The 141,204-nt window shown below is 51.4% G+C and overlaps 3 protein-coding genes across 8 annotated transcripts; all 3 read left to right on the plus strand.

The window, feature by feature from the left end:
• Positions 1 to 16,967: 16,967 nt before the first annotated feature.
• On the plus strand, positions 16,968 to 78,154 carry PIK3R5 (phosphoinositide-3-kinase regulatory subunit 5). Of its 5 annotated transcripts, none has more exons than XM_041001455.1 (19): positions 16,968 to 17,087; positions 58,664 to 58,779; positions 60,530 to 60,630; positions 63,973 to 64,041; positions 64,658 to 64,796; positions 69,518 to 69,587; positions 70,352 to 70,526; positions 70,882 to 71,035; positions 72,631 to 72,714; positions 72,928 to 73,660; positions 73,798 to 73,960; positions 74,193 to 74,318; positions 74,587 to 74,715; positions 74,880 to 74,973; positions 75,170 to 75,246; positions 75,542 to 75,635; positions 75,717 to 75,799; positions 76,402 to 76,514; positions 76,644 to 78,154. In XM_041001455.1, exons 2-19 carry the CDS (start codon positions 58,677 to 58,679, stop codon positions 76,792 to 76,794), a joined length of 2,658 nt encoding a protein of 885 aa, XP_040857389.1. In that variant the 5' UTR covers positions 16,968 to 17,087; positions 58,664 to 58,676; the 3' UTR covers positions 76,795 to 78,154. The 5 variants fall into 5 exon arrangements, with proteins under 5 accessions (XP_040857389.1, XP_040857391.1, XP_040857392.1 ...); XM_041001457.1 differs by having other exon boundaries at positions 74,590 to 74,715; XM_041001458.1 differs by lacking the exon at positions 74,587 to 74,715.
• Positions 78,155 to 90,271: 12,117 nt separating this feature from the next.
• PIK3R6 (phosphoinositide-3-kinase regulatory subunit 6) lies at positions 90,272 to 128,226 on the plus strand. Of its 2 annotated transcripts, XM_041000318.1 has the most exons (20): positions 90,272 to 90,408; positions 100,920 to 101,019; positions 106,403 to 106,486; positions 106,875 to 106,966; positions 107,346 to 107,414; positions 107,901 to 108,033; positions 108,202 to 108,271; positions 109,552 to 109,735; positions 110,787 to 110,952; positions 112,030 to 112,116; positions 112,701 to 113,127; positions 113,445 to 113,523; positions 114,063 to 114,194; positions 115,857 to 115,967; positions 120,059 to 120,149; positions 120,415 to 120,485; positions 120,904 to 120,994; positions 122,190 to 122,305; positions 126,187 to 126,299; positions 126,815 to 128,226. In XM_041000318.1, exons 2-20 carry the CDS (start codon positions 101,007 to 101,009, stop codon positions 126,969 to 126,971), a joined length of 2,286 nt encoding a protein of 761 aa, XP_040856252.1. In that variant the 5' UTR covers positions 90,272 to 90,408; positions 100,920 to 101,006; the 3' UTR covers positions 126,972 to 128,226. The 2 variants fall into 2 exon arrangements, with proteins under 2 accessions (XP_040856252.1, XP_040856253.1); XM_041000319.1 differs by lacking the exons at positions 90,272 to 90,408; positions 100,920 to 101,019; positions 106,403 to 106,486 and having other exon boundaries at positions 106,711 to 106,966; positions 107,346 to 107,398.
• A 961-nt stretch (positions 128,227 to 129,187) lies between these two features.
• Positions 129,188 to 131,833, plus strand: MFSD6L (major facilitator superfamily domain containing 6 like). The gene has a single exon (XM_041000320.1). The coding sequence runs from the start codon at positions 129,676 to 129,678 to the stop codon at positions 131,473 to 131,475; it is 1,800 nt and encodes a 599-aa protein (XP_040856254.1). The 5' UTR covers positions 129,188 to 129,675; the 3' UTR covers positions 131,476 to 131,833.
• The last annotated feature ends 9,371 nt before the right edge of the window (positions 131,834 to 141,204 follow it).

Raw genomic sequence — 141,204 nt, forward strand, 5'->3', positions numbered from 1 at the left:
GGTGGCGGCAGCCGCAATGGGGAGAGGGGGCGAGAAAGGCTCAGGACTTCAGACACCACCTCTCCTCCAGCACCCCGCGCTCCAAGAAATCGCGGACAACTGTAAACTGCTGTCGCCCCCTCTCAGCCAGATCCCAGACAGATCCTAGGGTCTAGGTGCCAGAAGGAAGCCACCACGGGCACCAAGAACGCTGGGCGCGCCCCCGGGGCGCGAACGAGTCGCAAGTCAGGTGCAGGTCGGCCCGGCACAGCGCTGAGTGCGTGAATCCCAGGCGCAGTCCTGGGAGCCTGCGGGGCCACACGGGAACCCCTTAGGCAAACCACCGGGTTTCGGACAGAGGTCGCACTGGAGCCCCAGCGCTACCGTCCGTGCGCCCGGAGGCAGCTGTGCTTCCTTCTTAGTTGAGCCTGGTATTTTCCAAATCCATCCCTTTGTCCCCTGCGGCCTGAACCCCGAGCGCGAGGACTCCCGGTTTCTCCACCCTCCCCCACCCCATACCCCGGCCCCTCTCGCCCAGACTTCCCCGACGGAGGCACCCAAGTGAGGGCTTCCCCGGGAGCCGGGAGCGAGGCCGGCGGGTCCCCGGCACTGGCCAGCGCTGGTATGGAAATGGCCCGAGGAGCCGCCGGGCGCGGCGGCGATTTATTCCGGGACTGACAGCCCCTTTGAGCGCTCGGCGAATGGCATTTTCTGTCTGTGAAAGCCTTTCTTCCCACCTCTGTTGAGATTAGCCCCGCGGGATGAATGCGCCCATTATCCAGCCCGCTGACCATTCTGAAACGCCAAATTAATTACTAAGCACTGAATCAGGGCGCCGGGGCCGGGGCACTGGGGGCTGTGAAAATAGCGAGCGCCTGAAGATGGAGAAGGCGAGGGGCGCAAAGCCGAGAGGGCCGGGCGCGGTGGCCAGGGGCGCGGGCGCTTCGGGGCCAGGGCCGGGCTTGGCGGGCCGCCGAGCGCAACCTGACTGCCAGCTAGACCGTGAATGATCGCCGGGAAGATAGGCAAGGGACCCCGCAGGCAGGAAAGCGCAGGGCGGGGAGGGTCGCGGGCGGCAGCAGCCTCGAGGTTCGCCGGAGGCTGCGAACCAGAGCGCGCCAAGTGCTCAAAGGGCGCGTGCGGGACTCGGGGTTGGTGGGGGCGTGCGCCGCGCGCTGCGCACCGGTGCCTATGTCGGATGCACAGCCTGGGAGAACTGCCCCGCGGCGGCCACCCTATGCCCCGCTTCCTAGCCCTCCGCTGTCCCCACCGCGGGCTTGAGCCAAAAAGAAAAAAAAAAAAAAAAAAACTTGGGCGCCGCCCTACGATTGCAGGTCCGCCCCCCCCCCCCCCCCGGAGTTAGAGCTTCTGGAGAAAAGCGGGGTAGCCGCGGTCGCCCCTGCCCGGCGGAGACTCACAACCAGCGAATAACACTTACCTTCCCCAGGCAAGCACAGGGCGGTAGAGGGAGGAGTTCTGGGCGGCTGCGGCTCGAGTGCGCGGGGCGCGGAAGAGCGCGCTTTTAAGACTCTTCCCCGAGACTCCGCCAGGTGGTGTCAGGCCGACCCGGCCCTCGCGAGGCGATTTCCGAGCCCCTCGGGCCGCCCCTCACTTCCCTGCCAGCCGCGGGCACCGCCTCTCCAAGCCTCCACTCGCCTTCCGCGCGGGCTTCAGCCCAGTGGAACCAGAAACGGGGCGGGGTGCAGGGGAAGGATGGGATGGACGTAGCTGGGGACAGGCGGACACCCACCCCGCCCACTCCGGCCTGTGCGAGTGGGAGGGATCTTGTGGCTGGATGGAGGGTGTTTGTATGACCGCGAGGTGTGTGTGGGGGGGAGTGTTGTAAGCCTGACCTGGGAGGGGGGGAGCCCTTCCGTGCGCTTTGCTTACCCTTGCGCGCCGCAAGCCTCGGGTCCCTTGCTACCTGGACACAGGCTGCCACCTGACAGCCAGAGAGATAGCGTCACCACCTCAGGCAAGGGAGATGCCTCATTCACACTCCTGAAACTTAGCAAAGTTGAAGCGGACCCGCGGGAAGCCAGAAGAGAGTTCACTTCGCACAGCCAGCTGCCCACCCCCTCCCTCCTCCTGGGAGCTCTGGATCCTGGGCGGAGCTCAGGGAACCAGGAGTTGCTGGCAGGAACCGGGGTTCCAGTAACAGTCCGTGATCACGTTTTTAGGTGACACTATCTATGCTCTCCTTCAAACAAACTTTTGGTGTTTTTTGTTTTTGCCAAGTTGGGGTTTCAACCTGCATTCAGAGTTGTGTTTTCCCGTCCTCATCATTTGCTGCCGGGTCTTCCATGTGGAAGTCTTCCTCACTCCTCAGTTCCTTATTTTGGTGAATTTCTCACGCCCAAGCAGAGCTGCTTGAAATGAGCCTTGGAGAAAGAAACGGGTTGGCCTGGTTGGGTTCTCCGGTTTCTCAGCGTGTCCCTGTGAACCTGCACAGAAACCCTGGCTGCACAGGGTTCCAAGCTCTCAGAACTCTGTGTTTACAGTGAATCTCTGTGCCCCCCCCCCCGAAACCGCGGTAGGCAGCTTACCTTGAGACTTAGAAGAGGTTTCCTGACTGTAACTGTTTCTATTATTCCACCAGCAATGGTTGTGGCTTAGAGAGTCAAGCAGCCGCCTCCCACTTTATTCCAGCTCCTTGCTGACAAACAGCCTGGGAAAGCAGCGGACGATGGTTCAAGTCCTTGGGCCCCTGCCACCCACATGGGAGACCAGACCTGACATTTGTGCCCATTTGGGGAGTAAACCAGTGGATGGAAGGTCCTGCTCTCTCTGCTTTCAAAATACATAAACTCTGAGAAAATCAAGTGACTGGTGTTTGTTACTGATACTTTAGTTTCTCAAGAAAAAGTTTGCTTGATTGCCTAGCGTCTCGTTTCGTAGTTACAGAAAAGTCTCTGGTTCCGCTTTGGTTTTCCTTACTCTGTCTCTATCCAAATGGGCGATTCTGCTACTACCTCTGTTGTTAAATGCGCCCCTGGTCCAGCACTCTTCTCCCCGCCACCTTCAATGCTAGCCCCGCAAAATGCACAAATGGGGCCACTGAGGTCCCATCCAGCTCCACTAATCCTACCAAAATGAACACCCCATAGCAATGGGGCCAGCTGACCATAAACAGGTGGATAACGATGTGGTTTTATATACAGGGATTCCCCCTCACACACACCTGCCCTTCCTCCATTCCCTTCCTCCCCCCCTCCACCGTTTCCCCCCGTATTATTACAATAGTGTAGTTCTTCAGCAGCAACATCCTGCTGTTTAGTAATATTATGGCATTGTAGGTATAGACGGTGGTAGAAAATCTAGTATCCCATTGTCAAGGTATGTTTAGCCGTTTCATCGGGAGCCCTCCTTTTATTCAGCAGTGGCAGAGATGTGCATTGCAATATGTCTTCACTTTCTGCTATGCTAATCTGCGTTATACAGTTCATCTGTGATCATATATACACACCTTTACCTGCACATCTATTTGTTTTGTATTTTGCATGAATGTTGCTTTATATCAGAGAGAACGTATGATATTTATCCTTTGGGGATTGGCTTATTTCACTGAGTGTAATGGTCTCCAGTTGGCACCATTTTGTTGCAAATGAGCGAATATCATTCTTTTTAATGGCTGAACAGTATTCCATGGGGTAGATGGACCAGTTTCTTTATCCACTCTCTCTGGACAGGCATCTGGATTGTTTCCATGTCTTCGCCGTTAAGAATTGTGCTGCTGTAAGTACAGGGTTGCAGATCAGTTTCTCACATGCAGATTTCACCTCCTTTGCATATATTAGGAATGGGATAGCCGGGTCGTATGGTGGATCCATGTTCAGTTGTCTTAGCATTCTCCATACTGACTTCCATAGTGGCTGGACGAGCCTACACTCTCACCAACGATGGAGTAGGGTTCCTCTCTGCCTCTCCTTCCCCAGTCGTACCACCCTGTAAAGAGCTGAAGGTGGGCACTTGGACCCTCAGAACGGCGTCTCCCACGGGTGCAGACCATTGTCATCCCTGCGGAGCATGAATCAGAGCGGTGATGTCAGATTCAGGCCCACCTTGCCCCAACCCCATCTCCGACCCCCAGCCCAATTTCTTGCTGCTACTCACAGGCATTCTTCGTGCCTCAGTTTCCTCTTGGCAAAGCGGACATAACAAGACTTGGGGATTTTGCAAATAGCAAGTGAATTACTGTGTTAAAGTGATGATGGTGGGGAGGCATCGCGCCAGTGTGCGAGATATGAGAATGGCATGAGCTGATGACGCTGCTATTAAGTCTTTGCTATAATTTATTGCCCAACACGGTTTCCCCATCATGCAGGCTGGGTGCGGTCTCTGAGTCCACTAGATGGCGCAGGTGCACCACCTCAGGCCGCGAAAATGGCCTCTGGATGGTGTGCAGGGTAAGCGCTCTGGGCTGGGCTTTGGTGACTCCAATCAAAACCAGATCAAATCACTTGCTAGGGCTGTGGCTGTTTTCCTCAGTGGGTTCCATGCAACCATACCCCCTGTAAGGAAGCAGATTCCTCATTGTAGTCCTGAAGTAATACGACCTACCCAGTGGAGAAAAAGGTCTCCTATGCAGAGAAATCATTGCCTGGCTACCCATCCTGAGCACTGCCTCTGGACCATTCAAGTTCCCCCAAAGGGCTCAGAACATAGGAGTCCAAGCAAGCATCCGGGTTTCTCCCATAGCACCATCGTCCTCTTAATTACACCTGCAATGAAGCTTGTAGAAGGCCCAGCCACCCAGCTCCTACCATCTCCTTCCCCACACCATGTCACCAAAATGATGCTGGGTTTTCTTCTTCTTCTTCTTTACATGACTAACAGATGTATTTGCTTGCACACAACTCCACAAGACCACACGACACATGTGGAATGACCCAGAAACCGGCAACCTGTCCCAGGGACGCTGCTCCTGGTGTGACTCAAAGGCCTTGAGTGACATCGTCCCTCCCGTCCCCCCCTCCCCGACACACACACACCTGGGCCAATGTGATTTTTCCAAAGTGGCCAACAGTTCTTGGTCGAGTCGCCTTCCTGGAGGTGTTAGCAGATATTATGATTGTGAGAACAAAACCACAGTTAGGCTCTGAGCACACGTGCTGTTTTGTTGATGAGTTGAGTGGAATTTTTTAAAGCTGTGTAGTAACAGAGACAATCATATCCCTTTCATGCACTGCTGAGCACCCCCAAACCTCCAATCCCTGGCTACTACATACGGGTACTACCCCCCGACTCCATCACAAATTTCCAATAGAAAGAACCACTTGGCCCAGCATCCACGTCACTTTAGATATTTCCTCTTTTTTCAAGAAAAAAAAAAAAAGGATTTAATCTTATCTGAAAGGCAGAGTTAGAGAAGGAGACACAGAGAGAGATATCTTTCCTCTGCTGGGTCACTCCCCACAAATGACTGCAGTGGCTGGAGCGGAGCCAGTCTGAAGCCAGGCGCGTCTTCCAGGTCTCCCGCACGGCTACAGGGCCTCTGTACTAGGACCATCTTCCACTGTGTTCCCAGGCTTGTTAGCAGGGAGTTGGATCGGAAGTGGAACAGCCGGGATGCACACTGGCACCCATCTGGGATGCTGGTGTTGAAAGCAGTTAACTCACTATGCCACAGTTCTTAGCCCCACTTCGGGCATTTCAAGTAGGCACCTGCTCTGCCTAGGGTTCAATGCGTAGACACCGTTAGGCTTTCTCAGGTTCACATCTGAGGTGGGAGTGAGTGATTGGTGATGGTGGCGGCTCAGAGAGGGTTCCAGAGAGAGAGGCGGAGACAATGGGAGGCCCGGCTGGCCTCTGAGCACCTCACTCACCAATCTCCAGCACCCCCAGTGGTCTTTCTGTGACTTTTTCTTGCTACCCAGCTGGGAAACAAATCCTGATTTTTAGCCACAGGGGCCAGCCCCTGGGATCACCAACCGCCCTGTCTTAGGAGGGTCTCCTGCTGTCCGCTTGTCTGAGAGGTCGCTCTCAAGCTCACTTTGGAGTGGGGGCTGGGGAGAGCCAGCTCCTCCCCCGCCCCACACTGGGGACTTGACGCAGGAACTTGCTCAGGCCCTGCTCCAGGCTCCGGGATTTCCGGCCAGCTACACCTGTGATGAGGGTGTGTGGGTCTGTGCCTCAGGCTCGTCCTTCCTCCGGGCGGTGCTGAGCCCCCCTGTCCATCTCCACACTCAACCTGTTTGTCTTGGGAGGCAGGTGTGACATGACCCAAACCCCTCCCCGGTATTCCTGGAATTCAGCTGGGTCAGCCAAGCAAGATCTCTTCCTCTCTTGCCAAATTCTTTTTGTTTTTTAAGATTTTTTTTTTTTTTTTTTGGAAAGTCAGATTTACGGAAAGAAGGAGAGACAGAAAGATCGTCCGTCTGCTGGCTCACTCCCCAAGTGGCCACAGACACCGGAGCTGAGCTGATCTGAAGCCAGGAGCCAGGAACCTCTTCCAGGCCTCCCTTGTGGGTGCAGGGTCCCAAAGCTTTGGGCCATCACCAACTGCTTTCCCAGGGTACAAGCAGGGAGCTGGGTGGGAGGCAGGGCCACTGGGATTAGAACCAGTGCCCATATGGGATCCTAGCACATGCAAGGCGAGAACTTTAGCCACTAGGCTACTGCACCAGGCCTGCAGTTTCTTAACAATGTCTGCCCTGGGAGGCAACAGGTGATAGCTCAGCCACGTGAGTCCCTTCCACCCATGCTGGAGATGGAGTTGAGAGCTTCTGGCTGCAGCCGGGCTGATCACCGCCAACCACTGCTGACGTGCTATGCATTCACCCACTCCCACCACTTTTCTGTTCAGGTTCTTCTATAACATCTACATTGCTATGGCCTGAGGTCCCATCACACTCATTGTATGAGTGGGGAAACTGAGGCACGGGACCCAGGCCTTGGACCCAGAAAGTTTGAGTCCAGAAACTTAAAAAAAAAAAAATGTTTTTCAGTTTTACTTAAAAAGTTAAAGCGAGACCCACAGAAAGACATCCTATCCCCCAGTCGCGGGTTCACTCCTTGATTGCCTTCAACAGCAAGGACTGAGAGGTGAATCATGGGAGGACGGCAGCAACCCAGGCACAGGGACTGTCACAGCTGCCGTCGGCGTCTGCATCAGCAGGGGTTTGGGAGGTGCGACTCACCCAACAGGTGCGTTGGACGGGTTCTGGACAGTCCACCGAGTGCTGAGCCCTCTAGCGCTCCAGAGGGAGGCCGGGACATCTGGCAGGACTGTGAGATTTGAGGTGTGACAGCGCCCCCTAGTGGATATCAGCCTCCACTCACACCTCAGGGTTCTCGACCATCAACTCAGCAGGGAAACACACACCCCCCCACGTGTTCACCCTCCTTCAGCTGAAATGCAGGGCTTTCTACACTCGTCACAGGGGCGTCCACAAGCAGTTCCTGTGATTTTTGTCACCCGAAATCAACGGGCGTTTTTATCTCACAGTATTGCTGCAGGAGATAACTGAGAATTTGCCTGCCACCTGTCACTCTTTGGAAGTTACTGTTGGATCTGCCCACTACATCACCTTATAACATTCCCTAAGAGTTACCAATTGCTTGTGTCAAATAGCTGGGTGCCTGCCACTGGCCACGTGGGAGACCGGAAGTCAGCTCTTGGCTCCCAGCGACAGTCTGGCCCGGTGCTGGCTCTTGCAGGCATTTTGGGGAGCAAACCAATGAATGGCAGATCACTCTACTTCCGAATAAATAAGCACAAAAAGTATGCATGAGATCCAAAATATTTTGCATCAAAATAAACTTTTCAAAGTACCGTTGCCCTACAGCATACATAATTGATTATTAAATGTGCAAAGCACACACACACACCAAAGAATCAAGCCACCGCCTGGACCCGAGGGGGTTTTTCCTGCCTCAATCTCACTCCCTTCCCCAATGATAGTCTTTACTGCAACTTTTGTGGCTTTAATTTCCAATTAAGAATGAGATTGTACATCTTTCCTTACAGCTTTTAGCTATGAATTTTTTCCCCTCAGCAACAAATGTAAAGGCTTTTGCTCACTTTCAACTCACACATTTTCTTTTGCTCATTGATTTCTAAGAGTAGTTTACACATTGCGTATAGTAAATGTTAGTGTTGGAAAGATATCTTCTAAGTGGGAAGGTTTTCTTCTCATTTCCCTTTATTTTTTAATGCATAGAAGTTAATCTTAAGGTGGTTCAAATAATTTAATGTTCCCTAATATTAAGGTGCTTCAAACTAATTTAATTTTATGATGAAAGTTTGTCTTGTTTAAGAAACTCTTGTTAGGGCCCAGCACGATGGCCTAGTTGCTAAATCTTTACCTTGCAAGCACCAGCATTCCATATGGGCACCGGTTCATGTTCTGGCTACTCCACTTCCCATCCAGCTCCCTGCTTGTGGCCCGGGATTAGAACCAGCACCCATATGGGATCCTGGTCTGTTCAAGGCGAGGACTTCAGCTGCTAGGCCACGCCACTGGGCCCTCCCTGAAATTCTTGAAGCCAGTATATTCTCTGTATGAATAAAGCTTCCAGACCAGCAGGGGTGAAGGACCAGGGCCTTGTGAGGTCATTAGCAGGCATGCACACAGATCTCCAAGACTGTTGTCATGAAATATTTATTGATTTATTTGAAAGGGAGAATTACAGAGAGAGAGAGAGACATCTTTCATCTGCTGGTTTACTTCCCAAAAGACAGCAAGAGTCTAAGCCAGTCTAGGCAGAAGCCAGCATCCTGGAGCTCCATCCAGGTCTCCCACGTGGGTGGCAGCATTCCAAGACCTTCCAGCCGCACTGGCAGGGAGCTGGATAGGAAGTGAAGCAGCCGGGACTTGAACTAACACTCCTATTTGGGAGGGGCTTAACCTTACAGGGGGCAGCTTAATGTGCTGTGCCACAACACGCCTTCCCCCTCCCCGCCCTCCACCCCCATCTCTCCAAAAGAAATCCCAAAGGTAGGCATTTGGCCTAGCGGTTAGGACACCTGTACCAGACTCTGGAGTCCCTGGGTTTGAGACCCAGCTCCAACTCCTGACTGCAGCTTTCTGCTGACCCAGATGCTGGCAGACAGAAGCGGGGGACACTGCAGCTGGGCCCTGCAGGTGGAAGGCGTGGACCGACCCCCAGCCTTGACTCCAGGCCTGGGGCCACCTGAACAAGCTGTGGTCCACTGAACCAGTACTGGTCATCTGGGGGGAGAGGGAGGGGCTCTCCTTGCTTCTCAAAAAAAAAAAAAAAAAAAGAGAGAGAGAGAGAAACAATTGCATATGCATGAGCCCACTTTAGTGTTTTTGTAATCCCTCCACCATCCCAGCCCTAGGCATCCACTAGGTCACGTTCTGTGTCTCTAGAAAGCCACCTGAGAGAGGCACTTGACATGAATGGATGCTACCACAGGAGGCTCCTGGTGGCTGAGTTCCTTCTTTTGGCATGTTTCCAAGGTTCATCGTATTGCAGCGCGTCCGAGTACTTCACATCTCTTCATGACCACATGCTAGCTCTGTCTAGGAACACATTCCCTTTCATTCATTCACTCAATCAGCTGATGGCATTTGTGCCACTTACACTTTTGAGCTCTTATGAATAACATTGATATGAATATTCATGTGCAAGTTTTAAGATTTATCTGAAAGGCAGAGTGGCAGAGTGAGAGAGAGAGGAGAAAAAGAGAGACTTGCCATTCTCTGGCTCAGGTGGCAAGGTCCCAATGACTTGAGCCATCCATCCTCCACTGCCTTTCCAGGAACCTCAGCAGGAATCTGGATCAGAATCGGAACAGCCGGGACTCTGGAGTTGGCAGCCCAGGAGTTCCAAGCAGCAGCTGGCCTCTGCGTTAACAGTGCTGCGACAAGGACCTCAGGTGACCTGCTTGTCCGTGGTTAACCAGTTGTCTCAGCACCATTTATTGAAAAGGCAACTGCTTTTCCTTTTGTCCTGACATCCTTGCTCAAATAATAATACTACATCAACTAGAAATGTGAGGATTCAATTCTGGACTCTCCACTTCAAAACGCGGACACGGATGCCTGCCCTGATCGCAGGAGCACATTGTCTGGGGACACATCCTTGAGTACAGAGGGCTTTGTCCTTCTTTTTGAGATTGCTGTCAGTATGCTAGGCCCCTTGAGCTTTTTCATCCTTGGGTATTTTTATTGCTGGGGTGAGTCATCCCTGTTTCTTCGGTCATTTGGCTGGTTAGAAATGTTAGCGATCTTTTTCACTGAAATCTCTGATTCTAAACTTTTTTTTCAGTCCACTCGCTAAGATTCCTCCTGCAGTGGACCCTGCCCTTGGCAAAGGGTGAGAAACTCGACTGGCCTCTTGTTTCCCTGTACTGATGAAACGTTCGCCGGGTGAGCAGCCTTCATTTTGCCCCTCTTTTTTTAACCAGCCTGCGTTCGTCATGGCACACTTGGCGCTTCATACTACGACACTGTTTGGCACCGAGGAGCCATCCGATGCAGGGAGACAGAGACCATTACTCAGTGTTGACAAAATCTCCTTTTATTCCTGTTCCTTCACAGGGTTGGCGTGGAGGAGGTATCTGATTGGGATAATTAGACAGCTCCCCTCCTGCGGGCCATTCTTGGTGATAAACAACACTAATACATTTTTTTTTTAAACCTCCATTGCTGTGTGTAAACCCCAGGTCTTCCATCCCTGGGCTGGTGGGGGGGGGGGGGCACAAATTAGCCCACATTAACAGAAATAACTCAGGTTGCGCTGGCACGTGCTCCCACCTGTGTAATACAGAACAGATGTCGCCAGTTGAAAGCCGGGAGGTCACGTCTGGCTTGGCCCTTAAGGGGCTTTCAAACGCTGTTTTGAATTACTCGCCCATATTTAAAACATGGGGAGATTTCAGATAAGAATTCTGTATTTCCGATTCATCTTTAAAATGGCTAAGATAGGCGCCCGCCCTGCCAGTCAGGCATGGCCACACTGCCTCCCCCTCCCTTGTGGGCTGGCCTGAACCCCAGGGGCCCCCTTCATTAGCATCCTCCCTGGGCTTATTGTCTCCACTGCTCTTTGTCCCCCAAGACATTGGGGTCAAGGGTCAGTCGCCCGGTTTTTTTGTGTGTTATGTGCAATCGCTTTTCTTAGAACAGAACTGGGTGAGAGTGAAAGATTTCTTGTAATCGTGTTTCCAGCCAATGTGAAAAAAAAAAAAATAAGAGAGACCAAGGGGGCTGTGGGTTTCCAGAAGAATGAGGGAAACATATGGCGAAAGAGAAGGCTTTTCCTCTTGTGTTTAATATGCAGCGTGTGTCTGGTGAAAGAATCAGATAGAAGATGCCACCAGAAAAGAAAGCCCAAGACGAATATGGAAAAGCTGGGAAGGGCAAGGAAGCTTTGTTGATCTGCAAAACCAAAAGACTCTGAGATGTGGGGTTTGTTTCAGGGGGCATAGAATCCACATAAAGCTGTGAGAAGCAGGCAGAGCGTAGCAAAGACCAAAGGACGCTTCTCACCAGTCCCCACTGTGAGATTGACCTGCCCTTGGGACAGGTTTTTGTTTGTTTTGCCTTAACATTTATTTTATTTCTTTGAAAGGGAGAGATTGTTCACGTACAGGTTCACTTCCCAGATGGCAGCAACACTTGAGGCCAGGCCAAAGCAAGGAAGCCGGGAGTTTCATTAGGGTCTACTTTATGGATGGCAAGATCCCACCTTGGACCACCTTCCACTGCTTTTCCAGGCCCTTAGCAGGGAGCTGGAAAGGAAGGGGAGAAACTGAAACACAAACGGGTGTTTAGATGGGGCTGCGGCACGACAGGCGGTGGCTTCGCTTGCTATGCCACAACACTGGCTCCTTGCCCATAGCTCTGCTAACATCAGGTTCCAATGCAGAAGGCCTCATGACAGCATCGCGTGGCCCATCCGGGGGAAGTCCCTCCGCCTGCGTTCCTCTAATGACCCTGCAGAATACTGCTGCTGGTGGGTTGCTCACAGGTTAAGCCAAGGCTGGATGTGCCTGCCCAGAGCTTCACAAGGTGCCCAGCTCAGTGTGTGCACCCCAGGGTGAATGGTGAGAGAGTGGTGACTGTGTGTACGGGGTTAAGGAAGTACCTGTCCAGTTTCTACCTGCAGTTTCTATTTTCCGTTCATCACTGGGAAGTACCTTGTGGAGGAGCTATTTGGGGAGCAAGCATTCATCCTATTAGATTGACCCTATTTGGGATGCTAGAGCAAAAATACCTTGTACTTGGTGCCAGAAGTTTGTATTGATTATGATTTCAGGGACTGAGAAGGCCCGAGGTCAAGGCGCTGGCTGGCCTGGTGTCTGGCGAGGGCCAGTGCCTCCTGGGGTTTTAGCAGGTGCCTTCCTGAGCCCTCACGTGGTGAGGGATGACCATGGCACGTGGAGGGGTTCATTTACAAGGATACTAAATTCGTGCTCTGCCCTGAAGACCCAGACACCTCCCCACACCTTCATGCCCCTTCTAACACTCCTACCTTGCAGACTAGGGTTCAGCATGACGGTCTTGGGGGGCGGGCAGTATAGACACTAAGACCAAAGACCCTCGTTTCCTGCCAATGGGGCCACTGCCACTTGGCATCGTTCACGATTCTTCATCACTGTGAAGTTGGCAAATGGTCATTATCACCATATAGTATTTCTTCTGTAGCTAACCATTGGACTTCTACCATAAAGAAGGGGACCTTTTCTCTATTTATTTATTAATTCAATGTTTATGTCCATATGGACTCTTGCATATTTATTCTGTAAGTTACATGATGACTCAATGGGCTCTGGAGGAGAGGCACCTTTAAGTTGGTTCCTGTGTCTTCTGACAAGACTTGCTCTACTAAAAAAAAGTATCTACTGGGGCCAGCATGGTGGCATATCATGCTAAGCTTCCATATACAAGCACCGGCATCTCTAATGGGTGCCAGTTTGTGTTCCACCTGCTGTGCCCCAACTTCCAGCCCACTGGTCATTTCCAGTGCCATGAGAAGCTCTAGCTTCATTTTCTCTTCCTGACTCAGCCCTTGCAGTCCGCCACTTCCTTTAAGCGGATCCTTTCCCTGGAGGGCACCTAGGAGCCAAGTGTTCTCCTGGCCAGTGGGATGTTGTCATCCCAGGCTCCTCCAGCAGCTAGAAGTAGGACACACCTAGTCACCTGCTTCGCTGGCTCTACCAAGGGATCTGTCCTTAAAAGACACAAGTACAGGCAAGGGAAATGGAGCAGGCAGGACACGAACCAGGGCCCCTATGGGATTCCAGTGGTTGCAAGGCAAAGGGTGTTAGGGGACTGCGCCAGACCCACATGTATGTTTCTTACAGTCCCTCTTTCTTACCCAAAAGTTACTCTTCACTGTTGTCATTTTTTTAAAACCATAGTTCAACTCTGTCCTATCAAGTTCGTTTAAGTCATCCATGTAACCACCAGGATATGATGACTTTTAAGAGAGTCTCTGAATAACATAAAATTCCATGCTCAGTGGCTTACACAGATGTGTCTTAAGTCAGGCTTAAGTTCTTGACATTTCCCAAAGAAAGTTAAGATTTAAGGGCTGGTACTGAACTAGTTCAGTTGCTGCCTGCAGTGCCAGTATCCCATATGGGTGTCAGTTCGAGTTTTGGCTGCTCCACTTCCAATCCAGCTCCCTGCTAATGCACCTGAGAAAGCAGAGGAAGATGGTCCAAGTACTTGGGCTCCTGTACTTACACAGGAGACCTAGAAGAAGCTCCTGGCTTCTGGTTTCAAACATGGTGAGTGAATCAGCGGACAGATGATCTCTCTGTGTAGCTCTGCCCTTCAAATAATTTTTTTTAAGAAAAAGTTAAGATTCTGAGTAGTGCATGGAAGTATGTCCAGTTCAGAGAAAACTTTATCTGCCACATATTTTGGGCTGCCCCTCTCCCTGCCTTGAGAAACTTCCACTGTGCCTGTCTGGGTCTCCCCCCACCCCCTGGTGCCCGTTGCCTCTCTGGTATTGCCTGGTTTTGATCCTCTATGGTCTCTGCTCCGAATTGGGGGATGCACCGTTGAGCAGGTGCCCTAACCCACCCCCTCAGCTTCCTCCAGGTCCCACTGTTCTGCTTGCTGTCCACTTGGAGCTTTATACCTTGCTGGTCAAGGATGTTTCTTCATCTCAGTAGGTCATTTCTTCTTTTCTTTCTTTTTAAAAAAGATTTATTTATTTTTATTGGAAAAGTAGATTTACAGACAGAAGGAGAACACAGAGGAAGATCTTCCATCTACTGGTTCACTCCCTAAATGGCTGCAGTGGCTGGAGCTGAGCTGATCTGAAGTCAGGAGCCAGGAGCTTCTTTCAGCCTTCCCATGCAGGTGCAAGATCCCAAGGCTTTGGGCCGTCCTCAACTGCTTTCCCAGGCCACAAGCAGGGAGCTGGATGGGAAGTGGAGCAACTGGGACATGAACCTTATATGGAATCTCAGTGCTTGCAAGGGAAGGATTAGCCAATTCAGCCATTGTGCGAGGCCCTCATTTCTTTAAAAAAAAAAAAAAAAGTTGTTTTGGGCCCAGCGGCGTGGCCTAGTGGCTAAAGTCCTTGCCTTAAACACGCTGGGATCCCATATGGGCGCTGGTTCTAATCTAAGCAAGGATGCTGAGCCGCCTGTCCTGTGCTTACTGTCTTGCTGGTTGCTGTCTTCCGTGAACTTGTAAGAGTTGTGCCTGTTTGAAAACTGCACAGTTTATCTTTATAACTTTTATTTGTCTGTAAGAATTCTTTGATTATTCTGGACATGTCGCATGTTTTCCAGCATGAAGCTGAGTGGGCAGTAAAGCTGTCCACTGAGATAGGAAGGCAAGAGATGGAGGGGAGAGACAAGAAATTCATTTCAGGGCACGGAGAAATTTAAGCGCCTGTGGGTTGATGACCTGGGAACAGATATGCAGAAAGCACTTGGAGTTTAAGAGCAAGGCCCGAGTTACAGACATGGGAGGGGCTGGCTGAGGCTGTCCAGTGAGAAGACAAGCCATGTCACAGATGAAGAAAACAAAACTAGAAAAAGAAAACTGAAATGGTGGTCCACTGGGGCGATGGCTCAGAAACCCCGGGGCGGCAGGTGGGAGGGCATTTTCAGGGAAAGGTGAGTCAGAAGCAACAGGGTGAGGTAAGAAAGTGAGAACCCTGGGTAGGACATTTGGGGGTTTCCTGGTGACCTTATTTCACAGCCTTGGGGAGCACAGGCAAGAAAGATGAGGAAGTGGAGACGGGGGTAGACTCCTGTCTGAAAACGTCAGGAGGAGGAAGGGACACGTGTTCACAGACAGACGCACAGCGCACAGCAAGGCGACGCTCCGCTGCAGCTCGCGTGCAACAGGTGTCCAACCACAGACAGGTCTGAATGAGCGACAGGCACCTTCACTCCTTCCCGCCTTTCCCCTTCCATGCCCTCCTCCCACCAACCCAGCAGTGCAAGCACAGCTTGGGGCAGGGAGAGCGAGGGGGTGGTCAACAGGTGCCCATGGGGGGCCTGGGTGGAATTGGGCTCCAGGGAGGAGGACCACACAAACTCACAGGAGGCCCACTTTGGCCCCTCCATCCACATACTGGAGAGTCTGGAGTTGACGCCCCGCTCTGGATGCTGACGCCAGCATCCTGCTTAACACAGACCTAAGGACATAACAGAAGATGACCCAAATAACCGGGTTCATGCCTCCCAGGTGGGAGATCTAGCCTGGGGTTCCCAGCTCCTGGCCTCAGATGGGCCCAGTCCTGGAGGATGTGTCTGCCTAAAAAGGTGAGCCCCCCACCCCATTTCTGAGGGGGACCCAGAGGGCTCCACTGGAGTGAGCGACTGGCTTTCTGCATCTTGGAAGACTCCAGCAGCACCTTAGGCTTCCAGCACAGGAGTGCAAGGTGTGTATTTGTGTGTGTGTGTGTGTGTGTGTGTGTGTGTGTGGTGGGGGTCAACAGGAGGAGGCTGCAGGAGAGCCCCTGGAGCTTTGTCTCCATCCATTTCAGTGTTTAAGGAAGTTGCTTCTCCTTGATATTTAGGGAGCCAGAACCAAGAAGGAGGGCTTAGGGGACCACGTGGGACCATGGCCAGGTCTACCACCTCAAGGCTGGCCCGAGATGCCCCTAACAGGTAACAGCCTGGCAGAGTGGGAAAGGGGTGCCCTAAAATAAAGTCCCCCATCACCGCCTCCCGCGGTGGGAGACTGCAGGATGGGGGCTGGAGGTTGAAGGGAAGCAGCCAGACCTGCATTTTGTGAATAGGGAAACTGAGGCATCAGACAGCACCTTCACTGGGGGGGGGGGGCGCAGAAGGATGGGCTGTCTTCTGAGATATCCTTCCGAGGTTAACCACGGTTTCCGGGTCGTCTGGGGAGGAAGAGAGACAAGAAGAGCGTCCTACTGCCCAGAAAAAGTGGGGGACAGCAGCTGAGCGACAAGAAGCCTGGTGCAAGGCCAGACCAGGGAGTCTCTGGGCCCACTGGCTTTCCCAGGAATTGCGGAGGGTTGGGGGGCCAGGGCCCTCAGCACAGCACGCGTGCGGGCACTTTTAGGGTTAAGAGCACCCGAAGAAAATAGAAGTGGGAGGAGGAAGTGGGGCTCTGAGTTAGGCCCGAGGAGGAAGCAGCTCGTCAGGGCTTCCTCTTTCTCCCCTTTCCCCGAAGCCCCCACCCCAGACCCACCCCCACCCACCCCAACACACACTGCTCCGCCCACTGCCCCCAACACGATGCCACGCTGCCGCCCCCCTCAGCCGAACCTCACTTTTATTGCTTGTGGAGTCGCTGGTCGGTGCTTGGCACTGGGGTCGGTCCACTTGCCACAGCCGCGCATCTTGCCAGGGCTTCACTTTCCCAGGGTTCGAGCGGGGGACGGGGGGGGACGGGGGGGCGGAGGGCTGCCTTCTGGACTCTTCGCGGGATTTCTGGAATATCCCGGCCGGGGCAGGTACCTGGCTGATACTGCCCCCGCCACAAGGTGGCGGCAGAGGCCGGCGAGAGGCAGTCCCGCCCCTGGCCCCGCCTGCACACGCCCCCGTGCGCCCTCGTCCCACCCCTGAGCCGCGGGAGCCCCGGGGCTAGCGGGTTGATGCAGACTTGCTCCGCTCCAGCCCCGGGCGCGGTGGTCCCGACTCGAAGCCCGGGGAGTCGCCGCTGGAGAGGGGCTCGGTGCCCGGCGGGGGACTGCAGGTGTGTGGAGCGGGAGCAGGCCGGGGAGGAGCGGCTGCAAGAGGTGGCCTTGGACAGGTGTGGCCGTCTCCGGACGCTGTGAGGAGGACGCCACCGCCTGGGACTGTGCCTCACGAAGTCGCTGGGACGCTGGGAGTTCGCGCGCGCTTGCTCTCTGTGCGCGCTGGCAGCCAGCCGGGGGTCCTTTGGTTGCCAGGAGTCGGGGGTCTTGGGAGTGCCCTGGGGAGAGCCTCCTGCCCCTTCGCTAGCGAGCCGATCCGGGACTGTGGCTGCCGAGGGTGCGGGTCTGCATCTTCGGACCTGACGTGAAGGCGTGTGTGTGTGTGTGTGTGTGTGTGTGTGTGTGTGTGTGTGTGTGTGTGTGCACGCGTGCGCGCCGGGGGTGGGAGTGCACCCGCCAAGAAGTTGGAGTTTGTAGTAGAAAGACAGGCTGCTGAATGGGAGAGAGCAGGCGACATGAAAGCCGCAGGATGTGGTGTGAAGTGAGCAGGCTCCTGCAGTGAGGGGGATGGTGGTGGGTGGGTAGAGGAGAGGAAGGCTTGAAAATAGGCCAAGTGTGGCTGGGAGCTCCCCTCCCCATAGCTGGTCTCTGGTTCCCTTGGTCCTGGAGGAGGTCGCTTATGAAGAAGCTGTGCATGGACTGCAACCATTTTTTTTTTTTTTTTTGCACCAAAACAAACCCACCCACTTTTAAAGACTTATTTATTTGAAAAACAGAGTTACAGAAAGAGGAAGAGATGTTTCATCAGCTGGTTCGCTGCCCAAATGGCTGCAACAGCAGGAGCTGGACCACGTGGAAGTCGGGAGCCCAGAGCCTCTTCCAGGTCTTCCACGTGGGTGCAGGGACCCAAGCATTTGGGCTAGCCTCTGCTGCTTTTCCAGGTGTATTAGCAGGGAGCTGGATGGGATATGGAGTAGCCAGGACTCCAGCCAGAGTCCCTGTGGGATGCCAGCATGGCAGGCAGACAGCCGGGAACTTCACCCGCTATGCCATGGCACCAACCTTCAAACCCAACTTTTAATTCCAAGTCCCATAAAATGTATGGACACTTTGTTTTCCCTCTGCTGTGAGGACCTCCTGGTCCTGGGCTCCCACTGCTGACCACAGTCAGTGCGTATAAACACACAGATCAGCCAGGCTAAAGAGAATGAACTCTAAATAGACACCAGGGCCACCGCCTGGGAACCCCGTGTGTGATGTGGAAAAGACAGCTGAGCTGCAGGCTGTGTGAGCGTCAGCCTCGTACAAGCCCTGTCCGAGCCGCAGTCTCCATAGCTGAGACATGAGACCTGGTGCACGGGGCTGTGTGGGAAGTTCAAATGGAAACAGGTGGGATGAAGGCAGGTGAGTGTGGCAGCTGGCCCACGGCTGTTTACAGAACGAGGACTTGGACATCCAGGGCGTCCCAAGTGTGGCCTCCATGGTGTGAGTCTCCAGTTAGGGGCCTTTGGGGGGCAGTGTAGAAAAGGAGGGGGGTCCATCCCTCTTCCTGCTTTGGGGTACAGAAAGGCTCGAGGGCTGTCTGTGCTGGGGTTGGAGGAGCCCTTCTCCGCCTGTTTCCAGCTCCAGTGGGTGCTGGTTGTGGTGTCCCCTCCCCCAAGCTTCAGGGAAAGCAGGACCACCTCTGCCTCCCACCTCCTCTTCCTCCCTCTCACACCCTGAAGGTTATTGGGTGAGGAAGGTGTTTAGGGTGGGTTGGAAGCTCTTCTGCAGGCATGGGGTACCCAACATCCCAGGACTTGTTGCCGCTGGGATTCGAGTGAGCTGGGGAGTGGAAAGGCCTTGCTTTTGTTGAAGGAGCCTCCTCCTCCCCACGGGCTGGGCCATGTGGGATGCCTGTAGGCCAGAAAGCATCTTTTGGTCTCAGCTGGTTGGGCTGAAAGACTGAATGATGGATGCCCCAGGCAGCAACTGTGCATTCTGCCATAGGTTGTTTTCCTAAGGCTTGCTTGCAGTGCTCACCCCAAGGCCAGTGCGAAGACCTTGAGAGTTGTCAGCAGTAGCCATTTTTCTTCCTTAGGGGACGTGGCCTCTTAGATTCTGTTCCACACTTTTGTATTTGGGGTGTGTACTCTGCAGGGATGCGTAGACTGCTGCTGCTGCTTCGCACAGGGATCTTGGCCGGCTTGCACTCCGTTGTAAGCGAGATCTTGGTGGATTGTGCTGCCTGCCTTTCCATGTCTAGTCCTTAGGGCCTGGCAGAGTCTCTTGTTGGAGAGTTTGTGATTCTGGCATGCCTTTTTCTCATGCACCCTGGGACTGCTTAAGACAGGATTGTGGTCCTCCCTCTGTCATTCATCATTTTCTTTTTCTAACATTTATTTATTATTATTTATTTTTTGAAAGATAGAGTTACAGAGGAGAGGAAAAGATTTTCCATTCACTGGTTTACCCCTGGCTACAATGTCAGGAGCTGAGCTGATCTGAAGCCAGAATCCAAGTTCTTTCCACACAAATGCAGGATCCCAAGGCTTTGGGGCCATCCTCTTTTGCTTTCCCAGGCCACAGCAGGGAGTTAGATGGGAAGTGGAGCAGCCGGGACATGAACCAGTGCCCATATAGGATGCTGGTGCTTGCAAGGTGAGGATTAGTTGATTGAGCCATCACACTGGGCCCCATCATCCATCTGTCTTTCTGGCCTTTATCTGTTTCCCTTTGACTATGCCTGCATGGATTCAGGCTTAAGTATTTGATGCCCTTTAACCTTCACAGTTATGTCTGCCCTCATTTTCTGTGCAAGAAAGCTCCAGGCTGAGTCCGCAAGGGTGGAAGGTGCTGCAACTGGGCTGGCTCTGAAGTCTGCCCTTGACCAGGGATGGCCAAGGCTTAGCGACAACCTGCTGGCAACTGCAGGTGTCAAAGGCTTGTACAGAACTATGTTTCGTGTCGCTCTGTTTGCTTCTGGGCTCTGGAGAGTTCAGGTCATCACTTAAGTGGCTCCCACATAGGTGAGACGGAGTTGTAGTGAGGTATGCCCTGCAGGAGGAGGAGGCTGAATCGGGGACTTTGCTAGACTCTGAGCTCTAGGATTTGGCATTGGTGGAGAACCCCTGCCTGTAGGCTCCGCCGCTGTCCCGCTGTCATGGCGGTGTGAGATCACAAACCTAGTGAAGCTGCGTCCCCCATCAGTATGGCTGGCCAGGTGCACCCCTCCTGCTTCATTGCCTCAAGTTCAGGCAGACCGCTGGGCCTTTGCACGTGCTCACTGTCTCCTCCTTTCTGTGGCTCTTAGCATGTGTCGCCTTGGCCTACAGGGACTACCCAACGACAGCACAGCTGTGGCCTGCTTGGGGTCATGCTGTTGCCGAGAAACCCCCACGCACACCAACGGTGGAAGCTCCCTGGACCCAGGATGCCCTAGGCGGAGTGTGGGGGTTGGGCGTTTGTGCTGGGGTGGGGACAAGGAGGGAGGGAGGGGTGAGCTTTTCATTTTCATGTCCTCGGGAGGGAGCATGGGCTGTGCAGTTGTTGTCCTAGGCAAATGAGCTTGTGTGGTTTCCTTCCCCGGGCAGGACCAGGGGAGGGGGATGTGGGGCTGGGCAGGGTGGGAGTAAGGGTGGAAAGCAGGGCTTGTCTCTGCCCGACTCCTCCACTCCCAGCCACGCGAACCTGACTGAACCGTATGCCCTTCTGAGTGTCAGTTTTCCCATCTCTAGAATGGGTGGGTGTGAACATTGATGCTTGCTGTAGTCCTTGCCTAGCCGCCTAGCCTCTACCGTTCAACTCCTTTGCTCAGCACTTTGTAGGGTGGAAGGCCAGACACTGAGCTCAAGTATTCTTTTATTTGTCACATGAGAATTATGGGACGCCATGTCATTATGGAAAAGGAAGCAAAATAAACTTTGTGGGAGGGGAATGCTGGGGAGGGCCAAGGAAAGACTTCCTGATGAAGTCATATTTTTCTTAAAGATTTGATTATTTTTATTGGGAAGGCAGAACAGATTTACAGAGAGAAGGAGAGACAGAGAGAAAGATCTTCCATCTACTGGTTGACTCCCCAAGTGGCTGCAATGGCTGGAGCTGAGCCAACCTGAAGCCAGGAGCCAGGAACTTCTTTTGGATCTCCCACGCTGGTGCGGGGTCCCAAGGCTTTGGGCTAACCTTGACTGATTTCCCAGGCCACAAGCAGGGAGCAGTATGGAAAGTGGAGCTGCCAGGACATGAACCAGCACTGACATGGGATGCTGGTGCTTGCAAGGTGAGGATTTAGCCATGTAGACATAGTGCCGATCCCTGAAGTCATATTTGAGCTGAGCTGCTTAGTAAAAAGGAAACAGCTGTTCCTGTCAGAATCCCTAGAACATGGCAGATGCTAGAAGCTCTTGGGGTGTGCGCTGTCACACATCTTTTCACAGCTCTGGGTGTGTGTCGGGGGTGTTGGGGTGTGGGGTGTATGGACTTGCAGCTTTGTGAGAATTAGACATCAGAACTGCGGACAGATCCCTCATGCTGTGCCTGGAGTGGGCCAGGGACTCGTTGCCTGTCTCCTCACCCCGTCCCCACACTCCAGGGTCCTACTGGTGGACACTGGGTTGGACATGCTGCTACGGAGGAAGCCCCCTCCCCAGCTTCCCACTTGAAGATACTCTGTATTCGTGCCCAGGGAAAGGAGTCCCCATCTGCCAAAAGCTCTGGCCTTGGAGGTCCCCCATGTCCTATCCAGCCCCCAGATCCGCAACTCATGACTGAGTTTTTAGGTCTGACCTCCTCCATGCTGGTCTCATTTCCCCCTCCTCTCTCACTCCCCCTGCCCCCCTCAAGGCTCCTTGTGAGAGGAAGCTGTTTGTCAGAGCTTGGGTGGGGGTGGGGAGTGAGGACAGCCCTGGTGACTCATTGATGAGAACTTGGGGTGATGCATAGTGGGGGGCGGGGGGAAGGCAGGGGGCATGTGCTGAGCCACAGTTGTGGGCATTTGCTTTCCGGATTGCTCATCGGTTTGTGATTTCAGCCCATTTCCAGGGTGACGAAAGGGCCTCAACTTAGGCGGTGGAGTCTTGGCAAGAATCCCCACTGTCCCCTTACTCCCTGCCCGACCTCCGCCTCCCAAACAGGGACCTCGAGGACAGGGTGGGAGTGAGAGGGGACAGGTGCTGCTGACCAGGCTCACACACAGACCAGGGCTAAGGATCGGAGTGGCGGACTGGCTGCATGCGGATGGGCTTGGGGCTTTGTGTCTCTGATGTGGGCGCTGTCTGGAGGCAGAGTGTGTGGAGGAAGGGCTCTTCAGTTCCCTCTGGCTGAGCGTGTTGGGAAGCATGAATGGATGCTTATTTTGTCTAGCACTTTCTAAAGCATTTTCCAGGACTTATTTAGCCTCTGTCGTTTAACCCACTCTACCACAGCACTGGCCCCAAATAAATTTCGAGTAAAGTTCAACGACCTTGAATACCCAAACCAGACATATCCTCCTCATAGCCTGTTCCCCAGAGTAGGGTCACCTTAGCTGTTGGGGAGCCATAGCTGTCCTGGGAGTTGTGGCTAAGAGAGACAGAGAAAGCATGCCTCAGCTCCTACTGGACATGGGGCTTCTCCTTTGTATCCTGTGCTTGGAGTGTGGGCTTTTCTCCACATCTTTGGTTCCTGGCTCCTCTGGACCCTTGGAGAAATGCGTGAGTCGAGCCCCTCTTTCCCATCACCTTCCTCTGTGGGTATCTCAGGTCAGCTCTCAGGACCAACCTCCTTCCCCTGCGGGTGGAGCTGGTGAGGAATGGGCTCTCATCCTTGGGGTTTGGGGCCACTGTCTCTAGAGTTTGATTTGGAGACAACCAGAAGCTGCAAGCTTTCCTTGTTTGGTGCATGTACTTGAGAAATAGGGCTGGGGGCTGCAGCAGGGGGAGAGAAGGGAGCACGGGGCTATGATCGCTGCCCTGGTGCCCGCTTCCTACCCTCATTTCCTTGAGCCCCTTGCCCTCTGGACCAAATGCCCTGAGTGGTGTGGATCCCCTACTCCTTGAGCCTGCCCTCTGAGTATATAGCCTTGTCAGAGTGCTTCTGGTGGCTGAGAGGAGAGGGGACCTACTGCTTTCCCCCTGGGCTCTTGCAGCCATAAGTTTCTCTTGGGGACACAGTGACAGCAACCTATCTTCCAGCCCACACTGCCACACTGTAGGGTGGCTTCCTCTGAGGGTGTCAGCTCCTTTTTCTGGCAAATCCTAATGGTGTCTCACCAACCTGACTCTTTCTTTGAAGTTCTGTGGCACCTGATGCCCAACACTGTCACTCGTGTTGCCCTGGCCATCTGTACCCACAGCCACACCCCCGTCTGGTCCTCTTCTTGCTGTGCCCGGTGAGGTTGTCTCCCTGGCACCTGAGGATGCACATGGGGCTGTCATTGGGATGCCTTGCTTCTGTGTGCAAAGGGTACAGCCTGTCTCTGAAGGTTTCCCCACGTCAGTCCTCGCTGCCACCAGACACCGCATGCAGAAGGTCCGAGTCATGTCTGTGTTGGTCACTGCCCTGCTCTCTGCTGCCTGCTTTTACTCTCACTTCCTCAGCTTTCTTCACTGTTTACCACCTGCAGGTGGGCCTCTTGGACCACAGCCACCTCCTCGCTTCCCCGGGAGGCCCTTCCTATGGAGATCCCTCTGTCTCCATCCCTGGAAGCCTCTGAGGTCATCCCTGCACACAGGGCATGTCGGGGCTCCGTGCTCACCCTCTCCCCCAACCAGCCGGCCTGCCCCCAAGACCCAAGCTTTCCACGCCCCTCTCATCCCTACCGATGCAGAAACCTCCGACCACTGTGCCTAGTGCTGACTCCCCAGTGCCTCAAGGGGATTGTGCCCTTGGAAGCGTCTATGGGTGTTGCTGAATGAATGAATGAATGAATGATGACTCGCTAGAGTGGCCAGCAGGGCAAGAGGCCTAAGCTTCAGCCTTGGGTGGCAGGTGACCCTGCGGGCTGGGCTGCACCTGCTCCAACTGAGACATTTGTGGGATCCAGCCATCTTGTCCCCCATCCAGGGTCTGTATGCACCAGTATCTTGCTGGTATGCTAGAGGGGACATCTCAAGGGGCTTCTGACACCTTGGAATACTGCCATTAGCAGAGGACAAGGTATATGTCTTCTACTGCTGACTGCACACGCTGAGGACCTGCTCCATGGAAAGCCACTTACTGCTTTCCAATGCAATCCAATTTGGGGAGGAGTGAGTCAGCCAGGGAAGCCCTGGGCTGCCTTCCCCTTCTCTCACAGCCTTTGCAGGGGAGCCTGGGGAAGTGTTTACAACATGACGTGGTGGGGGAGGAGGAAGGTGGACAGCGGAGGGGACTTCCTATCCTGCCTCCCGGACAGGCTGTGGGGCAATGGGGAGCTGGACTTTTAAGGGGGCAAGGGAGCAGTGGCTGGGAGATTTGGAGGAAATTTTTAGCTATCCCTGGTGATTGCCCAGCCTACCTGACCCTGGACAAACAGACTTCTAAGTCGGGCTCAGAGTATTAGGAATACTTGTGATGGATTTGCATGATGTCCTCTATTGCCTGCAGGCATACCAAGCATTTCCCATAACCGTGAATCCTCTTAGAGCAAGAGGAAAATCTTTTATTGCTCCTGAGCAGGATGTATGGGTCAGAGTAAGCAAAACATTGTTTTTCCTTTTAATTATTTTTTTAAAAAATATTATTTATTTGAAAGGCACAGTGAGAGAGAGAGAGAGAGATATCTTCCATATGCTGGTTCATTCCCCAAATGATTATAACGGCCAGTGAAATAGGAAGCCTGGAATTCCATCCGGGTCTCCCATGTGGTTGGCGGGGGCCTAGGTGCTTGGGCTATTTTAGACCGCTTTTCCAGCCACATTAGCAAGAACCTAGACCAGAAATGGAGCAGCTGGGGCTGGAACTGGTGCTCCTATGGGGTACTGGCCTTGCTGGCTGTGCTACAACACCAGGCCCTTACTTCTTTTTTAAAAGGGAGTTGCACTTTGGGGAGCAGACAAGGCCTGCTGGGGGTGGGAGTGTGGCAGGGATTGCCAGAAGTGAGAGCCTTCATGAAAGGGACGCTTTTCTCCATGATGTGTTTGAGAAATGCAGGCGACTGCTGGCTTCCTTATCTCCTCAGAGGGCTGTAGCACCCTGGGGCACCCACTGCCCGCCTGGCACCATTGCCCGGCACCCACAGGGCCAAGAACTCGTGTGCAGAGCCCTTGGTTGTGTGTGGGTCCCAGGGCAGGCAGCTGAGCACATCTTGAAAAGGGCTTCAAGCTGTCTTGGTGCCACCTTCCCTCATTAGTGGTAGAGGGATGGGACTTAGGCACACCATGGCAGCCCTTTCCCTGAATGCACTGGACGGAGTGTGCAGAAGGTAAACTGCCCAGCCACAGGCCTGAGGGACACAGGCGCCTGTGACAGCCATATATACACTAGCCTGTGGTCATGGGGCGCTAAGATGGGCTTTTATATATCATAAAAGTAGAAAATGAGAAAAGGGCATTACCCTTGAAAGGAACTGAAGCCCTAGTGGGTGGCCATGTGAAGTAGGGTGGGAGAGAGGAAGAAATGAGAGGGGGAGAGCCAGAGAGTCTGAGACCATGAAGCTGAGGGTCCCCGGGCTGAAGCTTGCGAGATAATCTGGGGATTAGGTCCAGAGATTGTTCTGGAAGGAACCTGAATTAGCTAGCGGAACTCTTAGGAACAGGGAGAAACCAGCCCCCGAGACTGTACTGTTGGCTACAGTGGACAAAGAGGTGATGCCACCGAGTCGCCTTTGTCTTTGGCCCACCACCCTGGGCTGGGGGCAGTGTGGCACCAGTGCTGTCCACTGGGACGAGTGGAGCTCACTGAGACAGACTGTGGCTCCCGGCTGCTGGGCTCCCATCCAGCTTCCTGTCTAGAGCCTGTTGAAAGGCTTGGCTTGGGGCCATGGTCAGCGCGTGATGGTGAGCATGGCTGTCGTTCATGTCTGGTCCCTCCGAGTCCCCTGCACCTTCATCCTCCACCTTCTCATTGGCTGCGTCCCCCGAACACCTGTGCCATAGATGAAGGTAGGAGGAGCATGACTATTTGTTTGTTTGTTTTCTTAAGAGAGGTTGATTTATTTGAAAAGGAGAGACAGAGAGATCTTCCATCCACTAGTTCACTCCCCAGATGACTGTGAGAGCCAGGGCTGGGCCAGGCTGAAGCCAGGAGCTAAGAGCTTCTTCTGGGACTGCCACATGGGTGGAGGGACCGGGGCACTTAACCTCGGCCGCTTTCCTAGGAGCATTATCAGGGAGCTGGATGGGAAGTGGAGCAGTCAGGACTCAAACTGGTCCTGGGAACATGATTTTTCCTTAAGTGACTTGCGCTTGTTTAAGGAGAACTTTAGTGTTATTCATGATTTATTCTCATGGTGATCTCAGATTCATTCATGCACTAAACCAGTGTTCTCCCCGCTTGGGCTGCGTCTGGGCCCACGCAGGCCAAGTATCTTCAACCCCCCCAGCTCCACCCTCTCAATCTCCTTACCATGTTGCAGATGCTGTATTTTTTTTTTAATCTTTTCTTCTTTCTTTTCTTTTCTTTTTTTTTTTTTTGTTGTTGTTAAAGGTTTACTTATTTTTATTGGAAAGGCAGATTTACAGAGAGAAGGAGAGACAGAAAGATCTTCCATCTGCTGTTTCACTTCTCAGTGGTTGCAGCGGTCCTAAGGCTTTGGGCCATCCTCGACTGCTTTCCCAGACCACAAGCAAGGAGCTGCATGGGAAGTAGAACAGCTGGGACATAAACCAGTGCCCATATGGGATCCCAGTGCTTGCAAAGGCGAGGATTTAGCCACTGAGCCATCGTTCTGGACCCCACAGCTGCTGCATTTCCAGCCCAGCTCCCAGCTAATGTGCCTGGGAAGGTAGTGGAGAATGGTCCCTAAACCCATGTGGGAGACCCAGGGGAAATTCCTAACTTTGAAGTGGCTAGCTGTGGCCAGCGAGTGGAGGATCTCTCTGTTTCTCTTTCATTAACTCTGCATTTTAAATAAAAATAAATCTTTACAAAAGGAAAAATTATTGGGCCCAGTGTGAAGACCTAGTATCTGAATCCTCACCTTACATCTGCCAGGATCCCATGTGGGTGCCGGTTCATGTCCCAGCTGTTCCAGTTCCTATCCGGCTCCCTGCTTGTAGCCTGGGAGAGCAGGAGAGGATAACCAAAGCGTTGGGACCCTGCACCCACGTGGGAGACCCAGAAGAAGCTCCTGGCTTCAGATCGGCTCAGCTCTGGCCATGTGGAAGCGCCAGTGCTAAGCGAAAGAACCGCGTACAGCAGAACACACTCTGTACGATTCCACATAGGTGAAGTAGCTACAGTTGAAGTAGAGACAGGCAATAGATTTGAGGGTACCAGTGTGTGTGTGTGTGTGTGTGTGTGTGTGTGTGTGTGTGTGTACTGCCTCCTAACTGGGTGTGGAGCGCCCTAGTTAGGGACCTGCAGCTTAGAGACGCCTTTCTCAGGATCCAATCATTTTCCATCCCCTATAAGAGTCTGTTTATCTCTGTCTCTTTCCTTGTCTCTAATTCTTCAGACTCTTGGGGGACAGTTCCCTTCCATGGCCCGTTTATCCCGCCACACTGAGGCACTGGGCTCCTGATGTGACCTCAGACCCTCCCCTCTCCAATACCAACTTTTTACCCCATAGCTGGTGTGACGGTCCAAGCCCATGTAGGAATCCTCCACCTTGAATATGGCGCTGTGGTAAACCCCAAAGCACTTAGCACATGAAGCTGTTCACCATCCACCACCCCAGCGTCTTCCCAGGGAACTCGGTGGCACACATCACCCTCCAGCAGCAGGAGTGAGCCGCTGTCATTCCCCAAGAGGGCTGTCTCAGGCCTCTGCCCACCCCCCACTAGGGATCTCATCTGGGGAGCTTCCTCCTGGGGAGCTGCTTAGCAAACAGGTGCTCTTCTTCCTCCTAGCTGGTGTGCACCTGTCCCATGTTGGCCTTGGCTGGGACCCCTGACCCATGGCGGAGTTCTTCCTATAAGGGTTATTTTGAACTTCCTGGTGTACATCCCTGGGATGCGTGCGTGGGTGTAAAAGTACTGGATCGTGGCACCTGCTACGTGGTTATCCATTCATAAGGCAGTCCTAGCAGCGTCCTCGGCCACCGGCAGCTGCGGCTCCTCGCCCAGCGTCCCTGGGCTCTCACAGATGCTTATTGTTTTCCATCTTGGTCGTCTTAGCCATCCAGATGGGGGTGTTGTGGTTTGGTGTTGTGGTTTTAAATTAACATTTTGCTGGTGACTAATACAGTTGGGCACCTTGACATGCAGCACTGGCCATTTGGATGTCTTGTTTTTATGAAATGTCAAGTCTATTTTAATTAATTAATTAATTAATTAATTTATATTGGGCCCGGCATGATAGCCTAGTGGCTAAATCCTTGCTTTGCGTGTGCTGGGATCCCATGTGGACATTGGTTCATGTCCTGGCTCTTCCAGTTCCCATCCATTTTCTGCTTGTGGTCAGGAGAGGCAGTAGAGGATGGGCCAGAGCCTTGGGACCCTGCACCAATGTGGGAGACCTGGAAGAAGCTTCTAGCTACTAACTTTGGATCGGCTTAGCTCTGGCCATTGTGACCAATTGGGGAGTGAATCCGTGAACACAAGATTTTTCTTTTTGTATCTCTTTCTCTGTAAATCTGCCTTTGCAATAAATATAAAATAAAAAATTTAAAAAGAGATATATACTATTTATTTAAAAGGTAGAGTTAGGGATTTCCATCAGGTGATTCACTCCCCCAAAATGACTGCAGCGACTGGGCCCGGGCCAGGCTGAAGCTGGGAGCTGGGAGCTTCAGCCTCTCCCCTTTGGGTGCAGGAACCCAAGAACTTGGGTCATCCTCTCTGCTTTCCTAGGTACAGTAACAGGGAGCTAGTTTGGAAGTGGAGCAGCCAGGACTCAAACTGGAGCTGGTGCTGCAGGTAATGGCTTAACACACCACAATGCTGGCCCCTCTAACTCAAACTTTTGCCCACTTTTCTATGGAGGTGTCTGCCTTTGTCATATTGTTCTGGTAGCTTTTGTCCCAGAGTGGTAAGCCCTTAGAGTCCATTCTTTTCCTGACTCTGAACTCTAGGGTGGTCACAGGACCCCAGGACCCCCGAGTACATCTGTCTCTTCCCTGAATGAGCCAACCTATCTGTTCTTTCCAGAAAGATAACCTTTGGTCCTTGAGAAAAATGATGAAGGTCGAGTCGGGGCAGGGCTGTGCCCTCTTGCTGGCCTCTGCACCTGCCCTGAGCTGTCGAAGGGTACCTCTTGGGTGGAATTTCACAGATCCCTGTTCATGCCTTGAGTTTTTTTTTTTCCTCACAAACCTTGTTTTTGGGATTGGTTCATTCTCTTTCTTTTTAAAATATTTTATTTTATAGTTTAATATTGTTTATGTAGTTGAGACGGACATACACCAATGTGGGTCTCTGATTAATGTGGGGTGGTATGGAGGACGGTGGATGAGACAGATGTTTCCATTTTTTTTTTCCCTCCTATGTCCACAGCAGGGCAGGGGGTGGGAGAAGTCCCTTGCTGTTGAACTTGATCCGCTTCCCGGAGACTGGCTCGCTCTCACTCATTTGTTTCTGTTTGTGTTTGAGGATTCTGCTTCTGTCATCATACCTGTCCCCAGAGAGTCACCCTAGCTCCTTCCCATACCCCTCCCCCTGTTCTCCCTCGTGTGGTGGACTGGGCCTACGGGGTGTCATGGTCACCAATTCCTGACTCCTGGTCTCATAGAAACATATTTTCTCCAAGGCCCCGACTGGCATTTGTGTTGGGCATTTTCTTCTTTGCTTACTACGAGCCGTGGGACAATGCGATCATTTTTCTGCTTGTTCCTCTCACTTGTACAAATGTTGTGTGGTTCTAGATGGAGATGGAGGGCAGAGGGGGCAGTTCTCTCTTTGCTCCCATGACCCTCCAGAGCCGACAGGACCAAAGAAGGCGGGATTCATCCAGGTATCCTACTTAACCTAGTGATCCAAGTCCCCTGCTTATGCCCCCCAGTTTGGCCCTGGGTCAGTTTTTCTGACCATGTGATAAAAACAGCATTGGAAAAGTAGGCATTACAGCACAGCACACTGAGCTGTTGCTTGCAGTAGCCACATTAGGGCGCTGGTCCAAGACCCAGCTGCTCTGTTTCCACTCCGGCTCCCTGCTGATGCTCCTGGGAAAGCAGTGGAAATTGACCTCCGTGTTTGAGTTCCTGCCACCCACATGCAAGACCTGGATGGAGTTCCTGCAATCTGACTTAAGCCTGACCCAGTCCTGGTTGATGTACTGTTTGGGGAGTGAACCAGGACATGCAAGGAAGATCTCTCCCAGCCCCTCTCTTTCTCTCTGTTACTCTGCCTTTCAAATAAATGAATGAATACATCCTTAAACACACACACAAAGACAGCACCAGGCTCGGTGTGGGTGCGCCTCCATTCTCACCTCTGTTGCCAACTCATCCATTCACTCATTCCTGTAGCAACGGTGCACTGGTTGCTGTTAGAAGCCCATATCCTAAGGGGGCTGGGAGTGAGGCATACACTGGTGGTGATGATGATGATGAAGATGAAGATGACAATGATGGGTGCCCTAAGGAAGTGGAGGGCATCAGTCAGTAGTGGGTGTGGAAGAGAAGGGAACTAACATGTGCTGGACATAGAGTATTAGGAGGTATAAGCCAAGGGGACATCTGGGAGGACAGTCCTTGGCGCAGAGGGATCAGCAGGTGCACAGGTTGGACCCAGAGCCTTCCTCATGTGCTGCTGTGATCATTTTGCTCCTGGGGATGTGACGACTTCCACGCTGGCACCTGCCAGGCCCTGCAACTGGAGTGAAGGAAGTGTACTCACACTCCTGGTGTCTACAATACCATCCAGTTCCCTGTGGCTTTTTACCTTTGAATGGATGCCAACAGGACGCTTCCCTGGGCCCTCCTCCCTGGGCCCTCCTTCCTGGGCCCTCCTCCCTGGGCCTTCCTTCCTAGGGCTCACACCCACAGGAGGGGATGGCACCATTTCTGAGTAGTTTTTCCTCTGGGATTTTACTGGTCCAGTGATCCAGCGGCTTCTGATCCTGTGAGCATTCCTACAACCGGGTAAGACCTGGGTCTTTTCTTGGGGCTTGTCAGGGTGAGGAATGTTTGCAGGCTCACTGGGCTGCGCCCCAGCCATCACACTTTCCCCCAGGGGAAGGAAGAGCCTCCTCCACCCCCTCCTTCCCTCAGGTGCTGTGAATTCACTACTTGTCTATACAGCTGGGAACAGGCGATTGTAGAGCTGACACACAGGGGTGTCAGTGTAGACACTTTGCCTCTGAATGTCATCACTCTGTGCTGCTCTGACAGGCCCCTGGGTGCAGGATTGACACGCACATACGTGGGAGAGGACAGGAGTCGCCTTTGAAGAGATGTAGAAACTCACTAGCTCCTTATCCTGGTTCTTGTGGGATTCCCCCAAGTTCCTGCCCTGGCCCAGTGCCTTGGAAGACCATAGGCAGGTTTGGGGAGTCAGGGTAGAGTCTTGAGTGGCTCCATGTTCCCATGTCATTAGTGAATACATGTCCCACCCTCTTACTCCCCGTGGAAGGAAAAGCTGTGCCACCTCATCCCAAAATAACAACCCCGGGTCTTTGTGTCTGTGGGGACTTAGTAGTTACAGAAGAGTGCCTTTCCAGATGAGGTCCCCATGGAGAGAATCTGGGGGACGTTAAGCAAGACAGAAGAGCTGGCAGAATCGTTAGCAGCTTGCTAGTTGTTGTGGTATGGTCAGGTCGGAGGATGTCCTTAAGGGACATGTGGGGATGGGTGTTTGGCACCATGGTTGGGACACTGCCCAGGACACCTGTATCCCCTTAGCAGAATCCCTGCATTCACTTCCTGGCTCCACTGCAATTCTGGCTTTCTGTCAGTGCTCATCCTAGGAGGCAGCAAGTGATAGTTCAAGTCCTTGGGTCCTGGGCATCCTGTAGGAGACCTGGATGGAACTCTTGGTTCCTGGCTTCAGCCTGACTCATCCCCATCTGTGGGGAACATTTGAAGAGAAATCTCGCTGGTCTTTCTCTGCATGTGTTTCAAATTAATCTTAAAACTTTAAAAAGAGAAACGTGCATAATGCTTTAGAAAGAATTCTGCAAAATTGCGAAGAACTTTGGATCACACAGTTTATTTTTTAGGAGCAATGTGTCGCAGTGCAATGTCTGCAGCCTGCAGCTTAGTTTCAACTGGTTCGACTAAGTGTGGGTATATATGAGCATGTGTGAATGGATGTATGAGCATGTGTGGATGTGTTTGAGTCAGTGCATGTGAGTGTGGGAGTGCATGCATGTGTAGGTGTGAACGTGGGAGTGCATGCATGTGTGGGTGTGACCATGGGAGTGCATGCATGTGTGGGTGTGCGTGCATGTGTGGGTGTGAGCGTGGGTGTGCATGCATGTGTGGGTGTGACCATGGGAGTGCGTGCATGTGTGGGTGTGACCATGGGAGTGCATGCATGTGTGGGTGTGAACATGGGAGTGCATGCATGTGTGGGTGTGAGCGTGTGAGTGCGTGCATGTGTGGGTGTGAGCGTGGAGTGCATGCATGTGTGGGTGTGAGCGTGGGAGTGCGTGCATGTGTGGGTGTGAGTGTGGAATTGCGTGCATGTGTGGGTGTGAACATGGGAGTGCATGCGTGTGGGAGTGCGTGCATGTGTGGGTGTGAGCGTGGGAGTGCGTGCATGTGTGGGTGTGAGCATGGGAGTGCATGCGTGTGGGAGTGCGTGCATGTGTGGGTGTGAGCGTGGGAGTGCGTGCATGTGTGGGTGTGAGCGTGGGAGTGCGTGCATGTGAGCGTGGGAGAGCGTGCATGTGTGGGTGTGAGTGGGAGTGCATGAATGTGGGTGTAAGCAGTTGTCTGTGAATGTGAGAATGCGCATGTGTGTACATGAGTGTGAGTATGTGTTTGTGTGAGAATATGTGTATGCCCATGTGTGAGAGCATGCATTTTGCACAGGTGTGTGAAGCTGAGTGTTGCACATACATGCACAATGTGAGACACATGAATGTGAGTGTGCATACATGTGCGTGAGAGCACCGTGTGCATGTGTGTACCCATGTAAACGAAAGCATGTGAGCATGTATGTGAAATCATGTGTGTGGTTGAGTATGTGTCTGCATACGTGTGTGAGCCACAGCATGTCTGTACACACATATGAGGGAATTGTGTGCACATGTGTTGGCATATATGTGTGTGCAGGTGCTAGTGCATGGTCATGTGCACATACGTTTGCACATGGGTGTGTGTTGCTGACTTGAGCATGTGTCTGCCCAGCTGGGGAGGTAGTGGTGCCAGGAATCCAGCCTAAAAACAAGCTTAGGAACTTCCCTTGGTGTCCACCAGGGTCTCCCGCCTAGCCCGCCTCCAGCCCTCTCGCTATGGGGGTGCCTGTGGGCTGGGTGGGTGCCCTGAGCAGGTGCAGGGAAGTCCCGGGCTGATGGTCGGCAGATGGGTGCTTCCTTCTCACCACCACCCAGGATGAGGGGTGGAGGGAGGGGTTGCCTGAAGGTGGCTGAGCTAGGGGTGAGGGGGCAGAGTAGGGGGAGGAGAAGAGGGCGGGGCAAGGGCTCTTCTGGTCTTTGTGTATGTCTGCATGGGCAGGCCCAGGGCGTGGCTTCCTGGAGAGCCCCTGAGCTGAGAAGAAAGGGTGGGGGTCCTGGGGTCACTTGGTTCTCAGCCACCGCTGGGGTCTGCCCATCCTCTGAGGGGATTTGGAAGAGCCCAGGAGGGCCTCTGCCACCGAAGGGTGGGGAGATGGTGGCCACACATGCCCTTAAACCCTTAGTTTCAGGTGTCCACAGAGCGAACACGGGCGCGGGCAAGCCTTGCACGCACGTGAATTGGCCAGAACTACACACATTTGTTTACCCCGCGTCTTCCTGCCTTGCGTGCTTGCGTGCCGGGGGAAACCGTGGGATGAAGTGGCTGTAGGGGTGCCCCGCGGTTCCCCGGAGGGCTCCGGCCGCGGGATCCTCTCGCTGCAGCCCCCGCAGCGACTGCTCTGCCACATCCTGTGCCCTGGGCGCCCCGGCTGCTGTCGAAGCACAGGCCAGATGTGCAAATTCTGCGGCTGTGCCCGGGCGGAGCGCGGCACGGCTTGCTTTTCTTGGAAATCATCGACGATTTGTTAGAAAAACAGGAAACATTGGTGCTGCTGGTGTACATTTCGACGTTTTTGTTTTTTGTTTTTCATCTCCTTTTATCTGTCTCGGTCTGGGGGGTTGCTGGAGGGGTGTTTCTGCTCAGCCTTACCAGTGGAGTCTCCTCCTCTCCTGTTCCCGCCCCCCCCCCCATGTCTGCCACCTTGTCCCCGCATCCCTGCCGCTGCTCTGGAGAGCTAACTTCATCTGGGAACCATGGAAACTCAATGATGTGATGTGTGTCACTCTAGGCATGAGCTTCTGAGATTCTGGGCCCCTCGCACCTGCCCGTCTCCCCTCTGCCCTCCACCTCCATCATGGTGACACGGGAAGCAAAGTCTCTTTTCACGGCACCTGCTGGAGGAGTTCTGGCTGTCCTGCTACTGACCAGGGATGGATGGAGTGAAGTGGGGCAATGTGGCTGGGATGGAAAATCCCTCCTCCCATTCCAAATCCCAGGAGAGTCCCGGGAAGCTGGGGGAGTGGGTGCAGGGAGGAGGAGGCTGAGGCTGAATTTCCTAGGGGGCCGGAAACACAACTGGCGGGAGGGTGGGCACTGGAGCTTCAGGAAGGTACTGCCCGTCCTGATGTCCTTCCACAGGTCTTCCTAGGTCTCCTGTTGAGCCCTAGGAGTATCTGGGGTTGGTCAGGGTGCTCCTCACCAATCTTCAGCCCTACACCTCATAATTGTCCACCTTCTTATCTCTTATGGCCGCAGAAAATTGAGGACTGGGGAGGTTACCATGGTTTAACCATTGGCCTCCATCCACCACACAGACCCCCAAGGGGTGAGAAGGGCAGTGGCTGCCAGCTGCGTGGGAGGTCCCTCCATGCCCCCTCCCTGCTGGATCCTGCCACTGGGTTTTCAGTCATGGTGGGGAATGGGGGTGTAGAATAAGGGGTGGTGGGACTCTCCCAGGGGAGCAGGACAGAGGGACTGCCCTTCTGAAGTCATCCAGAGAAGAGTGAGATGAGAGATTAGAAACTCTGTGTCTCGGGGGGGGGGGGGTTTGCAAAGGATGTGTGAGACCACATGGAGCTGGAGGACCAGCTTAGGATCGAAAGCACAGAGAAATGAAGGCACTGCTTGGGAAAGAAGCAGATTTGAGGAACTGTGGACCAGGACATGAGCCCTCTTCCGTGCCCTGGCTCCTAGCCCCATGCCTTTTGGTTGCATGGATTCTGTGGAGCTGGAATGCTTAGCCAGGGGGCCCTGAACATGGATGACAAATGTGTGACATTATTGTTTTCGCTCACTTCTAACTGAAGGTTAGCGTTTCCTTCCATGGCGCGCACAGGCTTCAAGCCAGTCATCTCAGTAGCACCTGCGACTTCGTCACTAACAGAAATCCAGATGTTTTCTGATTGCTTTACCGCGGTGGTAGGAACCTCAAATGTCACTTGGGCTCTTGAAAAGCAACTAGAGTTACTGCTGGGTTTTTGTCTTTTCTGTCTAAGAAGGACATGTATTACTGTTTTTGTAATTTAGACATTGTAAATTTTAAAAATCATTTCACCACTGTCTTTCAGTGTCATTTCCTTTGCAATTCTGGGCGCTTTAACTTTTTGAAACTTTATTCTGGAGTGTTCGGACTTCTACAGGTTACCACATGGGCCCAGAGCATTAAAAAAATTGCTTGGAGCAATCAGGCAAAGAATTCTAGGTGTTCCCTGGTAGCTTAAAAAGGGTCTTGGGGTTGGGCTGACCTGAGCTTAGAATCTTTGTTCTCACTGCCAATGGTTCCTAGGAAAAGGGAGTTGATCTCTCTGAGCTGTCATCCTCATGTACCAAATGGAGATGCAGGGGGTGCCTTATGGTTAAGACACCAACTTCCTGCATTGGGCTGTATGGATTCAGTGCCTGCTCCTGACTGCAGCTTCCTGTAAATGTACACCCAGGGAGGCCACAGGTGCTGCCCCAAAAGCTTGGGTCCTTGCCATCCATGTGGGAGACCTGGATGAACCTCCTGGTTCTTGGCGCTGACCTCATCCCAGTCCTGGCTGTCGCAGACACTGGGGGAGTGAAAACCACTGAAATCTCATTAAAACATGGAACTTTGTGTGGCATGAATTATATCTCAATAAGAAGGGCAAAAATTTCACTTTTCTATAGATACAAACTTTCAAAAAACATGATTTCTATTTTTATTTTTTTTATTTATGTGAGTTACAGAGGAGGAAAGAGAGAATATCTCCATCTGCTGCTGGTGCACTCTTCAAGTGGCCAAAATGGTCACGGTTGGACCAGGCTAAAGCCAGGAGCCCAAAGCTTCTTTCAGGTCTCCTACAAAACCCAGGTACTTGGGCTGTCTTCCATTGCTTTTCCAGGTGTATCAGCAAAGAGCTGGATTAAAAGTGGAGCAGTCAGTACATAAACTGACACCCAGTGGGGTACCTGCTACACCGCAACACCAGCCCTTATTCTATAGATGTTAAAGATATAACAAAGGACACTATGAGCAGCTCTATGTCCACTAATTTGATAACTTAGATGGAACACACCAGCTCCTTCTTTTAAAAAAAAAAATATATATATATATATATGAAAAGTAGATTTAAACAGAAGGAGTGACAGAAAGATCTTCAATCCACTGGTTCACTCCTCAGGCGGCCCCAATGACCAGAGCTGAGCCGATCTGAAGCCAGGAGCCAGGAGCTTCTTCCACAAAGGTGCAGGATCCCAAGGCCCTGGACCATCCTTGATTGCATTCCCAGACCAAAGCCGGGAGTTGCTTGTGGAAAGTGAAGCAGCTGGGCCACGAACTGACGTACATAGGAGTTCCCAGTGCTTGAAAGGGGAGGATTTAGCTAATGGAGCTTTTACGCCAGGCCTAGTTCTTTATTTCTACCAAAACTCACTCAGGGAAGATTCGGTCATCTGAATTAAAGACATTGAATCAATAATTAATAACTTCTCAAAACTGAAAACATCTGTGTCAGACAGCCTCATTGGTGAATTTTACCAAACATTTAAGAAAAAATGATACTGACTGGTTTCAGTTTGTCTCATAAGGTAAAAGGGAGACGTGCCTCATTCTCTGGGGTCAACATTGGCTGGATACAAATTTAGGCAAAGATATTTCAAGAAAGGAAAAGCACAAGTTGAATCTAGCAATGTGTCAAAACAATTATCCATCGTAACCAAGTGGTTCATTTCTTCTGATGGGCAAGACTGATCCAACGTTTGAAAGTCAGTGTCCATTATATAAATAAGCTAAGGAAGAAAATTTATATGATAATATTAATAGATGCAGGAAAATTTTTTTTTGACAAAAATACAATACCCAGGGTCAGTGCTGTGGTACAGTGCATGAAGCCACCACCTGCAACATGGACATCTTATATCAGAGGAACAGTTTGAATCCTGGCTGCTCCAGTTCCGACACATGTATCTGCTGATGTACTTGGGAAAACAGCAGAAGATGGCCCTAGTCCTTGGGCCCCCTATACCCATGTGGGAGGCCTGGAAGAAGTTCCAGGATCCTGTCTTCAGACAGGCCCAGCCCTGGCCATTGCAGCCATCTGGGGAGTGAACCAGCAAGTGGAAGCAGAAGACCTTTATCTCTGTCCCTTCTCTCTGCAAATATACCTTTAAAATAAAAATAAATCTTAAGGGCCTGGCACAATCGTTCAATTGGGAAATCCTTTCCCTTCAAGCACTGGGATCTCATATGGGCCCCGGTTTGTGTCCTCACTGCTCTACTTCCCACCCAGCTCCCTGCTTATATCCTGGGAAAGCAGTGAGGGACCCTGCACCTATATGGGTGACTTGGAAGAGGCTCCTGGCCTCAGATCAGCTCAGCTCTAGCCGTTGCAGCCACTTGGGGAGTGAACCAGTGGATGGAAGATCTCTCTGTCTCTCCTCCTCTCTGTAAATCTGCCTTTCCAATAAAAATATATAAACCTTTCAAAAGTATATAAAAAAAACTTTAATAAGTATTTTGAACAGCCAGCTCATGAAAGATGACAGGCCGATGGAAAACTGTGTGAGACGACACTCAATCTCTTGCACCCTTAGGGAGTTGCAAATGAAGACAGCCATGAGAAGCCAGCACACACCTAGAGCTGGCTGAAATCAGCAACAGGAACTGCCATTCATTGCGGGTGGAAACGCAAAATGGCACAACCGCTCTGGAAGGCAGTTGGGCAACTTCTTAACGCAATTAACTAAGCCTTCTCTGCCGTATGCTCCAGCAGTCCTGCTCCCAGCCACTTGGAGCCAGATGAACGGAAAACTTGTGTCCATACAGAAAGCGTGCACAAATGCTTCATTCATAATTTTTAAACATTGGAAGTATTCAAGATGTTTTTTTCCATAAGTGAATGGATGACCAATGGGGACATCCATACAACGGGATAATAGTGAAAGATCAAGGGAGACTACTCGTGCATACTGCTAAGAGAACAAAGCCAGGTTAAAAAGACTACAGACAATACACTTCCAATTGTGTGATACCCTGGACAAGAGAAAACTGCAGTAAAAATAAACAAAACCGTGGATGCCAGAGGACAGAAGAAAACAGATGAAGTTTGGAGGATTATTTTTTCAGGACAATGAAAATATTCCGGTACTATACTAAGGTACTCATGGCGTGCGTTTGACAAAACCCATAGAACTAACTGTACAACACAAATAGTGAACCCCCAAACCAATTATGGCTGTGAATTAAGACAAAGGTGTTGATATTGGGTCACCAATTTTAACAAATGTGCCGCTGTGATGGAAAATACTAATAATAGAGGAAACTGTGGGCAGGGGTGGGGGAGGAGAAGGGGTGTATAGGCCCTCTCACACGCGGTGCTTCTGTTCAGAGTTTCTGTAAGATAAAGCAGAATTAAACTGTTGCCTCTGATGCTGGCATCCTTAGCACTGCCGATTCCAGTCCCAGCTGCTCCACTTCTGATCTAGTTGCTTGCTGATGTGCCTGGGAAAACAATGGAAGATGACCCAAGTATCTGGGTCCCTGCCACCCATCTGGGAGACTTAGAATTCCAGGCCCTGGCTAGCCATGATCTCAGGATGGTTCACTTTTCTGCTTTAAACCCTCTATCTCTGTTGCCTTCTTAGCACGGGGATGGGTGATAGGATACGGCGTTAGGATTAGTCCTGTGTTCACACTTTATAACCTCAGGAGCTGCTCCTGGGAAACGTTGGTTCTGACCTGCAAGTTTCTGTAAGACTCTGCTCCTGCCCCCACCCTACCCTGAAGAGGAAGCAAATTACTCAGGGCAACCTGCTCACACTGTGGGTGGCCAGAAGTGAGGGCGACCAACACCTCTCAGGACTGACTCATGCGACTGTTACACTCAACGTGATTTCCCCTTGGGACCGAGGAATGTCCCCTCTTGCTCATGTATTTCTAACATCATGGGTGTGTATTTGGGTGGGACTGAGGTTTGCACCCTCATGTCACTGTTTGGGGAGACTCTATTCAGTTGCTATGCCAGGAATGGGGGGTGAGAGCTGTGAGCATGATACATAAGTCAGTGTCATCACAGCTGAAAAGCCCAGGAGATGAAGTGGGAAATTCTGATGCAGGCATTGGGGAAACATAGAGGCTAAGAAGCTGGGGACAGAGGTGAGGGGCACAGGGGGTGGGGGAGGCCCACCCAGCCTGGCGGTCAAAAGGCATTTTCTGGAGATCTAAAGACAAGTGACAGGATGGAGAGCAGAAGCAGGGAAAGCTCGAGGGTGAGGATCAGGGAGTGCAGCAGCGGGAAGCTTGGTACTCGAGGAAAGGCCCTCTGGGTCCTGTCACATGTGTCAGGAGTTTGAACTTTGTCCTATGGCAGTGAAGAACCCCTGGAAAAGTGTAAGTGGGCTGGGAGGGGGTGGCATTCAGTCACCCCATGGATTCTTCAGGGGGCCGAATCAAAGACCATAGTTGGCTCCAGTCTTTTGCATAAACTGGTATTGTTAGGGCCAGTATCATGTGGCAACGGGCCTGTATGGTCTAGTGTCCCATATGGGCACTGGTTCAGCAGCTCTACTTCCAATCCAACTCCCTGCCAATGCACCTGGGAAAGCGGCAGGGGATTGCCCAAGTGCTTGGGCCCTTGTACCCTATGTGAGAGACCTGGGTGGAGTTCCTGGGTCCTGGCTTTGGCTTGATTTGGCTTGGTTTGACCATTTGGGAAGTGAACCTGCGCAGCTCCTTAACTCTGCCTTTCAAATAAATAGTTACCATGGCATGGTATTTGTATGTAATCTACAAGCATCTTCCTATATACTTTAAATGAACTCTGAACCCCCTGTAATACCTAGTACTATATTAACTGCTGTGTAAATATTTGCTATATTGTATTCTGCAGGGAATAATCATAAGAAAAATGTTTTCTTCCTGTGTTTGATCCTTGCTTAGTTAGGGATGCAAAGAGGCAAACTTTCAGATATGGAGGGGGTCAAGTGTCACCACACATGCTTAGTTCAGGACCACTTTACATAAAACAGTACCTAGGCTGTGAGTCTGGTTAGGTAGAATAGTGCTTGGGTTGAGTAGAGGCTTCAGAAAAGCTCAAGAAAAATGCACATTAGGGAAAAACATTTGCATAAATTTTAAAATTTCTTTGCACCAAAATCTTTCAGTTTTGGTTTTCTCACCCAAGATTTTGAAATCCTTGTACACACACGTTGAAGAGCGGATCCCACAGAGGGGAAGATGTGTGGGCTCAAAAGGGGAAACCACTGGCAGATGAGTTGGTGGAAAGTATCCCAAAGGTTTTCCCAACACCCTCATGTCTGTCGCAGGAAGACTTATTACATGACATTTCTATTGAAGATGGTTTGTGTCTAGTGTCACACACACACACACACATCTCCTTGTATGGTTTGAGGAGTTAGGAGGGATATAGACATAGAAGTGGGTGTTTGTCCTCACAGGTGGAACCTTGGCTCAGATGTCTGTGTTCCGTGTTGGAGTGCCGGGGTTCTCAGTTCCTGCTGATGTGGACCCCAGGAGGCAGCACTGATGGCTCACATGGTTCATCCCCTGCCACGTGTAGACCTGGATTAAGTTCCTGGCTCTTGGCTTTGACATAGCTCAGTCATAGCCTTTGCCATTTGCGGAGCGAGTCAGTGGATGGGAGATTGCTCTGTTTATTTCAAATAGAACATAAAATAAAAATGTGTAATTCATACTCCTATTAGGATGTAGGATATTTCCAGAAAATTCTCTTATGCTCTCTTCTGGTCAAGCTTTTGCTGTACCTTCCAAAAGTTATCTATGGATTTAGCTTTGCTTGTTCTACGTCTTGTTCATGGAACTACAGAGTAGCTATATCTTGTATTGTCCAGCTTCATTCACAATTTTTTTTTAATATTCTTTCCATGCTATCTCCTGCATTAGTGGTTTGTTGTTTTATATTCCTTGTCTTACTGAGAAGTAATTCATTGTATAAGTACACCAAATAACTTTACCAGTTCTCTGTTGGGGATCATGTTGGTTCCAGTGTAAGGCTGTTATGAGTCAAGCTGCAAGGAACATTATTCTACAAGTCCTTTTGTCCAAATGCGGCTTCAGTTATTTTAGGTTTAAAAAAAAAAAAAGTGGTCAGAACTGGTTCTGGTTGAAGCCAGGAGCCTGGAACTCCATCCAGGTTTCCCATATGGGTGATAGGGGCCAACACACTTCGGCCTTCGTCCTCTGCCTTCCCAGGTGCATTAAGTGGAACCTAGAGCAGGACTCAAATTGGCACTACAATATGGGATCCTGGTGTTGTAAGGAACGCCTTCCCGTGCAACACTACAAGACCAGCCCTAACTGGTTTGTTGAACCAGTCACTGAAGGATGCGTGGGTTGCTTCCAGTTTGGGGCTACTATAAATAAAGCTGCAACAAACATTCATGTGTGGGTTTTTGTGTAGACATAACTTTTCATTTCTCTGAACTCAGTGCCCAGGAGAACAGTTGCTGGGTCGTGTGGCTGTTTTTGTGTGTACCTGAAGTGCTGTACGTCTCTCACAGCTGTTAACTGTGCCCTACAAATCTTGGTACATGGTGTAATTTGTATGCTTTTCATGAATTTTTGGGCTTCCTCTTCAGATTTTCTTTCTGACCCCTAATTTACTTAGAAGTACGTTTGATTGTACTCGTTTTTGGTTTGCTTTCCTTGTGGGTGTAGAATTTGCTATGTGTAATTCCAGTGATTTTTTTTTTTTTTAAAGAATTGAAATGATTGTGTGTTTCAGCTCTGGGTAGCTGAGATTGAGTTTTAGGTCCAAGATCCAGTCTGTCTTGATCTGTGTTCCCTGGGTGTTTGAGTGTGGAGTCGGATGAAGGTGTGGTTGAATTTTTGGGTTTCCTTGATAATTTTCCTTGTAGCTGGAGCAACGATTAAGGGAGGGAAGTGAGTGTCTCCAAGTGTGTTAAGGGGTGATCTGTGTGTCTCCTTTCAGGTTTCAATTCCTATATCTTGTAACCCTGTTTCGTGCAAGGTTGCTGTGTTTTTTTGTTGTAGTTGTTGATTTTAGTGAATTGACCCTTTTGTCAATTCCTTACTGTTTCTAGTGGTTTTCTTTGCTCTGAAATTTCTTCCTTTATCTAATATTAGTCGAGTCATTCCTGCTTTTTTGATTAATATTTGCGTGATACAAATTTTCCCACTTTTTAAGATTTCATCTTGCTGATAACATTGTATTGGAAGTAACTTTCAGAGAGACAGTAAGTGACTGGGTCTCATTTAGTAACGCATTGCCAATCTGCATCTTTGACGTGTGACATAGCCACTCACCTGCCAGGGCTGAAGCGTGCTATTACTGGTGTTCTGGATTTGTTTGTTTATTTGTTGTTGTTGTTGTTTTTGGTGTGTGTGGCTACACATGTGCACCTGTATTTTTGTAGTTTCTGTTTTACTGTCTTTCCATAATTACTTGACTGTTTGTAAGAATCCATTTGGATTTTATCTGTGTTTTTGTAAACATCTTTTTGTAAACTTTAAGTGGCCACGCTAGCTGTGACATTATATCTGTGTTAATGATTATAATCTTAGGTATGTTACTAGTTTTGGTGAAATATAGAAACCCTAATCCCTTTATTTTCCTTTATACATCCCTAGTAATAATGTGCTTAAATATCTAAATACATTTTTAAACTACAAAAGCCAAGATTATATTTAAAAAAAAAAAAAAGCTTTCTCTCTCATAAAAAATGAAGAGTGAGAACAAAAAATTTCATCTGTTGTTTCATATTGTAACTGGCCAAATTATCAGGGCCAGGCCAGTTGAAGCTTTGTATCACTGTCTCTGTTTAGAACATTTTCCTTTCTGCTCTCTGAGGATAGCTGACTATTTTCTTCATCTGCCTTCCTCAGGGAGAGTCGTCGGATTTCCGATCGATGGTTCTTTCTGTCCAGCACTGGAAAGCTTTTTCCGTTTCACTTTGGTCTGGGGTGATTGCTAAGGACAAAGCCACTGTCACTCGAAGGCTTTTTCCTCTAGGTGAGGCTGTCATTTCTGATGTGGCTTTCAAGTCATTTCCTTTACCTTTCATTATTGTGCGTCTGACTGCGCGTCAGCTCGTTGTGAATTTCTTGGCTTTGTCTTACTGAATGAAGCTCACTCCGCTTCTTCAATCTGTAGCTTTCTGTATTTTCCCAGATCTTCCAAGTGCTCAGACATGATTTCTTTGAATGCTTTTTTTCCCCTCCTGCATACCTCTGTCTCCTCTCACGTGGTAACAACAAAGTGAGGTACAGGTTAGATCTTTCCCGACAGCCCCACAGTTCCCTGCTCAGTTCATTTCTCTCGGTTTATTTTTCTCTTCTTTGTTAAGATTTCATAGTTTTATTAGTCCTTCTTCAGCCTCATCAATCTGTCTCCCCTTGCATGGTGCTGTTGAATATTTTCATTTTAGTTTTCACTTCTAAAAAACTTCCATCTGGTGCTTGCTTTAATAACCTTTCTTTGCTGAGGTTTTCTTGTTCTTCGGGCTTGCCCAGAGTTCACAGTTGCTCAAGGAAGCCTTTTGACTGATGTTTGCTTCACCATCTGGGTCAGCTAACTCTTGCCACTGGCATCTCAGGATAGGCGTCTCTTGATGGTCTTCTGTTTGAGATTTTCCTTGTTCCCGATGTGACATTACGTTTGCTGGAAATGTGGACGTGTTTGGATTTTCGCTCTGAATTGTATTTACCTCTCAGTGAAACCTTCTGTTTTGGCTGATTTTTCTCTCGTAGGGGCTGGGGGACATGTTCCACGCTCAGCCTCCGTTGACACTGAGAACAGTTCCTCCTACGTGGAGGGGGACTTCTAGCCTCCTGATTGCTCTCTGGCCAGGAGCAGTGAGAGTGCCTTTTCACTGCCCTGCTGTCAACACAAGCAGTGGCCATGACCTCATTACCTCTGGGCGGTGCTGCAAGCCTTGATGCCCATGGGGCTTTGTCTGGCCACCATTCCATAGCAGCAACGTGAGAGCTCAAGTCCAAGTCCTAGTGCCCACTGGCACCATGGGGTGGAATGAAAGATCCTGTTCCTTTCTTGGTTTCTCTGGTACTACCCATGGCATGGCAGGATTGGGAATGCGGGAGCCTCATTATAACCTAGCCGGCCAGGGTGAGGGTCTCAGCTTCTCACTTTCCCTGGCTAGAATAGAGCAGTTATTGTCTAAAAGTTGTCTGTCTTGCTGAACTACCTCAGCCTTTGGCTAGAGAGAGCAGGTGCGTTTTAATCTGCACCCCTAAGTTTTTCTAACTTGCTGGCTCTTCAACTCACTCACATCTGGGATGTTTGAAGCTAAAAGAGCAGCCAGCAGACTCCCCACCATGCATGCCTTGTTGCCCACATTGCCAGCAGCTCTCCCCTCTCCTCACCTGTCAGCTGGTGTGACTGTGTAACATCTAAGGTTGTAAGCCCGTGTTTCCCGGGACAAACAGAGCAAAGTACAGCTACTCCACTTTCCAGAGCCATATGCTAATTTTTACAGACTTACCACCTATTGTTTGTGTGATTTTAAAAAGACAAGGCATAAAATATGTATTTTGCCTCTTGGAGACAACTACAAGCACACTAGCATGTTACTGTGTCAAGCTTTGTGGATGTAAACTTTTTCATTTTTAATCTTGGGGTTCCTTTGGTCACAACAGTCAGAAGTGAACTTGGACTAAGTAAGGAAAAAGTAAGGGCTGCTCATAAAATCCAGTGCTTCCAGGCAGGAAGGGGTCATCTCTCCGTCCCCTCCCTCTCTCCCCTCTGCCTGGCTATCGGGTCCTCTCCTATGCTTTTGTGTTCTCCAACCTCTCCTTATCACCCAATCCAGGCCCCTTCCTGTGCACATCCCTGCCTTCTCAACCTCCTTTTGCTGATTCTTGCCCTGCAGCTCTTTGAGCATGGGGTGCCCTGGGCATAAGTCCTTGGGCTCCCTCCTCCCACCACACTGTACAATTCAGGGCCTCAGTCACCACTGGACAATACAAGCCACCAAATATACAACTATCACCCAGGTCTCTCCTTTGGGGTCGGAAGGAGAGAGAGTTGTGGCAATTAACTCTTTGTTTCTCCTCCCAGATGTTCCCGTCTCCAGACTTGTCTGTCTTGGAGAATGTGGCCCATCTGTCCTTGTTGAAGGAAAACTGAGCAAATTGCCATACAAAATGCCCATCCAGCTTGGGATAACTTCATCGGGCTGTGATCCACACACCATCTGCCTTCCGCGTTTAGAGATTCATTTGTTTATCTGAAAGAGTTAGGGAGAGAGAGAGAGAGAAATTGTCCATCCTTTAGTTGGGCCAGACCAAAGCCAAGAGCCTGGAGCGCTACCCAGATCTCTCACATGGGGGGCAGCAGCCCATGCACTTGGGCCATCTTCTGCTGCTTTCTCAAGTGCCTTAGTAGGGAGTTGGAAGTGGAGTAGCCAAGACGGTGAACCATCGCCCGTATGGGATGCCATTGTCACAAGTGATAACTTGATCTGCTGTGCCATACAATGCCATCCCTTTCATCTACCTGCTGTAGGAAGTGTAGCCTGGCTAGGAACCTGCATTTCCTTACTCCATTTTCATCTGACTTACATACGATGTTAATCCCTGATTCTTGCCTGTCCATGTTTGTTTCCCAGTTTAGCATGTATGCATGACACCTGCAGACTGGGCTAAACAGGACTCTTGAAGTCAGTGTCTTTTCACAAAAAGTTGTTAAAAAAAAAAAAAAACAAACAACAACAAAGCCACACCTGGCCGAGTATAAAAGAGGAGTGAGTGATTTCAGTTCCGTCCGCAACCCTTGCTGGTTTCTCTTCTTGTTAGAGAAGCTTGACTGACACCAATAAGCTCCATTCATGAATGGGACGCAGAAGGAGACAGCTAGATTTGTCATCAGGCATGAGCTGCAAGGGGGCTCTGGAGGAGATGGGAGTGCTGGTGACCCAGAGCCATATCCCTGGCCAGAAGTCGGGGCAGTAAGGGGTCCATCACAGTAGGAAGAGATGGTGGAAGTAGGAAGAGACCCGTACCCTGGAAGGAGCAGGCTTTTGGTCCAAGCTGTGAAATCGTCACACGGGTCTTGCTCCCTGCAGACAGCTCTGCGGAAAAGAAACACCTGTCATGAATGATGGAATATGTCCCAGCTGCGATCTCCTCTTCTCATCCAGAAAACACAGAAAACTGCCCAGAGACATGTCCTTGGCCTGTGTGGAATCTTACATGTGTGTTTGTTTGCTGCTTTCTTACTCTGCCTGCATTTGCTAGCAGATGGGACAGATTCGGTACTGGGGACGTGGCAGAATTCAACAGCTTCCAGTGCCAGCTGCCCAGGGCTTAGCTGAAGGACCCATAGACTTGGGTTGCTGTCTGGATTTTACACTTTGGTGAGTGATTGCTGCTTGCTCTTTGTTCTCCTGTCCTCAGCGTGCCCCCAACTCTGGCTCTGCTATAGCCTGTTTATGTACATCAGAGGGTGTATTGCCTTGAGTATGCATTCCTTACTATTTGGGTGTACCGTGCCTCGGTCTCTCGCCTGCAAAATGGGATTCATTCCTAGGAAAGATGAATGCCTGGTGTATAGTAAGTCCTCAGTGAGCTTCTGCTGGTGGTATTACAAGGTGCACAAGCAATATCTTGCACCCCGTTTTCAATCCTTTGTGTGGTCAGAGAGCCCTAGACTTGCTCCAATAAATGAGGTCATAGTTTCAAGCCCAAAGTATGGTACTTGGCCCAGAGTAGCGTGCTGTGGGCATGTGTCTCATTGCTTCCTTCTGCCCCACCCGATTTCTCCTGGGTTGTCTTTTTTTTTTTTTTTTTTTTTTTTTAAGATTTTGTTTGTGTATTAGTTAAATTTACAGAATTTATAGAGAGGAGAGACGAAGATCTTCTCTTTGCTGGTTCACTCCCCAAGTGGCTGCAATGGTCGGTACTGAGCCATTCTGAAGCCAGGAACCAGGAGCTTCCCCCGATTCTCCCACATAGGTGCAGGGTCCCAAGGCTTTGGGCCGTCCTCTACTGCTTTCCCAGGCCACAAGCAGGGAGCTGGATGGGAAGTGGAGCACCAAGGACATAAACCCGGTCCCCACATGGAATCCCAACAGATGCAAGGCGAGGACTTAAGCCACTAGACTACCATGCCGGGTGACCCTGACCTTCTTGAGCAGTCGTATGCTCTTGCTTTGGGAAAGAAGAGCTTGGGAAAAGTTGGGACGTAGATAAACAAAGGCTTGTCTCTGGCTTGACTCTTACAGGGTCCCCCTTGGGGCACAGTTCCACTCATCCTGCTCCCTCCCCAGACCCTCACGCCACCGCCTCCTTCTCTGGACCCTGGAATCCTTCTGCCACCCACCTGCTATTGTCCCAGCTACCATGGCCCTCCAGGAAACTTATTTTTTGAAGAAAAGGCCCAAACGGAGGAAGTCCAGAGCTCTAGTGCGTGCGGTTGTGGAAATGGGAGCACTTGCTGTATGGGATGACTTTTCTGGGAGCCTCAATTTAGTGCTCAGAGGTTCGGCCCACTCAGGTCTCGCAGGGTTCGGGGAAGAGCAGATGCACATGGCAGGAAAGGATGTGGGATTGGGCCAGCTTCCGCTGCTCTGCTGTCTCAGGCCATAGCACTTGACCTTCCTGGGCCTCCAGAGTTGTGAATAATTGCCGTTCTGTCGTGAGGTTATTATGATCATAAAACTGGAGAATTAAGTGAGAATGCACAGCCTGGTGCCTGATAGAGAGCTACCTCTCAGTGACCGTCTGCCCCCCGCCCTCTCCTCCTCCCTCTTTTCCTTTAGAAAGCATAGATGAAACTTGGAGAGAACTGGCTTTTCCTAGGCAACACCCCAAACATGTCAATTGCTTATTATTTGACTTTTAAACATTGTGGTGACCTCCGTATAAGATAACACCTGTGCCGTGTGAAGCACACGGAGCAGGACTGTGCAACCAGTCTTTAAAAACTTCTGTTCATCTTGCAAAATTAAAACTCTGTGCCCATGAAACAACTCGGCATCCCTTCCTCCAAGCCCTGGGCAACCGTCATTTTACTGTCTGTTATTTTCTGGGGTTTTTTGTTTGTTTGTTTCTTTTTTTAAATTGTCATTGTCATGAGTGTAAGGTGGAACCTAATGGACGTTTTCATTTGCATTTGTCTGTTGATTGGTGTTGAAAAGTGGCTTTTTATGTGTTTCTTGGCTGTTTGTGTGTCTTACAAGGATAAACAGTCATTCAAATCCTTTGCCTGTTTTTAAGCTGGGCTGTTTGCTTTTTTAATTGTTGAATTGTGGGAACTCTTTATCTTTTCTGGATATTAACCCCTTATCAAGCGTGCATGGCTTCCAAGCAGCTTCTTTTGTAGGTTGCTTTTCCACTGTGTTGATTGTGATTTTTTGATGCACAGAGATTTAGTCTGGATAGAACCCCCCCCTTTTTTTTTTTTTGCCTATAATTTTGTTGTCAAATCCAAGAAGTCACCGGTGAGTCCAGGGTAGTCAAGATCTTTCCCCTAAGTGTTTCACAGTTTTAGTTATCTTTAGGCCTTTCATTTCTTTTTTTTTTTTTTTGAGTTGATTATTTGTAATATTGAACCTTCCTATCTAACAACAAGATGTGTATTTTTTAAATCTACTTTTGCCTTTTATTTGTGCCTCCCAGAAGTTTTCTTTATTGAAACATTGCATGTTTGTAAGATTTTTTTTTAAAGTTTCAGCTTTTTGATGCTATTAAATGTGGTGGTGCTTTTCCCAACACAAATTCTTTTTTCATTTTTAGAACCAAGTAATATTTGTTTCTCTGTTAATGTGTACCCGATGGCCTGACTCACCGCTGGTGTTTGTGATGGCCATGCTTCAGTGGATTGGCTTATGGCCTTTGTGATAAATTTTCAGGTTGAGAAATTATGAATTATCCCAGCTCAGCAAAGCTGTAGTTCATGCGCCTTCCTGAGTGACATAGAAAGTCTTGAAAAGTACCCCACCTACACCCCCGTCCTGAAATCACTCAGCGCACTCTAGCAGAGCCAGAAGTGACTCTAAGGGACTCGCAGACAAGGGTGGCAAGACACTAACACCAACAAAGCAGCCAGTTAGGGAGGTAAGTCAAATTTGAATCCCCATCCAGAAAGCTGCTCTTATACTGCCCGCCCCAACGTCAGGATGCCAGACAGTGGTGTCAGCCGCTGTGATGTAATATCAGAATTCGAATTTTTACAAGAACATATGATGTCACAGAAGTGCAAGAGGCTGAAACTACAGATTCAGAAGTCAGTGTGAACCTCATGTGGGAGTTCCTGATCTGATCTAACACTTTGTACGAGTCATGTTGTCAGAAGATCTAAGTTCGCAGAATGGACACGTGTAAAAGCAAATACTTGGTAGACCCACACAGCTCTGGAAGGCTTTTGCAAAGTGAATCCAAAAATAATCTTGAGGAAGGGCCAGTGCTGTGGTGTAGCTGACTAATCCTCTACCTGCCACGCTGGCATCCCCTATGGGCGTTGATTAGAATCCTGGCAGCTCTATTTCCAATCCATTTCCCTGCAGGATTTCCCAGTCTGTGAAAGCAGTGGAGGGTGGCTAAAGGCCTTGGGCCCCCTGCACCCAGGTGAGAGACCTGGGATAGCTTCTTGCTCCCAGCTTTGGATCAGCTCACTCTCAGCCACTGCAGTCATTTGGGGAGTGAAACCAGTGGATGAAAGATATCTCTCTCTCTGTCTCTCTCTCTTTTTCCTCTCTCTCTGTAACTCTTCCAATAAGCATAAAATAAATCTTCTAAGGAGCCAGGTCTTGGTGCAGGATCCTGTTGCGATGTGTTCTGTGTTCAGATGCTGGGCATAGATTTGCCATTGTCTTCATGAGCAAGCTCCTTTGATGCTCCAACCCTCTGTTCTCTCGGCATCATTGGAGGGTTGGACTGTGTTACCTGTAGCATAGAACCTTGCTGTCCAAACCCAGTCACACCCCGGAAGCGTACAAAGGGCATGTTCTGTTTCTTGGCCCAAATTCCCATGGCGGCTGAACTGGGCAGCTCTGAGAGAGCATTTACCAAGTGCCTTTTGTGCATATAACTAGTCCCTTCCCCTGTATCCGGTCACGCTTTACCTGACCCTGACCTGTTCCATCCCCAAGCACACACCTTCTAGGTGACACCAATGCAGTGAAGGACAGGGCCTGCTGTCCTGGTTGACCCTCTCCCAACGCACTGCCCAGCTTCTCTCCCTGATCCTGCAAGGTTTGCCCATCTGTGTCCCACGTCTCTCCTCCTGGCTGCTCAGGATATGTGACTCAAGAGAAAAGGAATGCTCGTTTCTTCTTCTTTTTAAAGATTTATGCATTTTTATAGGAAAGTCAGATATACAGAGAGGAGGAGAGACAGAGAGGAAGATCTTCCAATCCAATGATTCACTCCCCAAGTGAGCACAACGGCTGGTGCTGTACCGATCCAAAGTCAGGAGCACAGAGCCTCTTACAGGTCTCCCACATGAATGCAGGGTCCCAAGGCTTTGGGCTGTCCTCGACTGCTTTCCCAGGCCACAAGCAGGGATCTAGATGGGAAACAGGGCTGCCAGGATTAGAACCAGGGCCCATATAGGATCCCGGCTCATTCAAGGCAAGGACCTTATTTGCTAGGCTACCGTGTTAGGCCTGGAATGCTCATTTCTAATACTGAAAGGGAATGCCAGACACGAAAGGTTAGCACTAGGGGGTGTGGGAGCGGGAAGGGTAGAGGAATGAAAGGGGATGGGATTTGGCCTGGCACAATGGCTCTATTGGCTAATCCTCCCCCTTCGAGCGCCAGGTTCCCCTAATGGGTGCCAGTTTGTGTCCTGACTGCTCCACTTCATATCTAGCTCCCTGCTTGTGGCCTGGGAAAGCAGTAGAGGATGGCCCAAAGCCTTGGGACCCTGCACCCATGTGGGAGACTCAGAGGAGGCTCAAGGCTCCTGGCTTTAGATTGGCTCAACTCTGACCATTGTGGCTGCTTTCTTTCTCTATGTCTCTCTCTGTAGATCTGCCTTCCCTATAAAGATGAATCAATCTTAAAAAAGAGAGAGAAAGAAAATAAAGGGGATGGGGTTGCGGGGATACTACAAATATTGGTTTTTTTTTTTTCTTTTGAGGCAGTGAGAGAGACAGAACCTCCCACCCACTAAACTCCTTCGCTCCCCAAATGCTCACAACAGCCAGAGCTGGGCCAGGGCTGAAACGAGGAGTGGGGAACTCATGCCAGGTCTCCCGTGTGGGTGGCATGGACCCAGCTACATGGGCCTCCACCTGCTGCCACTCAGGTATGTCTTAGCAGGAAGCTGGAGTTGGGAGCTGGAGCTGGGTATGGATTCCAGACAGTGTGATATGGCCCACGTGTGTTTGCTGGCAGCTAAAATGCTAGGCCAGGGGTGGAAACATCTGGATCGTAGACCATACAGGGCCCGTGATGTCATCTGGTCTGGTCTTGCCAAGGCAGTCACAGGTAGGGCATGAAATTCAATACATCAGGCTAATTGCTCAGATGCTGATTTTGTGTGGCCTGTGAGATACGGTGTATAAATGGCCTAAAACCAAACAAAATGAACAAAAGCTCCCTATAGCTTTGATTCTTAGAAAACAGTATTTATATGTAGGGGTTTTTTTTGAGAGGTTGGGTTTTTTTTTATTTTTTGCTTTTGTTTTGTTTTGTTTTGTTTTGCAATGTTATAGGACTTTGTAAGATTTTATTTTCTCCAAAGCATTGATGGACAAGTGCATTCTACTGGGAGAAAAAAACTGTTTACATTTCCAAATATTTTCTCTTTGTATGTATTCTTTGTTTATTTGAAAAGCAGAATCTCTTTGTCTCTCTCTCTCTTACACACACACACACACACACACACACACACACACACACACACACACACACTCCTTAGAGACCTCCCATCCACTGGCTCATTATCCCAAATGCCCGTGTTAGCCAGAGCACAGCCATGAACCCGGAACTCCACCTGGGTCTCCCAAGTCGGTATCAGGGACCAGAGTCTTGAACCGTCACCTGCTGCCTCGTAGGATGTACGTGAACAAGAGGCAGGATGGGAAGTGGCGTGAGGACTGGGGATAGCCACTCTGGTTTGGGATACATACCCTCCCCCCGACCCCCGCCACCACCACCACCAAATGGTGCTTTCACTGCTATGCCAACTCTCAGTCCTCAAATTTGTTTTGTACTAAGATAAACTGATTCTGAGATTGCATTTTCCCATGGACATTTTGAAGGACCCTCGCATGCCAAAGTCACTTAAGTCAAACTTTGTCTTTCCTTCCCTTCCATGTGGCTGTGTTGATGTATAATACAGTTAGCTTATTCGATTGTGGTCTGTAGCCTATTTTTGGTCCCCTGCCACCTGTAGGACTGGGGCGCTTCAAAGCATGAATCTGGAATATTCCAGAACAGCAGAAGAGCAATATGGAATGTGTGAACTAGAGCCTGGAGACCCATGCCTCTCTCCCCGTGAGATGTGGACTCGTAAGTTCAGCCTTCAGCACTGTTGCAGAATCATTCCAGGAAAAGAAACTCCCATGGGGTCAGTGTGGTGTGCTGCAACGTGCTAGGCCTCCACCTGCAACACCCGTATGAATGCTGGTGTGAGTGAAAATGGTGTCCAGATGGAATGTTGGCATTGCAGGTGGTGGCTTAACTTGCTACCCTGCAGCACCAGCCCCAAATACACGTATCTTTTTTTTAAAAGATATATTTTCTTTATTTGAAAGGCAGATAATTACAGTAAGGAAAGAGTTCTTCTATTCATTTAGTTCATTCCCCCAATGGCCACCATATCCCAGGCTGATCCAAGCCAAAGCCAGGAGCCAGGTTTTTCTTCTAGCTCTCCCACATGGATATAGGGGGCTCAAGTATTTGGATTATCCTATGCTGTCTTCCCTAGCCCTCCAGCAGGAAACTGGTTCACAAGTAGAGCAGCTGGGACACAAATGGGCACCTACCTGGAATGCTGGCACTGCAGACAGCAGGTTAGCCCACTACTACACAGCACAGGTGCTCAAATAAACAGATCATTAAGAAAGGAAAAAAAAAAAACTCTTCTTCCTCCTCCACTGGGGTCTCCTGCAGCACAGTATCACCCCTACGGGAATTGGGGCAGGGAAGTAAAAACAAAGCTGGCTGTGGGTGCCACCAGCCCAGCCCCAAGTCCAGGCCTTTCTGCCCTACCCAGGCTCCTGAGTGAGGACTATAAGTGGTTCTGGCGGGCTCAGAAGAGGAACTCAGGCTCTGCTGTTGACATTTCGCCACCACCCAGCCGCAGGGAGCAGGGGGGGGCATTCCTACCAGCAGCCGAGATTTCATAACGCGAGCTCCTCCGGATGGACAAGGTGCAGAAGGCCCTGGAGGGGGTTGCTGCTGGGGGGCTGGGCCATGCGGGCTAAGCCTGGGAGGGTCTCCATCCAGGAGAGCTGGGGGAGGGTGCTGCCATCATCCCCCTCAACCCCACTCCAAAGCTATGGGGTGGGGATGGGGCTGAGCCCTGAGAAGTCTTAAGCAATGGCTGATGGCTCATGGCATGGAAGAGAGTATATCTGGGTATACACCGTGTCTACACGGGGCACACTCCAGGTCAGCTCCACTGAGGGTCCCTGCCACCCCACTTCTCTTCCACCTTGGGCACTTGTCACAGGCTCCCAGGGTACAGGCCAGGGGCATGTCTTGGCCTTTAAGAGGAACTTGAAACAAGCTTTCAATGTCACCAAGATGCCTCTGGGGCCTGTGTATAGCCGATCCTTCCTTTACGATGCCTCCACTGCATGGGGGGACGCTGAGGCAAGCAGATGGAAAGTTCCTGGGACTATGAGAAGGGAGGGAGGAGCCATGGGCAGCAGAGACTCGAGGGGTACTGGGGTCAGCACGGAGCCCTCGGGGTCCCCTAAGGACACACGTGGTATTAACTGAGAATGTTCGTTTTCATCTTGCGATTGCATTTGTGCCAGCAGAGGCCACAGGGGGCAGTGACTCAGTCCCATGTGTGTCAGGGAATGACAGGGTGGAAGGTGTGTCTTCAAACTCAGCTCCCGGGTGGGTGTTTGGCCTCACGGTTTGGACTCCCATGTCCCCTAAGGGAGGACCTAACTTCAGCCCCCCGGCTCCTGCCTACACCACCAGTGTTATGCTCCGAGGTGGGAGGCAGCAGGTGAATCGCAAGTCCTTGGGCCCCTGCCACCCATGTGGGAGACCCAGAGGGAGTTTCTGGCTTCAGCTCTTGAGGAGTGAACCAAGGGATGGGCACACTCGTATTGTTTAAATAATACAGGAAGAGAGAGAGTGTGGAACCCACATCTCTGGGGATACTGTCCATGGTCCAGGTTGGAGGTAGCTGGGTCCTGGCAGCAGCATGGTCATTGTCCAGTGCAGATGGGGACGGCGCTGTTGGATGTGCCCCTCCTCTGACCGACTGTGGAGGAGGAGGAGGAGCTGTGCTACAACTCAAAATCCCTAGCAACTGAAGGTCTAGCCCTGTTGTAGCCAGCTCCTGTGACCTGATGCTTCTGTTGTTGGTTTTATTTTCCTTGCCCAAGCTGCTCTTTCTGCTTCTCTCCGCCCTCTAGCTCTCAAGGGGAGCACAGGTGCAGGTGAGTGACTAGCCGGGCAGCTAAGGGCCAGACAGCGGCACCTTCACAGAGCCTGGGATTCATTCTCTCACTGCCCATCTGTGCCTGGGAGAGAAAAGGGGAATCTTCCAGAATGGACAGCAGTCCTTTATCTCATCCCAGGTGCGTCAGGAGAGGGCTGTGCAGGCCCATGAGATGTCTTTACCTGAGCTCACTGGAGCAGGTGCAGGCTCCAGCCCTGATAGCCCGCTTTGATTCTCAGGATTCTAGAATGCAGGGCACTGATCAGCTTTGGCCTTGGTCTTGACCCCCACTCACAATTTGGGCATTCAGAAAAGTCCTGCTTGATGCGCTTGCCTGTGATCCACTGCCCAGCCACTGTCCCATGCCAGACTGCCTTGAAGAGCCCCCCGGTCCTGTGTGCTTAGGTAAGACATTGTGCTTAGGTAAGATGAAGGACTTACAGGGACCTGTGTGAGCTCCTTCCAGAACCATGCTCTGGGGACGGATGGGGGAGAAATCCACCTGTGAGGACAAAAGTTGGCTGATGACGCCTTGCCTGTCTGCTCCTGCGGGAGCTGACAACAGGCAGGCTGTTCACGTTCCACTGTCACTCTTGTGATGACACCTCATGTTCAGCCTCCTGCAGTGGGCGCTGGGCCAGCTTCTGCTGCTTTCCCAGGCCGTTAGTAGGGAGCTGTGTTGAAAAGGAACAGCTGGGACATGAATTGGCACCCGTAAAAGTTGCTAGTTTGCACGCAGGCCACAGTTTCAGCTCCAGCTCCTGATTCCAGTTTCCTGCTAATGCAGACCCTGGGGAGGCAGTGGGAATGACTCAAGTTGTTGGTTCCCTGCCACCCAGAGGGGAAACCTGGATTGGTTTTCTGGCTCCCAGCTTTGGTCTAGTCTAGTCCAGGCCATTGTACTCATTTGGGAAGTGAACCAGCAGGTGGGCAGTCTCTCTCCACCTCCCAAGTAAAACGTTTTCAACAGCTTCCAAACTCCACAACAACCTGGAGTGGATTTTCCACCTGTGCTTCTATATGCTTATGTTTTAATATGTATGCATCATCTTCCGTGATTATCTATTTATTTTAAAAAATTGTTTACTGAGCCCGGTGCGGTGGCCTAGCAACTAAGTCCTCACCTTGCACATGCTGGGATCCCATATGAGCCCTGGTTCTAATCCCAGCAGCCCTGTTTTCCATCCAGCTCCCTGCTTGTGGCTTGGGAAGCAGTCAAGGACAGTCCAAAGCCTTGGGACGCTACACCCTTGTGGGAGACCTGTAAGAGGCTCCTGGCTCCTGTCTTTGGATTGGTGCAGCTCCGGCTATTGCAGCCACTTGGGGAGTGGATCAGCAGGCAGAAGGTCTTCCTTTCTGTCTCTCCTCCTCTTTGTATATCTGATTTTCCAATAAAAATAAATACATCTTTTTAAAAAACATTGTTTACTAATTTATTTCAGAAGGGGAAAGAAAGCATGTGTGCGCACACTCGCTGTGCTGGTTCACTCCCCCAGATGCCCACGACAGCTGGGGTGGGCCAAAGCCAGGAGCCAGGAGCTCCAGCCAGGCCTCCTGCATGGGTGGCAGAGGTCCCACTGCTTGAGCTGTGATTGCCTACCATCCACCAGGGTATACGTGAGCCAGAAGCAAGAGCAGAGCAAATGCAGACAACTCCACTATGGGCAGCCAAACCACTGAGCCAAATGCTGACCGTTTTTCTTCTTTTCAATTGTATGAATTTATGTGTTTCATTTGATACACATGTGCATAGTGGATCAAATCAAGGTTTACTAGCCTACTCTGTACCCCCTACACTTGTCATTTCTTTGGAGTGAACCATTAAAAAATCCCTTCTAGTTGGCCGTATGCGACACCATTTTGTTGACTACTATCACCTTACTGTGCACAGAGAGCCAGGACTTTGCCTGTCTACCTGTACAAGTCTGTCTTATCCATGCCTGTTGTATGCCTGCTGCCTGGTACTTATTGGTCAATAGATCAGTGACAGAAAGGATGCCTGCATGCCACCCATCACCACATCATTCCAGCTTCATAACACCTGGGCTCCCAGGGGCATTTGTGAGAGGGTGCTTGAAGGCTCACTCGGGCTGACTTTTTCTGTAGATAGGCGGCCTCTCCTAGGCCCTAAGGGAGCTGGAGAATTTGCCTATGGGGATGTCCATGAGCCTGAGCACTGGCCCTACAGCTGGGAGTTCCTGTCTCTTTGCGTGTCATTTGCATTGCTCAGCTTTGTGCTCCGAGCTTCCTCTTCTGGTTTCCTGGTCCTTCCCCAGATCCACGGAGCTGGACCAACTGGACCAATAGACTGCTACTTCCTCGGCTTCCTGCACCCCCATATGACTTTGACCCGACTGGCTGGTGACAGGGTCTGCCTGGAAACAGTGAAAGCGTTGACATAGCTGTGGGCCTCGACGATGGTCACATGGGCTGTTAGCATGACAGCACCCCTCAGTCCCGTGACCACCCGATTCCACGGATCAGTAAATTGAGGTTCAGAAAAGTCCAGAAAGTTGCCAGAGACGCGAAGATAACAAATCTCAGAGTCCAGATTTGCAGCCCAGTCTGTTGGATGCCACAGCAAGCATCTAATCACTGTGCCAAAATGCATGATATGATCTCCTGGAATGGGGTGGGGCAGTGGGTGGGAGGAGCCACAGGCGACCCTCATGCAGAATCAAGGAGGAGGAGCCTCCTACAGCCCCTTAGGAAGTCCATTCTCCACACACATTCACACACACCCTCTCCTGCAAGCTGGGCTAAGCAGCCTCGAGTCTCTTCTTGCTAAGATAAGAAAGAAGAGTAGCTGGGCAGGGTCTTGGAATCACCGTGAACATAGCCGATCCCCAGGGAAAGGAAAGAAAAATGGTGGGAGTGAAGGGCAAGGGTAGACAAGAAATGGGTACCTGGGAGCCGGGCACCCAAATGGAAGGTGTGACAGGAGGTTCTGAGAGGGCACGTGGCACACACTCCCCTCTTCCCCTGTTGCTTCAGAGCTTCAGTTCCTAGCACGCTGAGGGCCACACTCTGGCAGCTCCATCCATAGGCAGCTGACTCATGCATGCCTGGAAATTCAGCCAAAGTCCCCCCTGAAAGATTCTGGTTTCCACCCCACCCCACTGGGGTCTTCCTACCCAGGCCCTTGGGGGTTGGCCACTCCCTCCCTGGGCATTTCTGGGCACTCCCTGGGCTCTTGGCGTCGCTCCACGCTACCCGAGTCCCATCCCTGAGCCTGTGCCTTCCTGCTGAAGGCTGCTCTGTCTTGTTGCTCAAGCACAGTCTGGGTGGGACGGAGACACCCACGGTACCCCAGCTGGAGCAGAACTAATCCCATGGGGCTTGTGAGCACCTGCTACACCATCGAAGCAGGTGCACCCTGGGACCTGGTGCTCCCCAGACTGACTGGTGGTGTCTGTGCCTCATGCAGGCGATGACTCAGGATGCAGCCAGGGGCCACGACGTGCACAGAGGACCGCATTCAGCACGCCTTGGAACGCTGCTTGCATGGACTCAGCCTTGGCCGCCGCTCCAATTCCTGGTCAGGTAGGTCTCCAGGAGGTGTGTGTAGGTGGGGAGAGAGCAGTGTGGAGGAGGCAGCCCAGGGCCAAGTGGGTACTGGGGATGACTCCAAACCTTGGGTAACTTGAGCAAGGACTTGGATTCCTCCCTGGGTGGGCACCCAGCCCAACCCCTCCCCTGGTATCCAGTATGACTTCAGTGTGTGTGGCCTGGTCTCCCTTCCCTCTGGAAGTCTTCCATCTGCCTGTGTGTCCTAGAAAGCTAGCTTCTTGAACCTGCTGAGAAACTCCACAGCCACAGGTTCAAGACAGCAACTGGGGACTTGCAGGGGGCTCTCCCCAGCATCTCTCTCTTTACTGGCTTCTAGTTTCTTCGACTCCCCACACCCCAACAGCCTCAGCTCCAAGGAGCAAGAGGCCTTGAAAATGTCCCAAGTTGCCCAGGATGGTGAAACAGGCTGTGCGCCAGCTGGGACCGTCACGTCTCCAATAACCGGTGCCAACCTGGTCATAGCCATTCCTTATGATGGAAACAATGTGTCACATCCTGTTTCTCACTTCCTCCGGAAGAAAGCTGTGAGCTTAGAAACCCACTGTGCCAGGAACACGCCTCATTCCTTCCTACCTCTGGGCTTTTGCACAAGCTGGCTCCTTCTCATCCGAATCTTCAGTGTCATCTTGAGATGGTCAACAAGTGGTAGCTTTCCTTGCTGCCTGCTGCTTGGGTTTTGAAGGGCTAAGAGTTCACGGAGCTGGGAAGAAGCGGATATCGTTAAGTAAAAGAATGTCAAGGATTTTGCAAATCCTATGGACTGAGGACCACAGGAGCACACGGTTCAGGACTTCTTGCGCGTGGGAGGAGCCATAGAGTTCCAGACACGAGAGGGGCCCTGGAACTTAAGTTTCGTGAGATTCATGGTCAACCCACTTCCATCAGACCTGCACTTGCTCATGTACATTCCCCTAGACACACACACACACACTGAAGCCCACACACTTACACATGTGCGCACATATGTGTACTCACACCACACACACTCACACACATGCAGCTGCATTCACACACATTTGCACACAACACACTCATCACGCCTTTAGTTTTTAGGGATTTGCCCTCTCCCATTTCAGAGAAAAAGAGACTTTCAATCTCGGAAAGTCTGGGGAAGTTACAGAGTGACGAAGCTCTCCCTGCAGCTAGTAAGCGGTAAACACGCTTAGATTCTTCTCCTTCCTGGGTTCCGGGCCGGGCTGTCCTGGGAAGCCCTGCAGCTGCCACAGACTTGGACTTGATTTTGATCCCTTTGCTCTTCCAACTGTATCTGCCTCTGCGTTGCGTAGGCACCAGCGCCCACTACAGGAAACCCGGGCCAGGAAGGCTGTGGGTGAACTGGGTGCCCCCCCAGAGGTGCAGGAGCCGCAAGTGCTGCGGTTCATTGGCCCCTAAAGAGGACCCTGGCCTGGATCTGCAGCTCTCCCTGGGTTTCCTGAGCCTGCTGCATGTTGCAGGAACAGAAAATAGGTCTTGAAGTCCTACTGGGACCTTGAATGGTGACCCCATGTTGTGTGTGTGTGTGTGAGAGTGTGTGTTTTCTTTTCTCTTCTTTTCTTTTCTTTTTTTTCCTTTTCTTTTCTTTTCTTTTCTTTTCTTTTCTTTTCTTTTTTTTTTTCTGAGATGCTCGGACCTTGGAAAGAAACATTTTGGCCTCAATCTCCACTTCACGACCAAAGGCAGCCAGGAGAGACTTTAGCTAACTCTTCTTCATTCCCTTTTGCAGCTGGGCTGTGTCTGAACTGTTGGAGCCTCCAGGAACTGGTCAGCAGGGACCCTGGCCACTTCCTCATCCTGCTGGAACAAATCCTGCAGAAAACTCGAGAGGTGAGGGTGCCCCAGAGGTGCATCCAGCTCCAGGGCTCTCTGCACCACCCAAGGGTGCTTGGCTGTGGCCCTGGAAGCTACATAGGTTTTGCTTGCACCTGTAGGTCTCCAGGTAGGGATGAATTCTTTTTCAAGTGGATGTGCAGTGAGAAGGGGAGCCAGGGTCCTAAGTGATTTTCTGAGCTGGGACACGGCATTGTGAGTTGAGGTTTCAGCCAGAAAGCAGGAGGGAAGCCGCCCTAAATTCCTCCCCCCACCAAGAGCCGCAGCCCCAGCGATGGAGAAGGTAGATCGGAAAGGTAAATTGAGGCTGCCTCTGATCGGATTCTTAGGAAGTAGGGATGTGTTTGTCCGTTCATTCTTTATTCAGGGAGGGCTCCCACCTGTTGGTCTGCTTCTCACCCCTCAGTGCAGGTCTGCCATGTAGCCGGCAGGAACCCACTGTGTGCTGCTGCTTAGGATCTCACATACTAGAAGCTGGAGGCAGGGACAAAGGCAGGTGTTAAAACCAAACCCTCCCATGCAGGAGGCAAGAGGCTTAATTCCTGGGCCAAATGCCCACCTCTGCAGAACATGCTAAATGCTGATTGGGCTAGCATTTAGTGAATCCCAAAAGAGAATTCTGGCTCTCTCTCTCTCTTTTTTTTTTTTTTTAATTTTAATAACTGTGTGTATTTGAAAGACATACACACGGGGAGAGAGAGGGAAAAAGAGCTCCAACTTTCATGTGCTAGTTCGCTCCCCAAATGCCTGCAACAGCTAAGACTGGGCAAGGCTGAGGCCAAGAGCCCAGAACGCCAAACAGATCTCCCATAGGGTGGCAGAGGCCCAAGAGAACCTACTGAGGTCTTCCCACATGCAATAACAGCTGATGTTTCCTCTGTGCCTCTAACTTGCACAAGTTCCAGAAAGATCCAGGAGACCTTCAGCACTCTGACCAAAGGATTTGACACTACATACGCACATGTGTGTGTATGTGAAAGCGTTTCACAACATTCATGCTGTGAAAGTTCAGCCCAGTGGTTAACACATACCAGTTAGGACCCCTGCGTGCTGCGGGGAGAGCCTGCCACGTGGCCTCCCGGCCTGGGCTCCTGACTTCAGCTCCCTGCTAGCAGCAGGTGAGAGCTCAAGTTGTTGAGTTTTGCATTACTGGCCCCTGGCTTCCTTCAGTCTGTTGTGGGCCCTGCCCTTGGAGGCATTTGGGGAATGAACCAGCAGGTGGAAGGTACCCTCTCTCCTGGCTCTCTCTACATCTCAAATAAATGCATTTCTTAAAAAATTATAAACAAAAACAGGTCAGAGACAAAGTTAAAAGAGAAGTTTGTTTTAGTGCAGTAACATTTTGACATGCCTTGATTTCAAAATTTTCTGCCTCCAAATAAGCTTATCTTTCAGTTCCATTTTCTGTGCACACATGTAAAGTGGTAGGCTCTATCAAAGAGACTCATAAAAGGAGAAATGGAAGTCACAAACAGGAAAACAAACACTGCCTCCATGGTAAGAAAATAAATGCAAACGGGAATCATAAAGAGGCAGCCTTTGCCTAGCTAATTAGAAAAACAAAAACCAAAAAACCTCCCCAAACCTGCGATAACCAACCAATGCAGGAAGACCATGGTCAAATCGGCATTGTACACGACAAAGATAATAGAAATGGCAAAATCCTTTTGGAAAATGATCTGGAAGTATATCTCAAAGGGGAGATTATTTCAGAAAACTCATGGGGCTAAATGATAAGTTGGTTTGGGGACAGTTTGGGGCATAGTAGAGAAGTCACGGCTTGTGACACCTGCCTGGTTCAGTCTGGCTTCTCCGTGTCTGATCCAGGTTCGAGTTCTTACACGACCTGGGAGGCTGCAGGTGATGCCTTAAGACTACTCGAGTGGGAGACCCACGCTGGGGGTCCAGGCTCCAGTCTGGCCCAGCACTAGCTGTCACAGGCATCTGGGAGAGTGAACCCAGGAGTGGGCGATGTCTCTCCCTCTTTTTCTGCCTCTCAAGTAAAGTGAAAATAAATGGGAAATTATGCACATTTTTAAAAGGTATATTTATTTTGGTACCCCCCAAAAAATGGAAAGTGATGTATTATTTTTAAATAACATGCATGGGCTCTGGGAGACCTCTCGTGTGTTTACAATCTGTGATCTCTCCCATATAAATGACCCAAATTATAGGAGAGTGAATGTGCGGTGATGTTCGTCACAGAGTTATGTAAAAATCAAGAAAATAATCTCAAATGTCCACACTAAAATGAATGAACTATGCTGTTTTATGCAGCCAATAAAATTACATTACCTTAGCATATAAGCCAAATTTGCTATGTGCTAAATTATATCAGTAATATTTTTTTCATTGTTTAGGGGAAACTAAGCATTTAGAAAAATATAGAGTAAGATACCCAACTTACAACATATAGCAGATGCAATTCTAGGTGGAGTCCAGATTTATCTGTAAGAAAGCGAAGTTTTGAAAGAAAATATGGATTTTGATGTAATTCTTTTTGAAAAATATTTTTTTATTTGAAAGAGTTGAGAGTGAGAGAGATTCCACCCACTGGTTTACTCGAAATTGCTGCAACATTCAGGTCTAAGCCAGGAGCCAGGAGCTTCCTCCAGGTCTCCCACATAGTTGCAAACCCTAGAACCGCCCTCTGCTGCTTTCCCTGGAGCATTAGTAGGAAGCTGGATTGGAAGTGGAGGAGCCAGGACTAGAACCTGTGTCTATGTAGGATATCAGCACCACAGGTGGCGGCTTAACATACTGTGCCACAGTGCTGGCCCTTTGATGTGACCCTTGCATGCAAAACCAAAAATTAATAAAGGAAAAGTTAACTTTCAACTTCTTCTATGCATTAAAAAGAAGAAACCGTAAAATTAAAAGACAAGCAACAAACTGGAAAACATATAGCATGAATAATAGGAAGGAAGACCAGGTGGTCTTCGGGGCCCAGTAATTCAACAGAAATTCACTTGTAATATTACATATAAAAGACATAAAGAGTAAACTAGACCCCCCATGATTGTAATGTAACTTAAGTTATACACACTGTAATTATCATAGAACATAGTCTATGTATTTTAGCATACTACATAATGTACCCTTGGATTATATTTTTATGGGGGCGAACATGGGGCAAGTGGGGTACAAAGGGCATGGGAGCAATAGCTGTGCTTGGGTTGGAGAGCGACTCTTGAATGGTTTTTGTTTTTGTTTTCTTCCTTCCATTTTTCTGATTGCTTTTCAAAGAGAGGGAACAGAAGAGAATGAGAAGGCACCGTGGCGTGCTGGGCCCAGGGACCCGGCGCCTGCGTTCATCTCCACACTCTTGTCCTCTCACAGGTTCAGGAGAAGGGCACCTATGACCTCCTGGCGCCGCTGGCCCTGCTGTTCTACTCGACCGTCCTCTGTGTGAGTGCTGGGGAGCCAGGTGGGAGCAGGAAGGGTGGGGTGAGCTCTGTGAGCGACAGGTCCTGCACCCCTCTGTTACGGGAGGACATGTTGACACAGACTTCCACCCTCTGATGGTTTCCAAGGTGTCAACTGGGAGACTCCCAGCTGTCCCGCGTGGCTGCCACCACCTGTCCCAAGCCAAAAGAGGTAGTCCATTGAGATTTGACATCTGCCCTGGTGTTTAGACCCGCAGTGGCTGGTTTCATCAGGGGTGATCCACTGTGTTCACTCCACTCCATGGAGCCACCAGATGGCTCCATGCCCATTGAGTCCAGCTATTCACCAGGAAGCACTGTGTGCCTTTAGCAAGGTGACAGACAAAGTTATTTTAGGTAGATGAAGGCTTCCCTGCCCCAGGAGATGGGAGCCAGCGTAGCATGTATAGCAAGGCTCTCTAAGCTGTTGGATCTACCCTGTTCTTGTTATCCACCTGTGATTCCCTCTGGGTCTTCTTGACCTTGTCTTGGCATACACTTCTTGTGTATGTCTCTTGTGGAACATTCCAGAAAAGGAACAGAAGCTTTTCTGGGATGTCCATGAGCTTTCTGTCACCTACACTCCCATTCTGTTCCAGACACCACACTTCCCACCAGACTCTGACCTCCTTCTGCAGGCGGCCAGCACCTACCACCGGTTCCTGACCTGGCCCGTCCCTTACTGCAGCATCTGCCAGGAGCTACTCACCTTCATCGATGCTGAACTCAAGGCTCCAGGTGAACAGTGAGGCCACTGGCTGGCAGAGCAGAGGGTGGGCAGGGTTTGAACGGTCTCAATGCTTCCAACTCCTCCAGCCGCTCCATGGCTGGGACCTCTCTCTGCCTTGCTGCCTTCACTCCATCTCTTCCCGTGTCCTGGGTTCGAATGTTGGGAGTCTGCTGTTCGTCACGGTGGGACCCAGTATCAGGTAGCTGAGTCTATGCAAGTGGAGAGCCATTTGAGTGGCAGGTAACTCGAAGAGGAGATCGCAAGGGAAACTGAGGAAGCCTTTAGGGCTAAGGGATTCCCACCACGTAAGCTGTGCCTCTCTTTAGCTAGCCAGGCATCTCTGAGACTGCCTAGATGAGACAAGAAAAGCCTTCAGAAAATGGACAAGAGGCCTGTCCCGTCCAGCAGGACAGTCAATGGGGGTCGCAATCACCTAGGAGAGAATGAAGGGGACAAGAGACACGAAGAATGGACAGCAAGACAGGATGTCTGATCAAGCTGTCAGTTTATTGATTTTAATTGAGGGTTTTTATATACTTCTGTAACTAAGGCTCAGGGAGGAAAGGAGAAACTAGGACGCAAGCCATGGTCTCCAGACCGATTGTTCTTGAGCAGCCACCATATCAACCATAGTAACCAACATATCAACAATAGCATAGGTAATCAGTAACAAGATGTCGGCAGGTACAGCATAAATCACATTCTGAAACAGTTGCTATAAACAATTGAAGCTAAGCGTGTGTTTAGTTTCATAACTTCTTTCCCAAGCATCTAGCCAGCCAGGGGTTTTCCACTGGCCCACAGTTCTATATTCAAAATGGCTTCAGTGTGGCTACAGTACACGGCTCCTGACAGAGGCCCTCACTTATTCTCTTTGTCCGAGAGGTAAATGGGACATTGCATGTATGGGTTTGAATCAGTTCTGGGGTCTGGGGAAGGTGGCTGGGGCTGGGAACTGACAGGTGGATGGTGCCATGATGGAATGAGGACAAGGGTTTGGGGACTGAGTTTCCATAAGGTGGGATCTGAAAAGCAGGCATTCTTGGAAAATGACACAGGCTGTTACAGTCCTGGGAAGGAGGTTTGAGAAAACTATAGTAGAGCAAGAGAAAACTTGCTTGAACTAAAGTTTATTGAGCAGCGAATCTCATTGTAATTCATGACCTGAGTTGCTCAGTCACCCAGTGTCCCCGTCGATGCCTCTAAGACATGAAATACCCATTCCTGGTAGTCACTGCTCCTCAGAAAATGAAAGCCATTCAGAAATAACAGTTTTTAACATGGCAGCGGCTTAAGGCCATTACTGAATTCATGACAGCCGGTGATCTTCCTCTTTTTTTTTTGGTTATAGATATTTTACCTATGCAAAACAAAACAGTAAATAGTTCCTCTTCTGCTGAAGATGAAATTTTCATTATTTGGAGTTCACAGAATTATGTATCTATTATGATGTAGTGACGCATTCAAAGGAAGATCCATCAGAGACAGGGGACGGGTAACATGGGGTTTTCCTAGACACCAACATTAACCAGTAAGACAGCATAGAGAAGGAAAGTAGCCATTCACCACAGCAACTACACTGGATTTGAAAATGTGGGGCTGAGTGCACCCTGTACCTGGAGATGTTTTGGGGGCAGCTGGGCAGCTAGAATTCAGAGCTGGATGGTGAAGCCCAGGCTGTGACAGAAGGGGCGGCGAAGCCGGGACCAAGAACAGGTGTTACAGCTGCTGGCAATGAACTCACAGCATGAGGTCCTGTGGCTCCAGAGCAAGGGAGGACCCTGGGAACCCATCACTGACTGCCAAGGGCTTCTCTTCAGCATTGCGGCCCAGGACCAAGGGAGGCCTCAGTTTTCTGATGGCTGAGGGGAAGGGCAGGGATGTGCAGGTCTAGTTGCTTGTGCCAGGAACCTCACCTGCCTGTGTGCCACCTGGGGATGGGTCAGTCCCGAAGTGCTTTCGTGTGATTGCTGGTGATAGTGCTTCCCAAGACGCTCCCAGTCATGCTCATTGTAGGCTGGGGTGTGGAGGGCAGTGGGACATAGAGGGCTCGCGGGGAGCCCTGGACGCTGGAGCCCTTTGAGGCCACTGGGCCTTCGGAGCCTGGGTCAGCTACTCCCTTGCAGGGGTGGAGAGGGAAGATTTCAGCAGGAAATTGGACATCTGTCAGCCTCCGTCTCCTAGGCTGTAAAATGGGAGCCTCATCATGTTGCCTTCTGGCTGTTCCGGAGGCCTCACACTGGAGGTGTGGCTGAAGGCTGTGGGCATTGGGGTGCTGTTAACCTGAGAGATGCGTGCTTTAAGAATCAACAGGGAGAAAATGATAAGGAACTGGGCCCTCCACCACCCGTGGAACCTTAGGGACCCGTTGCCATGGAGACCGTGGCTAGTGGCAGAGGAAGTGGGCTAGTTATCAAGCCTGGAGGATGCAGAGGGTGGGGGCGCCCCTCCTCCTTCCTGACTCTGCCTCCAGCAGGGTGGCCTACTGTCTGCACCCTGGCTGGGTAGGGGGATGGGTAGGGGGATGGGGGAGCCAGGCAGGAAACCCTCCTGGGTTCAGCCCACATGTTCATGGAGTATTTACTCCAGGCTGGCCCAGCTGTGCAGACCACAGCACTTACCTGCCAAGCTTGTATCTGTCTCTCCGGGGGTGCATGGGGGGCAGGCAGTGAACAGTGAGCATCTTCTGGGTGAGTCACTCTGAAGTTTACAAAGCATACAGCCTCGGGAGGACATCTCCCCCAGACCGCAGCCCTGCAGGGGAGAAGGGAATACAGCAGCATTCCTACTTCAGATGTGAAAGACGCAGTACAGTTCAGCATCTCTTGGCCACGCTACAATGTCAGGTGTGAGAAAGGCAGCAAGAACCAACACTGTGACTTAGTTTCCTCATCCAAAGCACAGGGCAGGCATCCTCACCGTGGGCATGTGTGGGAGTATTTCCGCCCAGAGCCAACTCCTGCAGGATGATGGCAGCGACCGCTATGCACCCTTGGTCTTCAGAATGAGCTGTTCTGTGCAAAGGGGGCCCTCTACTGGTAATTAAAAAAAAAAACAGTGGAGGCTGAGATGGACAGATCAGACTGCATGGCGAAAGGGTCTTGTATACTTGGACAGTGAGTTTGAGTTTCACCGGGAGTATTTACTGCACACTCACCTATTGCTGGGACCCCTTCTTTGCCCGCGACAAGGCTTCTCTTCAGCTCTTGGGCAACTCTGGACTAAGACTCGATCCCAAAACATTTCCATCTTTTCTAAGGTAGACACGGAAAGGTGTGATCCAAGTGCAAAGGGACCAAGAGGCACCTGTTGACCCACAGCACCTCCTCCTCCTGCGTGCAGCTTCCCTAAGGCAGAAGTGGAGGGAGGAGTTAAGGACTGTGTTGGAGTAATCCCTCTTAGTTGTGGCATTCTTGGAGTCACCTGGTAACCTTGATAAACAAGGTCCCTAAGCTGTGCAGGTTGAGAGGCGTGTCCAGCCTCACAGTACCCACCTGCCAATGTGGCATTAGTTATCCAGTCTCTAAGGCTGGTTCAGACAGTTTGCACAAATGTTTCTAGGACCGAAGCCCAGCCACATGGCATCGTCTTTCTCATTCATCTTGTCTATTTGCCATCTAATTCCAGCACACCTCACACTGCATGGCTTGCCTCAGAGTCCGTCACCATGTCAGGCTGAAGGGGCTGGGGAGAAATGCTGGGCCTTTCAGGGTGGGATCAGGGAGTGTCATCTGACCTGTGCTATGCGTGGAGACTGCTGGGGTCTCAGACAATCCAGCAAGAGCCCATCAGCTTGGAGAACAACCCTTTCCAGGTCAGGCAGTGCCAGGAGGTCAAATGTCCCAGGTGTCACCCAGGAATGCAACACAGTGAGACAGACAGTTGCAGAATCCATGTGGCTTGTCTAAAGCAGACACAGGCCCCAAGCGAGAATACTCAGGTGTCCCAGGATACACAGATGTTTGAGAATGTTCCTTGTGGGGGAAAGCACTAGTTTCTGTGAGAAAGCTGCCCACGGTACTAAATATTCCAAACATCAAAAGCTTAAGGACAGTGGGATGGGTGAAACACTTGAGTTTTGGGGGACTGGGAAAATATTGATAAGTTTTGATGGGGATGTTGAGGGACAGGTTCAGGGGTTGGGGAGCTGACACCTGGGCATTTTAGAAAGAACCAGACGTCGAGGGAGAGTGACTGCCCGTCTGGAGTGTCACCGGCTTCATGTCCTGGGGCCAATAGAGACAGAGTTGAGGATGAATTGAGGTCAGTGGGGTGTGGGAAAACCCGCTAGAAACAGCAGATAGCACAGGAGAAGGGTCATGGCAGATGGTACTTAATAATGTGTTTTGTGGTTGGGGAGGCTGGGGCACTGGGGACATCCAATTGTTTCCAGTGCAGAATTACACTGGGGAAGCTCCTCTGGGTAGGAGGGGAAATTTTTCTCTGTAATACATGGGAACAGCCACTAGATGGTGGGCCAGGTCCGGATAGTCATTGCTACTCTTAATGTGGTGGGACCTGGCAGAGCCACTAAAGGGGGGAAGGGGGCGATTTGGGGAATTGGAGGTGAGGTCATGGCGTGGCAGCAGCCCTGGTGAGCAGTCGGGAGACCCTGGTTCTCCCTGTAAACCACAGGAACTTGAGCCTGGTCATCTAGAGCCCAGCTCGACACAGTTGCTGTAAGGCATGTGTGGGCCCTGAACTCTTTCTTCGTTTTTTTGGCCCACAGGAATCTCCTACCAGCGCCTGGTGAGGGCGGAGCAGGGCCTGTCCGTCAGGAGCCATCGCAGTTCCACCGTGTGAGTGCCCTGGGGTGGGACACAGTGGGCAGGACCTCCACCCTCTCACCCTACCCCCACCCTGATTCCCATGTGGCATACACTCCACCACTGCACACATACACATGTGCAAACATAATACACGTGTATAAGCCCCTCCCTTCCCCGGCCCGAGGGGCTGTTTCACAGCCGCAGCCACAGAGCCGACCTTGCTTGGGTGCCTTCTAGGAAAAACAAAACCAAACACCATCACATAGTAGACGTTGAGTGACATGAACCGGACATGGTGGGCAGGAAGAGGGAGGAAGCCAGGCACACGTGTGCACCCCTCCCTGCGTAGGAATGCTGGTTGTCATAACAACCTTGGAGTCCCTAGGAAAGATGTCCCCCTGTGAGTGCAAAGGTCAGGGTCAGCCCTTGCCATGTCACCCTCACACAATGAGGGTCTCTGAAGTCCCAGGCCACCCTGCCTGGCAGCACATGGGTCACCCTGCTCCCTACCACCTCCTGAACTGCATCACCTAAACTGCACCCCAAACTGCAACCCCCTTTGAGAAATGCTGTCTGCTCAGATATTCCCCTCTTGGAGAAAGAATTCTGCTTCTCCCTGCTGCTCTCTTACTGGCACCGACGCTGGCTCAGGCCATACCTACCTTGGCTGGGAAAGGTGGTGCAGGTCTCGGGATAAGGTGGGGTAGGGTGGGGATCGCTGAGCACATAGGGGCAGGCCAGGGCGGTGTGGCTGTCCAGCCCCGGGGACCATTGCCAACCCTCTGTGCCCCCAGCACGGTGCTGTTGCTGAATCCTGTGGAGGTACAGGCTGAGTTCCTCGCTGTGGCCGACAAGCTGAGCACACCTGGGCACTCGCCCCATGGCACCTACATCACCCTGCTTCTGCATGCCTTCCAAGCCACCTTTGGGGCCCACTATGACATCCCGGGCCTGCACCGGAGCCTGCAGGTAGGGACCCCACTCCCCTAAGCCAGCTCTGTGTCAGTACCATGACTCGAAACGACACAGCAGAGTGGATGCTGGGTTCTAGTGGTACCTAGGCCATAGACAGGGTACTGGGATCTGAGGCCTTAGAATATGGCACCTGTCACACATTCGCATGGGAATAAGCTTTGCACTTCTCCTCCAGGCCTTTCTGTCCTGGCCATCTCTGAGAAAGGGTGCAGAGTGGGGCCTGGCTCACTGATCAACTGTGAGTGGAGGAGGGAATGAAGCCAGGGACAGGGCAGACCCTGGGAGCTGGAGAAGGCTAGTGGCCAGGCCGTGAGACCAGGGCAGATCCCATCTTCCCTTGGGGTTTCAGTCCAAGACCCTGGCCGAGCTGGAGGACATCTTCACGGAGACCACAGAGGCACAGGAGCTGGCCTCTGGCATTGGGGATGCAGCCAAGGCGCGGCAGTGGCTCAGGACCAAGCTGCAGGCGGTGGGAGAAAAAGCCGGCTTCCCTGCGGTCTTAGGTGAGGTTCTTGGGGGAAGGGAACCTCTCCCCACCTGCCCCCTTGCCCATTCTTGTTTCCAAGGTGTGCAGACCGTGTTGGCCTGGCAGCTCCACTTCTCACAGTTTTCAGCCCCTTGTCACTCCATCCCCTGGGACATCTTCAAATCCACGGGGTTAAGGTTGTTCAGTGGCTTGTGGGGTCAGAAGAAGGGTGCTCACTGGAGACCAGGGGGAGCTTGAGGTTTTTGTTGCAGAAGCATCAGGGGCAGGTGCTGCAACACCTGTTCTGGTCTCAGTTCCTCTATTTCTCACTCTGCTTCCTGCTAACATGCCTGAGAGGCAGCAGCAGATGATAACCCAAGTACTTGGAGCCAGAGACCTGGATGAATTCTGGTCTCAGCCTGGCCTAGCTGTCGCCATTGCAGGAGTCTGGGACCGTGAACCCAAAATGGAAGATCTCTCCCCTTCTGACTCTGTCACTCTGCCTTTCAAATATATTTTAAGATGCTGCAGGTGAGCTGGCATTGTGACGATTCAGGCTAAGCATTTGCCTGTGAGGCCAATCTAGCCCCTTGCTAAAGGGCCTGGGAAAGCAGCAGTGCATGGCCCAAGTACTGGGGCCCCTGTACCCACCTCATGGACCCCAAAGAAGCTCCTGGCTTCTGTCTAGCGCAGCCCCCAGCCATGCCAGCCATTTGAGGAATGAACCACTGGATAGAAGATCTTTTTTAGTCTTTTCTAATTCTGCCTTTCAAATTATTTAAAACATGTTTTTTTTTTTTTTAAAAAAAAAGGAAGATAGAAAGGAGGAAAAAAAGAGAGAGGGAGAGAGAAAGAAAGGAAAGGAAGGAAGGAAGAAAATCTACAGAAAATGCGCTCATCATTTCATATCTTCGCCCTGGGATCCAGTTGAGTGACATGGCCACATAGTGTCCGTCCCAAAGGAAACTCGCCTTGGAAGAATGGAGGACAGACTACTTTTTTTTTTTAATTTTTAAATATGTGCTTATTTAAAAGGCAGAGTAACTGAGGGAAAGTTAACAGGCAGGGAACTTCCACCTGCTGATCCACTCCTCAAATGGTCTAACAGCCACGCTAAAGCCAAGATACAGGTCTCCCACGTGGGTGGTAGGAATCGGAGAACCTGGGCCATCGTCTGCTGCCTTCGCAGCTGCATCAGCAGGGAGCTGGATTGGGAGTAGAACAACCAGGCCTTGAACTCGTGCCCATGTAGGACGCCGATGCTACAGGTGACAGCTTTAGCCGCCTGTGCCACAACACCAGCTCTGGAGCTCAGAGCTGAAGGAACAATGAGCAGTCCTCCGTGGCAGCATTCCTTATAGAAATCTTAGCAAATGGAACAGGTTTCCCCCATTCCCCGCCCCAATACCACCACCAAATGAGGCACAAAGGAAGTGAACTTGACCACAACTGCCCTGCTGGTGAAGGGCACAGTGTCCACAGGGTCTGCTGGCTGGGAACCAAGTCCCCCTTCCACCACACCACCACTCTGCTGTGTGGGCTCGGGCAGGCCCCTTCCCAGTTCTGGTCTCAGCCCCCTAGGAGCACAGACCCAGCCTTTCATCAGAGTTGCTTCTCTTCCTGTCCTTACAGACACTCCCAGAGCCGGGAAGCTGCGCACCATCCCCCTCCCAGTTGCCAGGTGCTACACCTACAGCTGGAACCAGGATAGCTTTGGTAAGGGACCAGCTGGGACCCTGGGAACACCCCACCCCTGTGAACCTGCCACCTGGGCAGACTCAGGCCAGTGCTGAGTCCTGGGCTGACCACCCTCCTGCTCCCCCACTTCCAGAAGCCTGTTAGTGGGGGTTGTTATCCTGCTAAGGGTGTGTGCAAGAGAGGCTCAAAGGCCCAGATGCCCAAACCCTGCTGCCACTTGCTTTCCCACAGACATCCTACAGGAAATCCTGCTCAAGGAACAGGAGCTGCTGCAGCCAGGGATCCTGGGGGACGACGAAGAGGAGGAAGAAGAGGAAGAGGAGGAGGAAGAGGAGGATCTGAAAGCAGACGGACATTGTGCTGAAAGGGACTCTCTGCTGTCCACCAGCTCTTTGGCCTCCCACGACTCCACCCTGTCCCTGGCCTCCTGCCAGACCTCAGGGCCAGCCTTGTCCCAGCACCTGCTGACCTCGTTCGTGTCGGGCCTCTCAGATGGCATGGACAGCGGTTATGTGGAGGACAGCGAGGAGAGTTCCTCAGAGTGGCCCAGGAGGCCCAGTGGTAGCCAGCAGCGCCGGAGCCAACGCAGGCCTGGGCAGAAGTTTAACACGATCTACAGGTTCTTTAAGACCACCAGCCAGTTGGTGCTACGAAGGGACTCCCGGAGCCTGGAGGGCAGCCCGGACTCTGCCGTACCCCTACGGCGGGCAGGGAGTCTCTGCAACCCCTTGGACAGCCCCGCCACGCCCCCATCCCGAGCCCAGCGCTCTCGCTCCCTGCCCCAGCCCAAGCTCGACCCTCAGCTGCCCAGCTGGCTCCTGGACTCTGCCGCCACCCCACGTCCCCAGCGCCGCCGCCCCTTCTTAAGTGGCGACGAGGACCCCAAGGCTTCCACGCTCCGTGTTGTGGTCTTCGGCTCCGATCGCATTTCGGGGAAGGTGGCACGAGCCTACAGCAAACTCCGGTAAGGGTGGTGGTCTGGGCATGGCTCTGTTCCCCCAACTCCAGGGTCCGGGGAATGCTGCCAGGGGCCTGAGCCTGCAAGTGCACACAGGGACTGAGGGTTCCTCCCTTCTCCTCTCACTTACTTCTTGTCACCAGGAGACTGGAGAGCAGCTGCCCACTCCTCACACGGTTCTTCAAGTTGCAGTTCTTCTACGTGCCGGTGAAGCGCAACCATGCCACCAGCCCTGGCACCTGCCCAGCCCCTCGGAGCCAGACTCCCCCCCTGCCCATGGACTACCCGAGGCACCCCAACCCTGCAGTATGTCCCCGAGCCCCCAGGCCTAGAGTGCACCTAAGCGAGCCACTGCCTTCCCAGAGGACGCGGTTTGGGGGGATATCAGCAGCAGCCACTTCCCACTGCCTCCATCTACAGCTGGGAGGGACATTTGTCCAAAGTCACATACTGAAAGCTGCCAGACTTCCCCCAGGGCAGGGAGAGACTCAGCATAGAACTACAGGGAATAACTCCGCTCCCCTCACCCCTGCCCCAGGAACTGGGCCCAGCCCCGTGGGAGGAAAGCACCAATGACATCTCCCACTACCTCGGCATGCTCGACCCCTGGTATGAACGCAACGTGCTGGGCCTCATGCACCTGCCCCCGGAAGTCCTATGCCAGGTAGGTGACCCCTGGCAGCCTCATGCAGAAGAGCTCTGGGGGTAGAGCAGGCAGGGTATGTGAGAAGCAGGATGGGGCCTGAATCTGGACAGGGACCCAGAGGCATGATCCTTCAGAAGGGGTGGAGGACATGGGATTTCCCTGCAGTTCCTGGCTTGTCCAGCTCTGCCAGGTGAGGGAGGTGTGGAGGCCAGGCCACGGGCCTCCATATCCCCCAGTCTCTCATGTACTCTTTTTCCCACACTGTGGCCACCATCCCGGGGCACAGCAGTCCCTGAAAGCTGAGCCCCGGCTGCTGGAGGGCTCGCCAACCCAGCTGCCCATCCTGGCTGACATGCTGCTCTACTATTGCCGCTTTGCCGCCCGGCCAGTGCTGCTGCAGGTCTATCAGACAGAGGTATAACCCACACATACATGCCACCTTTGTCCCCAGGCTCCAGGGCAGCAATGCCCAGGTGCCAGCCTGGATCCTGCTGGGCTTGCCAGCTACACTCCCCTACCCCTACACCCCCACCATGGAGCCAGCAACCCCTGCCTGATGCACCCTGGTAACCTCTCCAGCTGACCTTCATCACTGGGGAGAAGATGACAGAAATCTTTATCCACTCCCTGGAGCTGGGCCACTCTGCCGCCACACGGGCCATCAAGGCTGCTGGTGGGTACTGCCTAAGCCCCAGGCAGAGAAAGGCAGGGGCGGGGCTTAAAAAAGTGGAGCCTGGAAGGAGGAGTTACGGGGGAAGCGGGAACCTAGGAAAGTGGATCCTGGGGAGGAGGGACCTAGGGAGGCAGGGCGTGGAAGTGGAGCCATGGCATCTGTGGGCAGGACTGAAGGAGCTCTCTGTATGGTACAGGCCCTGGCAGCAAGCGGCTGGGCATTGATGGCGACAGGGAAGCCATCCCTCTAACACTACAGATACGTTACAACAAGGTAAGACTGCCTCGTGGCTCAGCCTTCCTCCACCAGACCTAGACTCTTACATCTGTACCCGCCATGCTGAGGCTGGCAGGCTGTAACAGGCTTCTGAGACCTCTGACTCTCCCTGCCTTCCACTCCACCAATTGGGTGCTGAGCAAGGGAGGCAGAGGGACAGAATGGACCCCTCTGCCCCCTGGGCTCCAGAACCACCCTACACACACACACACACACACACACACACACACACACACACTGAGGCAGCAGGCACAGCACTGGGCTAAGCAGGTAGGCTGTGCTGTCTTTGCAGGGGGTCATCAGTGGACGGAGTCGCTGGATTAACCTGGAGAAGGTCTGTACTTCCGTCAATCTCCACAAGGCCTGCCGGAAGCAGGAGGAGCTAGGTGAGCCGGGTGGGCTGAGGAGTGGGGTGGGGTGGGGCAGGGAGGAGAGCTGAGCTGACCTGATCCCACCTTGCCCATCAGACTCTAGCATGGAGGCTCTGACGCTGCACCTGACAGAAGTGGTGAAACGGCAGAACCCCAAATCCAAGAAGAGCTTTAACCAGGTGAGGGCGGGCCTCACCTTCCTAAAGCCATGCCTGCAGGGGACCTGGGAGAGTGTGTGTGCCTGCCTGTGTGTGTGTACATGGTGTGGCCACACACACGTGCATGTATGTGGCTAGCACATGTGTGTGACAGACACAGAGGAGTGTTCACAGTGGGGCTTGTAGAGGGAGAGACGGGGCAGGGTGAGGTGTGAGATTTGGGGTGTGCGTGGGTATGGAGTGTTGCAGTGTTGACCAGAGAGGGTGCCCTGTACGTGAAGGCTGTGTGATGGGTGCTGGGAGAACCCTGAGTTGTATACTGGAGTCCCGGGGCTCTCACTGTGGTAGGTGGGCCAGGGAAATCTCTTTAAGGGAGCAACTTGCTTCTTCCAGATTCAGAGAAGGGCAGGGGACAGAGAGGAGGCAGGGTCTGCTGAACCATTCCTTCCCTCCCTCCACCCCCTCTGCCCCACTGCCCTGCTCTGGTTATCATCCCTGGAGAGAGCCGCTAGCCTAATTCCTGCCTTTGGCCCCCTTGGCATCCCCAGACAGTTCCGAGGGAGGGAACTGGTGCTGTGTCCCTGGGGCCTCCTTGGCTGACATGGGCGAGGCCTCCCCTGCAGATTAGCACGTCGCAGATCAAGGTGGACAAGGTGCAGATCATTGGCTCCAGCAACTGCCCCTTCGCCGTGTGTCTAGACCAGGACGAGAGGAAGATCCTGCAGAGCGTGGTCAGGTAGGGAGCGGGATGGAGGCTCCCTGCGGGCAAAGGGGCAACTCAGTCTCCGCTCACCCACCTCCTAGATCTGGCAACAACTGGAGGGATGGGGCTGCCTGCCCTCCCTCACCCTGTCATGGTCCACAGGTGTGAGGTTTCTCCCTGCTACAAGCCGGAGAAGAGCAGCCTCAGCCCCCCACCCCCAAGGACCCCCGACCTGCCATCCCAGGCTACTACACATGACCTCTGCTCCCTCCTCTGCCTGCCCATCATGACCTTCAGTGGAGCCCTGCCCTAGCGGGACCCTGGCAACAGACTGAACTGGAAGCCTGGAGGCCAGCCTCTCTAAGTGGCCGTGTGACCGAGGTGGATGATTTCTCTGGGGCTTCAGGGATCTGGGAAAGAAATGGGCCTTAGTAGGGAACGGGGCGTGGCCATGGAGCTGCTGCGCTAGAGAGGCATGGATGAGCTGGTCTGGAACCCTTCCTAGAAGGAAGATCTGAAGCTGTGGGCTCCGGATCCGGTTTAGCTCTATTTTCCCAACCCTTGCCCGGTTAAACATGTTGAGGGTGAACTCAGAGTAGGGAGCTTCTCGGCGGGGAGAGCTGGGCCTGATGTTTCCTTCCTTCCTGAGCTTTGGTCCCACCACCATCCTGCCCCCCTGCCGACTTCCTCCCTGATTCCCCGAGAAGCAGCACTAAAGCCTGGCCTGGCCACTGGCAGGACCTGGTGCCCATCACTGGCCTGAATTCCGCAGCGGTTCATTTACTAAGTGACCTGAGGATGGCCGTGAACTTCATTGAGCTTCTATGTCCTCAGCACTAAAATGGAAGAGGAGGAGGCAAGACTTCCTTCCTGGGGGAGAAGTGCCTCACCCCACCCCCCTGAACATGGATGTTGCTTTTCTTTAGGCACTTGGGATCCTCTCACTTCTTTGAATACTCCATAGTCACTTGTTCCCCAGCAGAACCCTGACAAAAGGGGTTAGAAGCTATGAAAGGGGCCTTCCCAGGGAGGCCTCTTCTTGATCAAGGTCAGGGTTGGGTGGCTCAGGCCCTCCATCCAGCTGGCCCCAGTGCCTACCACTTGCTGTCTCAGTCTTTGAGCTGGGGCACCTCTATGCAGACTCCTGCATCCCAACCAAGCTCACTGGCACTGTGTGGTCCGAGAAGAGCCCAGTGCAATGGAGGATGGAATGGCTGAGCTCACACTCTTAGGGCCTAACTCGAGAAAAACAGACTCCTGCCTGGGGCACAACGAGCACATGGCAGCGCCTGAGGTTAAAGGTTGAAATGATTTTGAGTTGCGGGATACAGATGTAGGCGAGGGTGATGAGATAAATGACAGGACCAGAATGTGGACTGACTGATAGAGACATCAAGTTAGGTCCTGCGTGGGCCAGTCCTACCTCCTGCTGGCCCTTCCTGCTATCCTGGGCTGGGAAGAGCTGAGGATCCCCAGCCCACAGTGCAGGTGTCTTGGAGAAGTGGATGGGGCCTCTCTGTCCCAGCCCTTTGTTCTTGCTCCAGGCTGCAGAACAACAGGGGTTAACTATGTACCTCCAGTACTTTGTGCTGTGTGCGTGGATTGTCTGACCCAAGGACCTGATGGATGGGATGGAAGATGATTGTCAAATAAACATGGACTTGACCTCTGGGTAACAGCCTACAGTTGTTTTTTCATATCACGGTGACCTATTGTACTATTTACATATTTCATACATAGCAGAAGTAAGGCTTTTGAGGGGAAGATGATTGACCTTTTTGTGATTTTGCACTCAATAGGAAAGGTATTGGTGTTAACATCTCCCTAGTAGTTCTGCAGAAGTGTCACCCTGTTGACCCGCAGAGCAAAACGCCCTGGACAAAAGGACTCTACAGTTGGGCTGCCTGTACCAACTCCACTTAAGAGCGGTAAACCCATATATCCAGTAGCTCCCTAGGCCACAAGCCCCAAGGATGGGGGTTGCAAGGGTGGGATGGGACTAACCCTGGACCTGCTACGCAGCTAAGAGGAAGGGATGAGAGCTCCAACAATGGCCCTCTGGGTCCAAGGCTGCTCTGCAACTCAGATGGCGCAGAGAGGGAGGAAAGGAAGTGGGGGGCGGCGAGGACACCTGTGACTTGGGACAGGAAGGTGAGCCCATGGCTGGCAGAAGAACCACCTAGGATGGGGGTGGATGGAGATGCCACTGTAGCTCCAGCATAGTCTGTGGGGCATACCTGGAGATACACCTGTAATTCAGTAGACAAACTCTGGTGACTTAGGGTTGCTTGAGCATCTACAGGGCAGCGAGGAATCACCTAATCTTGGGCAATGTCAAGAAATTCAGAGCCAAGCTGTAGGTGGGGCTCCTTTCTGCTCTGTGGGTCTGTCTGGCACCTCAGGACCAGGGTGCCAAGAGAGGAGGGGGCAAGCAGGGACATCAGAAGCCTCCTGGGGCTAGCACCTGGAGATAGACCAAGATTTCTTCTGCCAGTACTCTCATGGCCCGAACCAACGAAGCTCCTCACCGCCATGGATTTGATAAGCTCAGCAAATCTCACACCAGATAAAGTAAGAAAAGCCCTCTCATTGTCCATAACCATGGTCTAACCGGGGAATATTCTATCAGAAACCCTGAACAGTCCTGGAGACTGTCAGGGTTGTAAAAATCAAGGAAAAGACTGAGAAACGGCCTACTAGAGGAAAATGAATTCCGCATGGCACCCTGAATTGGATCCTCAAACAGGAAGAAGGCATTAATGGAAAAAACAGTGACATTCCAATATGATCCTAAAGACAACCTGAAGAATATAAGGATCACTTTGTCTTCAAGGTGTCAACAGTTGAATTGAGAACTCCCTTCTCAAACAGTGGAGGTCAGAAGACCACAAAATGACTTGTTCTAAAGTGCTAGTTAAAAACTCCTGCCTAGAAGGAATGCTGTGTGGCACAGTGAGTTAAGCTTCCACATGTGGTACCAGCATCCTCTTGGGTGCCAATTTGAGTCCAGGCTGCTCCACTTGCTATCCAGCTCCCTGCTAATATGCTTGGGAAAGCAGTGGAGGATGCCCCAAGTCCTTCAGTTGCTGTACCAACATGGGAAATCTAGAGGAGGCTCCTGGCTCCTGGCCTCTGCTTGCCTCAGCCCCAGTCATGGTGGCCATTTGACCTTTAAAAACAAGACCACCAAGGGCCCAGCATGGTGGCCTAGCAGCTAAAGTCCTCACCTTGAGCGTGCCGGGATCCCATTTGGGCACTGGTTATAATCCCAGTATCCCCGCTTCCCATCCAGCTCCCTGCCTGTAGCCTGAGAAAGCAGTCAAGGATGGCCCAAAGCCTTGGAATCCTGCACCCATGTGAGAGACCTGGAGGGGGTTCCTGGCTCCTGGATTCGGATCGACTCAGCACCAGCGATTGCATTCACTTGGGGAGTGAACCATCGGACGGAAGATCTTCCTCTCTTGTCTCTCCTCCTCTCTGTATATCTGACTTTGCAGTAAAAATGAATAAATCTTAAAAAAACCAAAACCACCAAAAGATTTATGTATATATATAATGCTATCATACTCATCAAAAGACTTAAAAAGCATTAGAAAGGTCAGACACATCTGTGGAAGGGTCAGGGATCAGTTCAACAGTAAGAAATTTATGTGCACCAAAAAACATGGTTTTAAACAATATCAAGCAAAATTGACATGATTAGAGCTTTATATAGCCACAGTGGAAGATTTTATTGTACCTCTCTCAGTAGCCGATAACTAGAAAGGAAAAAACTATAGAGATATAATCTGCACAACATAATTAGCAAGTTTGCTCTCATTGAACATTGTGCCTAAGTGCAGCAGAATTCACATTCAGTGCAAACGGTGTCATATTTCAAGTGATAGGAATCATATGTTCACTGGCTATGATATAAATGTTCAACCCCATTTTTGAGTCTTAAGCACTACACTTCTAAATAACCCAAGGCTCAGAAAGCAAGTGTGAATGGAAACTAGACTTTTTAAATTGTTATTATTTTATTTTTTTATTTGAAAGGCAGATTTTCAGTGAGAGAAGAAGAGACCTCTCCCATCTGCTGGTTCGCTCTTCAAATGTCTGCAGTGGCTAGAGTTTGGCCAGTCCAAAGCCAAGAGCCTGGTGCTTCTTCTGGGTCCAGGTACCAAAGCACTTGGGCCATCCTCTACTGCTTTACCAGGTGTGTTAGCAGGGAGCTAGATTGGAAGTGTAGCAGCTGGGACTTGAACCAGTGGGACTTGAATGGGATGTTGGCACCACAGGCAGCAGCTTAACTGGCTGCACCAGTGCTGACTCTGGTATATCAACTTAAGGAAACTGGAAGAAGGCAAATCAATGCAAGAGCCGAATCATTGAGTTAGGAAGCTAGCATAGTAACTGGTAAAGCCACTGGCGAAATGAGAGGCAGTGAAGTAGGAGTAGCAGGTGGAGGGAGAAGGAATTACCAGCGTCATGAGGGAGACAGACGCCCTCACCCTTCAGACTTTGAAGCGATAACAGAATGTCACAGATAACTGCACACAGAAATCTGACAATGTGGATAAAATGGAGAAGTTGCTTAATCTGACGGAGGAGATGGAAATTCTGAGTAACTCTTGTCCTTGCTTCTATGCAGGTAAGGCTTTGTCCCCTCGGGTTTATTTCAGGATTGTCTGTAATGGGAGAGACTGTGCAGGTTCCAATGCTTGGCTGTTTGTTCTTGGTGTACTCAGAACTTCCTGGATGTGTGGTTGGGTGTCAGTCACTCATTTTGGGGAATTCTTAATCACTGTTGTTTCACACACTTCCGTAACTTTCTCCTTCTGGGAGTGTCATGACATGCGTGTAACACTTTCCATGGTTTCCCACTGGGATTGGGGCATCGTGTTTGGTTTGTTCAGTCTTTTTTTTCCTGTTTGCCTTTCTGTTTGGGGAGTTTTCATTGATACTTCTTCCAAGTCTCAAGTTCTTTTTCTGGTGATGTCCAATTTGTGGGAGCAGCTATCAAAGGCATTCTTGATTTCTATCACATTGTTTTTGTCTGTTCTTAAAGATTTATTTAAAAGGCAGAGGTAGAGAAAGAGAGAGAGAGAATTATCTCTCTCGGCCACTGGTTCCCTCCCTAGATGACCACAACATCCAGGGCTGAACCAGGCGGAGGCCGAGAGCCAGGAGTACCATCCGAGTCTCCCACGTGGGTTCCAGGGACTCAAGTGTTTGGACCATCTTCTGCTGTGTGTATTAGCAAAGAGCTGGATCAGAAGTGGAGCAGCTAAATTGCTTACTGGCATTCTTGTATAGGATTGCCAGAGCCACTCAGACAGTAGCTACACCCTCTATGCCATAGCACTTAGCCCTATTACAATGGTTTTTATTTCATTTTGATTTTTCCATACTGTTTCCACATCTCTGCTAGCATTACCCTAACATGTTTTCATCTGGTGTCAGTAACATAATCATTTCATTCTTTTAAGGACCCACTCCAGTTGTTCCAAAATCCCTGCCATACCCTGGTCTGCATGCTCATTCTAGCCCCCTATAAATTGATATACTTTTTTTTTTTTAATTTGGAAAGCTGGGAACATCTTTTAGGAGCCCTTGTGACCAGCCTGTTGAGATATTTGAAAGAAATGAAATTCATTGGGTGTTTAGCATGAGGTAGTATGTGTGTCTGGCTGGGAGTCAGATTGTGTGTGCTCTTGGCTAGAACCGTCAGTGTCAGAGGCCCAAAGTTTTCATTACTGCCCCTCATTGGATGGCCTGCTGCCCAGGATCCCGAGTGGGGAGTGTGGAGAAGGGAAGTGCTCTGTCATCTACTGATGGGGTCTCAGGTTTGCAGGTAGCCTGTGTCGCTGCACAGTGACCTCCCTGAGTGCTGCTCCATTTGGAGCTCCCCGAGGTGGCACAGGATGGCTCAGGGAGATGAAAGTTGGGCATTTCCCTCCCCCCTGAGCGGTATGGTCTTGGGTAAGACCCCATTGGGTTAGACTCTGGTGCAACTCTGCGGGCAGGCCTCTGGGCAGATCTCAGAGCAGCTGCTTCCCTCCATTTTGTCTTCTGTGCATGACCCCATGGGGTGCTTGGGGTGCCACTGGGATGCGTGAGCCCAGGCTTGTCTGCATGGAGCTCCCAACGCTCATCGATGACCACATTGAGTTTTGTGACCCCGGATCTAGCTCCCATGGAGGCATCAGCTCATGGGCTGCTCTTCTGCTGCGTTGTGTGGCTCCATTCCTGCCTGTGGGTCCCGTCCAGTTCTGAAGTGATGATTCATCCTGATTCTACAGATTTCTGCTGGAGCTAAGGAGTGTAGTGGATTTGGGGTTGGTTCTGCTTTTTTTTTTTTTTAATGGTATGAATGGGAGTGTCAGCCACCAAGCTCTTGCAGGCAGGACTGAGAACTGGAAGTCAAACTCCTTTTTTCACTAAGACTCACATCCATGTACCCACACACAGGAAAATTGCAGGCTCAGACAGATTTCCCAATGAAGTCCTTCAAGTACTTGGGGAAGAAATCATTCTTTTAGAGTTTCTATTTACTTATTTGTTTTTATTTTGAAAAGGAAGAAATGAGAAACAGAGCACACCCATCCACTGGTTCACTCCCCAAGCATCTTCAACAGCCAGGCAGGGCTGGGCCAAGCCAAAGCCAGCAGGCAAGAACGGAACCCAGCTCTCCCATGTATGTTCCAAGAACTCGAGTGCCTGGGTCACCCACCTGCTGCCCTTCTGGGTGTGCATGAGCAGGAAGCTGGAATTGGGAGTGCAGTTAGAACCTGAACTTCAGCACTCAGAGCTGGGGAGGCTCCGAATCAAGCCCTAGGTCAGATGCCAGTTGAAGCATCCTAACAGTTTCACTAGAAAAGATGATTGCTCCATCTCTCTTGGAAGCTTAGATGCAAAGATTCTTAGTATTTGACTTCAACTCTATGAACTTATATTTATTTAAAAATATATCAAATAGTATTTAGTCTAGGCCTAAAAAAGAATATGGTTTAATGATCAAAAATAATTATTGCTCTGGCATGATGGAAAGAAATTGTTACTGAATCTGCGCAAAAAAGCTAGGCAAATTAATATATATAAATGTAAAATCAATAGAGGAATCAAAGTGATATTCTGAAAATGTCCTCTAACACAAAGAAGGCAGTTAAAAAAAATACAGCAGGAGCAAAAAAAAGATGAAATTCTAAAAATAGAATACAGTAATAAAAATTTTGATGTAAATCTAGCCATGTCATAGCTGCACTGAATGTAAATAAATATTCAACAGTCAGAGATCTAACTGTATGTTGCATATAAAACTGTACCTTTGATTCCAAGACCCAAAAAGACTGAAAATCCAAGGTGGAAAACATCAACTATGCAAATGATAACACGCAGCGCTAGAATGACTGTTAGCATCAGATAAAACAGACTTTCAGAAATATCAGTTGGCCTGGCACAAGGCTCAGTGGCTAAATCCTTGCCTGGCATGTGCCAGAATCCCACATGGGTACAACTTCATGTCCCAGCTACTGCACTTCCCATCCAGCTCCCTGCTTCTGGCCTAGGAAAGCAGCAGGGGATGGCCCAAAGCCTTGGGACTCTGCACCCATATTGGAGACCCAGAAGAGAATCCTGGCTCCTGGCTTCAGATTGGCTCAGTTCCAGCCATTGTGGCCTCTTGGGGAGTGAACTAGCAGATGAGAGACCTTTCTTTCTCTCTGTAAATCTGCCTTTCCAATATAAATAAATAAATCTTAAAAAAAAAAAACATTACTTAAGATGATGAGGAGCATTACCCTTATAGTATATCAGGAAGATAATTATAAAAGGATACACATTGAATAAAGCCCTAACACATTCAAAGCAAAAATGGACAACACTGAAAGACAAATAGACAGTACAACAAAACTAGCTGGAGATCCCCAAACTCTGCTCTGAATAGCAGATGGAACAACTAGAAAGAAAACCAGCAAGGATACGAAAGCTAAAACCACACCATCATTCTCTTTGACCTGTCATATGTATCGAGCGTCTCACCCAATGAATGCAGAACACACATTCATCTCAAGTCACAGAGTGATTCAAATCGCTGAAATTTCTGTAGAAAGGTTGGCATCTCCCTAGCCTAGGGAGTGGGGATGGAGGTCCAGGTATATTTATTTGAGTGACACACAAAGAGAAAGAGTGTTCCCATCCACTGGTTTATACCCCAACTGCCTTCAGTGGCCAAAACTGGACTGGGCTGAAATCGAGATGGCAACTCAACCCAGCTTTCTCACCAGAATGGCAGGGACCCAGCTCCCTGTGTCTACGTTAGCAGGAAGCTGGAGCTAGGAGCCAGACCAAACCTCAAACCAGGGTGTTTTGATGCAGGTTATAGGCATTTTAACCCGCATCTCCACCACTTAGTCATGTGCCCACTAGGTTGGGTCTTTGAGCTTTTCTCACTGATTTCCAGGTTAACCTCAGGCACAATAGCTGGGAGCAGGGTAAGTGGAGGTCAACCTAGACCAGGTACTCTAATATGGCATATAGGCAGCTCAAGCACGGATTTAACCAGCTGTGCCACAACTCCCATCCCTTGGTGCACACTTTACTCAAAAGTGGACAGACAGCTCCTGCAAGAACCTGCCCAGGGGAAGCCGCTGTGTTAGGGAGTTTGAAGCCACAGGATTGGGCCTGGGGAGGAGGATCCAGTTGGCCTTGATCTCAAGGGGTAGTAAGAGGAACCCAGGCCCCATAGCAGGTAGAACTGAAGGTAAGATGCAGAGATCCTGGGTTTCCTGGTACCCAAAGCAAATCGTTTTTTGTTTGTTTTTGTTTGTTTGGTTGGTTGGTTGTTTTGGAAAGGCAGATTTACAGAGAAGGAGAAATAGAAAGAGCTTCCATCTATTGGTTCACTCCCCCAGGTGCCTGCAAGGACCAGAGATGATCCAATCCGAAGTCAGGAGCCAAGAGCTTCTGCTGAGTCTCCCACACGGGTGCAGGGTCCCAAGGCTTTGGGCTGTCCTCCACTGCTTTCCCAGGCCATAAGCAGGGTGCTGGATGGAAAGTGGAATAACCAGGACATGAACTGTTTGCCCATATGGGATTCTGGCATGTGCAAAGCAAGGATTTAGCCACTGAGCCATTCTTGCTTGACTCCAGGACCCTGCCTGCCCTCCAGAGCTCATGGTGCCACATGCATGTCTCATTTTCCTGTGGCTTTGCTCGTTTTTCTGGAAAGAGAAATGAGGTAAACCAGAACCAATCCTCTGCAACAAAGGCCTGTCACTCCAGAAGCAGCAGGTGAGTTGCATGGACAGGCTTCTAAATGCCCAGGCTGTGACAGGCCAATCGGAGAATCTTTGTCAATCAGTCCCCAGAACGGAAGCGGGTCGGAGTTGGGGAGAGTGGGTGGCACCCTCACTTGGCAGCAGGAGGAGGAGGGGTATCAGATGATAAGCCTTCTGCTTTTGCATCTGACATTGGTCACTCAAGGAAGGCATTGTTCCTATCATTAGACCAGGCCATCGGAGTTGGTGCAACACATGCAAGGCACACCACCTTTCTGAGTTCTTTCTGCATCTGCTTGGCTGGGGGCAGAGGGACTGTCCCTGGGAGGCTAGGGCAGATGAGAAATCCGGTAACAGCATAGCCTGGAAAACCCAGATTACACAAACCTCACAAGCAGCAGCGCCTGAGGAGGAAGTCACAGGGGCTGGTTAAAGGGACAGCATCTTCCCTCCTAGGTGAGGACAGGGGCGGTACATGGAGGGCAGGTACGGTGCCTTGGTTCTTCCTGTATCCACCTCCTGCTCCTCTCTCCTTTGGTCTAGGCTGGTTGGCAACTGCAAGCCCTCCACAGCTCTTCCTTGCCAGGCACAGCTCATTAGCTGTCTGGAGTTTCCCAGCTGTTCCCTCGTGAATGCCACACCCAATGCAGTTGCAGAGGCAGTTGCAGAAGCCACAGCTGATGATAAGAGGAAGAGCAGTCAGCCTGAAGAGGCCGACATCAGCTTGTGATTTCCGATGCTGATGCCATGAGGCTGAAGCTGATAAGCAGGTGGCCACGTGCCTGACTGCTGTTGCGCCTTGAGCCTGCAGGGGCTCAGACATTATTCCTTTATCCTCTCCCAGCTTATGACCCTCTTTTGTGCATTCTCGCATTTATTCATTCAATTGCTTTATTCAAGGGACCAAACTTTCTCTCTGTGTGTCTCTTTTTTAAAGATGCATTTCTTTTTATTGGAATTGGAATGGCAGATTTAGCAAAGAGAAGGAGATGCAGAGAGAAAGCTCTTCCGTCCACTGGTTCACTCCCCAAGTGGTCACAATGGCTGAGGCTGAGCCAATCCAAAGCCACGATCCAGGAGCTTCTTTCGGGTCTCCCATGTGGGTGCAGGGTCCCAAGGCTTTGGCCACAAGTAGGGAGCTGGATGGTAAGTGGAGCAACCAGGGCATGAATCAGCACCCATATGGGATCCCCACTGTGCATGGCAGGTGAAGATTTAGTCACTGAGCCATCACGCTGGCCCCATTGGGCCCCTGATCTTCCTCTTAAAATGCTATTTTCCTGTGATAGACTGCTGAAACCTAGCCCCAGCTCATCTAAACAGATTGGGGCCTGGGAGAGGACTAGACAGGCATGTGCCGAAGAACTTCTAGTGTGGAAGTGCAAGGTGGAACGGGATTCCAGTCACATGTGCGTGGGGTGGGGTGGAGGGAGAGTGGGGGTGGGCAAGGTAGCATCAAAGGAAGTGGGAGGGGGCAGAGCTGCAGGGTGGTGACTGACTTGTCTGGATTTGGTCCTTAATTGTTTCCTTTTCAGAATGACATGTCTTAACAGAATACAGGCAAGTCCTTGCAGGAGAAAAAGAGCTGTGACTCCTCGGACCCAAAGCAGGCAAGTGACACAAACCCGATGCACACAGGTTTCATTTAAAAGGGGATGTGGTGTGTGGGGTCGCGTAGGGGAACAGGCCAGGAGCAGACTGAGCAGTGGGGTTTCAGGCACAGCTGAACCAAGGCGCTCATAACATGTTAGTTCTCTCTCTCTCTTTTTTAGGCTTTATTTCTTTTTCTTAGAAAGGCAGATATACAGAGAGGAAGATCTTCCATCTGATGGTTTACTCCCCAAGCGGCTGCCACAGCCGGAGCTGAGCCAATCTAAAGCCAAGAGCCAGTTTCCTCTTTCAGGTCTCCCACACAGGTGCAGGATCCATCCCAAGGCTTTGGGCTGTCCTCAACTGCTTTCCCAGGCAACAAGCAGGGAATTGGATGGAAAGCAGGGCCACTAGGATTAGAACGGGCGTCCATATGGGATCCCAACGCGTTCATGGTGAGGATTTTAGCTGCTATGCCATCATGCCATTCCCTATCTGGGCCATCTTACCTAGTGGGTGCACCAGGATGAGACCATGGCATCCAGGAGACTTTCCAAAGAAAGAGAGGTGTTGCAGATGTTTGGAGATGTCCAGTCTCATTTATTGCTAACCTTTTTGGGGTGCTGGTGGTGTGAACCAGCAAATGGGAGATCTTTCCTGCTGGAAGCCAGCTCCAGCCAAGTCTGGAACTCGAGAAGGGGGTGTGGAGTCGGCAAAAAGAGACATAGACACTGTCACTTGGTGCCCTCTGTCAACATTTCAAGAAGCTGTGCTTTTTATTTACTCAGACACATCACAAGCCTCTGCACAAACATTCATTGTCCTATGTTTTACTTATGACTAAGCCAGCATGCACGGATATTTGATTAATTAATTTTTTACTTCATGGTCAACCAGGTACTGTTAAAGATCAATCTGTATGTTACTATAATCAGTTTCTTCAAAGCAAGCCATTATTCATTCTTCATCAGGGCGACAGCCAGCACTCCAAGGCCAAGGCACATGCGGTTACCTACTAATTAGTAATACATTCCCACTACATCTCTGTTTCTACAACTTACCTATCACTCAATGGGAGAAACACACCAAAAGGGAAGACATAAAGATTCAAGACAAAAAGTTTCAAACATTAAATACCCCTAAAACTATAGGCTCTACAACCCCGCAGACTAACAGCAATTAAAAGCATATCCCGGGCCCGGCGCGGTGGCGCAAGTGGTTAAGTCCTCGCCTTGCACGCCCGGGATCCCATATGGGCGCCGGTTCTAATCCCGGCAGCCCCGCTTCCCTTCCAGCTCCCTGCCTGTGGCCTGGGAAGGCAGTTGAGGACGGCCCAAAGCTTTGGGAACCTGCACCCGCGTGGGAGACCCGGAAGAGGCTCCTGGCTTCGGATCGGCATAGTATCGACCCGTTGCGGCTCACTTGGGGAGTGAATCATCGGATGGAAGATCTTCCTCTCTGTATCTCCTCTCTGTATATCCACCTTTCCAATAAAAAATAATAAAAATAAATCTTTAAAAAAAAAAAAAAAAAGCATATCCCTATGATATTAACGAAAGCAACCTATAATTTCTCTAGCCAAAAAATTATAAAAGTAGCTAAAGCAGCTACATTTTCTATGCTCCAAAGAGTTGCAAGGACAGGCTAACCTTTAAGGTCACCGTAATTCTATTTATTGCTATAGCAGTTTCCGCTCATTCTCCCATCACTTCCATTAATTTTTAGGATATTTATCAAGCCATTTTCCAGAAGGCATGCTACATGTCTGGGCCAGATTCCGGGGCAATGGGTAAGCACACAATAAGGTGTCCAGAAACGGCATTGGCTTAATTGTGCTCCTGTGTGTAAACTGTTAAAGGCCCACTCACCAAGACATGATCAGCAACATTAACTCCCAGGCTCACATCAGATGCAAAAACCATCTCACAGGGGCAAACAGCAACGCCTCAATAGGTTACAGAATTCTTAGTGGGGTGCTTGAGTTTCACCCATGCAAAGGGGGTGAGACTGCATCGAGGCGGTTGGAGAGACATCTGCCAGGCCCTGCCATACAGCTGGAAGCTCCTGGTGGCCTTGCCAACAGGGGAGGAGGTACTTTCTTTATTCCCTAGTGTCATCCACACCCACTGCACAGACCCCAGCACTTTCCCACCCCTGCCAAGTGAAGCGGGGACACCCTTGGGAACAGAAACACTGGATATTCCTGAGGTGGTGACAAGCCTAGGTGCCGCTCCAATACACTGAGAAAGACAGAGGGCAGTTTTGGGGTAACACCCAGGTTTCTTTTCTATTTTAAGATTTATTTATTTTTATTTGGAAAGTCAGATATACAGAGAGGAGGAGACAAGAGAGGAAGATCTTCCATCTAATAGTTCACTCCCCAAGCGGCCAAAACGACTGGAGCTGAGCCAATCCAAAGCTAGGGGCCAGGAGCTTCTTCCGAGTCTCCCACATGGGTGCAGGGTCCCAAGGCCACAGGCAGGGAGCTGGAGCGGAAGCAGGTCGTCCAGGATTAGAATCGGCACCCATATGGGAGCACTTTAACCGCTACACTACCGCGCTGGGTCCAACAACCAAATTTGTATTCTAAGAGAAGTGGGATTTGTTGGGTGGGGACCATTAATGAACTTGCCTGGGACACAGTGCCTGGGGGACATGTGGCTGTCTCAGTTGGGGATGGAGGGTGGTGCACCGGCCTGGAGCTCAGCACCAGAGGTGGGAGGGGGTAGGGATCCTGCTGCAGTGCCGGCACTCTCTGGACACTGGTGCTCACCGTTGGCTGCACCAGATCAGAATGAAGAAGCACCCGTGACCCAGTGACCGCAGACTCTTCTGTAGAGAGGGCCTCGGAGGCCGCAGGATGTGCCTGGGAGGGGCTTCGAGGGCCTTGGGGAAGGGGAAGGAAGAGGAGGGACAGAGCTCGCCGGAGCTATGCTCACACACTCTGCCGGTCTCCAGCCTGGAGGTGTATGAGCAAAGCCACCCTGTTTTCCTTGGGACTCTCCAGGCCGGTCCGTGGGAGGAGCTAGCCCATCGCTGGAGGACTTGGAAGCTGGATATCTGCGGCTGAGCCCAAGGTGGGTGCTGGCCCCGCGGAGTGGGGTGGGGGAGGTGGGAAATGGGACTGGGCTGGGCTGGGCTGGGCTGGGCTGAGCTGGGGAGGAGGAGGGGTGCTGGCAGTGATGGGGGACCCTGGGAGGAGGGTCATGCAGAGACTCCTGGGCCAGCCGAGCTATTGGACTGTCCACCCATTTTCTTGAGAGGACACAGTCTCTGCTTCCTACTCCTCAAACCGTGTACCTGCCAACAATGATAGGACCAATGCTACAGGAGAATGGGCCAATGTTGGTGGGGAATGGCATAAAAAGTACTTTGCATGTGCAAAAAATAAAGAAAGAAAAATAAAACCAAGAAAGAAAAGCAAAAGAAAGAAGCACTGAAATCCCTGCATACCAGGGTATGCCCAGCGCTGCAGTTACAACCATAGGCCCATTTCTTCCTCCTGAGCCCTTGGACGGTGTTTGTCATAAAGTCCATTGTGCAGGTCAGAACACCAAGGCTCAGGGAGATGAAGCAACCCTCCTAAGACTGAGGACTTAGGACTAAAGTGAATCCTATAGGATCCCCTGCGACCTCAGCCGTCCTGTTATCTCCTGATCTGGCTACTCCCTACCGCCCCCACCCAAGACACACACACCCCGCCATCACTATCACCAGGAGTCAGCATCTCCCACAGGTGCGGCTCCTGTGACAGATCAGGGCTCAGGATGTGAGGAGTTCGCTGTTGGGGTGCAGCTACGGCTCCAAGTGACTGAGGTAGAGGATGAAATGCCCGAGGGGGGAAAGGGAGGCTGGTGTGCCAGAGAGGGAGAATGGGAGAGAGATACCCCCTGCAGATGCGGGACCAGGGCCAGCTGTGGCCAGGCCAAACCCCAGGGTGGGGTGGAGGCTCCCTGACCGCCCCTCAGAACAATGCCCACCCCCTCACATCCAGGTGTTTCCTTCCCAGTCAGGGACAGACACAGCTGAGGAAACAGGCCCATCTACTGCCTACTGCCGGCCCTGTCCCTTACCACCACCACACCATGAGGGGGCAGGCTGCAGCCCCCTGGGGATGTCTCACAAAGTCTCCCCACATGCTTTATGGCCTGGGGCTGAAGGGGACCCCTCAGAGCTCTGCCTTCTCATTTCTCCCTGACCCCTATTTCCTATTCCAGTGGGAGGAGCATGTTAGGCAAACCCCTCCCCAAGGGCTCTGTCCCCTAGGCGTGGCCCTGTAGCCAGGGTATGTGAGCTAGGCTGGACAGGGGACCTAGAGACTACACCTCCCCCTGCACCAGTACCCCAGCCCAGCTTCCGCAACTCCTCCCCCTCAACCCCCCCTCTACTATAAAATTAGTCCCTGTGTTATGGTATACCAGATACAGCTATCAGATACAGTACACAGAAGGCTCCCATGTGTTTCTTTCCACTGAATACAAAGCACCACTTGTTCGTTTGTTTAAAGATTTACTTGTTAGAGATTTTCAATTCACTGGTTCATTTGTGAAATAGCTTGGCAGTGAGGCCAGGCCAAAGCCAGAAGCTTCTGCTGGGTCTCCCCATGTGGGCAGCAGAGGCTCAAGCACTTGGGCCCTCTTCTGTTGCTTTCCCAGGTGCATCAGCAGGGAGCTGGGTCACAAGCCAGCAGCTGGGACTCAAACCAGAATGCGGGTGTTACAAGCAGGAGCTTAACTCACAACAGCCTCTGTGGTCAGTCATGGGGCAGCACCCAGCTTTGTGTGTGTGTATGTTTCTGTCCAGTTGCCTAGTCATGGCTAATGTTCTATATTTAAGGAAACTTCTCTCTGCATCCCATTTTATTCATTGGTCCCATCTCATCCCTCTGTCAAGACTGTGAAAGACCTCACATGGACACTCTACTTAGGGCCAACACATCAGGTCCCTCAGGACGGCACAGTGTCCGATCCAGTGGCTGCTGTGTGTCCCAGCCAAGGAACCCCAACCTTAAGAAACCCTGGTTTCGTGATGGGCTGCACACAGATCTATCCAAGCTTTGCCCTGAGAGGAAGAAAGGAAGCATTCTTTCTAATATGCTGGATAGCTTTACCTTCTATTAGGAAGTAGCTGCTCTCTCTCTCATTTCCCAATTCAAAATGCTTTTTTAAAATAAAAGATTTATTTTAATTTTTATTGGGAAGGCAGATACACAGAGAGGAAGAGAGACAGAAAGATTTTCCATCCACTGGTTCACTCCCCAAGTGGCTGAAAGGCCCAAGAGCTGCTTCTGGGTCTCCCACGCGGGTGCAGGACCCCAAGGCTTTGGGCCATCCTCTACTGTTTTCCCAGTCCACAAGCATGGAACTGGAAGGGAAATAGAGCAGCTGGAACTAGAACCGGCACCCACATGGGATCCTGATGCTTACAAGATGAGGATTTAACCACTGAGCCATCACGCTGGGCCCACCGACTCCCATATTGTTTAATACGCCAGAGCCAGCCCCTCTCCCTCACCATGCACATACACACACACACACACAAAAAAAAACCCACAGAGGACCATCTCCCAACACCCTCCTCTTATCCCCTCACCTATTATACCTTGGTCATACCAGGTGCCCTTCTGCCAGGTGTCATTGGTCTCTACCCTTCTCTTGGCTGGGGACAGTTTCCTGCCTAGCTGCCTTCCTGGGGCACTTCAGATTTCTGCCCAACATCACATCCTCAGGAGACACCCACACACCCACGGAGAGCAGGGGAAATGAAGAAAGGTGAACCAAAGGGCTTGAAGCTTTACTTGGACAGGAAGAAGGGGCTTCCTGAGATGCAGTGCCCAGCCTGTGACTATTGTTAGTAACGGAGTATTGTAGATTACAGCTTTGCTGAGGGAATCAATTTCAGATGTTCTCACCACACACTAAACAAAATGTTCATCAGTCTGATTGAATCATGCTGCTTTGAGTACATGGACCACAGCAGCGTTTTGCATTCCATACCATTAGAGGCAAGCTATAATAATATTTTAAATAAAACCACAGACATTTATATCATCACACTTCATCTTCTAATCTCCAAAACCTTTCTCTTCTGAATTTTACTTTCATAGCATTTATCATCTAATATGGAATCTAACTGGTTTACTGTCTGCCCATGAACAATCTCACTACATAGCCGTTAAAGTGAGAGGAAGTTTACATTGTATTTACTGGAGCCAGAGAGAGAAACAAGCTCTCTCCCCAAATGCTCACAGTGTCGGGGGCTGTGTTGAGGCCAGGAGTCAGGAGCTCTACAGCCACAGTCTCCTACGTGGGTGGCAGCAACCCAAGTGCTTGAGCTCTTGCCTGTAGTCTCCAGGGTGTGCATCAGCAGGCAGCTGGATTGAGGAGCCAGAGCTGCTTATTGAAACCAGGCGCTCCAAGATGGGATGTGTACATCTTACCTGCCCCAAGAAAGTAGATATTTTGGTTGGTTTCCATTAGTTTTCATAACCCTAGGACCTAGAACAGTGTCCGACATAGAGACAGTGCTCAAGAAGTATTCACTGAATGGGTGGATCCATCTATTTACTTGAGTTTTCAGTTGCAGACATAGTTTTGTACTTGGTGTCTGTGGGACAGTGCCTGGAATTCAAAGATAAGTTTATTCTGATGCTAACATTTTCTGAAAGATGTGCACATTTTAAAAATAGTTTACATAGTCCATGAACTTGTTGCAGTCTTCTGTTACTTAACGGTAGATCTCCAGGGGTATTGACAAAGTGGGACCATGAAGGGCCACTGCAGGCAGCCAGAGGGGAGAGGCCCCGCCGTGGGCGTCAGCAGAGTGTCTCCCAGGGTGCTGGGCATCTACATGCTGACACACCGACTGGTCCATCAGCACCTTGCACATTATTTTGTGACAGAGAAGCAGTTGTTATGTGGGCCAGCCTGAGTGGACCAAGGAGGGGTCAGCTTCCAGCAGTGATGGAAGTGGACATCACGGCCAGGGTGTCTGTGCTCACTGCTACGTCTGTCACTCACTTCCTGGAGGACTTGTGTCCATCTGCTCTGACATTGCTCTAAGCATCTGCACCATCTGTCTTCTGTCCCTCTTCTGCCCAGCAGGATTACAAATCTCTGCCCTTTGCCTGAGAGTGGCACCTGTTAATTCAACAATATTGACCAAGGGCCTTTGGCATACTATCAGCAACATCAAGTAACGGGGACACAAACAGAGATCCAACTGGAGTCTCTGCATATTGGCATTGGGCCTATTGGGTAAGACAGTGGCTTTCCCTATCAGTGTCCTGAGTTCGATTCCCAGTTCTGACTCCATCTTTCTGTAAATGCAGACTCTGGGAGACAGCCTCATGGCTCAAATGATTGGGTCCCTGCCCCCCAACATAGGAGATTAGGACTGAGTTCGGGCTCCTAGGTACAGCACAGCAGGAGACTGTCATGGGCATTTGGAGAGTAAACCAACAAGGGGGAGAGCTCTCTCTTTCTCATAAACATTTAAAGAGATTTAAAAGCAGAGTCTTTGTCCTCATGGAGTTCCACTCCAATGACAGGCACAACAGCAGGCATTAGGGGCAGTGAGGAAGTGCCAGAATGTACCCTATGTATTTGTTGAATGACCTATGAGCTGTGTGAGGCAACCGTAAAGCCAGTGCACAGCAGGATTGCTGCAGCAAGCTTTTTGAGATCTGAGACTTGACCTGCAATACAAGGCTGCTTCCAGAAGTTTACTGAAAAGATAGTTAAAAACATATTTTAGCATAAAATTTTTGGAAATGCATGCCTCATATTCTCATACTGCATATTTCCAGGAATTGTACAGCTGATAGTTCACCAATGGGTCTGCTTTCAAGAGCCAGCAGGTAGCATACATGATGGTGCAAACAGAGAGTGCTGGGACAGTGGCCACCGTCACTGCCCGAGTTCTGTGGATCATAGATGGCATGGAAGGGGAGGGCACCCCGGCGTAGGAGGCTCATGGGGCCCTTCCACAGCCACAGGGGTGCCCTGCCACTCAGCATCACCAGCCCCAGTGCTACCAGATCTTCTGGTGTTTTCGCTGATGTTAAGTCTGGAAAGCTTCACTTTTCTGTGAAATCTTTTAAATCTCGGCCACAGATTTGGTTTTCCTCCTTTTTAGGGGAAGGAATCGGTGGTCCAGACAATGTGTTTCGCTGAATAGTGCCTTTTAGATTGTTTATTTATTTGAAAGGCAGAGTGACGAGGCAAGAGAAATCTTCACGTACTGGTTCACTCCCCAAATGGCCACAACAACCAGCTTCAAGCTAGGTCAAAACTAGGAGCCAGGAACTCCAGCTAGGTCTCCAGATAGGTGGTAAGGGGCCCAAGTACTAGATCCATCTTCTAATACCCTCCCAGGAGCATCAACAGGGAGCTGGATGGGAAGTGAAGCAGTTAGGACTCAAGCCGGCATCCCAGTATGAGGTACAGGTGTCCTCAATGGAGGCTTAATTTGATAGACCCACAATGCTCATCACCCCCTTTTAGATTTGTATATATGCATGACTTTGACTGTGAAAGGTGAATTTTAACAATCTGCTGGGCAGAGTCCTGTCTCTAGGGTTCCCCTATGTGAAATCTGAGGTATATAGGGGCCTTGTTGGGTCTTGTGTGTTAGTCATTGTACTTCAGAGAACAAAAGCCAGTAAGAGATAGATGGACAGATGATGATAGATGGATAGATATGAAAGTTGTGGACATGGAATTAAAAGATAACTCTATTTTGGAGCCCAACACTGAATGTCATGCATGGCTTTTTCATAGCACACATTTTTTCAGGGAACTTTTTTTTTCAAGATTATTTATTTTTATTGGAAAGGCAGATGTACAGAGAGAAGGAGAAACAAAGATCTTCTGTCTGCTTGTTCACTCCCCAAATGGCTGCAACAGCTGGAGCCAGGAGCTTCTTCCAGGTCTGCTTCTCGGGTGCCAGGTCCCAAGGCTTTGGCCCATCATCCAATGCTTTCCCAGGTCACAGGCAGGGAGCTGGATGGGAAATGGAGTAGTCAGGGTTAGAACTAGCACCCATATGAGATCTCAGTGCATGCAAGGCAAAGACTTCAGCCACTAGCTACAACACCAGGTCCCCCAAGGAACTTTCTGAAACCCTCTGGTAGACAGACAAGGATAATGAGGATTGAAGATAGAGGATAAAAATGGAAAAGTGGAGTTTTGTCATGCAGGGTTGGTTCGGGTTGAAGGAGAAAAAATAGGCTTGCAGGGAAGCCTCACAGAAACACAGGCTCGGTCGTTTGTCTTGTAGAGGATTGCTTGCATAGCAGATATGGGGAGATGAGCCTGCTCTGAATCAAGAGGGACAAGCCCAGTATCACCAGACACTAAGATAAAATGTTGACTAAATAGAAAGTGTCGGGAACTGTGTCGTAAACAGTCCAAGGCTAACAGCTGAGTCCCAGCTTCTGTATCTTCCCATGTGCTTGCGCCTGCCCACACAGAAATCCTGCATCCATGGCTCGGCCATCAGAGACAATGTTTGCCAATGCCCTCCGGAGTAAAGAAATGGCTACTTCCTTTCCTTTCCATAAATGGCTATGGAATCTCTGGTCATCTTATTTCCATAACAACGGGACTGTGGCGAGCTGAGAAGTCTCACCCACAGTCTGCAGACCAGGGCTGAGAAAAGGGAGTGGTGTAGATAGGATCTGAGTCCAAGGCGTGAGCACCAGGCTGGACACTGGTGTGAGGTTCCAACCTGGAACCCTGCGTGCTGATGCTCCGGGCAGGAGAAAACAGTTTTCCCAGCTGTAGCAGAGAGATAGAGAGCAAACCTGACTTGCCTGAGCCTTTGTGTTGTATTCCAGGCTTCCATGGGTCTTGGGCAAATGAGGTCACACTGAAATTGTTAATAAGTCACCACCAGCTCCAAGGGACAAGGACTGTGTCTCATCCACTCAGCTCTAAACTCTTGGATCTTGCATAATTTCTGCCATGGGGTTGTTGCTTTGTAATTGTTCTTTCAATGACTTGGCAATTTCAGCCATCCCTAAAATGCTTATAGAACTAGAGGGAGAGAGAGAGAGAGAGAACCCAAGAGGGCATCAGAGACCCAAGTCCACAGTTAGGAATTTGGGGGTCCCTTTCCAACATGACTTCTGTGGGTTCGTTTCCACGGTGGAGATACAGGACGGCCAATGGTGTATGCTTGCCTGACCTCCCAGCCCCCAGCAAGCTGGGTGGAATAGCAGAGGTGCCTAGGGGACGGGCTGCAGCCAATGCTGAAGGTGCTTTTGTTAGAATACAGCAAAACACGTCTTCTAAGCACATAAATTGTAACCTGTGCCTGTTTGGAAGGATTACAAATCTTGCCCTTCCGGCTGGACCGCAGCTCCCCTTCACCACCCTGTGCACCTGCTGAAAGGAGGACTCAGACCTGAGAAATCCAAACGCAGGGGCTGTGGGTCGGACAGAGGCTGCCCTCATCCACCGGTGGTCCCAGTGATTTATGGCAGCTCCCCTCAGGAAGTATGGCTTGGTGCTTAAAAAAAGAACTGGCCTCATCTCCCAAGAGATTTAGGCCACTGCTGAAGGGGAGACGGATTGAGATGCTGACATATCTTGAGAATGAACTGGGTTCCACTGTTTCCATTTCTTGTCTAGGTGCAAGCTTGTCCCCGGGGGCTCTTCCCTCACACAATGTGGTCAGCAGCCCGCAAAGACAGGAAGCTGCTGACTGAGGGCAGCAGTGGGAGGAACTGGTAGGAGTGCAAAGCATTCCCTACTTAATCTACACAAATGCCAATTAAATGTTTAGTGAATGAATGAATGAGGAAGGAGGCTTCTGGTAACAATTATGAAAGCTTCTAGAATTTTCTTTTCAATTAAAAGCCAGGTGGCAGATGCCTCTTGGCCTACTGGTAAAGATACCACTCCCATTCTGTATCAGGTGCCTGCATTGCAGTCCCAGCCACCACTACTGTGGGAAACCTGGATTAAGTTCCTGGCTGCCAGCTTTGACCTGGCATAACTCCAGCCGTTGCAGACATTTGGGGAGTGAAATCAGCTCATAGGGGCTCTCCTCGTTTCTCTCAGTCGCTTCTCAAATGAAAAACAACAACAAATACATCATCCAGAGGCATGACCACTTTCCACAATTACCACCTTGGCTGCCTAGTTCAAGTCCCCTGGATGTTCATGTTTAACTACTTTCACTTGGAGAGAAGCTGATCGCTCGTGTGTTTGTTTTAATGGAGGGGCTTGGTGAGAGACAGGAAGGTGGGTAAACGGCAGGGGAAGTGACCAGGAGCCTACACTGGAAGTTGAGGTCTGAGCTGTAGCCCTGGTGGCTTTTGGCAAAGTTTTTCCCCTTTCTTCATTCACCAGATATGTTGGGTGGGTGCTGCCCTGTGCATGATGGAGCAGGAGCTTGTATGGAAAATCATTCCGCTTCCAGCTGATTGTCTGGATTTAGATCCTTGTGACTTCTTTTCCCCCTTATTAAAAAAAAAAAAAGAAGAAGAAGTTTTGATCGGGTGCAATGGCTCAGTGGCTAAATCCTCACCTTGCATGTGCCAAGATCCTACATAGGCACCGATTTGTGTCCCAGCTGCTCTGTTTCCGATCCAGCTCCCTGCTTGTGGCCTGGGAAAGCATTGGATGATGGCCCAAAGCCTTGGGACCCTGCACCGGTGTGAGAGATCTGGAAGACGCTCCTGGCTCCTGGCTTCGGATTGGCTGAGCTCCGGCAGTGACAGCCTCTTGGGGAGTGAGCCAGCAGATGGAAGATCTCTCTTTGTATCTCCTTCTCTCTGTACATCTGCCTTTCCAATATAAATAAATACATCTATAGGGAAAATATTTCTATTAGTAGAAAATTTTTCTGTAGTTAAAATTGTAAAAAAAAAAAAGTGTGTGGACATAGTTCAAGTCCCAGTTTTTGTTCTTTAGGGAGGGATTAAAAGGCAGCTGTCATCACTTCCAAAGATTTCTCAAACTTGAGGGAGCTCCTGCTGAAAAGCTCAACTTATTTTTTTTTTATTATTCATTCCATTTTCCCCCAAACTCTGAAGTTCCCTCACATGTGACATGCATCACTCCCAATCCTGTCATTTTCTCTTTGGATTAGTTTTTCTAATTATCTGATATCCTGTTATCTCTGCAAAGAGCTGGCTCTTGGATTTGTTCTGGGGTTCTACTGCTCTTCAGGGTTTGGGCTCATTGTCCTGGGGAGCACGACGTGGGAACAACTCTCTCCATGATGGTGGGGAGGTTGGGGGTCATGACTAAGGGCAGAGGCTGTGGTGTCAGGTGGTTTGAGCTCAAGTTCTCATTCCTTCCTTTACGACCTGTTTGACCTTGCGTCATTATTTGCAGAGTTTCAGGGTGGGGAACAACACCTACCTGACAAGTTCAATATTCATAGTTGGGAATTGATAGCTTTCAAAGGCTTAGAAGAGGTGACCAGTGTGATGGCTCAATTGGTTGATCCTCTGCTTGCAAGCGCCAGCATCCCATATGGGCACAGGTTTGTATCCTGGCTGCTCCACTTCTGTTCCAGCTCCCTGCTTATGGCCTGGGAAAGCAGCAGAGGATGGCTCAAGTCCTTAGGATTCTACATCTGCCTTCTGGGAGACCCAGAAGACGCTCCTGGCTTTAGATCCCATTAGCTCCAGCCACTGCAGCCATTTGGGGAGTGAACTGACAGATGGAAGATCTTTCTCTATGTCTCCCCTTGTCTCTGTAAATCTATCTTTTCAATAAAAACAAATAAACCTTTAAATGCTTAAAAGAATGCCACTGCATCCTGGGTACCATGTAGGCATTGCTCGCAGTCGTTGCTCAGTATCCACAGGAGATGGGTTCTAGGACTGTTGCAAGTACCAAAACCTGTGGATTCCGAAATCCCTTATGCAATACGACATAGTGTTTGCATAGAACCTACACACCCTCCCGTGTATTTTACACTTGCTCTTCGTCAAAAGGCTGGGAAACAATCCTCCCATATATTAAAAAAAAAATTATTGTTTACTGGCCAGAGCTGAGCCAGTCCAAAGCCAGGAGCCAGGAGCTTCTTCCAGATCTCCCACATGGGTACAGGGTCCCAAGGCTTTGGGCCATTTTCTATTGCTTTTCCAGGCCACAAGCAGGGAGCTGGATTGGAAGTGAAACAGCCGGCACATGAACTGACACCCATATGGGTTCCTGGCACATGCCAGGCAAGGACTTTAGCCACTAGGCTACCACACAGGATCCTCTCCCATGTATTTTAAATATTTCTCAATTACTTATGATACCTAATGTGATATAAATCATGGTTATGCTGCCTCGTCTAGTTAATAATGAAGAGAAACAAGCCTACCTGTTCTTACCATAGAGACTATATTTTTTTCTGAACCCTGATTGGCTTAATCTGCAGACGTAAAACTTATGTGCGTGAAGCCAACTGTATTTCTTCAATAGCTCTGGACTTCCCCTCATGCAAATATTTCAGTATTTCTTAAATATCTCCAGATCCCTGTGGGATCATGCTGCAGAGCTGGGGTCCCTAGGGGTCTCCATGTCTCAAACACCTTTTCTGCACCTTCCCACCCCTGATTCGGCTTCTTCTTTTGCAGAACTAGCGCTGTGCAGAAACGTAACCAGTCTTCTTGCCGCTGTGCTACTCGAGGTGACCACATCCTCTTCACACCCCACAGCCTCCCATGGAATGCTCAGGTCAGTGTGGTTGGAGAAGTAGGGTCTAGCCGGCCTGACTGCTCAGTGGGACAGGCCCTTTACATGTGAGGTGGCAGGGGAGCATCCCCAGGGTTGGCAGGACCACCTGACCCCCACTCCATTGCCTGGGTTTGAGGACATCTTGACGGAGGGACACCCATACACCTGCTAGGAGAGGTCCTGACTGCTTGCAGCCACTGAGGTGGACGACAGGAAGAACGAGAGGAGCCGGGGTATAACACCACACGCTGTGAGGATTCAGCAAACACCCAGACTGCACGTGACAAAAGAATGACAAGGAGTGACAAAAGCACCTGGCAAACACTCACTCACCGAGCAAGGGTTGTTTTGCAGAAAGGGGAAACCGAGGCACAGCAATGGCAGGCATATTTTTTTCCCCCCAAGGTCACATAAGGGTTGCTAGGTCACAGGATCTGAATTCGGTGACCTTGCCCCAGTGTCCAAGCTCTGAATGATTCCACTATGGTTGCCTCGTGGAAGTGTCTGAAGAATCTGGTGAAGGGAGACCATGTCACCAGAACTTTCTACATTGGTCTGGAAGGGAAACTAAGGCTCGGAGGGCTGAGGACTTGACTCACAAAGCCACGAGTTAGTATAGTGCCAAAGCCAGGACGGGAGCGTGATCTGTGTGATTACAAGGAACATCCAGGCTCCCATACTGGGAGTAGGAACCAACACTTGAACCATCACCTGCTGGCTCCCTGGATATGTATTATCAGGAAGCTGATATGAGGTCAGGCATCTTCACCTTTGGGGTTACCTGTCGCCGCTTACTTCCATTATATCAATGAACCCATGTCATATTGTCTTTCAGGAAGAGACATGTGCCAGACACAAGCAATAAAAATTGAGGTAGCCAATTTTTTAAAATTCATCTATTTTTTATTGGAAAGGTAGACTCACAGAGAGAAAGATCTTCCCTCCTTTGGTTCACCTAAGTGGCTGCAATGGTCGAAGCTGAACTGATGATCCGAAGCCAGAAGTGAGGAGCTTCTTCCAGGTCCGCCACGCAAGTGCAGGGTCCCAGATTTTCGGACCATCCTCAACAGTTTTCCCAGGCCACAAGCAAGGAGCTGGAAGGGAAGCGAAGCAGCCGGGATTAGAACTGGAACCCACATAAGATCCTGGCAGATGCAAAGCGAGAACTCAGCCACTAGGCCATCATGTTGGGCCTACCAAATTTTTTTTAAGTGACCAAACAGAAAAGAGAAACTGAAGCACTAGACACCAGAAAGGGCAGAGCAATATGAATGCACGGTTTTACTTTCTGCAATTTCAATTACCCTAAGTCAATGCTGAAAACATTCAATGAAAACTTCTAGAAAGCAACACCAGTTTTAAGTTGCATACCATTCTAACTAAAGTGATCAACTCTCACCTGCTCTGCCCCGCCCTGCTCAGTCTTGCCCAGGATGTGAGCCATGCCTTTATCCATGCTCTGTATGCCACCACTTGTTGGTCTCTTGGCAGCCATCTCAGTGATAAAAATTGCCATACAACATTGGTGGGCCTGAGCTGGTAGCCTAGTGACTAAGGTCCTTGCCTTGTATATACCAGGATCCCATATGGGTGCTCCACTTCCCTTCCAGCTCCCTGCTTGTGACCTGAGAAAGCAATAGAAGACAGCCCAAAGTTTTGGGACCCTGTACCTGTGTGGGTGACGTGGAGGAGGCTCCTGGCTCCTGGCTTCAGATTCAGCTCTGGCCATTGCAGCCACTTAGGGAGTGAACCAGAGGACGGAAGATCTTTCTCTCTGTCACTCTGTGAATCTTAGTTTCCAATAAAAATAAATAAATACATTTTTAGAAAATAAAATATTGGTATTCACATAACCTTTATTTTATTTGTTCATAGCCACACGTGTAAGGAATTGTGATACTGGCAATTAGATATGCCAAAGAAAAATGTTAAGCTTTTCTTATAAATGAAAAGGCAAAAATATACTAAGATTTTGAGATCAAGAGACCACATTCAAACCTTTTGTTTGAGCATAGTGAGTTTCTTTTTCAAGACTTTATGTATTGACTTAAACGTCAGAGTTACACAGAAAGAGAAAGGTAACTTCCCTTTGCTGGTTGATTTCACAGCTTGTTGCAACAGCCAAGGTTAGGCCAGGCTGAAATCATGAGCTTCGTGTCGGTTTCCCATGTGAGTTGCAGGGACCCAAACACTTGGAACATCTCCCAGTACTTGTCTCAGGCCACTGGCAGGAATCTGGGGCAGAAGTGGAGCAGCCAGGACATGAACCAGCAGCACCCATTGGAGATTCTTGTGTCACAGGCAGTGACTACCCGCTACACCACAACCCCAGCCCTGCAGTATGTTGTCTTGTTTTATTTGGTTATTGGTGTTGTTCCACTGCTCCTGTGCCACCATTATAAGCTACACCTTCTCCTGTTTATGCATGTATTGGAGAACAACGCCCTCACTACAGGGCCCATTGCTAGTTGTTGTCTCAGGCATCCTCTGGGGGGTCTGAATCACGAGAGGACAACTCAGCCTTTAAAACACCCTGTGGATGGAGAGAATGACAGCTATGATGCAGGCTTGTATATTGCACAGCAACAACCCCGAGACACATGAGTATTCCGTCTCTTTCTTGGGCTTATCAAATGCAATCCAGTTTCTAGCTCTCATTTTCCAAGGTCAGCCTAAATTTCAACATCTCTACTTTGAGATACTTGTCCCCACCTTGAGAACATGTGAGAAAGTTAGGTGGTAGAAGACGGGGCTGTTGCCTTCTTCTATCCGCTGGGGTTGCAGCCCCCAGAATTGTAGTGGCCAGGCTTGCATGTCCCAAACGGGGCTAGGGAGCTCTCTTGGGAGCAGCTGCATTCTTGTGCCTGGCAGAGGCATTCACAGACACGGTGTGGAGTGTTTATCAGATCTTTGCTACCACCGGCACACTGTCCCCCAGCTAGCCCCAATCTTCCTCATTCCCCAACACTTCATAACTCTTGTGTCCTCACAGTTTTGGGTGAGCCCAACCTCAAAACCCTTGAACTGGGCCTCCATCCTCCTCTCTAACAAAAACCAGCAGCCTCCATCCCAATCTGTCTTAGACACTACAGTCAAGTTGACTTAGTCAGCTACCTAGGGTCTCAAAGTCAGGTGCCTGCCAAGACCTGTAGAGGATATGAATGGGCAAAGCCAGGAGACTGGGAACCATGAAGAGCTGGGGAGCTGTGTGCCTCCACACTGTCCTCCCCCGGTCCTCTTGACTGGAACCGAGCTCTGATCGGGTTGTAAGTTCCCTGGCAACCAAGTCAAAGGGGAACAGCTGAGGCCCGTGGTTTGTGTTGCATAGCAACAGGAGAACACACACACACACACACACACACACCTATGAAGGCAAATTCCTAGTTCACTGCACACAGGAATCAGTTGTGTAGGGAAGTGTTTCTGATGCTCTTCCTCCAAAAAGCAGAGAAAGGGAGAAAGACTTGAGTGGAAAAGTCTAGGATTGACAGGAAGTCTTAAGACAAGCTCAGGGAGGTGTTTGGGGAAAGCTCTCTCTCTCTCAGAAGGGCCTCCTTTGCAATCCTTGCTGCACTTTGCATTGGCTGGGGAGTGCAATTCAGCAAGGAGGAGCCACAAGTTTCACAGCTCAGTAAACCGGGATCTTGGTCAGTGAGACTCCCCAGAGTGGGAGCCCAGCAAGGTGCATCCTCAGGGTTCCAACACTCTCAAGTGCCTGTGGCTTCTTCTGGGGCTAGTTCCCTGTTCTTGCCACACCAAAACATCACCACTAGAGGAAATACTGTTTCGACAGTTGTCACCATAAGGAAGACCTTATTGGAGACTATTGTAATAGGGGAGCAAGAACAAGCCCCACTCCCCACAGGGAAAAGGAAGGCGTGTTCCTCAGCTGCTGAACTGGGATCAGTAGGGAGAGAGAGGTCAAGGTCAAGGGTAGGGGCCTTTCTGCTAAACTGCCCTAAAAGGATTCTTGCTAGAGGAAGGGTAAATTCTCATACACCAGTGGGTGTAGAAAGAAGGACTTGATCAGCTTTGCAGGAGTCGGTGCGGGGCCGGGTTCCTTTCTGAACTGACTTTGCAGAATTCTTGCTCATACTGGGCTGGGCAGGCCAGTGACAAGATGGACAGGGGTTAGGTCAAGTCCTAGTGGGAAAGGAGGGCTCCAAAGAACCTGGGGAAGGTTTGGGTCAAGGAGACAGTCTTCATTATCACCCATCTCAGTGTTTGATATTTCCTTCTCCACAGACTTTTAAATATTTACCTTCATGCGTGGACTGAAGAATTAGTCACCAGGATTTTTTTTTCCCCAACACACATGAATATCAATGTATAACCACTGAAAGTTTAAGATAGCTTGTGGGTCAACTCACCTTACTTTGTGTTATATAAAAATTCCCCTTATCTGTGAGGGATATGTCCCAAGATGCCCCAGTATGTGCTGGAAGTACTGAACTAGGACTTACAACTTGATGTTTTTACCCTGCATTCTTTACCCTATATGTCCTGTAACTTTACATAGCTAACATACCCTACCACTTTTATTTGGGGGATGGCGGAGTTGGCAGAGACAGAGTTCTCATCGTTGTCTCACTCTTCCCGTGTCTACAATAGCCAGGATGGGAATAGGCTGAACAAAGAAGCCAGGAACTCAATCTAAGTCTCCCACACAGGTGGCAGGGACTCAACTGCTTGAGTCATCATCTGCTGCCTCCCAGGATGCGTATCATGGCCAGAATTCAAACCCAGGCACTTCCGTATGGGATGTGGCCTAACTGCCAGGTCATGTTCCCATCTCTTACCCTTCTCTTTTTTGTGCCTTAGTGTCTCCCTTGCATCTCTCCTCTTGTCCTTTGGGGCCATAATTAGTCCCAATAAAGGCCACTAGAACACAAGTCCTAGGATAACGTGGCAGTGGATCTGTGAACCAAGGCAGGTCCTGGGTCACTAATGTAGGATGTGGAGTAGCATATACAGCACGGACACCCAGGACAGAGGGGCGAACCACAGCCCAGTGTGGACAGAGTGAGAGACGGGATCACAGAGTACAATGTAAAACCTATGAATTGTTTTGCTTCTGGAATTTTCCACTTAACATTTTTGGCCTGCAGTTGACCACAGGTCATGGAAACCACAGATAAAAGGGAAGTTACTGTGCATCCCACACCTCAGCCAGCTTCTACAAAGAACCCAGAAATCTAGCCCCTACACTCCTTGCCTTCTCAGCTCTAAACAGAGAACTCTGGGGGGCACCCCTTGAGGCTCATGGCAAGGGAGCTGGGGACACTTTGGGGGATAGAGGTGGAGGGAGGTGAGAGCAAGGGTGGGGCCAGGAGGGCTGCATACCAAAATCCCTGGCCTTAAAGTGCCCCCCAATCCCACACAGATGTGGAGCTGGATCTTCAGAGGAGTGTGCAGGCTGTGCTCCGGGAGCTCAGCGCCCAGGTCCCGGCCCTGCAGAGCAACCAAGGTAGGAGATAGTGAACACACAGCCTCCCTGACCCCAGCCCTACCCTCCTTCCTGCTGGAGACTCCTGGGGCCTAAAGGACCCAACAGGCTTCTCTATTCCCCGGTTCAAGTCCCACTCCCATCCCAGCAAGCGTGGCAGAATGCACTGTGCATCTGCCACCTCCTGTCTTAGCCACCTTCTCCAGCTCCACTTTGGCCTCAGGGCACACACCTGCCACTCTGAAAGCCGCCTGTATGTGGCTGTTGTCCCTATTGCATCTCATCACAACCCACCAACCGCTTTCACTTGTAGCCAAGCGCTGGCTGCGAGTTCAGACCCAGGACTGGTCAATGTTATGACCAGGGGCTCCTGGTCATGATGGATCCCCGCCCCCAACTAACTTTCCAGGCATGTGGAGATGGTCCCTGCACAAGAAGGTTGAGCGAGATCCTACTAAGAGTCCGATGCTGGTCCGTATTCTGCTGAGGGAGCTGGAGAAGGTGGGTCCCCAGGTTTATATAGGTGGGGAGAGGTGGTGGTACAGGTGAAAGTGAGAGGCCTATGGGGCTAGGGATCCAGTCCAATGTTGGTCACTCGTGGGTGTGACTTTTGACGCAACACGTCTTCCTCATGTGCCCACGCAGAAGGAAGGCTTGGTGTGTGGGAGGTGCTGCATCTGAGTTCCTGCCTGAGTCACTGCTGCCCTTCCCCTGTGGAGCTCCCTGCACCTCCCGCCCCTGGTCTCAGGCAGACTGACCTTTCCTCTCCCCTTGGCATAATGGTCACCACCTTGCATGCCATCTCCCACCTGCCCGCCCCACAGCCCTGGAGCGCCCTGACCCCTGACCCTTTAATGTCCCCTGGCCTCCTGATTTCCAGGCTGAAAGCGAGGACCAGCGACACGTGATCATCCCCTTGCTGCATACGCTCATGTACGTGCTCACAAAGGTGAGCCAAGGACTAGGGGATGCCCACGTGGTAGTGATGGCCTCCATGGAGCTAGATTGGGCACTGGCATCTCCCTTCATTGTGCACCCACCCAGCTGTGCCCCAGAGTCAGTCTGGGAAAATCTCTGCATTGCCTGCTCCTGACCGGTTCTCTGGCACCAGCCAATGAAGACATGGGATTGGGGAGACAATGGGAAAGTCGAGGCAGCATGGAAGGGAAGAGACTAGAAATGTAACCCCCAGGCATGCAGGATGGAGAACCACAGGAACATGGGAAGCCTGGGGGGACACGGAGGACCACCTAATTGCAGGGAGGCATTGGGCCATGGATTCCTCCACGCTTCCGGGTGGTGCAGGCACAAGAGATGCTGGCGGAAGGGGGCTGAAAGGTGTGGCTTGGGAGGGAGCCAGGGAGCCCGACTTCTCTTCCTGCAACTCCCACCCCACCCAGGACCCTGCATGCCCCAACTGCCCCCTCTGCCCCAGGCCACAGGCATCCCCGGGGAACTCTACCAGAGGACCTATGCCTTCTGCACCAGGCTCCTGACCCTTCCCACTCCTTACTGCACTGTGGCTTTGGACTGCGCCGTCAGACTGAAGACCGAGACGGCCGTCCCAGGTGAGAGCTGCCAGCCAGCCGGGCCTCCATGTGGGAACACCAGTCCTTCCCAGGGTTCTGGCCTTTTCCTCCTCCGAGACCTCAGGAAATCTTAGCACCTTCTGCAGGATGCTGAGACCTGCAATCCGAGGGTCAGGAACTGGCTGGTTGATGGGGTCTGCTTCACAGGAACACTGTACCAGAGGATGGTCATTGCCGAGCAGAACCTGATGAATGAACTGTACCCCTACCAGGAGAGGTGAGCTGCTCAGCCTGCCCTCAGCCCCCCTGGGAGGATGGGGGTCAGGGAGGGATGGATGGCCACCCTCCAGACAGGGGGCAAATGCAGAGGCAGGATTGAGAAGACATCTGGCTCTCTAGCCCTGAAGGCTCCCTGTTCAAGGATGGTCCAGCCACGTCTGTGTCAACCCTGGAGGAAGGATAGGACTGGATTCAGAGTTGACCTGCTCACCTGCAGAGGGTGGACATGGCCCCACAGCCACACTGGAGCTCTGTGGTTGCATCTGCTTCCCGTCTCAGTCCTGGACCAGCAACTAGGCAGCAGAGGCAGCCTGGGTCACAGTGCAGTCTGGAAGCTGCCCCCTGCACATGCCCAGTGCTTCAGACATGATGGCAGAGTGGCCATACTATTCTTGTAGGGAGGAAGGTCATGACATTGGAGCATACACCTCCGTCTTCTGCAGGCATTCCTGTTGACTTGTTACAGCTTTTGTCTGAAGTTTGGGATGCTGGGTTCCAGAGGGAGGGGAGTTAGCATTAAAGAGGGCAAATGGGAAGGTGGTGAGGTTGATTTTCTGGTGTGATGAGGGAGATATGAAGGTCTGGGACTCACTCGTGGTTTGGCACTCCAGTCCTGGCAGGCAGGATTCAGGGTCCCTCCTAGAGAATGACACGGCCACTGGGCCAGGGTGCTAAGAGAGGGAACCGGATTTTTTTTTTTTTTTGAAAGGCAGAGTTACAGAAAGAGAGATAAGAAGAGACAGAGAGAGAGATTTTATCTGCTGGTTCACTTTGCAAGTGACTACAACAGCCAGAGCTGGGCAGATGCAACGCTGGGAACCAGGAGCATCTGGGTTTCCCACATAGTTTCAAGACCCAAGCACTTGAGGCATCCTCTGCTGCTTTCCCAGGTGCATTAGCTGTGTGCTAGATCAGAAGCAGAGCAGCCAGGACTCCAACCGGTTCCATGTAGGATTCTAGCGCCATAAGCAGAAGCTTAGCATACTATGTCATGGTGCCAGCTCCATTGTGTGTAGGTGGGGAGCTTTCCTAGGCCTGACATTCAGGCTGGCTCCCTATATGATGTCAGTGGGCTACAACGGGGTGAGCAAGTCTGCCCCTGGTATGAAAGCTGTGTACACTCTCACTTGCTACAGTCCCCACTGCTCCCATGGTAGCCCCACCTAGAGACGCTGAAATCAGAAGTTCCAAGGGGGCGGCGCCCACCCCTGCAGCCCCCACAGGCAGGCAGTCAGTCATCCTAACCAGCCTCCCGTCCCCTTCTCTCCCTGCCCATAGAGTGTTCCTGTTTGTGGATCCCGAGCTGGTGTCAGCCTCAGTGTGTAGCGCCCTGCTGCTGGAGATCCAAGCCGCCCAGGTGCAACAGTCGCCCGAGGCTTGCATGCGCCACGTGGTCGCCCATGCCCTGCAGGCGGCCCTGGGTGAGGCCTGCCACGTGGCTGCCCTACACCAGAAGCTGCAGGTAACTGATGCCCGTCCCCCAGAGCCCTGCAACTTCCTGCCCACCACCCACACTGCTCCTCCTCCTGCAGTTTCATGTCACCTTCACTGCCCAAGTCAGAAGCTCATCCTTTTAGTAAGTGTTTAGTAGGTAAATGTGGAATATTGCACATAAGCTGAAGAAGAAAGCAGGATTTTCAATTAGGCAGAGATGAGGGTGGGCTACTCACCATCCCATGCAAAATGACTGAGCCAGACTTGAACCCACATCTCTCTGATATCAAACAGCCTTCAGGTGCCTTCCAGGACTTCTAACTCCATCACAAACCAAGATCCTGAGCTCTAAACCGTGTTATATGATGCATGTACACCTGTGTATATTCCTTTTCTGTATCACTGGATATTGGCCATATGGAAACCCACACTTGTAACCTTTGTTTAACCTTCTTGCTTAGGGCCATGTCCTCATTTCCTCAACCAGCACCCCCACCCCATCCTGTTGAGGCACATTTAGGCTCTTTTCAACACTCGTTTGTTGCTCAGCTTTTCTCTCTCTGACTCAACCCCTACTCCATTCGCCAACCAAAAGATCCTGCAGGTTGGAGATAGTCTAGCTGAGGGTTGGCACCCAGAAGGGAGAAGGGTGCCTGCGAGGGCTTAGCTGTGCCCTGCCTCTAATGCCCTAGGAAGGTGGGGGCAGGGGACTGGGCCTTGTCCCCACACTGTGGTTCAGACCCTGCTTGGTCATGAGAAGGCATTAAGTAAGCCCACTGCTTTTCCACCTGTTGTATTCCATCTGGAATGTTCCACAGTCTGAACCCTGCATCTTGGATCCTTTCTTTGGCTTGGTCCCTCCTTAAGCCACTCTAGGGGACCCACTGGGTCCCCCCAACAGGCTGTAGCAGCAAGCAGCTGCGGACAGGGCAGCTCACTGGCTGGGCAGGTGGGAGTGTTCCAAAGGGGTGGAGGGAAGGTGGCATGCTGGGTTGTCCATTGCCCAGAGGACACGGTGAGTGATGGTGGAGTGGGGGCTGGGCCGAGACCACACAGGCTCTGACGCCCCACCCCATTAGGCCAGCCCCCGCCGTATCCTGGAGCACTATTTCCACGCCGTGGTGGCTGCGGTGGAGCAGGTGGCGAGTGAGGGCAGCCTGAGTCGGGCGGGATACCTGGAGAGGTTAGAGGAAATTTACTGCTCACTGCTGGGACCGGCAGCTACCACAAGACAACACCAAGGAGGTAAGTGGTAGTTGGGGCGGTAGGTGGTGGCCAGCTGCCCAAGATCTGCCAAAGGTCTGCCTGGGTGGGTGGGGAAGGGGCAGGATGCAGAGCATGGGAGCAAGACATGGAGGGGGCAGGCCACTGATGTGGTCATCAATGACCGCACATATCTACAGAGCATCTGACAGGCCCTAGTTGCTGCAGTTCTAAGTGCTTTACTTTCTACAGGGCTCAATATGTCTATGAGATCAAATTAGTCCTCACCATAGACCCGTGAGTAGCTGCAGGCACCCAATGCAGGGCTGGATGCCACCCATAGGGGTCAGAGGCCCAGTCCTGGGGTCTGAGCTTAGTATCCTGGAGTCACACATGCCCACCACCCCAGAGTGTCCTGTGTCCCACCCCAGCCTGCCCTGTGCAGCTTAGCGGCCAGCTAACACTCCTGGGGTTGGGGCAGGGAGCCGTGGGGATAGTGGTTACAAGCACAATGTCGTGGTCATGGGAGCCGGACAACCTGGACTCAAATCCTGCCCATGCCACTCACTGCATGACCTGGAGCCAGCTATGAAGCTTTCCTGTGCTTCGGTAAATGGGGGATAATGGCATTTCACCTGGTTGTTGGCAGGATCCAGGGAAGTGAGGACAGAGCCAGGTGGGAGAAGGCCACTAGTGAGGAAAGCACAACAGTAAATGAATTAAGCACAAACACGGGAACTAAATCCTACCTCCAGATAGGAGGGCTGCTCCGAGGGAATGGTAGCTGGGGGTTGCCAGGGGAGTGGTCCAGCATGCCTCTAGAAGGTAAAGCAGGAGCAGAGCCCTCCTACCCTGCCTCCCCATACCCCTGAGCCCTGGTGTGTCCTGCACCGCCCCCCCCCCACACACCCCTGGCCCCTGGTGTGTTCTGTGTACTGCACTCAGCCTCCATCAGTGGGAAGTCTGGGTGTGTTAGCTCAGGAACACCAGGAGGTGGCCCCGAGGAAGCCCAGACATGGGCAATGTGTTTGAAGAAGCAAGGGCCGTGGGTGACCTAGGGCCCGCTGGGGAGAAACCCCAGCCACTCCTGGGGTCCCCACAGCCTGCTCCTACCTGTAGGTGGTGCCCTCCAGGAGCAGCCGCTGAGCACCCCCCTGCCCAGCCCCTACATCACCTTCCACCTGTGGACCGACGAGGAGCAGCTGTGTAGGTCCCTGGGCCCCCTCTTTGCTCTGTGGGGGTTGGGGTTGAGGGTTGTTGGGAGTGGTGCCTGGAGACAGTGCGTTGGGGGCATGCCTGGAGGACAGCGGCTAGCTAGCTCACTGTGTGGCAATAGCTCAGCACCCTGGTCTCTGGTCTCATGCCCACGGTGATGCCAACAGCCCATGCTCCCACGGAGGAGGCAGGCACAGAACAGTTGTGGCTCCCAGAGCTGCTGCTGTGAAGGGTCCTCTTCATACTTCCTCTCCCTCTGCCGGCCGCCTGTAGGCCCCAGCTTCCTAACACAAAGGTGGGAGCTCGAGACCTCGCACCTGTGTCCCAGAAGAAGCTCCAGGATCTGGGATGAACGGAGGGTCTGGGGTCGGCTAGGTACATGTCCGGGGTGAGGGGGAGGAAGGAGGACACCACACTGATGTCTTTACTGCAAGGATTCTCAGGGTGTGTTTCCCAGGGGAACTCGGCAAGAGGTGGCAGCAGTATGTGGGGCTCTGCCTCTTGGCCAACCACAGGACTTTGGCTTTTTGGAGCAGGCCTCCCTGCCCTGACTGCATCCTTGTCCTCTGCCCCAGGGAAGGAGCTGGTGATGTTTCTCCGCCCGCAGTCCCAGCTGCGCCTCAGCATTGACCTGGAGGCTTTGGATCTGCAGGGCTTCCGGTCGGACCGAGAGCTGGCCCGAGTGTCTGTGTTGTCCACCGACAGCGGCATCGAGCGGGACCTGCCTCTGGGGCCTGAGGAGCTCCCTGCCCCAGGCAGCCCCGAGATGGAGCGTGGGGGACTGCAACGCAAAGGGGGTATCAAGAAGAAGGCGTGGCTCCCTGACTGTCTGACACCTGCTGGTGGCTGGGACGGACCTCCAGGGCTGCACCGGCGGACAGGCAGGCCCAGCGGGGATGGGGAACTGCTGCCTGGGGTCTCCCGGCTGCACACGGCCCGGGTGCTGGTGCTGGGGGACGACAGGATGCTAGGGCGCCTGACCCAGGCCTACCACCGACTCAGGTAGGTTTCTCTGAAGCAGAGGCACAGGTGGGCCTGGGCTGAGCTGAGCTGAGCTGGGCTGGTGAAGGCCCAGGGAGGGGCAGAGGGAGCTGGGAAGTAAGACCAGGGTGGGAGGGTGCGTGGACCTCACGATTGCACGCAGATCGGCCCTGTTTATCTTTAGGATCGCCACCTCACAGGGCAGTTTGATTGTGCCCATCTCATAGATGGGTAAACAGAGGCTTGCAAGAGGGCCTAAATCACCTCAAGACAAATCCTAGCACATAGCAGGGCCAGCCCATTGCTCTAACCCTGTATGTTTCACTGCCTGTTGCCAGGAAACGGGAGACCCAGAAGTTCTGCCTCACCCCCAGACTCAGCTTGCAGCTCTACTACATACCCGTGCTGGCGCCGCAGGTGACCAAAAGGGACAAGGGAACTCGGGAATGGACAGAGTGCTTGGGGGCAGGGGTGCAGGAAGACGGGGTGGGCTCCTGACCTGGGAGTTACTAAGACCCGTGCTCGGACACTTGCAGCTCACATTCGATACCTGCCTTGGGCTTCCTGCTCACGCATGCCCTGGCAGGCAGTAGCTTTGGCTCAAGTTCTTGGGTCCCTGTTACTCGTGTGGGGCATCGGGATTGAATTCCTGGTTCCTGGGCTGTAGGCATTTGGGGCATGAGTTGGCAAATGGGGTCCTTCTCTCACCCCACATTTCCGGGGACCCACACATAAAGACATTTCAGGTTCATTCACTATTGGGGGTACGAGAGCCCCAGACGTGCCTCCCATCCTCTCACTTTCTCCTGCACGCCTCCCCTTCTTATCTGGGTACCTGTTTGTCTTCACGTGGAGCAGAAATGGAGGCCCCGGGCGATGATGTTCTTGACCACAACCATAAAGCACAGTGGCCCTGTCCCGGGGCCCCACAGCTTTGCCCCTCTCCTTGTCCCCAGGAGTCAGCAGCAGCCCGGCAGCTGGAGTTGGGAGAGCTGACGGAGCTGGCGGCGTTCCTGGGCCGCGTGGACCCGTGGTACGAGAGCACGGTCAACACCCTGTGTGCAGCCATCCACAAGCTGGCCCAGATGGTAGGGGCAGTGAGGGGCTCGCGTGAGGGGTGGGGATGCTTGGGATGTGTCCAGGAGCTGGGAGGGTAGGGAGGGCTGTGAGGAAGACAGCGTGCTAGGCTCCGTGGAGGTTTCCAAAAGGTTGGCACGCACCCTTGTAATTCCCCCGTGGGTTTGGACTTGCTGAAATTTCATCTGTCATACAATCAGAGGAAATTTTTATGCTGTGTTGTTTCTGCCTTAAAATTAGGCTGTGAAAGGCCTCCTCCGTGCCAAGATGAATAAATATCCCTCCCCCATCGTTTATGCCAACACTTTCACTGTCTCCTTTTTTTTTTCTTGCATTTCAATCATTAGCCCATCTGCCGTTAATCTGCAGGCTGAGTGTGAGGTGTGCAACTTTATCGCTTCCAACCGTTTAGCCAGTCATCTTAAAGCCATTTGCGGCAAAAACCATCTGGCCTCATGCATTCAAAATGCTGCTTTTATTATTCCCTAAATTCTGATATATACTTGGGTTTATTTCTGGAGACCTGGTCTCTCTCCTTGATCCGTGTGTTTCTTGTACAAATTACCATTGATATTTTAAGAGCTTGGAGAATATACCGGTCCTCTTACTCTTACTGTTCAAAGCTTTTCAAGTCTTACTGATTATAGTCTGTCTTCCCTGATAACCCTCATTGCATTTCGAATGAAAACTGTTTCCGAAAATCCTATTAAGATTTTGATCGACATGTGGAAGAATATCGCATAGTATAATCCCTTCCAAGAGAGCATGATCTGACTTTTCATTTATTAACATTTTTTTTTCTACTTCTCATTATGAGCAGCCTTGATCTGAATAGCCAACATCTAAGATGCTCGGCACCAACATGAAGTCACTGGTGGAACATTCCACACTTGACCTCAGAGAATGAGTTCCAGTCAAAACAAGGGCCTATTAGAAACAGTGTATAAAATTATACACTATGCAGATAAGGTGTATGTGAAACAGGAAAAGATCTTGTGTTTAGAGTTGGGTCTCATTCCCCAAATGTCTCAGTATATACACATGCCCGTAGTCCAAAATTAGAAAAAAAAAATCTGAAATTCAAAATGCATGTGGTTCTAAACATTTCAATTACAGAAGAATCAGCCTGTGTCACATTCTATGTTCTGTTTTGGGCGGCGGGGGGGAGGCTGGGGGGAGGGAATCCTTGTGCTTTTTCAACATGCTGGACCAGGTATATCAAGAACCAAGTCCATTCCCAATAGCAGGCAAACAGCCATCAGCCTGTTAATGCCAGAGCTGAGAGAGACCTAACATGGTAGGGTTTGGCCTAGTTTTCTGTAGAGAGACACTCAGGGTAGGCATTGCTGGTCTCAGACTTGGCCCAGGTGTGCAGCCAGTCCAAGCCCAGGGCCTTATCTGAGCTTTTCATGATCACAACAGCTCCAGTGGCTCAGCGCACAGCCTTGCCCATGGTTGTGCTTTGTGTGTCCTTGTGGAGTTGAAATGAACCGGGTTCTCTAGGGAGGTGGGGCCCTGGACAGGTATATTTCAGATTTATTGATACTCAGATAGTAGGAAGGGATTGAATGCATGGAGAGACCTGCCAGGTTTGAGCAGGCAGAGCTCTGCGGTTTCTGGCAGGAGGATGGTCCCTCCCACCTGCCTGAGGCCCCCCTCTGTCTTTCTCACAGCCTCCCTCCCTGGACACACCCCAGGCCGTGGACCCCTTCCTCCTGGATGGCATCACCTACTACATTCGCATGGGCAGCCAACCCATCTACTTCCAGATCTACATGGTCAAGGTAAGCCTATCACCTGGAATCAGTCCTCTTGGCCCTTGGACCCCACAACCAAAACACCGTGGCTCTGGGGAGACCCTGGCGAGCGCATGCTCTTGGTTGTTCATGGTGTTGTCTTCATGTGCTGGTGGACCAGATGGTCCTTAACTACCAGACCCCCTAAACCCAAGCAGAAGATGGTGAGTCAGGACTAGGATGTTTTGGACAGCATCACTAGCAAGTACTATCCTCTGAAAACCTAAACTCTGTTTTCTGCTCCCAAACTCCCATCACTCCTTTTCACACCTCACATCAGCCTCAGGGAGACCTTGAGGCCCCCTCCCACTTCCACATCCATCAGTTCCTGCTGCACCCCCCTTCTTGAGTGGCAGCCAGCTTCCTGCCTGAGCCACTCTCACACCTTGTCCTGCAAGCCCTACTTACACTCTTTGGGTGCTATCTGACATCCCAGCAAATCCCACGCCGTGGAGGGAACAGTGATGCGATGGGTCTTACTTTGCAGCTACACTGGGAATCCTGAGTGGCAGGAGAGAAGACCAACTGGAAACATTTTGGCTTGAAGATTTTCTTCCCCATGTTTGTGGTGTTCACTCCCCAGGCTCCACCCACAGCCCCGCCCCTTTGGCAAACTTCTCTCCTTCAGTCCTCCTCAAACCCACCCCTCCAGCAAGAAGAGAAGGTGGCTCCCAAGCAGGCAGGTGTTCAGCCCCCTGGCTGAGATACCCTTGACCCAGTTGGAGTTTGGTCCTGGATCTGATTCCCAGCCCTGGTCCCTTAGGCCACATACAGCCTGTGAATCAGATGTTGCCCTCACCTGGGCCATCTGGATCTCCCTGGGTGTGAGCCACCTGTCTAGCACAAACCCTCTCCCTTGGCTGCTGGCTCATCCGTGTCCATCTCCTCCAGTGCCTGTCCCCTACAGCGGTCCCCTCCTGTCTGCTGTTCCTCTTCACTTGGTAACCTGAGACAAGCCTTTCTAACCTGGAAGTTTCCAGTGACTTTCTCACTGAGGGTGTGCCCAGCACAGGGGTCCAGGAGAGCAAGCCAGAGGCTTGGACCTCTCCCAGGTCCCTGTCTGATCTCCCACACCATGTTCTCATCCGTGCTTCCACTGACTCTGAAGGGTGGCAGAAACCCAGCTACTGAAGCCCATGGGTGCTCACGACTCCCCAACTCTGGCACAAGCAGAAAGGACTTCTTTCAGAACCAGCTTCTATGACAAGTGTTGTATTGTTTCTTTTAGATTTATTATTATTTTTTTTTATTGGGAAGGCAGATATACAGAGAGGAGAGACAGAGAGGAAGATCTTCTGTCTGATGGTTCACTCCCCAAGCAGCCACAATGGCTGGAGCTGAGCCAATCCAAAGCCAGGAGACTCCTCCGGGTCTCCCACATGGGTGCAGGGTCCCAAAGTCTTGGGCTGTCCTCGACTGCTTTCCCAAGCCACAAGCAGGGAGCTGGATGAGAAACGGGGCCGCTGGAATTAGAACCAGCACCCATATGGGATCCCGGCGCATTCAAGGCGAGGACCTTAACCACTATGCTATAGTGCCGGTCCCTGTATTGTTTTCAATCGTATTTTCCTTATTTATTGTAGAAAGACAGAGATGGGAAAGAGGGATCTACTGGTTCCCTCCCCAAATGCCCATAACAGCCAGGGCTGGGCTAGGCAGGAGGCAGAAACCAGGAACTCACTCTTGGTCTTGCTTGTGGGTGGCAAGGACCCAACCACTCGAGCTGTCATCTGCTGCCTCCCCTGTGTGCATCAGTAAGAGGATGGACCTGAAATTGGTCCAGGACTCCACGCAGGCATTCTGACACGGGCTGTGGAGATGGCTTCCTACCAGTGTCTTCATTGCCACCCGGAACACCCAACCCTTCTGCCAGCCATTTGCCACTTTCCATGGACCACAGGACGTGGCCAGCATGTACCTGCATCCTACTTCAACTGACCACAGTCTCCATAGGCACGTGGTCTGGGCCCTGGGGTACAGCAGGCAGTGCCACTATGCACCAAGAATCCCCAAATCCCACCACACTGCCCCATACTACTTGAGCCCAGTCACATCTGCCTTCATGCTTGTCTCTTCTCTTGCCAAATTCCACTCCTGTTTCTGCTTTGTTTGGAAGAATATTTGAAAGTTCTGCTTTCTGGGCCTGGCACAATGGTCAAGTAGTTAAATCCTTGCCTTATATCCCATATGGGTACCAATTTGTATCCTGGATGCTCCACTTTCCATCCAGCTCCCTACCTGTGGCCTGGGAAAGTAGTCAAGGATGGCTCAAAGCCTTGGGACCCTGCCCTGTGTGGGAGACCTGGAAGAAGCTCCAGACTCCTGGCTTCAAATCAGCTCAGTTCTGGCAGTTGTGACCACTTGGGGAGTGAACAGGAAACAGAAAATCTTTCTCTCTGTATCGCCTTCTCTATGTAAATCAACCTTTCCAATAAAAATACATCTTTTTTTTTTAAAGTTTACTTTCTTTCAACATGTTTGCTTATAGCTCTGCTTCATAACTCAACACCCTGCCAGATGAAGTCATAGAAAATATGGTCTTGAGTTCGTCATTCACATTATAATGAATACGTTTGAATTATCTTTTAAAGATATTTTTAAAGATTTATTTATTTATTTATGTGAAAGTCAGAGTTAGAGACAGGGACAGAGAAAGAAAGGCCTTCATCTACTGGTTCATTCCCCAGGTGACTACAACTGTCAGAACTGGGCCAATCTGAAGCCAGGAGCTTCTTCCAGGTATCCCTAGCCCTTGGGCCATCTTCTGCTGCTTTCACATGCACATTAGCAGGGAGCTGGATTTGAAATAGAGCAGCAGGGACTCAAACCCGTGCCCATGTGGGCTCCCAGAGCTTCAAGCAATGGCTTTACCTGCTATGCCATGGTGCTGGCTCCTCAGTTATCTTTAGATTCTTGTTAGATGAATTTAGTCAGACAATTTTTTTTTTTTTTGAAAGACAGATTTACAGAGGAGAAACAGAGAGGAAGATCTTCCATCTGCTGATTCACTCCCCAAGTGGCCGCAAAGGCCAGAGCTGAGCCAATCAGCCTGGAGCCAGGAGCTTCTTCCAGGTCTTCTATGCAGGGTGCAGGTCCCAAGAGTTTGGAATGTCCTTGATGGTTTTCCCAGGCCACAAGCAGGGAGTTGGATGGGAAGTGGAAAAGCCAGATGGGATCCTGACGCATGCAAGACAAGGATTAGTCAATAGAGCTGTTGTACCAGATCCTAATCAGACAATAATAAAATATGCCTCATACTGCACCACATTGTGGTGTGGAATGCATAGCAATAGGAAATAAGCATTATAAAATAATCCATACTTGCAAATATGATTTAGCATAAATAAATTGGTATATCTTTTTAAACTGATGAACAGAAATTGTGTAGATGTGTCCTCAGCCACATGTTGTTCTGAAATCTGTCCGTATTGCGAATGGCTCAGCATACATATTACCTCATACTTTCTTTTTTTTTCTGATGGGCACACTTCACCTCTACTAGCAACTTACTGGGATTTTATATCCTTTGATCAGAGTCTCCCCAATTGCTTCTTCCTTCTCAGTTTTGTTTTGCAGGTAAAATACTAGTTTAATGATGAAAAAAAAAAACATAATGTAACTATTCCCATTGTGGAGGACTGGTGGTGGCTTCAGAACCGGATTGGGAAATTCAGGATCATGTCATCAGAACTCTGTCTGTTTGTCTCCCTGCCTCCCATCTTGGTGCCGGGAGGAGCACCAACAGTTTCACCCTGGCCCCCCGCCCCCCGTGCAGCCTAGCACACTGACCCCAGGCCCCCTCCATTCATTAGCCAGTAGTGGTTACTTGACAGTTTGGGTTTTTGCCTCCCACTCTTCCTAAATAAATCGCCTCGCTGTGACCACAGGCAGGTTCAAAGCCAGGCCATTGTGTACTGCATCCCAGAGCCCAGTCCTGGCAAGGAGGGGTGAGGTAGGGGAGTTGGGTGGGCACAGCTCTCTTGCTTCTGCTCCCTAGGACTGAAGAACTTAGCTGAGGAGCTGCCTCCAGCCTGGCCAGGCAGCCTTCTCCAAGCCGCCCCTTCCCCTCCTTTGTCCAGGTCTTCTTCAGTGACCCCAGCCAAGACCCTGTGGAGGATGTTTTCCTCACTGAGCTCAAGGTGAAGATCCAAGACCCCAAGGGTCCCAAAGGTGAGCTTCTGCCTCCCCTTTACCCCAAAGCCCACTCGGACCCAGCTTGCCCCAAACTCAACTCCTCACCAACTCCCCTGATAACACCTCTCCTCCTGCACCCCTGTCTCTCACATGGAGGTCTGACCTTGCACTTGGGGACAGGTTGCAAGGAGCCAGCCATGCTGTGAAGGGAAGTCAGGGCAGGAATGCTGAGAAGCGTACACCTTACATGCACCTTGCATGTACCAGTGACCCTAACCACAACCCTTCCCGTTTCTCCCAGATGGGTTCTCGCCCCGGAGGAGAGGTGTGACCGAGAGTCTGGGGACTGAGCTGTCCCTGCATTACCAGAAGGTCAGTGCGCTGTGTGCAGGCCGCAGAGGCTGGCTTGGGTGGGAAGAGGCAGGTGTGAGGAGCAGCTAGAGCTAAAGGAACTTTCTATACCTTGTGTTGAAGTTGCTCCCTGGTCTCCCCAACTCCAGGGTTTTTCAGGGTCATGACCTTGCATGTAGGTCAGGAGGTGACCTCCATGATGGACCAGGAGGGCATCCTCCCTACTAGCTGCATGGATGTGTGAACTGATCCCACCCAGGTTTACTCCCAAGGGACTTGGAGACACTCGAAGCCTCTACCCACTAGCCCAGCAATTCAGACCAGAGCCCCGGGGCTGGGACAGGGAGCCGGGCAGAGAGGAGAGACTGTGGGTGAGAGGAGACTTGAAGCAGAGGCCTGTCATGAGCACCCCAACCGCTCCTCTGTGCCCCCTCCCCAGGCCCTGCTCAGCCACAGACCCCAGAACATCACTGTCTCCCTGCGGGCCACTGGGCTGGTCCTGAAGGCCATTCCGGCCAGGGACACTGAAGGTGAGGAGCTGGGGGTGCAGGGAGGGATGAGGGAGGAAGGGCCTCTTGCATCATCCCTCCCACCAGGGACTGGAGCTGGGCCCAGGGCTAGGACAAGCAGGGCCCCTGCCCTCCCTTGGCGGCTCACTGTTGAGCAACCCGGACTCTTGCACCGGCCCCTGGACTGAGTCTGTGCCACCTGGGAAGTCACAACCAGAAGGTGGAGGCATCCCAGAGAGGGGGCACAGGTGGCACAGGTGGCTGCTGCCTCTGTATTGGTTACAATCTACTTGGAAATTTGGGGATTTTGAGTGTCTTTTTTAAAAAAGGAAACATAAATAATCAAAAATACCTAGTTTGGTACAAATAGTCAAATATTAGTTCTGGCTGTGAGGTCCCTGAGCTTCCCGGGATGCCAGAATGGACCACTCACCATTGAACACACATGTGTAGCAGAGACTGGGTAGCATTCCACAATAAACAGACAAAGGCTTTTCTGTGCTGTAACACCCATGAGGTAGGTTTTCTTGGCGTGAGCAATTTCTCACTGGAAGGGGAATTGAAGCAGAGAAACACGTCTGTGAGTTAGCAAGGACATTCTGGCCCAGGCTTTCCCATCACTGTTCCACAATGCCCTCCCCACCGCAGCAGTGCCAAATCCCAAGACTAGACCAGAAAGACACCTGTGACCCACCCATGTCTGCAGAAGATGGTTTTCAAGCCAAGAAAGCAGGTGGCCGTAGATCTCGTTTGCCACCCTACCCCATGTGTGTTCCCAGAACACATCCTGGCACATGGATCCCAGAACCACCTACATCCCAGAACCTGTGTGATCTGAGAGTAGGTAGCAGTCATGTGCTAGAGGTTAGTTAAGAAAGCCCCCTCATGTTTGCCTGCGCTGAGTGATCTGAGCATGCCCAGTAACTGCAGTTCACCAGAACTTTCTTCCTTTGAAAAGAGATTACAGGCAGAGATGAAGATGAAGCGGGCGGCTGGGTGGGGATTTAGGTTGGTGACAGCTTCAGACCCTGAAGTTGCAGAAATTGTGTGAACTTCTCAGGGATGAGAGAATCAGGCAGTGGCGTTCCAGCAGTGGGTAAGAGAGCGTGAAGGATCAAGAAGGGCCCCAGGAGGTGGGCTTAGCGTCTGGCGTCTTTAACTCCCCTACTTCTCTGAAGGCTCAATCACAGCCTCTCCCCTCCCCCATCTCATTCAGTTTCAGGGACTGCCCTCTGCCCCCCAACTGCTACTCCTGTCGCAGACCACACGTGTCTGAATGTCAGCGTGACCGAGGTTGTCAAGTCCTCTAACCTGGCAGGAAGGTCGTTCTCTGTAAGTACCGCGAGGGAAGTAGAGGTTTCGCTGGGGGTTCCGGGTAAGGAGAGAGTGCACAGGCAGGGCACAGGGTTGTGTGCCTCTGTTAGGGCTACGGGTGAGTCTGTTTGAAACATTGAGCACCTACTAGGGCAGTCAGGCACCCCATCACTGCCCGTCTGAGGACCTCAGACGTCCCACTTGGCTGCAACCTGCACCTGCATTCGAGTGTTCCCAACAGGGCTCTCAGCCAACCACAGCCCAGCCCTCAACCCAACCAAACCAAACCAACCAACTCCTTGGCAACCTATGGCCACTCCTTGACCTTTGCCCTTGCCCTGTTTGGTGCTCATTGGCAGAGACATGAGCCTGCCCCCTTTCTCTGTATCCGCTGGCCTCCCCAGGGCCCACATACCCATCCTGATTACGCCTGGACTGTGTTCTCACAAACAGGCACCACCTCCAGACCCATGTTCACCTTACCTGCAGGTGCCTGTGAAATCTGCAGGCCCAGGTGGCCAAGGGCTCCTGGGCTAAGTGTTGCTTCCATGCTAATTGGGGGTCCTTGACACTGGCTCAGCCATTTTCTCCTTTATCTTGTTGGGCTCAGCTCCGTGTGTTGGCAGTTCTCCTTTCTCTAGCTTTGATCCCTCCTAGAAACCCACTCAGGTCTTTTTCATCCTAAAATAGAAACAATATAGGGACTTAGGAGTGAGCATGCAACATATCTGTTAAGAGGCTGAGTTCAACACCCAGCTCCAGCACCGGCCTCCAGCTTCCTGCTAATGCAGACGCAAGGGCGCAACAGCTCTCATGGCCCCAGTGGTTGGGTTCCTGCCACCCATGTGTGTTTCAGATTCCCAGCTTTGGCCTCAAGCACTGGCCATTGGAGAATCTGGAGAGTGAACCAGGAAACGATAGTTCACCATGTCTCTGCATCACTCAGCTCTTACACACTCACAGAAACCGTGCCATGACCCAGGCACCTCTCTTGCTACCCAGTACATCTCTTTCCTTCCCTTCACAGTCATGTTCTAGAAGGACAGCTCTCATCGGGCTTCCTGGCCCAGTGATGTCCAATCAACATTACCTCCTGGTGCCAGGACCAACAGGTTCTAATTCTTGTGTTTCATTATCCCTTCTAAAGACAACTTTTAAACCTATAAGCAAAGGTTTTGTTATTTCCTGTGGGGTAACACAAAAAAGCCTCCAGAAGTGACTTGACTGATAGTTCCTCAATATCTTGAAAATCTGACTAGTAATATTTTTGGTGTAAATATCCAACTTTCATATTACATAAGAGTACCCCAGTATATACTGATCTGTAACTTGATTTTACTCACAGATATTTGAAAATTTTGCAAATATGTCTTAACTGGATCTTGTTGGTGTCATTAAATAGGTTTTGTGCTATTAAGTATCCATGTACGTCATTATATCCTACTATTTGCTGGCTGCATATCTCTGCATATTGAAATCATGGCTTCCTTTCTCCCTATCATAAACATATTATGAGAAGCATCTGGAGAAACAAGTATCCACTAGTAATCATGATTAAGCTTTTATTTATATATATATTTACCTGAAAGTCAGAGGGCATCTCATACACACAGAGAATGAGCAAGAGAGAGACAGAGAGGGAGGTGGGAGACAACATCCTTCCACTGACTCATTCCTCAGATGGCTGCAATTTCAGGGCTAAGTGAGGCTGAGGCAGGACCCAGGAACTTCTTCCAGGTCTCCCACATGGATAACAGGGGCCCGAGTGCTGGTCCATTCTTTGCTGCTTTCCCAGGCAAGTTAGCAGGAAGCTGGAGTGGAGGCAGCCTGTACACAGTAGCAGTGCTTGATTGGCTGAGCCGTGGCTGACTCAAGCCCAAATCTGCCTTCCATGCTCAGCTCCAGGGTGGATTTCCTCCTTCAAATCAGCTCCTGAGTGTGGTTTCTGTCTCGCTGACCACGTTCAACAACCTGGTCAGGGACTTTTCGAGAATCTAAATTTAACCACCCCAACAAGTTCCCTTTTATCCCTGCCTGTACTTGACGGAGGTTGATGGGAATTGGTGAAGTAGGTCCAACACTGGTGCTTTCCTCTCGGAAGTCAGGCAGGTCCCTGTGCCTTGCTCTACCCAAAGGGGATGAGATGACAAACACAGAGCAGCCCCAGGAAGTTCAAGGTGAGCTAGACTGAATGTATCCCCAACTTGGAGAGGGCACTGGGCCAGCCTTATGATTTTGAAGGGTCAGCAACAAAGAAATGTCGCTGGCTTGGAGGTTGGACCTAGAAAAACAGTTAGAAATAAGGCAGGGATGGAACCAGCGGTTTGAGGGTGTGGAAGGCAGGAAGCTGCCAATACAGACCAGGAGACAGCAGCTTTTCCTTGCTTACTGCACCCAAGACTGGGGGCCAAAAATGCATGGAGCCCTTTCTGCTAGTCGGGACTCCTGGGGCCTGATCCCGAAGCAGGTAGGGGGTGTCCAGGCAAGCAGACATAAAGCAGAAATGAAGGGCATCTGTCTATAGTGCAGGCAGGTGAGATGATGCTCCAGGACCGTGATCACCTAGAGGCTGAGGCTGAGGCCCGGAGCTGACTGCAGACATGTGGTGCAGCCAATGCTGGAAAAAAAAAAAACAAAACAAAAAAAGCTGAAACAAGCAAACAAACAAAACAAAAAGAAAGTGCAGCACTGAGCTGGGGGAGGGACCTAGCCCCACCCCCTACCACGTGCAGTCTTGGGTGGGCCTCCCTGAGTCCTGGGTCTCCTCTCGGCAGGTGTGTGCCTGTTTTTCCTCCCCAAGTGCAGGTGCCATCCTTATTGACTATCACAAATGGACTGCACTTGGCTCCCTCTCCCAACCCTGAGATCACGCGTTCCTCCAGCGGTTTCTAGAAGGTCACGGGGGTACCTCCATGCTGACAGTCATCCTGGAGCCCCCAGCTGTGGACAACAGCTGCCCACTGTGGCTAAGGGCTCCAGGGTGTCCAAGCTGCCACAGACTGTGTCACAGTCAGCAGTGGGGAGGGTGGGGTGTGTGTGTGTGTATAACGGGCCAGAAACCTGGGCTACCACAATTCCACAACTCCTGTGCCCACTGAGAGAAGTGGCTCAGGTCAGGGGCACCTGGATACCTGGGCCTGCTTTTCTTGGCCTGTCCAGAGGCCCAGAAGTCCTGGGCTATTTTCTAGACCCTGGGTCTCTACCCCCAGGTAGAAAGTGTTGGGTATAATTTTTTTTTTTAAGATTTTTTTTTAATTGGAAAGGCAGAATTACAGAGAGAAAGAGAGGCAAAGAGAAAGATCTTCCATTTGCTAGTTCACTCCCCAAATGACTGCAGTGGCCAGAACTAAGCTTCTTCCAGGTTTCTCATGTGAGTTCAGGATTCCCAGGGCCTTGGACCATCCTCAGCCCCTTTCCCAAACCATAAGCAAGGAGGTGGATTGGAAGTGGAGCAGCTGGGACACAAGCCTGTGCTAACATGGGATGCAGACGCTGCAGGCAAAGGATTAGCCTTCTAAGCCACCCCCATTGGCCCCTGTTGTGTGTAATGTAAGAACTGGGGTCAGGGCACACAAAGCTCCCCCAGGCCCCAATTTCAAACCTAGACAACATGCCTGTCAGATAAAGGAGGCGCTCAGAAATTGGATGCAGGCGCCATCCATGGCATGCCAGAATTTGGTTCCAAGTAAGGTCAACAGAGCTGCAAACCCTATGTGAGAGCCCAGGGCAGTGGGTGAGCCCTTCCTGTGGGGTTGTCACTCACTGCCGCCAGTCATTTGCAGCCAGGGAGCCAGGGAGGGACTGGGGGTGCTACTACAGCGAAGAAACACCCAGCAGCAGGGTGGAAGCCATCACCTGCTGGGTGACAGCAGTGCTCACATGAGTGCCCTCTGTCGCAGACAGTGACCAACACCTTCCGGACGGCCAACATCCGGATCCAGAGCCAGGACCAGAGGCCGCTGACCCTCTCCCTGGACAAGGACAGTCGGCGCACATTCAGGGACGTGGTCAGGTAAGGTTGCATCTGTCACCCAGGGCTGGGAAGTTGGGGGGAAAGAGTGTGACGGGGGAGAAGGAGAAAAACCTGAGCAGGCGACCCTTCCTGTCATCTCCTGCACTTAGCCCGGGACACCGTGTTGTCACAAGCAGAGCCTGTGGCCAGGCAGGTGGTGTCCCTGGCAGATGTGAACTTGAGCCACTGCCTCAAGGCTTGGATCTAGGAAGAAGAAGCAAATGAGTTGGGCAGTGGCTGCTGTAGATTTTCTACACACGCACGCACACACTCCTGACCCAGGCTCCCTGCTGGCCCCAGGGCCCCCACACAGGCTATGCTCTATATTCATCCAGAGTTCATCTGGCCCTTGCATTTGTGTCTGAAACGGCAGGAAGACAGTGACCCCACGCAGGCGTGGTTTCCTGTCCTGACCAGCCCCAGACCTGTTCCTTGTCCCGGTACTTCCTCTTTGCCTTCTACACGGCCTGAGCACACACCTGACACCCAGCGTGGGTCTCTCCTCCCACTCTCAGGTTTGAGGTGACTCCCTGCCCAGAGCCCAGTTCTGGGGCCCGGAAGTCCAGGGCATCGTGGCTCACTTCCCGCGGGCAGAAGCTGATGGAAACGACCCAAGCCAAGCCTAAGCCCCTTCTGATGCCCATCAACACCTTCTCTGGCATCGTCCAGTGAGCCCACCGGGGTAATGGCTGTGCTGGGTCCCGGAACCAGGGGTGCTGGAGGAAGGAAACACTACCTATATCCATCAGAAACACAGTGTGTGGCAGCCGGGCCAAGCTCTGCCCACTGCGTACCTGGGAGCTCACAGATCCAGTCGTGAGTCCTCCCCATTCCACCCCACCTCACCCTAGTCCTCCTTGCCAGCCTGGGAAACCAAAGCTAGAACTGTTGGCGTGGGCACCGGAGCCCTGTGGCCAGAGGGCAGAGGTGGAAGGGGAAGTGGGAAGAGAGAACTGAACCTTCATGGGAGATGTCTGCTCCTTCCCACGCGTGGACCACTGGTGTGGTAAGCCCCCAGGTGGGGGTCTCCCCCACATTCACTAAATGTACACTAAAGTGTTTCCACCAGGTGCTCTGCCCTGTGTACCCTCCCGTAGAGTTGGGAAGCAGGACTTCCCAGGACAATGTGGCCCCACTTAGACCAAGTAGGGGTGTTATGGAACATTGAATGGCATCCTCTGTCTTTCCCTACCCCTTCCTCCCCTCGTTCTTGTACACTATGAGCGCCTCTCCTATCCCCAAATGGAGATTGACAATACCAGGTAATTGTTGCAGGTCAGTTGGAGACATTAAAATTCTTGATTTTCAAATTCAAAAATTCATACCTGGGTGTAAAAATAGGAGAGGCCAAGGACACATGCCCTGGCTCCCAGGACTTGGGGGAGGGGGACGATGGCAGTGTTGGCAGGGGTCCCACCGGGGCCTTCTTGTCCTGGGAGTGAGCCAACATCCAGGTTGCATCCACTCCGACCACGCAGGAGAGTGTAAAAGGAGCTGCCTGGGGCAGATGGGGCAGATGGGCAGCAAGGGCGAGACCCCAGGAAACAGGCCAAGTGCTTTTCTCCCACAAACGGAAAGCAAACAAGCCCCAGGGGTCTCCAAGGAATGGGGGGTTATCAGGGTGTCTGTCTCGCAGTGAGGGTGAACCCAGGCTGGATCATGTGATATTCCGCCGGGTACCATGAAGGGGGTGGTTTTCAGTCCGCAAGGGCCTTGGCCTCTCCTATTTTTACAGGGCCAGGATCTCACAATCAGAGTGGCTTTACCTGAGCCAGTGTTCGCTTTTCTTTCCTCTGCCTTGGAAACGGCGTAGACAGACCTACGTCCACCTGACATGTCAGGCCGGCAGGCTGTGAAGAGCAGCTCTTATTGTAGACCCAATTCGGCTGTGAGCACACTTGTTGGCAAAGTGGGGCCTCGGCCAAATCGGGAGCTCTGGTCAAACCCTGTAGGAAACACTGGGCAAGTCTGTGGCTGGCCACTGGGCTGTTTTGGAGCAAAACCTTCAGCCTGTGATCAAGGGCCAGGCTGCTGCCCAGGTCTTGATTAAGCACATGAGGAGAGAAGTTTCCTGGAAAACGAGACCCAGTCCAAATGCCAAGGATACCACTCATTTTGCCAGGGAGGAGTGATTTTTGATGTCTATTATGCTAATCAGGGAAGCCACTTCTGTTGACCTACAATCATGAAGGTACTTAAGGTTTATTTTATTTGAAATGTAGACGTAAGAGAAGGAAATGGAATCTTCCATCTGCTGTTTTGTCCTGCCAGTGGCCACAACAGCCAGGCTGAAGCCAGGACCCAACCATCTCCCACTGCTTTCCTAGGCGCATCAGCGAAGAGCTGGATAAGACATGGAACATTCTGGACTCCAACCTATGCTTACAGGGACCCTCCCCTCAACCCCAGGCATTTCAGGCAGGGGCTTAATATACCGTGACACAACGCTCTTTTCTGACCAATGCTAACTGACTGCGTCTGGTCAGGGAGGAGGGGAGACCCCCTGACAGCATGGCTGACCCACCCTTAGGCACCTAGCAGCCATTCAAAAACTATGCTTAACTGTTCTTTAGGAGGTGTTTCATGCTGAAGAACACTACCACCCAAGGTCAAGCCTCTTCCAGGGACAGCTTCTGTCTAGGAACACGGTCTCAGGCCCTGGATGGAGATGCACTACCGTAGATAAATACGGGGAATATCAGCCTTGGCCGTAGGAGGAAAAAGGAAGCAGGGGAGTGTGTGTCGCCCGCCCGCCCGCAGGGTTTGCAGTCTCAGAGTGGACCTCTAGTTCTGGGTCCGGGAGCGTTTACGGGGGAAAGATCTAAAGAGGGAGGGAGTCCGTGGACAGCATCATACCGCACTCGCTCCTCCTCCACTCTGACCTCCCACCTCCCATCTCCACGGTCTCGCTTGTTCCAAGCAAGCAGCCACCACAGGACGCGCACCTGCGCCCCCAGTGAGCGCAGGTTTTGGCGCAGCATCCGCGGGGCGCGCGGCAGGTGCATCCTACAGGTGCGTCGGCCCGGTCCTTCCACAGTGGCCGCGCCTCCTCGAGGCGGGGCGACTTCCGGGCTGGCGGCTGGACACGGGGGCGGAGGCGGCTGGACGCGCGGGCGGAGGCGGCTGGACGCGCGGGCGGGGGCGGCCGTTGACCTGGCCAGCGCGGCGGCGCCGCCCGAGGCAGCCGCGACTCGCTCGGAACCCGGATCCCGGATCCCTCGAGCCTTCTTCCTCCCGGAGTCGGGGGAGGGGGCATGGGGCGCCGCCCTCTTCGGCCTTGGCCGTCGTCGCCGCCGCTGCTGCTGCTGCTGCTTTCCCTCCGCGTCCAGCTCCGCTTTCCGCCTCCGGCTCGCGGCTGACGGGAGACGGAGCAGCCATGAACGCCAACCCCCAGTGGGACGTCAGCAGGGCGCTGGGGGTGGCCAGGCTCTTCCAGGTGGTGTGTGGGGTCCGAGATGGCTCGGTGACCCCGTTTCTGACCCTGTACCTGCGGCAGCTGGGCCTGGCCGCGCCCTGGGTGGGCGTACTCATGGGTACCAAGCACCTGGTGGCCGCCTTCTGGGCCCCCTTCTGCGCCTTCGTGGCGCAGAGATACCAGAAGAGAAGGGCGCTGCTGACCGGCTCCCTGCTGGGCTCCATGGGAGCCAGCCTGCTGGTGGTCCTGGTACCGCCTATGCCCCAGGAGCTGGGATTGAGCCCTTGTGATGTTGAGAGCCGTATCACAACTGTCACAGCCCAACCGCTGGAGGTCACGGTCTCCTTGAACTTCACTTCGCCTAACCTGGAGTCCTCATTGGTCTTGGGAAGCCACCCAGCAGAGGTGCCGCACCTGTCCCACAGGAGAAGCCCTGGCCTGGGCGGACTTGGCAGGAATGCCCAGGATACCTTCCAAGGTCCCCCTGGCCACCTAACGGGCTCTGTGGCGGAAACCAGAACCACAACCCGAGTCCTCCTCCCGGATCCTGTGGCTGTAGAGGAGGACGCCCACGCCTGGGACGGTGCTCTCGAGGTGGTGAACAGTGCCCTGGCTTTGATGCCAGGTGACGCCTCAGAGCCGGGGAATACAGCCATCAGCAACATGTCAGCCACTGCAGAGGAGGGCCAGGCCCTTGACCACCCCTGGGAAGGACTGCGGTGGACTTTCGCCCTCGCCCTGGGCTCCGTGGTGCTCTGGGAGCTGCTGACGACACCCCTGGAGCCAGTGGTCGACGACAGCCTCTATGAGCATCTGGATTGTGTGGATGCCACCGACCGCTACAACAGCCTATGGATGTGGAGGTCGCTGGGCCTGGTGGCAGGTGCGTGCAGCATCGCCGCCCTGGTGGAGCAGCTGGGCTGTTTCCTGGAAGCCGGCGGCCCTCAGGGAGCCGTGCATTTCTACAGCTACTCGGCGGTCAGCCTGGTGGCCTTGCTGGTGAGCCTTGCCATCCCCATCCCCAAGTGCCTCCCGCAGGTGCCCCGCCCCAGGACCCTCAAAGCCCTGACTCTGGTGGGGGGCGCCCCCCGCCTCATCCTCCTGGCCCTCACCGTCGTCCTGCTGGGTGCTGTGGCCAGCACCGTACAGAACTTTCTGTTCTGGCACATGAGGGACCATGGCAGTAGTGAGTTGGTCATGGCCTTGGCGTTTGCCCTGGGCCTGCTGGGTGAGATGGCACTGCATCCCTGGAAGTCGGTGTTGCTGGGCAAGGTGTCCAGGGCGGCCGCCGTGGGGCTGGGGCTGGCCTGCCTTGCTGGGCAGCTGCTCTACTATTCATTTCTGTGGAGCTGGTGGTCCGTGCTCCCCGCACAGGCCCTGAGCGCTTTCAGCAGTGGGGCACTGTGGTGGGCTGTGGGTGCCTCCCTCGAGGACCTGGCCACCTCAGGCACCGAGAGACCCCTGAGCGGCATGTTCCGAGAGCACCTGTATGGGGGTGGCTGCAGCCTGGGCAGCTTCATTGGGGGTTTTGTGGTGATGCGTTTTGGCCTGGCCACGCTCTACCAGGCCTGCTGTCTGCTGCTGATGCTCTGGCTGGCCCTGTACTTGGCTGTCCAGCCCAAGTTGCCCCAGGAACGTAGCATCAACTACTCGAAGCTGCTGGCAGTGGAGACGAGTGACACAAGCGACTCAGAGCCGGGCCTGGACCAGGACTGGTTTGTGAAGGCCATGAAGGAGGACCACGCGCCTTGGAAGGGCTGAGTGAGCAAGAGGGGTCAGAGTAGGGGAAGGGACAGCGGTCGGCATGCACCGAGCCGGCAAGGAAGTCGTGATCTAGACCAAACCCGGTCCGTGGGGAGGAGGAAGGCCAGGGCTGCGGAAGACTATGTGGAGATCGTCTGGTCCCTGGGGTCTCTCTTTTGTAGTAAAAGGAGATGGATGAGCTGTTGGTCATTCAAATCTCTTGTCAATAATGGAGGACGAATACATTTGCTAAAAAATAAAAGAAAAAAACACAACTTTTTATTCTATGTGCTGTATTCTGATGTATAAAAGCGTTCGTGTTTCTGAGAGAGGGAGAGATGGTCTCCTACCTGCTGGTTCGCTCCCTAAATGACAACCACTGGTACTGGGCCATTCTGAAGCCAGGAACCTCTGCCAGGTCTTCCATGTAGGTACCAGGGCCTAAGTGCCTCCGCTGTCTGCTGCTGCCTTGCTAGGCGCATTAGCAGGGGGCTGGATCAGAAGGGGAGCAGCAGGCGCTCATAGGAGATGCTAGTTTTTCAGGCAGTAGTTTAACCCAAGGCACTGTTAACATCCACTCTGGGACCGAAGGCTTTAGTCATTGTGCTCTATTTCTAAGGCCGGAATTAAGTGTTACGCTTTAAGGCAGAGGCAGGTGTTCAGCCCAGCTGTTAAAATGCTCATTAAAAGCCAACCCTAACTGGTCCCATCCCCGACTCCCCCACCCCTGCTCCACTGGGGGGCCTGATTTTCATCCCTGGCTGCAGCTCCAGATCCCAGCTTCCTGCTAATGTGCGCCCTAGGAGGCCTCGATGATGGTTCAAGTTTCTGCCTGGACTGAATGCCCGGTTGCCTTCTTCAGCCTGGGCCAACCCCGGCTTCACAGGTAATTGTGGTAATTACCAGCAAGTGGTTAATTCTGTCCCTCTCCCTGTTCTGTCTCTCCAGTGTATTCAGAAAATACATTTGTAAAAGTTCAGATTTATTTTTTTTCTTAGATCTAAGGCAGTAAGCACTTGAAATGTCCTGAATAGTAGGTAATATTTACTATGTAAAAATTTTTTAAAGATTTTTTTTTTTATTGGAAAGGCAGGAGATCTGTCTGCTGGTTCACTCCCCAGGTAGCTGCAAAAGCCGGAACTGAGCCGATCTGAAGCCAGGAGCCAGGAGCCTCTTCCAGGTCTCCCATGCAGGTGCAGGGTCCCAAGGCTTTGAGCCATCCTGTACTGCTTTCCCAGGCCACAAAGTAGAGAGCTGGAGGGGAAGTGGAGCAGCTAGGACATGAACTGGTACCTATATGGGATCGTGGCACAAGCAAGGTGAGGATTTAGCCAATAAGCCATCACACCAGGCTCTACTATGTATCTAGAACATGCTAACTTGCTAAAGGAAACAATTGTAGAAAGGATGGAAATGAGCTGAAGAGTTAAAAGGTGTAGTTTAACCAGAGGCATGGGTTGGAGGAGCTGGGCAAGAGACAGTGACGTAACAGTTCAAGACCTGGAAGATTTTAGGGAAGAATGAGGCACTTAGAAAATTCATGTTTTCTTCCATGTATATATTTTTTTTATATCTGTTTCGTTTCTTGATGTTTAGCAGAATCAGTGTATATCATGGAGGACACACAAGCCATGTTCAAACCACGGCAGGGCAGGGCCCAGTGCTGTGGGGCAGCCACTGCCTGCAGTGACCGGCTTCCCAGAACAGAGCACTGATTCGAGTCCAAATGAACTTGAGAAGGCATCAGATGACCCACGTGATCGGGCTCCTGCACTCATAGCCAGTCATCCGGGTAACCTGGATATAGTTCTAGACTCCTAGCTTCTTATAAACAGGTCTTCTTATAAACTTCTTATAAACTCCTAGCTTTGTGTAGTCCTCCAGGACAGACACTGTTACACTTTAACTCACTTTTATTTGAAGTGGCACATAGAGTGTTCATTGCCCAGACACCCACAGTAGTGGCTGGGGCTGGGTCAGGCCAAAGCCGGCATCCTGTGTGAGTCCCCGCTGCTCCACTCTCCACCCAGCTCTCTGCCTATGAGCGTGGGACAGCCACGGAAGATGCTTCAATCCACGTGAGATCCACATGGAGCTCAAGGCCCCTGGGTTCAGCCTAGCCAGCCAGCCCTGGCCATTGTGGCCATTTGAAGAGTGAACCATCTGTCTGTCTCCCTCTTCTCTCGTTAACTCTGCCTTTCCAATAAACAAGCAAATCTTTCCCAATGGAGCTTGGGATTCATCTCAGCAGTTGTGCAGGGGTCCTGAACCAAAGTCAGGAGCAAAGAAAGGTGGGAGAATACAGCACGCCCTCTCGCGGCCACAGGAGCGTGGTGTAACCTATGGGGCTACAGCTCTTGCAGGAGAACCGTGGTCTTTGTTCTTAGAGTGCCTTAAAGCGGAAAATGCAACACCGCCCCCCACAACAGGATTGCTTGTGTCTCCTCGTAGCTTCGCACAGCCAAAAGCTTCAAGACACAGAATCAAGGTGGATGACCCCAGGTGGTCACTTTGAGAATTCTGCTCTGTGCACGGTGGTCACTTTGAGAATTCTGCTCTGTGCACGCCCTGGACATGGCCGTTGTGGAAAAATGCTGAAATCGCTGATGGCTTCCAAAATAGAGAAAAATCTAGAAGACGATCTGCGGCACACATTTACTTTATTTAGACAGTCTATTTTTTTCCTGCCCTGCCTGCTGCATATGAAGAGTGATCTTTCAGTTCAAAATGTTTCTGGACAATGGGATTAGAGATAAGCTTATTTTGGTATTAAAAAAAAAATGGAAATCCATGCTATTCTCTCCCTCTCTCTCTCTCTCTCTAAGACATTTATTTATTTGAAAGGCAGAAGGACAGGGGAAGAGGGAGATTTTTTAAATCCATCTGCTGGTTCACTCCCCAAATGAACACAGCAGCCAGGGCTGGTCCAGGGCTCAGAATTCCATCTTGGACTCCCATGTGGGTGCAGAGTCCCAAACACTTGGGCCATCTTCCACTGCTTTTCCAGGCACAGGAACAGGGAGCTGGCTCGAAGGCAGAGCAGCCAGAGCTAGGATGGGTTGTCTGATACGGGATCCCAGCCTCACATGCAGCTGCTAATCCACTAAGCCACAGTGCTGGCTCCCATTTTTTTTCCCCCCATGATTTGCATTCCCATGAACTTTTTAAAGACCCTTATAAAAATGCCAATTTCATATATATATAAATTTTATTTTTTATAATGATTACATGGTGGATCAGGGTGGGCAGGATCAAGGTTTAGGGAAAATTCGGTGAACTCATTGCTTCCAAATTTGCTATTTCTTCTTGTTTCTGGGAGAAGGGGAGAGACAAAGGGGGAACCCACTCATGACTTTCCACACGTCCCAGTGCTCAGGGGTGAGGAACCACCACCTCATATCAACTCAGGGTCTCAATGTGTACATACTCTGAGGGTTCTGTCCAAGTGGTTTGGATAGTTCTGAAATGCTGCCGATTTCGTGGATCTGAGGGTCCTGTCACCCTCCCAATGGCCATTGGCTCCAGTCAGCAAGAATTTTGCTGTCGTCATTTGTCTGGGGTAGTTGTCCAGTTCTGTTCTGCTATAGCACCAAATGAGCTGCTATATTCTCCTTTTACAACAGGGCCCATGTCCACTGCTCCGCCTTTTTCATTAAATAGGACGTGTTCTTGCAAGCAAGTCCAAGGACCCAGGCCAGGCGTCCCAAGCATTGCTGGATGCCCCACTCCTGGAGCTCACACACCCCACACCCCTAGTAGGAGATCCCCAGGACCCAGACCATGAGACCCAAGTCCCACTGGATCCCCCACAAACCCTGCACCCACCTAATAGGCAGGCACCAGGACCTAGACTGTGAAACCCAAGTCCCACTGGATCCCCCACCCCTGGGGCTCATAAACCGTCACTCACCTAACAGGCAGGCCCCACGATCTGGGCCAGGTGACCCAAGCCCCACACGTTCCCCCATCCCCAGGGCTCAGGAATCCAGCCCCCACAATGCATATGGACCCCAGGACCTGAACCAAGCTACCAGAGCCCTGTCAGATCCCCCATTCCTGGGACTCATGAATGCAGCCCCTATTGGGTCCAGGCTGGCATGACTCACCTCATCTCAGCGTCCGCAATCTTGTTGTGCATCCTGGCTTAATCTAGTCTACCCCCGTCCCAGCTCCTGCTGGTGGGTGCTGCAGCCTATCTCAGTCTAGTCTGATTGTTGTCCTGCTGCATTCTGCACAGACCCCTGTCACACACACAGGCTGCTTTCTGTCTTCTTCTCCAACAGCTCCATCTTGGCGCCTGGCCCCTAGAAGCACAGCAGGGCATTGGGGGGCTGGGGCACTGAGTGAGTGTTCTCTTATCCCCCAACCTGGCACTAGGTCCCTGGGCTTTGAGCAAAGTAGCTGCTGCATGGAACTTGAAGTGCCAGCAGCCTACCTGCCATCAAAGCCAGCAGTTGGGGGCTCATGACACGAGCCAGAGGGGCAGCCTGTAAGTGAGGACCACAGCGTGAGAAGTTGTTATAGAAAGGGGAGGTGCTGAGTAGGCACTGGGGATGCAGGGAGTGGTTTCCTATTGCCATTCCTATTACCATGAGCGTTAGGACACCTGCAGTCCTTCCATCCTTTGCAAGGGACAAAAGCATCTTCCGAAGCCTGAAAAGCCAGTTTTTGCCGCCACAAAGAAGGAGCAGGCCAACACCGAGAAGTGCAGATTCAACCTGCAGTTCAGAATATTTCCACCAGGGGGCACCAAGCATACTGGGGTGGGAGGCAGAGGGAGTGGGTGGGAGACCAAGACCTCAGACCCTTCCCAAAGCACCAGGTCAGGGTGAGGAAGGCTCCCCACCCTGGGAATCTGCAACGACAGAACTCTGAGGGTCAGGTGTCCATGCTGAGCCGGCCCTGGCAGAGGCAGGTGGCGGGGCTGGGAACAGGGGATGGCTTCACTGGAATTGGGCTGTGGGGCACACCAATGTTCCAGCCCCGAGAAGTCCTGAGTGGACACGGGCTGCCCTGGTGCTGCTTTTGCCCTGGTCATAGTGGGTGGGAGTCAACAGAAAGGAGAAAGCTGGGGGAAAAGTAGTGTAAACCACCTGCTTTATCCAGGGCTGATGAGGTCAATGTCAGGCTGATTTCCCAACTCCTCACCTCCTGCCATCCCCAGCCCTGCCCACCCCGGCTGCCCAAGCCTTCTTTGCCAGTCCCTTTTGGTCTATGTTGCTTGTGTGGGTGCAGAGAGGACCTCCAACCTCAGCCAGGCAGGCAACCCCCGACCCCCAACCTGTTCTAATCCACCGCCTTTGTGTGAAGGAAGCAGATGGCAGACCTCCAGACACAGCGCTTCTTCCCTTAGTTCTTGGCAGAGGGCAGGAACATCCACGTGCCCTTTTCCCCGTCCCCTACTCTCCCACCAAGAGACCACACTTCCGGCAAGGACAGGATTGTCACCAGCTTTGGCCTAGAACTTCCTGTCTTCCTGGGTGCTCTCAAGCTGGAGAATGATGGCAGGGTGGAAGATCTACCTTAGGTGGGAGAATTGAGGCGGAAACAGAGGCCAGTAGGGGCCCGGCAGGATCCGGAGGAGTTTACAGATTTGTCTTAGAGCTTGGCTGGACAGCAACAAATCAGTGTTGAGTGTGAACCTGGGGAGGCGGAGCCAGCCCAGCTTGAGAAGGGTGGTGCTCGGAAGATTTGGACAAAAGACACCCTAACTTGGTGGGGGCGGGCAGAGGTTGTGTGGGTGATGCCTGTACTGTTGCTTAGCTTTGTGAAGTTTAAGCTTTCTTGGTCCCCTGGCGCTAGAAACCTTTGTCCCAGGCCAACAGCAGGGCTATAAGGAAGGGGCAGCCTTGGGAAGACGAACGACCAACCTGTTCCAGGTCACATGAACGCCAGCAAGGGACACAAGGGAGGGGTTCCCAAGTGGGCATCGAAGACGCAGAGAGACAGAGCCAAGCAACAAAGAATGCAGGGGCAGCCAGGAAGAAAATCTTAGCCAACCACACTGCTGTGTCAGGAGTGAGCGAGTGTGCGGCTTCTAGGAAGAACTACAACCCAACTGTAGCAAAAGCCAGAGTTCATTTTGTAAGATCTATTTTCATATATTTGGGGAAAAAAAAAAAGCAGTGACAGGGGTAGGAGAGTCACTTCTGCGTGCCCCACTCCCGCAGATGGCCGCAACGGCTGAGGGTGAGGCCGGGCCAAGTGCCCTTGACGATCATGCAGGTGTCCATATGGATGGCAGAGGCCCAAGGCCCTGGGGTACGCCCTGCTGCTTTCCCGGGAGCACAGTACCGACAACGCCGGACCAGAAGCAGAGCAGCAGGGACTCAGACTAGGGCTCCGAAATGGGATGCCGAGTCACAAGCAGTGCCTTACTGTGCTGTGCCACCATGCCGGCCCCCCAAAAACCTGATTTTAAAATGAGCAAAAGGGAAGGGCAGCATGGTGGCACAACAGGCTAATCCTTTACCAGCATATGAGTTCTGGTTTGTGTCCCAGCTGCTCCACTTCCCATTCAGCTCCCTGCTTCCGGCCTGGGAAAGCAGCAGAGAATGGCTCAAGTCCTTGGGATCCTGTATCCACGTGGGAGACCTGGAAAAGGCTCCTGGCTCTTGACAGCTTAGTCTCAGCCATTGTGGCCATTGAGAGAGCGAACCAGCAGATGAAAGACCTCTCTCTCTCTCTCTCTGTAATCTGCCTTTCAAATAAAAAGAAATCAATCTTTAAAAATGAGAGCACACACTAGCTTTAAACAAAATGGGCAAAAGGTTTGAATAGCCATAGATACAAAAGGTGCAACAAACATTTGAAAAGATGCTCTTTAGGGGCTGGCTTTGTGGCACAGCAGCTTAGATTCCCTCTTTGGGGAAAAATATTAATAATATGCAAAGTGTGACATATGTATATATATATATATATATACTATTCCCTGCAGCAGGAATGAAGTGGCTTTTATTTTGTCATATAGTTCTTGGTCAGACAAGCTGCTACAGTGTAGCCCTTAGCAGCATGGGGTTAGGTGAAGGGAAAGGTTCACTGAGCAAAACTCTGTGTTTGAACCCGTGCCCACCAGCCCGTGACTGTCACCTGCTTCTCAGGAGTTATCTCCTGCCCCTCCATCCTGTGTGATGCCATGCTTAGAGTGGCCTCATGGAGTGATTTTTATTCTTCTACTTGGAAACTAGAGGTGAGTTAAGTATTTCCTTGAAAAAAAAATTTTTTTTTTTTTAGAAAATGGACTTGAAAGCTCAGTTTCTTAAGATTTATTTATATATTTTTTATTGGAAAGTCAGATTTACAGAGAGAAGGAGAAAGAAAGGTCTTCCGTCTGCTAGTTCACTCCCCAAGTGGCCACCATGGCCGGAATTGAGCAAATTTGAAGCCAGGAGCCAGGAGATTTTTCCGGGCCTCCCACACAGGTACAGGGTCTCAAGGCTTTGGACCGTCCTCGACTGCTTTCCCAGGCCACAAGCAGGGAGCTGGATGGGAAGCAGGGCCGCTAGGACATGAACCAGCACCCAAATGGGATACTGGCACGTGCAAGATGAGGACTTTAACCACTATGCTCTCGCGCCGGGCCCGTTGCTATTTTTTATGTCTGCCATTTTCTTTATTGTTCCTTTACTCTCCTTTGTGTGGATTCACTCCGTTGCTCTTTCTTTTTCACTTTTTATGCTACACACTTCACTTTTTATTTTCAATGTTTCTAATTTCCCGATTAAAATTTTTTAAATATTGTGATTCTGCACAGACTTTTATACTTTCAGGCTGTAATTAGGTTCTAAATATTTCATAATTTCCCTTGTCATTTCCTCTTTGGCCCAGAGATAATTTTAAATGTTTCCTCTAGGCACAGGAGTCATGTAAGCGCTCCCTTTTTTTTTGCTGAATTCTAATTGGATTTCATTAGGACTGGAGAATGTAATTTCTTTGTAATTCATTTCTTGAAATTTTGCTAATTTTCCCTGTTAGGTGTAGGAGATTGTGTTGTGTCTACATATGTATGTACCCAGACGTAGTGTTCAAATATTCTAACTTGCACATTTTTTTATCTTCTTGATTTGTGCTATTCTAAAATATTTGTGGTAAAATCTCCAAATATAATTGATATTGCATCAAGTCTACCCATTCTAGCTAAAATTATTTTTATATCTTTTGAGGATACACTTATGGGGTACATATGTTTATTAATTGTTATATTTTCTTATTTATTTACTATGGAGCATTTCCGGTTATTTTTACCCTAAATGTGTTTGTCTTCCGATGCCAAAATTGCTCCTCTAAAATCCTTCTATTAATGCCTCTAGATTTTTTTCATCTTTCGTTTTCAGATTTCGCCTAAATGATATCTTGCTAAATGAGTTCTTGTTTCGAAATCCAATATGAGTCTCTGTGTTTGCATTTGTGAACTACAGTAATCCGCACGTGATGCTCTTGCTTCCTCCTGCTCCCTCATTTAGGAATTTCTATCTGCCGTGTTTGATTTCCAGCCCTTTTTTGGGTGTAGGTCCCGATTGTCTTGTTTCCACTGAAAACATTGAGTTTTCTGCTTGCCTTGACAAGGTCAAGTTTATCTTTCAGAAAACACTGTATTCTCCTTCTACCCTTGTCATGGCTTACTCTGACTCAGGTTGGCCCTTTGCTCAGGCGTAGTCTTGTCAAATTCTTAGGCTTAACCACACCCCTCTGCCCCCTTAAACAGGATCAGTGCCCCATCATGCGCCTCTTCCCGCCCCCCTCCCCAGTCTCTCTTTCCACCAGCAGTTCCCCAGTGTCCCTGCCTCAACCACTCCTGGTCTGGGACCTTTATTTCTGATTGACATATAACGCTGAATTCTTTTGAAGGGAGAGGCACTGCTAATGGAGATGAAAATACACTTTTCCAAGATATGTTCCCTGCCCGCACACACACACACACACACCCCTCCTTTTTTTCCTCCTTCGTTCATTTGTCCTGGAGTCATTTCCTTGTCTTACTGGAATCGGGGACGGGGAGGTGAAGGGAACCACTTTCCCTTTCCAAAATCACCTCATTCATTTCTGGAATGGTGAAGCGAGGACCTCGCTGAGCCACTGCCCCAGAAACACAACCCAATGGACTTAGCAAAGCAGTGGAAACAAACCACAAGTGTGACCTACGAAAATGGGCCAGAGCTACAGAGCGCACTGAAACCCATCAGCCCTGGAGAGCAAGCAGCGAATTCCACTAAGACAGAGGGGGCTGTGGGCCTTCACAACAGAACCATTCCCAGCCTCTCTGCCTCCCCAGCCTCTCTGCCTCCCCAGCCTGAGGGCCCCAAAGCCAAGGAAAACCTGCAGCCTCCAAACTTCTGGAGAGGGCTGACCTCTTTTTGGAGCGCTATTAGAATCCTCTCTGCCTGTGCTACAAACTGGCAGCCTCCTGCAGTATCAGCGCTCGCCACTGGCGCTTGGTGCAGGAACACATCACTTCCAGGATGTGCCTCCACAAAGCAGTGGGATCTGGCAACTTCTCAGCTCCTGGTACAGCAAACATGAGCTTGGCCAACAGCAGGACAGGTTCCAGACAGCCATCTCTGAGAGCTAGGAAGCAACAGGTACTGCGGGGTGACGTTGGAGCCTGAGCATTTGCACTTGTGTGGGAAGGACCGCGGAAGCAAGCAGCACCCAGCCACCCAACTCTGGCTGGCTATGGGCCTCTGTGCCAAGCAAGGCGCACTAAGAGCTCTGTCCTAGGGGCCTGCACAACAGCTCAACAGGCTAATC

The sequence above is a fragment of the Ochotona curzoniae genome, unplaced genomic scaffold, assembly GCF_017591425.1.
Source record: "Ochotona curzoniae isolate NIBS_2020 unplaced genomic scaffold, NIBS_Ocur_1.0 scaffold_2453, whole genome shotgun sequence".
NCBI lineage: Eukaryota > Metazoa > Chordata > Mammalia > Lagomorpha > Ochotonidae > Ochotona > Ochotona curzoniae.

Coding starts and splice junctions, on each gene's coding strand:
- PIK3R6 (XM_041000318.1), top strand. Junction 109,736..110,786: donor CCCTACACCAGAAGCTGCAG/GTAACTGATGCC, acceptor CCACCCCATTAG/GCCAGCCCCCGCCGTATCCT. Junction 114,195..115,856: donor TCCACAAGCTGGCCCAGATG/GTAGGGGCAGTG, acceptor TCTTTCTCACAG/CCTCCCTCCCTGGACACACC.
- MFSD6L (XM_041000320.1), top strand. CDS start 129,676: ATGAACGCCAACCCCCAGTGGGACGTCAGCAGGGCGCTGGGGGTGGCC.
- PIK3R5 (XM_041001455.1), top strand. CDS start 58,677: ATGCAGCCAGGGGCCACGACGTGCACAGAGGACCGCATTCAGCACGCC. Junction 74,319..74,586: donor CCCCGGAAGTCCTATGCCAG/GTAGGTGACCCC, acceptor CCCGGGGCACAG/CAGTCCCTGAAAGCTGAGCC. Junction 75,636..75,716: donor CCGGAAGCAGGAGGAGCTAG/GTGAGCCGGGTG, acceptor CTTGCCCATCAG/ACTCTAGCATGGAGGCTCTG.